Below are 144,179 nucleotides of genomic sequence, written 5' to 3'. Positions count from 1 at the left end.
AGTCTAAAAGAAGTGAAATCATTTGCCAAGATCATATAGTGCCACCATGGGAAAACTAGGATTCTAGATGTCTTTTATTTCAGACCTGAGCACTTAATTATTTGAGCACAATTCAGGCCAATGGCTATGTATGTCCTCAAGCAGGATATACCTCAAGGCAGCGTCAGGACGGGCAAGGAGACTTACCACTTAGCAGCACATAATATTTGGTGGGTTCTTTTGCTTTTTTACCCCTGATTTCTTCTATTACGTATAGATGATATAGAGTATAGGGGTGTCCAGTCTGTGCTTTGCATACAGGCAAACCATAGGTTTGTCTTTTCTAATGGCCCGTCTTGTCTACTGGAAGCATGGAAGTCAGTAGTTGTGGACTATGGACTAGGACTCCAGGCTCACCCAGAGGCTTGAGTGGTGCCAGAGCTCATCCGCTGGTAGCAGAAGACCCTGCGAGCACTAATGCGGCCCTGAGCCAGCTGTCCATTTTGCTGCTGTAGATCCCACAGCTGAGGTGCCTCCTTTTCAGCTCACTCTATCTTGATTATTCTCTATTTGGAAGATTCCATGGCATAGCTGCAAGAATGAGGTAGGCTGAGGCACAGTGTCTTCTTTTCCCTGCCGCTACTTTTCTGCCTTTGCCTTTGTTGGCTCCCTTCTTTAGATCCAGCTTCTCTCCTCCTTGGCATCTATGCTTGCTTTTATTTTTTGTGTGATGACCGTTTACCTACTCCTGCATTCTTCCATCCTTGTTATAGTTCGGATAGAAAATGTCCCCCAATTTCTCATGTGCTCCCAAGTGGGTCTTTTGAAGATACTCATTGATGGGGTAGTCAACCAATGTGTTTGCAGTTGAATGTGTCACTAGGAGCTGGAACCTGGCTGGGGTAGGTGCATCAGTGTGTGAGTGCCTTTGGAGGGTCTTTGTCTGTTTGTCTTTCCTCTGATTCTTCCCTCTCTTTCTGTTCCTGAATGCCATGATTGAGCACTTTTCTTCTACCCTATTTTTTTATTTTGCCATTTTTGCCTTCGATCTAGCCAACCATAGGCTCAACCCTCTGAAATCATGAGCCCAAATGGACCTCTGCTCCTTCAAATTATAGGTGTCAGGTACTTTGTTCCTGCTATAGGTAAGTGATTAACACAGTCTTATCAACTCTACTTTGATGTTGACTTGATAGATTGATCTATGAAGCCAACAACCTTCACTTACCATTCCCTAACAATTCACCTTCTTTTGAGCTCCTTCCTTATTATTGTCTACAACTAACTTGTGTATATTTCATGACCAGGGATTCATGTTTGTTTTGTAAATGATCTGAAAGGCCTGGAGCCATGTTTGGTATTGATATTTGTTGAATGGATGAATGAATGAATGCGTTGTTTTACCTAGATGTTAGTTATGTAACTTCTCCCATTGGAATTTAAAAAAAAAAATTGTACTAGGGATTGAACTCATGATCTTGCACTGCCCACCAGGCTCTTATGTCACTGAGCTAAATCTCTGGCCCTGGAATTAAATTTTTAAGCAGCAGGATTTTATCTGCTTTCTGTTGTCTCCCAGGATTTTTCATAACACTGAACTCAAACTAGAATATAATTAATATTTTTAATGCACAAACTAAACTCGTTCTCCAATGCCCAGTAAACTTGTCACTCACAGTATCAGGGTCCAGGGAGGAGGTGAAAATGTCACCCACAAACCATATGTCTAAATATTTACAGATCAAGCCAACATGCAGTTCAATATGTTGTACTCTCCTACCTTGACAATTTTTCATAATAGTCTAGAAAAACTGAGTTTTGAATTATATATTCATCTGAGTGCTACAGTTATATGCTGGAATGAGACAGCATAGGCAAACATGGCCCTGGATTCCCATCCGTGTTTGCAGCTCACATTCTGCATCTTTCTCCTCCTGCATTCTGCTCCATTTCACACCTTGAGGAGTCTAGCTGGATATACACTTAAACGTTTTAAGTTTGTTCTCTCTATATGTTCTCTCTCTCTTATACACACACACTTGAGATTAAACCCAGAGCCCTCCCACTGAGCTACATTTCCAACCTCTTTTTTATTTTTTATTTTGAGACATAGTGTTGTAAAGTTGTCAAGTTGCCCAAGCTGCAGGAGAACTTGCAACCCTCCTGCCCCAGCCTGCCATAGTGGTGGGATTATGACCTGTGCTGACATGTCTGGCTTTATATTATGTCTTGCAAACATTTGTTCCACTGATATTTCTGCAGCTTGTAGTTTTACCCACAGAAGTATAAGCCCAAGAGAGAAGCCTGCTCCAGGTCCTAGACGTGGACTTCAGGCTGGATTTGAACAAGAAACTCCTAGTTCTCTGGAGCAGGACTTCTGATGGTGGTTCTAAACTCTGATTGGACACTGTGTCTTTGCTCCCTGGACTTCCCATCTGAGTGGAAAGGCCTAGCTAGAAGAGGGGCAGAATAAGGATGTCTGATTTCATATATCTGATCATTGGGCAAAAATATAGATGAGGTTGGGGGATTAATGGATCTGAAGTTGAGCTGGTACCGAGCCTGGAAAGGAGGCAAGAGGTGCGGTTATCTGTGATGGATGTGTGATTAATTATACCGCCATACCTGTCTTCCAGTGTGTTTATGATCTTATCTACTGCCAGAAGACAAATGGCAAGAGAACCCCGTCCCTGAGAGTAGACAGAGGAGAGAGGGCAGATTGTGAGCTGAAAGGTGATAGGCTGTTTCCCAAGCATGATTCCATTAATGTTATCCAAGTAATACCAGATAGGTGAGTAATGCTGGTGAGTCACCTTTGTTTATTTCTCAATTTTAAAAAATTGTCAGAGGGTTCTCCAAATGGCATTCAGTAAGCACATGAGAGAAAAAGGTAAGCAGATGTAAAGAATGCCACATGCTATTAGTGTAAAACTTAGATCAGTGTGCTTTTCGAGGTTATTGCTTCTTATGAGTTTATTCGGAAGACTTTGTGCAAAGGTAAATCCAGCATTTTAATTCAATTTGCTAGGGTTTGATTCCTGAGAACCTCATAAGTGTAGATGCATACTGGTCACTAGAGGCCCAAAAAGGAGTGACTCAAGATTGTACCCAGAAAGGAACATGGAGATTTGAAGAGGAGCTAAGTAAAAGATTTGTCAGGTATTCTGGTACATTCATATCTGCATCCTTTGCTAATTACCATTTTATTAATAAAATCTTGAAAACATTTTACCCTACCTTCTGCAAGTCTTTAGCTATAAAAGAATAAGGTGGGAAGTTTGGTTAAAAGAAATAATGTAACTTTTAAAATAAAAATTCTACCAGTGCAAATATTGAGTCTCTTTGATTTCTATTAATTTGACTTAAAGGGTCTTAAAAAATGCATTAAGGTTCCAAAATGTTTCATTGTAATGGTAATTTATGTTTCTTTCCCCCTTTACCCTCTGTCTTTCAGGCTTTCTTTTCACCCTTTATTTTCATTTTACCTCGTAGCAGAGTTACCCTCCCATCACCTTTCTCAGTAACACGGCTTGTGATAGTCAATAATTATGTGATTTTTAAAAATGATAAGTTCTTCTAATTGCTTTAGCTAATAAAATGGCATTGAACTGATAAGCCTGAATAATGCTACTTAATTGCTTTTGCTAAAGATAGAGTTGGCTGACATTAGTTATAGTCTTTTAACTTTGAAGAAGCAATGCAAATGTTAAAGAAAATGACTACAAATCTTTGGGGAAAATGGTGCTTGAATTTTCTACTTGTTAGTAGAGAAAATATAAAAGAGTCTTAGACACAAGTCAGTTGAAAGAGCCCATAATTTCTTAAAAATTATTCTTTTCCAAAAGACAATAAAAACTAGCAACAGAAGGAAACATATGTAAATTAGACATGATTTGTATTTTTAAAAATCTTTTTGTTCTTTAAAGTACAGCTCAAGAAAGCGAAAACCCACAAAGAAAGAAAACTTTGTTAAATCACATATCTAATAGTGGACTTGCACTTAGAATACATAAAAATGTTTAAAACTCAACAATAAAGAGAATCAAATTTTAAAAATGGGCAAAGGATTTGAACAGACAGTTCTCCAAAAAAGATGTACAATTGGCTTATTAGTGCATGAAGAGATGTCCAACATCACCAGCCACTAAAGAAATGCAAACAGAAGCAAAATGAGATGCACTTCGCTCCCACAGGGATGGCCTGAACACAAAAGACAGATAGTGACAGGTGTTGGAAAGATTTTAGAAAGACTGGAAGAATTCACTGCCGATGGAAGTGTAAGATGCAACAGCTGTTTCGGGAAGCAGCCTGGCACTTCCTCAAATAATTAAACAGAGTGACTCTAGGACCCTCTGTATGACCAGCAAGTCCGCTCCTAGGATTATAACCAAGAGAAATGAAAATATGTGCAACTGCTCACAGCAACACAGCTGTTCACAGAAGGATTATTCATGCAGCTAAGAAGTAAAAACCACCTAAGTGTCCATCCATTGCTGCATGGATGGGTAAAGCAAAGTGATGGACCCATACAATGGAGTAGTATTTGGTTATATAGAAGAATGAAGTGCTGGTACATAAAGCAGCATAGAAGAGTCTTGACAACATTGTGCTAAGTGAAAAAAAGCCAATAAAAGACCAAAAACTATATAATTACATATATACGTATCTAAAGTAGGTATATGCGTAAAGACATATAAGTAAAGTAGATTGGTAGTTGCTAGGCCTGTGGTAGTTGGGAGGAAATAAGCAGTAACGATTAGTAGCATGGGGTTTCTCTGAAGGTGCTGAAAACATTATAGACTTAGATAGTGGTGACGGTTGCATAACTGGGAATAACAAAAAAATTACTGAATTTTAAACCTAGATGGGAAAATTGTGTGTTATATGAAGAATATCTCAAAAATTGATATACAGTAAGATAATCGTCTTCTACTAAAATTTCATAAAGTTTACTCCTGTGTTTTAGAGCCTCCTTGGATCTTTTGAAGGTGCCTAACGCTCTCATACCTAGATAGTTTAAAGGAGACAGTTTTATTATTTCTATTATATTGCACATATTTATTTTCGTACTTTGCTTTTTCTTCTATAGTAAAATTTAACCAATTCTATTTTAACTACTTTATTTTATGATAAGCTCCATAGAGTAATCATAATTTTAATATGATACCTTTTTTATGTACATGCGTATTTAGTGTGAGTGATTAATCTGTTTGGTTTTAGAAGTTCTGAAAAGAATTCCAACTTGATCACCTGAATTCTTCCTGTCTACTCGTTATCTTTTCCTTCTTTCCTTCCTTCCTCCCTTTCTTCCTTCCATTAATTAATTAATTAATTTTTATTTGAGATTGTTTGGTGCCAGAGATCAAACTCATGACCTAGCGTTTGGCAGGTGGGGAGTCATGCTGCTAAATCCCTGACCCATTTATTTATTTTTTATAAGCAATAGAAATGGAACATAGGGCTTTTGCACTGGGTTACCCCTGACCCTTTGTGTTTTTTATTTTGAGACATTATCTTTCCAAATTACTAAATTTCTCAGGTTGGGTCAAACTTGGAATCCTACTGCATCATCACTCTATGCAAACTTACAGGGAATTACATGGGTGCGACACCATGCCTGGTTCATTATCTGTCTTGTGCATGTCAAAGCTCCAAAAATGTTCCTATCTACATCTTCTTTGACTTTGTTCTACTTACTCTTTACATTGAGGCCAGATTTTTTTCAAACGCAAGTAGAGCTATTTTCATTTTCCAGAAATAGAGCAGTGACCTCTTAGTCACTCTGAGGCTAAAGAACAAAGTCTCTGGGGCTCCCTAGGCTTGTGAGCTGACCCTGTCCTACCTTTCTACCCTCTACTGCCTCCTCCTCACGCTGCTTGCAGCAGTGTGTACTTCCACCATGGAACTCTTGTGAACCAATCCCTGCTCTTCCATTCCATTCCTTAGTCCCCTCTCCAGGCTGCCCAATCCAGTGTCACCTCTCAGTACCACTTAGATTTGTTTCCATGGCACCATCCTCTTTTCTGTCCTACTCCTTGCTTTTGACTGTAATTACACCTTCATTACTGAGTAGACAGTGAGAGGTATAAGCCACCGATAAAGCTCCATTCCCAGCACCACACTGCTTTCCAGTGCATCCAAAACAATAGAAGTAGAGCGGAAGGACAGGATCTTTTGGCAGAGTTCAGGAGGTGATCGTGGAAGTGAGTGTGTGGGTCATAGCACAGTGGCACAGAAAATAATGTGTTTAGGCAAAAACAAGGAGAGAACACAGCTGCCACTTGGACACTGGGGCTTTGATGAGTGCTGGAGGAGGAAGAGCTAGCAGACCTGCAGCTGAGAGTGAGGTGGGCCCATATTCCAGCATTCATGATCCTCTTTTTTCATAGGGTTTTGGATGGTAAGAAAGGCACTGAGGGTTTCCATCACAGCAATGGTTGCAAGAAGCCCTTGTGTAGGAAAGTGATCTTGGGAGAAGGGGAGAGAGCAGACCAAAGGGAAAAGGCCCAAAGGATGGGACTGGTCCTCAAAGAGAGACATTTCAGAACCATGAAGTCCTAGTGTGGGGCTTGTTGGCAACCAAGGAAGCAAGGTGTGGTAGGGCTGGCTGTTCAGAAGCCAAGTGAACCCAGGTACTGACAGCAAGTTTGACCTCTGGCCTGGTACCCAAGTGCCTTTTGGTCATTGTTCAGATAAAAGAAGGGAGCATTTCTCCACTGTTGTTAGGTCTCAAGAAATGTCCACATTGCTTCTTAAAAAGGTTGTATTCATAGACAAGATTTAAATTTTACAACGTGACTCCCTTTTTTGCAGCATGTTTCTTTCCAGACCTAGTAAAACAAAGTGACAGAATTAATCACAACTGAAACCTTACAGGTCTTTCACAAGGTGCCTTGCTGGTGGTCATTACAATGATGATCTACATGTGCTTGTGTAATTCATTGATGGACAGAATCAGTTTGCAGGGTGTTAAGTCATAAAACATGAAACGATTTTCCTCCCAGTAATTGCTTCCAATAGGCTTTGTTTAACCCATTTTTCCCACGGAGTAGGAGGTACTTCTATGTTCAGATTAGCCTAATTCCATACTTTTAATCAAATTAAATTCTTAAAGCCTACTAGTATAAGGTATGAAAGCTTAATTGTAGCCAATTTACAATTCTTTCTTCTGTTTTCTCAGGACAGGCTGGATTTGTGGCTGCAGCAGGTGACCAAGGAGCCAGAGGTGGCAGTGGTAACTTTTTCTCTATTTTGTGGTTCAATCTATTGCTTCTTTGGTGTTATGAAGTAGAAGAGAGGAAGGTACATGGTGACTGTTGGTGCATCATATTCCCTCAGCTCACAGCAAATGCTTGCAGGGTTGGAAATCTTCAATGAAGAGCCATCTCCCTCCCAGAAGCCTTCTGTGTTTCGGGGGTTTGTTGTCAGTCTCAGCCAATTTCCTTTTGATGTCCAAGTTGTCTCCCCCCACAGCGGTGGACCACACTCAATTCCTTAATCCCAGCAGTGATGTCATACATTAAATTTACTCTATTTTGCTTAATTCTGGAGCTAACATCGTTCCAGGTATACTGGGAAGTAACGCTATAGTCCTGCTCCCTGACAACAGGCTGTACTGAAAGCCCATCTTGCTCCTTTGTTCGTCCCTTCTCTTCTGTAGAACAGAGTAGCCTACTGTTTACTAAACTTCCAAGCAGGTAATGAAGCACAGAGTCCCCTTTTTGAAGCAGTATGTCCAGCATGCTGGGAATGAGGATGATGAGAAAGCCCTCCCTGGCATTGGGAACACCGAAGTACCTTTCCTCTTCCCCTCACACATATACCCACCTGCTTCGAAAGGAAGTCTCATGTAGTGAGTCTTACATTCTGACACATGCATGGCAATTGCCTTTTAATTTAATGGCTTGGGTAGCAGTCTGACTAGCACATTTCATCTCATGCCATAGAAATCTCAAAGAATGAAGGCTTTTTTGAATTAGGTTCTGTAGAGTCAGTAACTTTATTTGTAACAGACAGTGTTTCCACTGTATTCCTGCTGGTTCCAGTAACCTCAGGGGATCCAACAAAACTCTTAGTGCCTCACACCATATGCTAACACAGTTTTCACCCCTTTCCTAGAAATGCCATTTCCTCTGACAAAATGTGTCTTTTTCCAACATGCTCTTTTAAGCAGATGGATTCCTATACCTGCCAACACTAGAGCAAAATTCTATTCTATCTCTCCATCCTTCTGTTATACTTTCTACTGCCCTCTTCCCTACAAATTGTACATACACTTGTCCCGTATTGTCACTAAGTCACACTTAAGTCATTCTGTCAAGCTAAAAAGGAAACAAAAAGAAAAAAGATAAAGTCTCCTTTTTAAACTAAATTTCATGTCTCCTTTTTGTAAGGCCATCGTCTCTTTTCTTGGTGTTTGGTTTTTGATGCATGCCTCTCTTGGAGATGTTAACATTGCCATTTTTGAGAGAAACAAATCTTAATAATCACAGATATCATTATTTGAACTTTCTCATTTCCATGGGAGGTGTTTCTGGGCACTGGAGTTTAGCCTCCAAGTGTGAAGCACCACTCTCTCACTCCACTGCTGTTTACTTTTGGAAAGTCTTTTAATCTCTCCAAGCCATAAATTTTCATCGGTAGAAAAAGGAAAAGTTGACAGGAAAGCTTGAACACTAATAGATATATAAGAAGATAATTTTCCTTTTAAAAATCATGGCACCCAGTTATACTGCTTCTGGGTAGCGTCTGAGAGAGTTAAAGAGTTCAGACTACAGTGATACATGTGTGCAGCACTGCAAGTCATGGTAGCTAAACCTTTAAAATGGCAAATGGCCCATCAATAGATGAATGGATGGAAAAAACATAGTACTTATACACCACAGAGCATTACTGAGCCGTAAAGGAGGATGAATTCAAGTCATTGGTAGGAAAAGAGATACACTTTGAGAACATGATGCTGAGTAAAATAAATCAGACACAGAAAGCTAAATTTCACATGGTTTTTTCAAGAGGTGCCCAAAATAAATAATTTTAAAGGACAAAATACATGATAAGTGGCAGGAAACAGGGAGATAGACTATTATTGCATAAGTGTTAAGTATATTTCCAGTAATAGTTTCAGATTAACTGAATATAATAATAATATACATGTACTGATATATATTTTATAAATAAAATAGCAAGCAGCAATCTTCAATTGGGTTGGTTTTCCTCACAGGAAATGTCAATGTGGAAAAAAATTTATTACTGGAGGGCTATGAGGCTATGACAGGAAGGCCAGTGGAGGCGGGGGCTGATACCCAGTAACCCACAATTTACAAAACAACCTCCAGCAACAAACGATTATCCTGACCATATGCAAATAGGGCCAAGACTGGCGAAACCTGCAGTGAAGGTGTAGAGTCACGTACCGGAGATACTCCAGGAATCCAGAAATACAAAATATACAACTTAGCTAAAATTAAGATGCTTTTGTTGATTAGTGTTACAGGTTGTCAGGCTATTACATCATTTAGATATAGAAGCATGGGTAATTCTTGCTAGTAAGCACTACTTGGTATATTGTTTACAGGACACAGAAAGATTTTTTTTTGGATTGCTTTGTGGATATGAACTGTGCTCCTCAACCATTCTGGTGAATCCTTCCCTGTGTAACAAGAATTTTATTCTATTTTCTTCTTATTATTATTTTTTGTATCAGGAATTGAACTCAGGACATTGTATTTGCCAGGCAGGAGCTTATGCCATTGAGCTATATCCCTGGCCCAAGAATTTTAAATTAAGCTACTGAGCATAGAAGATTTATCTGACTCTGTGCTACCTGTATTTGCTTTAAATTGCTTAATTGTTCATTTCCAGTAGAGCCAAACAAGAGAGACAAGTTTTTTATTTATGCCTGTTTTCTTCTGGACGAGACCCAAGACACAGAAAAAATAGATTGTGTTCCTTGAAGTGTGACCCAAAGACTCCTTGCTCTGAATCACTCAGAAGGAAAATTCTTGTGACCAGCTGACATCCTCTGGGGGTTAGGCCGAGGAATGTGTATTTTCCAAAAGATTGCAGATGGTTTGCAGCATTTAATATTTGAGGATCACTGCAATACGACATGTAAGAGCTGTCAAAGGGTAGCAGGCAGGACTGTGTTCCTGTGGTTTTCTTTTTTTGGGACTAGACATTCTGTGAACCTGGATTAGAATGAATAGATCCCCAGAGCTTTTGGTTTAGCAATTTCTTTTATTTTTGTCCTGAAAAGGCCTTCGAAATATTCTGTACCTGAAGAAATAGTTTCATTTTTAATAAAAGAACCTGCTGTTTGAGCCCTGGGAAAAGCTAGTAGAATGGAGCAGCTGTGGACAAAAGCAAGCTGATTCTATATTTAGAATGTTCTGTGGGGCTGAATCTATGACAAATCCATTCTGATTCCTCTTAGAAAGGCCTGGGTTTGTAAAGCAGAGGACATCTTAAAATATTCTAACTTTTCAAGCTGGGTAAAATTTAGAGTTATTTATGTGTCCCTTTAGGAAAGAAGGTACATCTAAAATCCCATTTCTCTTCCTTCTTTTCACATCAGTTCTTTAGTTAAAATAGCATCACACCTTCAGTTCTTATTTTATGAGTTGGTACACTTTTCCAAGTGCCAGTGTAAAGTCTACTGATGCTAATTGGTAATAGGAATTACATGTTTTGAGAAAAGAATGGGAGGAGGGAAGCAAATTAATTCAAATCTAATTTGCATTCCTTTGCCAAGTTTGAATTGGGACCAATTTGCAAACTGAATTATCTCTGTAGCCTTGATCGAGTTTATAATAGTGCTGAAAGTTTCTTAACTCATGGCAGCGCCTTTTTAATAAAGACGCATTCACAGCTGCAGTCTTGGCGCCTTGTAACATATTGCTAATAATCAGGCTAATAAGATTTTAAAGTTAATTAAAAGGAAGGGAAAACCCATAAAATCTGATATGGCTCATACTGGTTAGTGTGTTACAGGATGACCAAGCAAAAATGCAGAGATAGAAGGGTAACATTTGTTCTTTAGTGACTTAGTAATGATGATTCCGTATTTTTTGTAAAGTTATTTTTTTATTTCTCCTATTTATTTTTATTAATACATGTTTGCAGCATATTTCATTTATATTCCTTTTGTGGAATTGATATATAGCACATCTTAATTCCTTGAATAACCATTTAATAAAAAATATTTCTTGTCTACTTATTGAATTCCAAAGAGTTAGGTGTTAGGTAACTATTTGGCCAACCTGAAAGTCCAAGGGGTCTGGGATGGGCTGAACTTCACTTCATACCCAGAGTGGACTTTCTCTGCTCTCCTGACCCAGTAGCTGTGTTCATAGAATTTCAGTACTGGAACTGTAGGACCATTGTGGTGAATCTTACTGTGCTTCCTGTCTGAATTTGCAAATGCTTTTAAAACTCCATTCCAAGCTTGCTTTCTTGAAACATAGAATTTCAAGATGACAAGCTTTCAGCAGCTTTTCACAGAGGTACAGTGCAGTATATCACTCGGAATCCTGAAGTTCTTTTCTTTCTGAAATATTCCGGATAATTCTGAGCACTTCACTCAGACTATTCTCCTACAAGTCACATTACATTCAGTTCTGATAATCTCTAGCTTTGATATCTTTCTTTGGTCACTGGTGTCACTGAAACAAGCATACTCACAACTTCCTGATATGAACTCAAATTGAACTTCCATCATTCATATTTTGAAACCCTGTCTTCAACCTCTCTCTGATCCTCTTCTGTAATCATGAAATTGTTAGTGGATCAGTGAAAGAACTTGCAAAGTGATTCTTATCTGTTTCTCATTTGTGCTTTTATTCTGTGGCATGGCATTAGATTCTGACATGGCCAGATTTTGCCATCTTTCTCAGGACATGTCAGTTGTCGCCAGCTGTCTCCCAAAGTCCCTTCTCTCTCACTATAAAAATATTTATGACATGATCTTTAATTTTAATGTGGTTTAGGACTAATTGAAATAAAGCTTCCTTCACAGCTAGGGATTGTCCTGGAAGTAAGTTCTAATCATGACTTATAAGTAGAAATAGGGTGTTCAGCCTCTGGAAAGTGTCCTTAGAGGGACTCAACCTCCTCTTAGTTTTGCTTTTCTACCAGCTTTTATGTGGATGCAATGGCTGGAGCTTCAGCATTGCTAAAAGCATGAAGATAATAAAAAAACTGAACTATGAACTAAGATGCAACAAGAGAGAATAAGTCTGAGTCCCTGATACTGCAGTGTGAGGGCAGTTATGGATCACACCCAGTCAATCTTTTGGGGGATAGAAATAGATATCATGATTTATTTTGAGATTTTTTGTTACTGTCAGACAAATTGAACATTAATTAATTCATCAACATTTCCCAATTCTCAAAAATCCCTTCACAAATGTTCTTAAATTTGATATTCTTCCAGAGATGTAAGACTATTGTCTCACAGTTTATGGAGAGAACCAATAAACGTCAGTCCCTGAGACATGAGAGCACCCTGGCTATCTTGACTAATGACTGAATGACTGACACAAGATCCGAGTCATATACAGCGGTTCCTGTGTTCACAAACCAAACATGAAAGTGTCTGGGCAAAATTTTGGTTTTGTTTGCAAATTCTACATCAATTGATGAGCATGACCGTCTTTCTCTCACAATACCTGTGTGGCCATCTTTTCCAGAATGGTAGAACAAATTACGTTTGTGAACTGAGGCACCATTGTACTTGTTCAAGATGGGGCTTGGCTTGCATACTGAAACCTTGTTTCTTAATCCTAAGGCTGGAGGAAAATGGCTTCAAAACTCATTTTGTTCTAGAATTGTTTTATGGGCACTACATGTGAAGGGAAGGGAAGACAGCAAAAGTAAATATTTTTTCAATTTTTGTTAATTATGCAGGTGTTCTACTATTGATAGATGGATTTCAGTTACTGGATTTTGTTATTACCTCTTTTATTCAAGAGACTATTCAAGGGTTTATACAGGACAATAAGACAGAAGATCTGTTTTGAAGAAGAAAAAAACTAATCAGTTAATGTCTTAGCTTGTGTTTTTCAAAAAGCAAGCCTCAAGGTGAAGATTCAGATACTAATAGTTTATTTCTGAGATGAGCCCAAGAAACAGAGGGAGGATGGTGTTTTAGTCTATTTCCACTGCTATAACAAAAACACCATAAAGCAAGTCATCTATAAATAATCCGAATTTACTTCTCTCTGTTTTGGAAACCAAGAGGTCCAAGATCAATAAATCAGAAAATCTGATGGTTGGGAAAGCCTCTCTGTCTCCTTCCAAGATATTGCCTTGTTGCTGCGCACTCTGAAGAAAAAAAAATGCCTATATCCTCACGTAGAAGGAGGCTAAAACCAACAAGGGGCCTTCTTTAGTCTTCTTTAGAGAGTCACTGAAGGCTAAAGTTAACTATCCTCTTCCTAAAGGCCCCATCTCTTAGTATTATTGCATTGGTGATTAGGTTTCAATATATTAACACTGGGGATGAATTCAGACCACAGCAGGAGCAAAGCATGGTAACCAAAGTGGTCATTGTTCTGGTTGCTGGGCTCACTGTCTCTGGACATCATTGGAGAGACTCCATGGAGTACACGTGGGACTTTCCCACCCAGAGTCAAAGAAACTCTGGTATTGATCTATTAGCTCCCATCCTTCAATGATTGAGAGCGACTCTTAAGATTGTTAACCCTTTAGCATTTTTGACCCATCTGGTTCACAGGCTGGGAACACTTCTGGGAACAGGAAACCATTGGCATATGTGAACTGTCCCAATAAGTGGAAGGTGACATCTGGGGGAAGGCAAAGGACCATGCAAAAATTACCAGTGACATCCAAAACAGTCTACCTCCTTCACTGTCCAGATGTGCTCAGATCCTACAATTAGGCCACTGTGTCCTTTCTGCTATGCGAAGAGATAGCTGCCAACATAAGGCTGCAAATTAATCCTTTGCTCCTGGAATTAATCTTAGCGTCTCCAAGGAAGAGTGAACCATAGTGCTGAAGGAAAGGTTTATATTTGAAATGAAAAGTCACTTTAATTTCAAAGACTGGCTATGATTCAAATAAGAGGAGAAAAGGGGAGGAAATGGATGCCAGGAGTGAAGCATATTGTGGGTAAAGGCTTGGATATAAAAACATGAAGTGTACAATCTGGGAGTTGTAAGGAAATCAAAAGTCTGGAGTGGGAGGTAAAGTTGGAAAAGTACTAAGGGATGTTTTCTCAGCCCCCTTGTAGTTCATACTAAGTGTTCTGACTTGATTTTCTGCCAAGACATTTCTTTCTACTTAATGGGACCAAATTTATACATAATTAAAATTTCTAGCCCCAATTTATGGAAAATATTACATGCTCTTTCAGGGGCAATTTTAAAGCAACTGTTCTCAACCTTTTTAATTCTGTCATGATAGACATAAAAATGATGCTAGCATGCTGCACACACTGTGTAGATAGGACATTTCTAATTTCCTGCATGTTTATGCCACCCTTTTCTCTCCAATTTAGTGATGCAAAACAGAATGCAAGTGTAGGGCCTCATCAACATAGAAACAATATAATTAGTTAAAAAGAGAATAACTTACAGTTTTCAGATGTTGGACCCTGAATGTTTGCAGAATAACAACTTATTTGTGATATTCTGTAGAATTTGGTTGTGACATCATAGTACCTATGATGGTTGACATCTAGTGCTTTAACACCAATGTCACACACAGGGGACCTGCAGGCAGAAGCTGCAGGTGGACGCATTGTGATTGTCTTTCAGCGTTGACCTCAGTGTGTGGAGTAGAGAAAGGTCCCTCTGACACAAAGGCAAGGTACAGCAGACTTCACAGAAGTAGGAGTGAAGCCCAGGAAATTTAGTCAACTGAGTTTCCAGAGTCATTCGACATGGAAGTCAGAGCTGAGGAGTCCTGGCCTCCTTGGAAGGGAGGAGCTGTTGTCTCAGTCCATTGCTCTAAGCCTCTTTCCCCTGCTTGTTTTAATGTGGTTATCTGTAAGCCTCTAAATGTAAGATGCTACTCCTGGAGCATTAATGGAACATCTGGTTGCTGGAGGCTCGCAAGACCAGTTGGTGCTTGACATGAATCTCAGAGCCCTAGTCCTTCAGTTAATTGCTAGCTAATCCTAGCTTGCACATCTCTAGTTGTAATACTCTTTGTTCCTCAGTGAAGACAAGCAAGCTTGAGTTCTAGTTGGAGAAACATGACCACAGGGTTAGACCTTTAATATTTCAAAAGGTGAAAGCATTAGGCAGAAAAAAAATCAGGGAGGTGACCTGCTCCCTAGAGAGGGATGGAAGGCCTTTATGGTGGGGTGATTGACAAGAGTCTGGAAAGGCCGAAGGGAAAACAGAGGAGCCAGACAGAAAGTTAAGAGAAGTGTATTATCCTGGACTGATCAGGCCTGCAACATCCCAAACAAGTGAATAGCAAAGTCTTAAATAAAAGAGCCAAGTGGGATGATGTTAGGGTTCCAGGAGGATCAAAGCCCACTGGCAGAATTTGAGATTCTCAGGGGGCTGAGACAGAGAACTTCTCTGGGCAGCCCATGTTTATTTGGTTTTTAAATAATGGAAAGGTTACAGTAGAAAACCTGGAAATGTGAGCAGTTTTGGCAGTGGTTCAAGGACTTCTTCAAGTAACAGACTACGTTAATTTAGAAGAATGATTTTTATGTTAATCGATGAGAATTATCTTAGGAGAAAGTCTCCAGGTTGGCTTTCATTACAGGAGTGAAACACCTACAGCTGCAGTCTTTAATGAGTTAACTGGGATGGGAGTCAGGCATCCTCAGTTGTGACCTTATCCTGTCCCTTGAGGCATCACAGGCCACTACAGGTCTCAGCCAGGATCAGTGACCCATAGTTTCACTTCCTATGAGTCTCCTGCTCATTTCCAGAAACAAGGTCCAGGCCTTGGACAGACTCACAACTAAACATGCAGAGCCAATTGGTTAATTTTAAATCCTTCTCAGAGCTGCTTCATAGTGGTCTCCATCAGTGTATTTCATAAGTAGGAGACCATAGCGCAAAGTTCTCAATTGAGATTGAGCTTGACTTTTTCAAATTTTTAATTTAAACAAAAATTGGCTAGAAGGCCACTCTGGAATAGTTAACTGAAAATAAGATCAGAAAAGTAGAAAAGCAGCTGTGAGGTCAGATCACACAGCTCTTGTAGGCAAAGCTAGTGATTTTGTTGTATAGTTTGAATGGTTGTGGTTTTTAACAGAGAAGCAATATGACCTCAGTAGTTCTTGAAAAGGATCACACACACTGCTCTTAGGAGAATATTTGATGGCAAGTAAGAGAAAATCCAAGTGGGCTCCTTGGAAAGCTATTGCAATATGGTGATTTGGATTAGGGTAGTGGTGGTAAAAGCGGGCAGATTCCAGATGGTGGTAGACCTGGAGCTTTGCATCAGGGTAAGGTTTAATATAAAGAGAAGATTCAAGGATGGCATAAAATTTTAGGCTGAAGACCTTCTTTGCTAGATGGTGAATATTGCAGGAGGAGAAGTTTTAGGCATGTGAGTAGTGGCTAAAAAGGTTTTAGGTGTGTTACCTTTGGGTAACTTGCAGCGGTAATAGCAGGTAGGTATGTTGATATGTGACTCTGCTGCTTGGGAGACAATTTGGAGGTGGAGAATTAAATTGGGACACTGTACAAGATTATTTTTGAAGTGATTGCACATAGAGAAGTGTTCTAAGCACTGATGTGGAATATTCCAGAGATCAGGAAAATGACAGGGTTGAACACAGCAGATAAAATTGAGTAAGTAGTAAGTACAGAGAGAGTGGAGTCTCGGAGACTGTGGAGAAAGCTCATCAAGAAAGAGAGAGGGATCGTTAGTGACAAGTATAGCCGAGATGTGGAGAAAGAGAGATCCTGGAATTGATTATTGGGTTTGATCCACTGATGACATAGACAAAGTTCAGTGAATTAGGACAGCCTGGCTGAATAATCTTGAAACAGGAGCTGAGGATATGGATGCATATATGGACTATTCTACCATAAGAGATCAAGAAATGGGGGGAGGAAAAGATAGCATTTTCCCTTTGATATTGATATGGGGAAAGAAACTCCAAACCTGCTAAATGTCAGGTATAAGTTTGTGTTCTCTAAAATAGAAGAATGAATTTTAGCAACAATGGAGGTTAAGAATTGGGTTAAGAACAGAATATATTTATTAAGAGAAAGAAAACCTCTGTCTGAGAGAGAGACAGAAGGGATCCCAAGTGGGTTGCCAAAGACCCTGCCTTCTCTAGTGAATTTTATAGAGCAAAACCATGAGATTAGGTGGGTCCAAAGTAGGGAAAAATGAGAACTTGCAAGGTGGGCATAAGGTGGGACAGAATTACAGTCAACCAATAAGATAGTGAGCATAATTGCTCAGGTAGGATTTATTAAATTGAGATCCATTAGGGAAGCAAGTCATGTAGCAAGCAGAAATTGGGACTTTGATGGTAGGGGATTGGATTAGTAGTTTCTTCTGGCTTCCCTAACATGATCACGGTATCAGGGTGGTCATGATATCATGGTGATACTTATTTAGAATGTTAGTCCCCAGTGTTTATCCTTAGGGTGTGACTGCATTTGTTTTGTCTTTTGTCTTGAGATCTGGCCCTCCTGATCTTCTGCACTGGCTCCTTTAAGGACCTACCTCTGTCAGATTGCCTACAATATTTCTAACTTAGTTGCCTGTAACAATATGACTTCTGATCTTTGTCTTTCTTCCCTTCTCTTGCAGATCATCAGCTGTATTTGGGAGAAAGACAGTGCAATTGTTAGCTATGCTACATTAACTTATGGCTTAAGAAACTCCTAGCACATAGGTAAAAGCATAGTTCTGGGTGTCCGTGGAGTGTTTCTGGAGGTGCCTGGCATCCAGACAAGCAAACTGAGGGGTGATAAACTTACCCCACACACTCAGTGCACCATCCAATGGACTCATAGTCTGGAAGGAATAAAAATGAAAGAAGAAGGAAGTTGGTGGGCATTTGAGGAGTTTTGTTCTGTGTCTTTTGTTGCCATTTCCTGTGGACACTAGGGCATGGAACCCCAGTTTCTTCAGCCATCCAATGCAGACTCACAACAGTGACTTCCCAGGGAGCTTCAGGTCTTTGGCTTCATACTATTTCTATATCCTTGATTCCTCTTGATTTGCAGTTTTCAGCTTCTTGGACTGAGCAACTCCTGGATCCACTGGCTCTTCCGTGTGCAGACAGTCATTGTGGGCTTTCCCATCTCTGATCCTATAAGCCCACCTAGTAAGTCCCTTTGCATGTGCGCATTATGTTCCCCTAGACAGCCCTAACCACTATCACCAGTGTACCATCTTGTATGTACATCACATCCTATGTTGTCATAGAATGCTCCTATGTTGGCATGTTTTGCATACTTATTGTTAGTCTTGCTCTTCAGAATCTATGTCAGTATCACTTTCTCTGTATCTTGTTTTGGAGCTGCTTCTGGAAGGCCATTTGTGCCACTCAAACGCAAGTACTGACCCACTTTGACTTGACCCTGTTGAGCATCTTTCTCTGTCTCTCATCACTGCCAACTGCAGTTTCTCCTCAGACTGAAATTGCGTGTCCCAATTGTTGTTAGGCTATGAGGAAATGATTTGTCTTTTCCCTCTTTCTCCTCTCCTCCTTCCTCTCCCTTCTTCTCCTTTCTCCTCTTTTTCCCCTTGCCCATCTCCTCTTCCTCATTTCCTTCCCTTCCCTTCTCCTCCTCCTCTTTCTTCTCTTTCCCTCTCTCTGTCTTTGTCTCTCTCTCTGTCTGTCTCCTGCTTTTTGTCCATCTGTCTAACTCTGCCTCTCTCTCTCTCTCTCTCTCTCTCTCTCTCTCTCTCTCTCTCTCTCTCTCTCTCTCTCTCTCTCTCTCTCTCTCTCTCTCTTTCTCTCTCTGCTGGAGATCAAAGCCTGAGCTTCATGGACTGGTATGACAGTCAAATGCTCTATGATTGAGTGACCAACCTAGCCCATAAATAGCTTTTCATCTCACACTCCAGGACTTCTGTTATGCTCTGAGGGCCTTGGAAGTGTGTGTTGGGAAAAATAGATGGGGATGCCAGAGTTGCATGTTACAGTGTGGCTGGATACGGGTGGGTGTGTCATCTACTTTTGCCAATGTGCTGATTGGTGAGGTCTCAGCTCCATCAAGCCTTGGTGCCCTTGGGGGCTGGGGATTTAGCTCAGCGGCATAAGCGCCTGCCTTGCAAGCAGGTAGTCGTGAGTTCGATCCCTGGTACTGATAAAAAGGAAAAAGACAAGAAAAAAAAAAAGCCTTGGCGCCCTGGTAGATTTGACATTTACTTGTTAACCTTTTTCAATTAGTGAATCAAATCAGTTTAGCAACATCAGTTAAAGTGTTTGCATTTTAGAAAACAATTTTTGTTTCTTGCTGGATTCATCAGAGACCTCAAGTTCTTTTCCTATGGCTTTGCCACTCAATTTCTGAAAAGGGGAAAACATGCATGTGTTAGTGAAAGGACTGTGGGTCAGATCGCTTGACTAGCGGGTGATCCCTCTCTAGTTCAAAAACCGAGAAATGGAGTCCTCTTGGCCACCGTTTCAGAAGAGCTGTCATTTTCCTTTTTTCTCATTTTCTACCTTACAGAGAGTGTTCTGGGAAGGAGTTCTAAGGCGAAAGTAGAAAACAGATCTTGCTCATTCTTCATGCTGATCAGATTTGCAGGAGTAATTTACTCGGGAAAGTAGATGGACCTTCAAGTAGAGGTCAAGTGGGTAGTTTTGTAAAGGTAGCATTTTAGACTCTCCTGGGGTTACTGGTAAAACTGCAGCATGGCTCTTGCTCAGTTAGCAGAACCCTGAATTTGAGTGTGGAGATGCTGTACTTGTTATCCTTTTATTGTGATTTGTAACCTATCTCAAAGATCTCCTTGCTTTGAAGTTATTTTTTTAGTCATTAGCTCAAATCGTGTCCCACTTGATGGAATTAAGAAATATGTGTGATATGATCAATTAAAATTTATAGCCTTTAAATAATTTTGTAAATGGCTATTATTTCAATTTCTATTATATCTTCGAGGGAAAGAATACACAAAGTATTAGGCTGTTCACATCCTCCAGGATAAAAGATTAAATTATAAATTCAGCTACTCTTTGAAAGTTACATTAGTCTTATTTGGGTCTACTGGCTACCAGAGAAATACTTCAACTACTCATTAAAAAGGTTAAGAAATGGGCACTGTGCTTCAGAAGTGAACCAAACTATAACTTTTGCTTTTCAGAAAGACTAGGTCAACTTTTCTTTCTCTTTAGTTGGACCACTTTGCCTTCTATATTTACCTTCAGTTATTCTGCAGTTGTCAGCTTTTATATTATCAGGCAGGGTTAAACTTTTACCTTCACAGTAGATTCTCCACTGGCTTAAATTTAAGAAGTGGTGTTGCTAAGGGCAAAAAGTACATCGAGTATTTGTACTCTCAAGACAAGCATTTCGACCTAAAATAGGTGACACTAGGTCACTGCAGGGTATTTAAGAGGAGTGGCGCCCTTTGGTGAGGTGATAGCTCATGAGAAAGCCTGTCTGCAGCGGGCAGTGGAGGACACTGAAGGCAGAGCATGGCCACAGCTATGGTTACTCCTGTCATGGCCCTTCGGAGGCCTGAGAGGACACTCAGAACCCAGTGAGTCAGCAGTCTCCGCACACTGCTGCAGTGGGAGAGGGGAACAAAAAAAATCCAACAAAAGAGTGTTATCATGTTTTGAAGATGTACTAAGAAAAACAGCCGAGTGGATGAATGATAACCAAACAGGAAAGCACCCACTTTCAACCCAGATTTGAATGATCTTGAACCAACCTGGCCAGTTTTTAACTATAATATGTGTTGTAGTTAGATGAGTGATTTAGCAAGACTACAAAATTTGAGTTTCAGCTCAGAGGCTGAGAAGGGAAATTCTTCCACTCTTTGAATGACCGGTTTACTTTTCTTTGCTGACTTTCATTTAAGTTCAGGGTACAGATGGAAAAACAACAAAAACCAAAAAAACAAAAATGCTAATGCTTTTATTTTCTTCTTTCCAGGTGATTAATATAGAATGGATAGCATTTGACTCGAATATAAATCAAACCCTTTGCAAACCAGGATCATGTGACCAAGTTCATTCATTCAATGTTTGTTTTGTTTTATGCGTTTGTCATTTGTGAGTAAGCAGAGAATTCTGATTTACCTGGCATCTCATTTTTAAGCAACGTTTTTATTCAATACTTGGGAAAATATTCTCTTTTCATCTTTTAAATATAAAGGTATTCTTTAGTATCACATAAGTGTGTGAATATTTTATGCTAAATGTCACCTTGAAGACAGAAAAGAAGATGGAAAGCCATAATAAAACTGGGTAATTGGTACAGGAGTGTGTTTAATCTAAGATTTGAAACTTTCCAGCTTCTAGTGTGTCTGTGGCATAACTACTGCTCTGTGTAATTCTTCAGGGCATTCGCAGGCATGTAATGGAGACTGATGAACTGATCAACCAGCTTTCTTGGTGTGCTTGGGGTATGTACAGCAATCAGAGTAAGAATGGTTAGGAACATGGAAGCCACTGGCCTGGCACCTCTAAAACTTCGAGTAATATCAGAGTCTCTGAAATAAAGAGGTCCCACCCATTACTGTTGCAATCATCCCTGCTTTCAAACTCTAAATCAGAAAGATCTTCTTAACAAATCAAATTGGAAGCCAGAAGTTAGCGTGCCCTAAGTCACGTTTATTCTAACTGAATCTTACTATAGCAAGAATGCTATATGAAATTTGCAAACAAGGCTTTCGATGCAAATATCATTCCATGATGTGAAGTTATTTCAAAGTAATTGCGATGAAACTACATAATAACATTAAAATGTAAACCACAATTTGAAAGTGAGGTGATTAACTTATAAAATTTAACTTACATGCACTTACCCAATTGTAACACAAAAGCACATACCAGCCTTCTATAAAATCCATTCACTTGATTGTATTCTGTAAAAAGATTTATCCTAATGATCTTCCAGAACTTTTATTCCCTAACTTTTTTTCTGTGACTCTTGTTTTTTTTGGAGAGAGGGCTGCTTCTTTTTGCATAGAGATTGCATTTGCCAGCCTTCTGTAAACTCTGGGGAATACCCAAGTATTCCCTACTGAAATTTACACTCTAGCCATTGAGACAAGACACATGGATAAGACAACCTTGAGATGAGTATGTGATTAGTATCTGAATTGATTCTATAAATTCTGGGGATCAGTGGGGCAGTAGGATTGGAATGTTTGGAATAGATTTTTCTTTCAAAGTTAGGATTTGATGAATGGGTAAGATCCATACAAGAGGAAGGGAGGAAAGAAGGCAAGATGGAGTAGGGATATGACATAAAGAAAAGCGAGAATAAAGGAATCAGTTCACAGCTATTATTTCAATAATTATTCTACCAGAAACACATAGCTGTATATGACAAGATCTTGGCTCTCACAACATTTACATTCCAATGTGTTGAGATGGACAAAAAAATGAAAAGAAACAAGGCAGTTTTACTTTTTTCTGTTGTTTCTTTTCAAAAATTTATTTAAGATGTAAAAGACACAGAAAAGAAAAACAAAAACCAAAAAAGACAAATGAATAGCAACAGCAACAAACCCAAAGGATAGATAACAGTATAGGTTTTCAAAACAAGACGACAGGAAATTAACAATGGCTGTGATATTACATAGTGTTACTTTCAAAAGAGTTGCTCAGATTACCAGACATAGACATGCAAAATTGACCTAATCATATGATTATCAACTATTCTTTTTCAAGAACTAATAAAATTAATAGTGTAGTCACGTTAACTATCTTATATACAAATTAATGACTTTTTCCTTTTCCCTTCAAGAAGGCAGTTTTAGACTGCAAAGTGCAATTGAGGAAACAAATAGGTGAAATGATAGAAAAAGGCAGGAAAGTTGGTGGGGGAACGTCATCTGTATTTCTTAAATTTTAATAGCCACGTGAATTTCCTGGCATATCTTTTAAATCTAGATTCTGTCTTGGATTTAAAAGTATGACATAGAGCCTGAAAGGTTATATTTAAAAAAGAAAAAGAAAACAAGTGATATCAGTGGTGCAAGTTCATAACCAGGCTGAGAGTAATAAAGCATTAGTCAGGTCACGTGACCCAGGGAAATCAATTTGCTGCAGTGCAGGATTCTGGGTAAGGCAGGGTGAAAAGGGAAAAATAAAGAGAAGGTTAAGAGGAACATTTAGGCCTCACTGAGGGCCTCAGACTCCAAAATTTACAGGAGTTCAGCGATACAGTCAGTGTTGAAGCTGGTTAATTAGGCACTGCAAGATTGAGGTGAGAGAAGCTTACCAACAACTCTCCCACTGGCGTAAACTTACCAAGTGATAACAGCTCTGTACAATGGGGGGAAGTAGGCTTTTGCCTGGGGAAGATGCTGATTAAAAGGAAGCACGTACCAACCCGCTATGGAATCCATTCTGTAGGATTAAAGAATTGGGATTACAATGACCCAGTCTTGCCATGATGGCCCCCATTATGGCCCCCTGATTGAAGGAGTGAGCTGGGGTAAACATTGAAAACTGGAAAAATTTTGCATTTAATTTTACACCATGAAGGAGGATGGTTTTTGAGATAGAAAATTCCATCAAGAATTGCAGAAGGAGCTGAACACACATTACTACATTCAAGTGAGAATTCTGCCTGGGTGTTAAAGATTTGTGAATCAAACACTAGGAATTTAAAATGTGTAAACAAATAATTCCTTGGAGGGCAAAAATATGAGAAGCGCAAACAATACACTATGCTTTGGGGAGAATTCATAGTTTAGGGATGACCAATGGGGTCGACATGGAGATGTCAGGGAAGGGCTGTTTGAAATTTGGGAAGATCAGGAATCATCAGGAGGAGACATTCTAGGCAGCCACTGAATGCTGTGTGATGATAGCATTTACTATTGTCATTGTACATGGGCTGGTCCTTTATTTTCACAACTTCTCACCCTCCCCTGCCAGACCACAATTCAAGAGTAGGAGGAGGAGGAAGAAGAAGAAGAAGAAGAAGAAGAAGAAGAAGAAGAAGAAGAAGAAGAAGAAGAAGAGGAGGAGGAGGAGGAGGAGGAGGAGGAGGAGGAGGAGGAGGAGGAGGAGGAGGAGGAGGAGGAGGAGGAAGAGGAGGAGAAAGTAACTCGGAAACGCAAAAGCTTTAAAGTAGTATATGACCTCACAGAGCTAACGTGGCCATAGAAGCACACAGTTCTATCTGAGCTTCATCATTGAATAGGTACCCACTAGGAGAGAGAGAGGAGACATTTCCTTTGTCTTTCCTTACATTTTATGGAAAATGAATCTTGGGGAAGCTCCAGGCATTGTGAAAGATTAATACATCTGTTACCAGTGATCTCAGAATCAAGATTCAAATTGCCTTGTCTTTTGGAGTGACTTTTTATTTCAGACAAGGTAAATAGTGACAAGTGTTAAAGATAGAGGATATAGCATGCTTTGACCCTGGGTTGATGGGAGTCTTTGAATTTTTGCACTCATTGGCATTAGTCTTCAGTCTTTCTGGACTGAGGACATAAAGTGACATTGTTATGTTTCCTCTGTTGTGTATGTTACTAACCCTGAGAAACCTTCAATGGGTGATGCAGGCAGTTCCGCATTGTAGTGCTAGGTGGCAGCCTGACACTATCTTTAAGTATCCAAGTCCTATCTGGGCTTCTAAATGGCATTTTAATAGATATTTTTAGACATTTTACAAAGGCGAGCTTCAAGAGGAAGCTTTACAGAAATAAGTAAATGATAATGAAGCACATTGGTAAACTGCCTTTTTCTCCAAACGGTCTTTTTAATTATAAATTGCACATACAATAGAATGAGATATTAAAAACTTAAGGCAACAGAAAAATATGCAAAGGATGTTCATAGATATTTCACAAGAGAAAAAAATGCATATGGCAACAACCAGATGCAACATGCTTAACTTTTAATAAGAAGGAAAACTCAAATTAAGTGAGAACATTTTTATTACCTCTCATTTTGACAGAATAATTTCCAAAAGATTTTTCCTGGAAAAATTGAGAGATGTGGTCAAAGATTTATGCACGAGCATCTTCCTTGATGTTTTATTTATGATGGCTGAAAGATATTAATTCTTAAGATACATTATTTCATAAGATGGAATATTATGCATTTTAATTGGTATGACTTTATATTTTAGTCAACCTCCAACAAAATTGTATTAATTACTGCTTCTTAATGCAAAAATGCAGACACATAATTTAGAAGACACAGAGAAAATGTGTAGTTAACTGTCATGGGAGGGGGTAGATTTATTTTGTAGACTTTGGGTCTTAAAGGTTTTAAGGAGAATTGAGATGAAACCTAAATTTCTACAATTAGGTCAAGGCTTGGTTTGCTGACAAAAGCACAGAATGCTAATAGACTTGGATTGCTAGTGACGCCACACAGCAGTGAATCTATATAGGGGTTTCTAGGACTGGAAATCCAGATCACTTCCTGGAGACATTTTCCTAGAAATACAGGCATGTGCTTGGACATCAGTACTGTACTCAGTCAGGGTGGCCATCAGCACAGATTTGTGCAGCTGCTGAGAAGAAAAGAACTCAATAAACTAGAAACTCAGATCTCTGTCCTGAATGACTAGTAAAATACTATTATCTGTAAATATTTTGCTTTGGCGACAAAGTATGAATGTACTCTTAATTTCCTTTTTAGCACATTCTTTTTTTAGGCACCATATGATTTTTGTCACAAAAACAGAGTGTCCTAGCTGTTTGGTTTGTCAGTTGGCTTAAGTAATGATAAACAAGGCAAAAGAAGAATCAATAGAATTGTCTCATCCAAGAGGTGGCTTGCTGCATTTTATTAGAAATATATGAATCCACTGTTTTATTTACTTTTTAACTTAGTTTATTGGTTCAGTTACCCCATTGCTTCCATCACGGAAATGGCAGATAAAAATGAGGGAAATATTGACAGTTTTTGCTGATAATTTGGTCAATAGAAACTAAGGAACAGAGAGTCTAATCCTGGCATTTAGTGCCCAGTGAGTTATATTACAAATCTTTATTTTTAAATAAAGCCCAGATATGACTCAAAATGAAAAGCATAATCATAATCTAAATATAATATGAGGCCTGGCCTTCCACTTTTCAGTCCTGAGACATGTTGAAAAGCTGAGTGAGAGAGGTAACTTTTATAATGGCTCTCTGCTATCAACAGTTCATACTTTTATTTTTTGGTAAACAGCGTAAAATCGGCATCAAAATCCCCCACTACGCAATTTTTTCTAGACTCTTTTCCTTGACAAGGAAACAGTCTGTGAGACCTCTCAGTTCTTTTTAAAAAATATTTTTATGATTAAGAAAACGTGTCACTTACAAGCCATGGGAAGAGTGTTCTATAGTCACTGAAATATTTGTCCCTATCCTGTTTCTGGGCATCCAGCCTGCAGACGAGGTCCTCCCCTCTGTGTGATCTGACAGTGCTGCTGACCTATTATAATCATTTCCATGGAGAATCACATAATATCTGATGAGGGAGGAAACAGCGCCAACTGTCCCCTGGGCCTCTCATTTCACAGACGAGCTCCAACATTGGAGTGGTTTTTCCAGCTTAGGTCAAAACCCACTCAAATAGACTGATGAAACAATAGATTTTATTACAATGGAGCACAAAAGAAGCATATAATAACAGTCATTGTGTTTAAAATTGGCGTACTTGAAATAAATGTTTCGTGCGCTTCTTATTTGTACAACTAATAAGGTGGGAGAAAAAAATGTACAGATTTTAGCAAATGTAAATTTGGGGAAATCGGGAACATTATGATGTTTGTGTTTCTTTTGTAATTTTATTTTGATGCAATTTGAGAGTATCTTCATGCTTTGTAATGGGGTGTAGAATTTCTCCTTTGTGTTTGACTGTACCTATGTAATCCAGGCACCTAGAATTCTTGTGGCATGAATGGTCTTGTTTACCCATCACTTAGGTCCACATTCCACTTTCAGAAATGTAGGAGATGAACTGTTTGACTTCCTGGTGTCTTAGTTATTTCAGAATCTGTGAGAGACTGCAGGAACCTCTTGGTCCAGCCCTCCCACCTTACCTGGAAGAAAAGGCAAACATCCAAAGCTGGAAATAGGTGTCTGTGAAAGCTCACCAGCAGGTTTGCAGCAAGGATCAGGGTCTCTTGCTGCCTGAAATGTGGTGATTTTTCTATTAGATGACCTCATCGTCCAGGCATATCCTCTTCTCAGTAATTTAATGCAAATATTAGTCCCAATTGTCAAAGGCAGACAAAGGGTCATGTGCTGGGACTTGTCTTTGAGTCACTGTCAGCTTTCACACTTTCTTTTCCAGATGATTGCAACCTTATCCCAATCCATTTGCCCTTTGTGCCTTCTTCCAACAGGTGGTGACACAGCTGTCTCACCTCTGTCCAGGCACTAAGTCAGAAAGGGATTCACTGGGGGTTGTTAGGGACAGGTAGTTCCTGGTCATCAGCCTCTCCCAGGAAAATCTGTCTGCAGGATTCATAAACAATGGCTAGGATACAGAACACACATGTAAACCAATGAATGGGTGAATGAAGGTGAATGCAATAGAGTGTTCACTCTAGGATCAATTTGGGTAACAAATGGGGAAAACATGGAACTCTCAGGGTAGAATGAGATGGACAGGCACTCGGAAGGAGATAAGAACAGCATCACAGTATTTTGTACAATCTGCCATGTGAAATAAAGATATAAGATAAGCTGCTTCAAATCCACAAAATCAGAATTCATTTACCTTTACTTGCAATAGAAGTAAAACTAGTTTCATAATTTTAAGGTATTTAAATCCTTACTTGCAGTAAAATGCTTGACTTGAAGTGCTAAGTTCAATAAGTTTTTGATTAACGTCCCACCCTGTGACCAGCATCACCACTGCCTGGGCTATGTGTGCCCTTTCTTGTGTCATTGTCTCAATCAGTTTGACATCAGTCCTCACTGGTTTTGTTCTATTTGTGTCACGCCCGACCCATTCTGCTCCAGCCACTGAACTGATTCAATCATTACGTGTTCTAGGTTACCTGACCGTATTGTTTGAAAGCTTCCAGTGGCTCCCAGTTGGAACAGCATAAATGTAACCTTCTTTCCAGGGTCTGAAAGGCTCTGTGTGATCCATCCTTGGCATACTAGCAGCCTTGTCCTGTATGTGTCCCTTGCATTCTGTGCTCCTGCAATACTCACCTACCCTCAGGACCTTGCCCCTAACAAGCTCTTCCTTGCTCTAGACTCTAGATAGAAATACTCTCTTTTGCATCTTTTTATCCTTTGGGTTGTCTGTGTCCTAATTCCCAAGAACCTACATGTGTTTTACCTGTGTAGCAAAGGGGACTTCACAGATATGATTAAGAATCTTAAGATGGTGATACGGGGCTGACTTATCCAGGTGGGTATATTGGCATCACAGTGTTCCTTATAAATGAGAGGGAGGAGGGGAAGTCAGCATCAGAGAAGGAAATATGAGGCTAGAAATGGCTGGAATGACTTTTGCCTTTTACCACTGATGCAGGCTGGCTCCAGAAGCTGAAAAGCCTGAGATAAATTTCCTCCTAGTACATCCAAAAGACAAGCACTCTCCCAAGGTATTCTTTTGAGGTCTATAAGATACACTGCAGACCTTGGCCACTAGAAGTATAAGGTAATAAATTAGTGTTGTATTAGTCACTAATATTTGTTGTTACTTCTCAAGCAGCAATAGGAAGTTAATACAAGGTCTCTGGCTAAATGTACCTGCCTTTCAAAGGTATCTTTCTCTCTGCAGTCACTGGAAGAGAGTCCTTTGCTGGTCCCTCCACTGCCTGTTACTCCTATTCCTTCCCAAAACTACTCACTTTGTTGCTTTTTCCTCTATAGCAACCCTAACCATTTGTAATGATCTTTTTTATTTATTCTTTGTTATCTTTACTAGAATGTGTGCTCTGTGAGAACAGAGATAATACCTCATTTACCTTCCTATCTTGAGGGACTATAAGTTTATAACTGTGTGCTTAATAAATATTTATTAGCAATTGAGGTCTCTGTTGTCCAAAACAGTAGTTGATAGTCATGTGTGGCTATTGATCGTTTGCTGCTTAGCTAGTCCATACTGAGATACACTGTAAATACAAAATACTAAAGTTTGAAGTCATAGTATGATGAATACAAAAGATCTCATTAGTGCTTTTTAGCTTGATCACATGTTTGGAGGATGACACTTCACAGTTATTGAATTAAAATATATTATTAAAATTAATATTAAGTTACTAAGATCACTGTCACCTATGTTTGTTACATATTTGGTTTACACTGCAATTCTCTTCGAGAATGTCTATTTAGCTTGTGGATTTCCTTGAAAGAAAGCCTTGAAATTTGTTCCTTTTTGTAAGAAATGAAATGATTTGCTCAGTACAATCTCAGTGCTATGTGAGTGCTTGTTAAATCATTTGATTAAGAGTATATACAAGTGGAGCAATGCCTATCATTGGACCAAAAGAAATTTGTATCCAGCAATTTTTACCAATTACATATTTGTGACTAGAGGGAATATTTTTCTCCTGTTTGATTTTCTAGTTGCCTTAAGATTATTCTATTAATATGTGTTATCAATCAGCAAGAGGAACCAGAATTAGTTGCCAAATGTTACTTAGAATGAGACATTCCATACTATAGATTGCAATGGAATTCCACCTTCAGGGAGACAGCTTTTTCCTTAGAACATGAACTTCCTTATAAAACACTTAGGACCATCTCTAAGGACTTCCATTAAGCACTGCTTTTCATGCTTTGTCTGGAAATCACTGTGAATGTCCAAGGGAGGTAAGTAGACTCATAAGTTGGAAACTGCAGTCACTTTTAGCCTCGAGTCCTACCCTTTACCAGCTTGGTTCAATTTTCTTTAACATTCACTATTTTGTCTTAAAAATTTATGAGCATATTATATGCTACCCCATAAGATGTCTGCACATTTGTCGTAGTATAAAGCTATTACTCCACAGTCCAAAATCCTAAAAGTGCAATGAATCCTTCATGCTTTTGTCTGAGGCTACCTGTGGTCCTGATGCACTGATGTACCCAGGGCACTGTGTTCTGAGAAGAGTGAAAACTGATTGAATGTCCTGAGCATTGAATTCTGGGGAGACCTTCGATGGCTGCAGTGATGAGCTGGGTGGCACCGCAGGGGAGAGGAGGATGTGGTGCTTCCTTGACATGAGAGTAGAGAGTGAGCTAATAACAACAACAACAACAGCAAGACCACCAGTGAAAATGCACAGGCCAGCCCAACGCCATGCTTATTGCCAAGACAAACAGATCAATCTTGTCTCTACCTGTCCTTCCGGCTCCAGGCTGTCTTTTGAGATCGTACATTTATGTGCACGCATGCATGAGCATGTTTATCTGTCCATGTGACTTTTAAAGCCATGCTTGGAATCCATTTCTTTGTATAAATGCCAGGGTTTAGGAGGGGCAATATCCTTTTTCTAGATGGTTCTCTCCATTAGTATCAGCCCCTTGTTTACATATATTTAGAGAAATTCTGGCTCTCATCCTCCTTGTTTTAGTAAGTGGTGATTTAACATCCACATCAGTCCTGCAAGGAAGAGTTGGTTATTACCAAATGCTAGAGGAGCTCATCAAGTGTCCAAGAGGTCATGAAGTTTGCCCTTGAGTCTACCCAGCCTGTTAAGGGCCAGAGTCAGGATTAAGAGGCTGGATCTCTGTCACACTTCTGGTCCCATCACACTTTGCTGCCTCCCCGGCAGGTGCAAAGGCTGTTCCTGCTTATTCTGCAGTTTCTGTATAATGCCTGCTATGTCCTAGGGGTCACCACAGACTTAAAAGAACATACAAAGATGGATGAGACACGTTGCCTGCTGGCTCCCAGGCTGGAATCTCTCCCCCTACATGACACTCTAAGCACATGAGCAATATAGTAACCACCCAATTACATTCTTGGGACAATCCATTGTGAGTAGCTCAGAGTCAAGTATTTCTTATTTAACATTAGCAGATGGTGAATGAGGCAACAATGTCTGCCACAGACACAAACCAAAAGCAATAAAAGGAATTGATTGGTACTCGAACAGAAAAGATGAACCACCATTCCTGCAGGTCCTTTGTCCCAGTCATTCAGTAAAACAAAAAAATCTCACTTCATAAATCAGTTGACGCTGGTCTCATTCTGCCGTTCTCAGAACACAGAGTTACTTGCTCAGACTGATAAATGGGTGTCTTTACAGGAGCACTGTCACCAGAACTTATGTAGCACGCAGAGCAATTGATACTTAAGTCCTAGAAGGGACCTATTTATTTTAGATTATATTATCTTTCCATTTCTTAAAACATGTCCTCTATGTATTTGCTTTTGAAAGTGAAGCAGATGCCAACATAAAAAGAGACGTTCTTATGGCTCTAACTAAAATATAGTTTCAAGGGTGGATTACATGAAACAATGTGTTGACTCTTTGCATTTTATCACCAAAAGTTTGAGCCAAAGGAAAAGGCTCACTGCATTTTTATAGAATTAAGGCTATTATGAAATTACTGTTGGATCCCACGAAGTGCTATTACTGAAGTGTATAGAATGCATGAGAATTAAATTCATTAGTACACATTTTAGTTGGTAAGGCTCAGTGAGAATCCACACAACTTATCTACATAGAAAAATACATGCATACCTATATATGTTTATATGCAACGCATACACGCACACACATAAAAAAACTTATTTTAAAAAAATCAGGCTCTAACTTTACTTTCTCCAGTTTGCCCTGTGAATGCTATAATCTCAATTAATGCCTCTAGGGAAGAGCACTGAATTTCAACAACAGTAGATAACCTGGTAATTGGGCAAAACTCCAAGTCATTTTCTATGATTCTCAAGGGTTTTGGTGAAAGTAGAAAATTAATTTATAGACCATTCATTTTCATCTTTTAACACGAGCATTGTGAATGCTTTTTCTTCCTGCTCTTAGCCTGTGTCTGCTTTGAAATTGAAATTAGAACCCTAACATTTCATTATGTAGTCATTCTACTTTTGATACGCAGCCTGGGATTGCCCAACGTATATCTAATTTTCAAAGCCAACAATAAATTGTCTAAATATGCACCAAATATCAATACCCATTCGACTTGTAACCAAGTGGGCAGATTTGCAACCACTTGAAATTGGAAGAATGTTTTTGATGCCTTAGTTCATAAAATATCCTATATATTCCTGCAGAAGGCACTGGGTGGTTTTTTTCTCAATACAAGTGAAACAATTCTTTGATAACACCCACATTTTTCTTTTCTCCCTCACTTGAAGTCATATTTTGTTTTAGAAAATAGAATTTAACATTTATTTTTCCCATTTGCTTTTATTTATAATAAGAAAGCTATTTTGAAGAGGAATATTGGTTATTTAACAATAAAAATAGACACCACCTCCTCATTGGTTGCCTCAGCCCTGTGCTCCCCCTGTTTAAACCAGTTTTCTCACTTTCTTTTCAAAACAACTTATCTTTTAAGAAAGATTTCTACTTGATGGGATTGATTGGATTTAGGCAGCAGTTTAAAGAGCAGAGGTAGAAGTAGTTGTTGCTTTTTCTTTGTAAGCTAACCTTACTCAGGTCACATATATTTTTGCTCATTCAAAAGATGAGGTATTATGACATCTTTGATTGCTCCCTTCTGTGAATTTACCCTCTTATTTCTGTGAAATGAAATATTATTGAAAACAACAACTGCAAAGAAAAATGGGTCTAACACAAACCAAGATACTGACTTTGACTTTCTTTGTAGTACACCTCATATTATGTTTGGATTTTTCTCAGCAATCTCTATTTCAAAAGTTTATATAATTTAATGATTATCTTTCTTATTCTCTTTCAAACTTTCTTGTCCTCTCTCTTTTCCCATTTCTCTGGTCTTGTGTTTTACTCTAATCGTCTTACCTGGCATCATAAGCACCCTAAAAATGAGAGATGTAGACCGACTAACAAAAAGAAAGAAAATGCTAGCTGGGTTGGAGAATGAGACAAAGCTAAGAGGACAAACATAAATGTTTTTAGTTCACCGGGAAGCAGGAGTACAGGTCATGACTGGCAACATCGATATATTAACGATTCTCTCCATGACATCTAAATCGAGACATATAGTTTTCCTTTGCTCCTGTAGACTTTTCTTTCTCAATTCTCAAACTTTGTCATATTTCTAATTCTGGAATTGAAAATATGGCTCCAAATCTTCCATTCAGAATTTCCCACAGTAACCCAACTCAGACATAAGTGAAAAATGTTTCTTAAACATAGGGTTAAAAGCCTTCCGAAAGTGAGACTAATATCTCCGTGGAAGGCTTAAAAATTTCTGAAACTGTGCTTGGAGACAATACTGCCACATACAAGGAAATGCAGTTAAGATTTAAACATATTTTATAAACATACATAAAATTCACAAGTTTTATAAAATCAGAGACAGTATCAATTGGAAATATAACATTTTATAACACACACACATGACACAGTGCCTACCAGTCATGAATTTTTATTTCAAGCATTTTGAAAGACTTTTTTGAGAGTCCTCATTATAAATACAGTTTGAAATGCCATACTTAGCTCTTGTGTTACATCAAAAGGGAAATGAAACAAAAGTGGCCATGGTATTTCTAAAATGCAGGCTCCACATCCAGGTTCTAGCTCTGGGGAGTCTCTGCTGGGTTCAAGTTATGAAGCGGCCAAAGTTTTCCATTCAGCTGTCTGTGGTGCCATCAGAGCTGGCATTGCAGAAAACTGAAGCCTTTCTTCCCATGTTGTCTGTGGGGCCTTCTTTAAAGCAACTTATCCCTACTTGCAAATCAAAAAATTTTAATTGACACAATATGCACATATTAAGGAATCCAATATGATAACTGAATACATGTATACAGTATAATACAGTGTAATGAAATCAAGGTAATAGCATTTCCACCTCCTCAAATATTGATCATTTCCTTGTGTTGGTGATCTTTGCACACTTCTAGTTCTTTATAATAGATTGTTCTGAACTCCAATCACTCTGTTGTTCTGTAGAACATGGATTTCTCCTTCCAATCTAGCTGTTTTCATTATCAGATAAAGTTATTTATTGTAGGTTTTGATGCCTGTGCTTACTTGATTGTACCAGAAGGTGTCCACAGAATATTTTCAGATAATAGCTGTAGTTCATATTTCTTCTGCATTGAGGAACTCTGATTATCCAACTGGATTATTAAGAATTAACAACTGAGTTTCAGTATAAATACTAAAGATACTACCTGGCAATTAGTTCCCTCTAGCTGACAGCAATTGTGAGATGCACTATTTTTATAGTTGCAAAAATAGAAGAAAATGGTAATCTCAGAATTGATAAAAAATGATAGCCATTTTTTAGATGCCAGATTATCACATTAAGATAATTATTCAACAAAGAGATACTACTTCACGAATCACTCATTTTGGCATTATGGGTCATTCTGAAATGACTTATACCCAAATATACATATATGAGTGAATTTCACATGGTATTATGGATCAATTGTTATGTAGTTTTAGTATACCAACTCCAAGTTCCTTCTTATCTGACTGAATTGGTTGAGTCCTGATCCACGAATGACAATGACTTGATTTCCCATTTGATCCTGATGAATCCCCTTGTACCAGATTCATTCTCTGTGGCATCTTCTGCTCCAGTGTGTTGACTCTCTGCAGAGCCCTGGCACTCAATCATATAACTGATCATGGGCCAGAGGTTGAGAGTTTGATGTATCTGATATGCAAAGCAAATTCCCTTTTGAATGTTTTGATTTATCAATGTTAATGCCTCTATCCTTACCCATCAAGGCATAGCTTCTTCTAACACATACAGGATACATCAAACACTTCCTAAAAAGAATAGGAACTATCTTCTTTCATTAAATAGCAAAATATTTTTTAAATAAAATAAAGTCTTTTCATTGCTCTTTCATTCAGAACTGCTTCCCTCTCCCTCATGGTTAGTTTCCTTATCCCATTCTTAAATGTCTCCATTGGCTGTCTCAGCCAGGATCACACCCAGCTTATTTGCTTGAGTTTTCCCTTCAAGTTCGTATAGTCTTGGGCCACGCTTCTGAAGAGGATCTCTTTGGCGAGTACTCTGTTGCTGCAATAGTTGTCTCCACAAGCCCCAAGGGACAGGATAGTTTCCGTTAACTGTTAGTTCAATCACTTCCAATTGTGACACAGTTTTGCATGGTGAGAGGAGCATGTAAAATTGGACTCAGGTAATCTGGGTTTGAATTTTCACTCTATCACTTGTTAGGAGAACGAACCTGGCCATTTCAAATAACATCTTCAAACCCTGTCCTTCCCATTTATAGAATGAAGATAATGTTCTCTTGTTGAGTTAAAATGAACGGTAAATAGGATGGCACTTGTAAAGCCTTTGGCACAAAGCCCCTTGAATGATTGGAATAATTAAGTCTTTGTTGTCATGCATACATTGAACAAGCTGGCACTGAAACCTCCTTTCAGAATTTTACTTCTCTTAGACTGATGAATTTCCTGGACTTTCCTTGGGAATATCTTATGTCTTATGGGAAATAAAGGATTGTTTTAACAGTGTGAATGATGCAACCATGGTATATATATTTTAAAACCCTCCTAAATCTTAACAATTCACTGTATTCTACTGCATGAAATTAATATTTGCTTTTATTGAGGCAGGCATTTCTGAAATACAGTTTGAGCCTCTTATCTTGTTCCTGGGCAGAACTAGTCCTGCATAGACAATAGGTCATAGCGGTAAGACTCCCTCCCTAGTGTTGGATGTTCTGATTTAATGGAGGTTTAATTTTCACTGCCTCTGTTTAATGTACAGCATGCTGCTAATATGTGTCTCCTTTATAATCTGCTGCTGTTTGAGATTCCCACCCTGTGGAAAGCTTTCATTCGTGGAATTGCTAAAAAAAAGTTAGCAGGCATAGGTGAATATTTATATTTTCTCACACTTTTTTTCCTGAAAAGTTGAGAGAAACATGTCAGAAACAAGAATCTGTCTTTGAATGATAAAACAGCGTATCAGATCTGTGAATAATGTTGGCACTTTATTTAGGAAGTAACATTATATTACAGCTCCCGCCAAGCATTATTCCAGGAACTGTTTATTCTATCAGGTATTCATGACATGCCCCTTTCTCCATTCTAACATATAAATACCATGGCAATAATGTAGAGTTTATAGTACCAGGAGCTTCATTTTTTAGAACTAATTTTGCTGATATATAATTGTTGGTATAAATGTTGGCACTTCCTTAACTAAAGTTGTGATAACAAGCATTGCTAGAATGAAAACAAATGAGATTAATGGTCTTTTCCAGGTTTTTATCTGGCAATGGCTGCGGGGTTGAAATTCCTTTTGCTTAGCCTCAGACATGGTTGTATTTTTCCCCCAGCCTAAAGGAAGTAATGTAGAATCTACCTGTTTGGTCTATTTTAGAACCCACAAATGGTCTTGGGAGCATCAGAGTACAGCCTTGTGTCAAGAAGAACTGTGTAAAAGCAAATTAGACTTAAAAGAAAGGATCTGAAAACTCAGTGAACAAAGAAGACAGTAGGCTTCTTCTTATGCAATGAACATTACTTAACATAAAAAAGTTGGTAAAAAATTAACCCTTTTGCTAGCTGTGATGTGCAACACAGTGCAAACTTCTGAGTTTTAGTGCAAAACACAAAACTGTTTTCGAAGTGGACCATAGCTCATTAGACTTTTGTTTTTGCTTTTTGGTAGCATCTTAAATGATAAACAAACAGTGCACAGTTGTCATTTCTTAAAGGATTTCTCTTTTCTAGGATGTTGCTTATTTGTAGTAGAATTCGTCTACCTAGTGATTTCTTTTCCCAGAGCTTTAATCAAAGAATAGAAACCATAATGAAAAATTAGGATTCTTCTATGCTAAGAAACGGTACAGTCCCTCAGTTTCTCCAAGGGCGTAGCAAGAGATTCCACGTATCGTCATTATTACATTTAGGAACAACATTGTTGAGTAAATATTTGCACTCATATTTTGCCATTCGAGGGTTTCCTAGGGTATACATAGTCTCAGAAGGTAAATAATTAAAGGATCTGCCTTCTTGGGTGGCACAAAGTAATGCTTGATATAGGTTTGAGTATTTCACTTGTCTCTTTGATAATCCATAACTGTCTTCTGTAATTATTTTCATCCTCCAGTCAAGCAAAGATAAAAGATGGAGCGTGTTTCTTTTGTCTACTCCCAAGGATACTCCATTATCTTTGAAAGGTCATGTGACTATGCAGAGCCCAATCTGGCCCGAAAAAACGGGTCCACAAGGACAAGCTGAGTGAGAGTTGAAAATGAAGTTGTTACCAGACAGCAAACGGCAGCCCTCGTTGCTTATGAATATTTGAATAAGCAACTAAAAACAGCTCGGTAAACTCTAAGCAACTGTGACAGCTGAAACTGCCTGGAAACCAAGAGTCTGTGAGGACCAGGATGAAAAGATCACTCGTTGCCTTCTACCTCCTGGTGCTGGGTATCTACAGATGGACGGTATCAGATCTCTGCTTCTCAGGTATGAGTTATGGAAAACCTAGTTTCTCTCTGCACCTTCAGAAGCCAAACAGCCCCCAAACCTCTTGTGCTATTGTTAACTTATTAAAATGCACTGATTTCTAACATGCTTTTCAAGGCAAGGGAACGACCACGTTTTTTTCCAGACTCTGAAATATTGATGCTGCTGTTGTTTATACCCATGGAAAACTGGCCCCAGTCAATCTTTCAAGACTGTCTTTCTATTTGTTTCATGTGGAAAAAAGGTAATGAGAACAGAGTCCCTAAAGCCAAAACTCTAATAAAAGGGTTACCAGACACATGGCTCGACTCATATGAGCCCACGTAGGCTATTGCCTTGTTTTTAAAGAGTCAGATAAATTGTTGGTTTTATTGAAACAGAAAATGCAGAACAGATTTTACCATATAGAAGAGTTCTCACAATATTTGTAGAGGGTAATTTCAAAGGAAAACTAAAAATATATTCACTTTTCCTTGGCTTTCTTGAACACATAGACAAACAATTATTATTTTAGTTATCATTTACAATTTATTAGGAAATAAAGTAGTGCATAATTTTCAAGTTGGTGCCTTTAACTGAAAGGAGACAGACAATTATTTGGTGCCTTTAAGTATGTATAGTAAATTCTACTTAAACTCACTTAGTTTTGTGCACTTTGATGAATAGTTAAATAAAATGGGAATCTTCTTATAGTCTATAAATTCCTAATAAGCACAGAAACTATGTAGTGCATATATCCAGGACAGAAATTTCTGTAATTCAAATCTAGAACCTAAAATATAATCTGAAGGGAACCTTGATGAGGTAACCACTTATCCCGTGGATAGGTAGACAGACAGGCAGATTTAGGAAACATGCAGCTTCAGGCAGAAAACTTCTTCAGAAAATGCCAGGCCATAGTGCCCATAAACTTTTTTTTTCTTGAAGGTAGTAAAAATACAACAGAACAAAACCAAACAAAGCCAATCCAGACAATGCGGTGAAATTGGTACAGAACTTCTTAGCAGGTTACCAGGGTAACAGTAATAGGTACCACAGTAGATCTTGTTATCTTCACAATAGTTGTCCAGTCAGTTTGATATAGCGGAATCAAACCAAAAGCAGAACATTATAAAACCAATCGAAAGAAAATATTGAATAGACTAAAACAGCTAATCATAATGAAACAAAACAGTGAAAACAACATTTGCCTTGAAACAGAAGACAGAAGGAGATCCCCCATATTTGCTATATTGAATATGTTATCCTCCAAAGAGATGCTCAGACCTCTGGCTCCTGTTGCTAATGGGGAGGGGAAAGGTTGGGATGTTTGATTCGCAGCCGGCCTGTTGGTAGGCTCATGGGAGCCACTGACTAGGTCTCCTTCTGGCTCACGCTGAAGGGAGGCACTTACCAAGAGGGCGGGCGAATTCTTTGTGTGCAGCTACCTGGGTTGCACTGTGGCTGGATCTCGGGAGCTGCTGACTGGCTATGAACTTTTTTTTTTTTTTTTAAGGAAAAAGAGAAAAAACAAAACAAAACAAAGAGATGTAAGGGTACAAGTAATACAGAACTACAAAAAAAACCCAATAAAAAATCACCAGTTAATAGATTACACATTATCATCTTAGAGGTAGTTGCTCAAGTCACAGTATCAAAGCATACAAAGTGGACATTCAAACAGGGAGACTGCAAAAAGTTGTGTTCAATGATCCAACCAAAAACATTAATATGGTCATCTATTTAACACCCCTAAACACACTTGCAGTTGTATCCTTTAGAGCGCTTTTTTTCCCCTCCTTTTTTACAACAAAATTTACACATTTTGGGTTTTATTACTCCTTAATTCTTATTACTTTTTTTTTGGAAGAGAATAAAGTCAAATATGGCAAAACAAAGCTGTCAGTCAAAACCAAGGATAGACACAGCACATGATATAAAAACAGAGTACAAGGTTATCAACAATGGTTACCGTAATGCCTCTTGCTTCCTTAAAAAGAATTGTCTATCTCATTAGGTATTATAAAGTTGAACAAAACAGTACAGAACAAGACCAATAGAACATTATAGGACTTCCAAAGGAGAAAATAGTCAAACCAGAATGGGCATCATAGTGAATCTTACTGCCTTCAAAGTGGTTGCCTATACCCTTAAACTTGACACTATCATACAGAGCGGAACAGAGTCTAATCAGTCAAAACAAGATAGTGGGAGTATTACAGGACTACACATCAAGTTAATAGGAAATCAAAAAAAGTTACTATAATATATCCTGCTAATTTTTTAAATTTTTCCCCTTAATTAAAAAAATCATAAAAAATAACTAAATAATTTTTTAATGATTAAGGGAGAGATTGAGATAAAAGAGGACATAACAACATAACAATACAGGTCAAAGCATGACTATTTCAGCAACCTAGTGCTTCACCACCAAATAACCCGACTTAATAGTAGTTACCATAGTGTCTTTTTCCTTGAAATATTTGAATATAACTTCATATACTATAGCTTCAAATATTTCCATATCAAGCAGCCCAGAATAAAGCCATTCCAATTCATAAATGAGACCTTTATAAGGCTTCAAGGCCACATAATGGGGAATCATGATTACTACATACTTTTATATATTTGAATCATTACTTACATTAGGGAAACTATTCGGTATTCACACATGAGAGATTGGTTTATTTCACTTATGAGTATGGTCTCAAGCTGCGCCCATTTATTGATAAATATCTCAATGTGATCCTTCTTTATAGCTGAGTAATACTCCATTGTATAGAAATACCACAACTTTTTTATCCATTCCTCAATTGATGGACACTTGGTTTGTTTCCAAGATCTGGCAATTACAAATTGTGCTGCTATAAACATAGGTGAACTTTTAATGTGAAAAACTTTTGAGAGTATTTTCAGTGTCCGCGGAGGACGTCAATGACTGTACGAGAGCCTCTGCTGGCCTTTGTCCTCTACTCTGGAACTAAGAGTCCTATTTCTTTCCTCAGGTGAAGTCACTATTCGCTTCTTCGTAGTATCTGGCAATGCCAGCCAGACCAAAATCTAAGCGTGTGTTAGATAGTGACTGATTACTAATTTGTCATTAAAAATGGAACTAGGAATGCAAAAAAAAATTCTTACAGAGGAAAGCTTAAGAGAGAAAGAAACTAGACAGAATGAGTATTGGTCACATCCACATTAGAAATGAGCCCATTAGGTGAACTGGATCATGGTCACTCAGAGGCAGAGTGATGAGTAGAGATCCATTTTAATACTAAGACTTAATCATATCTAATGTTCTTTGCAAAAAAACCTAAGAATCCCATGACCCCGGTGGTTGAACTGTAGGTTGGAATTTCTGTTGGCTGTGTCAGTGTCAGAAAATCATTTCTATGTTTGGCATTGATCTCCCATCTATGAGAGATCAATGTAGGATGTAGGGTAATTCCAAAGGCGGTTTGGGATCAGAACAAGCACAGACTTTGGAGCCAGAGGATCTGCGTTTGCATTTCTGATCCATCATTTGCCTAGCTATGTAAGCATCCTGAACGACTTCTTTTAGTTTGACCATGGAGACCCCTCTGGGTGGACTGTTGGTGGACAGAAGAGGTGACCACGTGAACTGCCTACACACAGGGATGCTCTGATAAATGTTCACTTACCTACTGTACTCTAAAGTCCTTTCCTACTTTCCATTCTACCAAGTGGTAATTGAATAAGTTTTCCTGCAGTACATTTGAGAAGATGGTGGATTATTCCTAGAACCACTTTTGTCTCAGGGTCTACACTACACACAGTACATGTGATTTTGCCATTTAACGTTAGTGATGCCCAGGAAATATCAAACGCAAAATTAGGAGTGAAGAGAACTAGGCTGGTTGGTATCATCAAATATGATATCTTAGGTATTTTCCCTTTTGTTGTGTAGACTACTGTACAGCTGTTTTGTATCCCTGTGAAATATGTTAATTTTAATTTCAAAGGTCATAACTTGGTCAGAGTTTGGATATTAAATTCATCTCTGAACACTTGTACTGGGGGCCATGAATATTCATTAATATGCACTAGTTTGTCATTCATAAGATTGGTTTTCAAGACAAATGGAACAAAACAATGCATATAAGCAAGTGATCTTACAAGTGGCCTCAAAAGGCAAGAAAATATTTCACCAGAGGTACAACAGTCTCTAGCTAAAAGTAGTTTCCTAAAATTTTTACTTAAATGAATGGCAAGTCTCCTGCACAGGGAAATACCTCCTTTGTTATAAGTCCTGTTAAGTGACTCAACTGGCATTTAGATATGTTGCCTAAAGTATATCATCGCACTGAGGTTAGTATGTTTAAGGTGGCATACTTTCCAAGAACAACTAATTGAAACTGGCCTGCTTTTCCCCTAATAGAATAAATAACAGTGCATACATACTGTGAAGTATAATATTGGCATCAAGTTAAACAAAATAGACCTATGTATACTGCCATAGAAAGCTGTCTATTACAGTGGTGCCTCGGTTCACAAATGGTTTGTTTGCAAACACTTTAATTCACAACAATAAGCATTTGAAAAAATTTTACTTTTGTTTTCAAATTCTGCATTGGGAGAAAAACATAACTGAGGTCATCTTTCCCACACAAACACAAATGTGGACCATCTTTACCAAAACTGTAGAACAAATTACATTTATGGACTGAGGTACTGCTATATTTACTGTTAAAAAATTACTGAGCAATATGACTAGTATAAACACATTCCAGAATGCATATATATCTATATATGCACATAAATAAATCACACAAAGTTATATATATTAGGCTGATAGAAAATACTTGATAGAGGCTGGAGTTTAGAACAGCTAATAGGTTAATTTTTAAAAACATATGGTGTAATTTCTTGTCACAAAAGCAATTTTTCTGCATTCAAAAATTTAAATTTAAATATGAGTCTAGGTCTTAAAATGGCTTGGATATCAACAACATTCTTTCTACTCGTGTTCTAACCTACTGGCTCCCCAGGTCAAATGTAAAACAAATTAGCTCTTGGTGTTGGTTCTTATAGTTTTCTGCCCAGAATCTAAGCCTGGCTCTTCCACTAGCTATTTTTGCATTCTGAAAAGTCGTTTTACCCTCAGCTTCCTCATCTGTAAAATAAAAGGGTTTGAAATAAACAAACAGGTCAGGCAGAGAAATTGCCTTTCACCTCTGAGATATTGTGATTCTGTTGAAAAAGGATACATTTCATGGTTTCCTGCAGTATGATACTTTCTTCCTTAAATTGTGTCTTTTACTCATTCCTCATTCCTCATAATTTTATCAGAGCAATGATGATGTGTAGTCTTTACTGTTTTGTTCTGAGTATCTTGAAAGTGGCTCTGTGGACCAGTAACCTCTTCTCATCTGAACCTTTGCATGAGGAAGGTTCAGAGGCTGATGTTTCACTAGGAAAATGATGGCCCAGGGTGTCTCTGTGTCAGAGTGGGTGATGCACATTCAAGGGGCTCCCAGCTCTTCCTCATACTCCTGGGATGCTTGCCTTTGAAGTGATCCTCATCCTACCCTTCAGAAGCCTCAGAGATGTGGTCAGTGGAATTTGTGGAGCATCATGTCGTGAACTCTTATTAGTTTTATTATTTAATGGGTCCCGTGCCTTTGCAGTGAGCTGGTTGCTCAAGTGAATGCATTACAAGTGAAGGCCACCACAATATGCTCAACACCATTTAAGTTATTTTGCTTTCTCTGGCCAAAGTGAAACTGTGAGCTATCCTCTTTTGAAGAACTGGATAAAGGTAACTTTAATGATCACCCACAGCATGTAGAGGAATGAAGAGAACAGAAGATTCTGTGTTTGCCCCTGGAAGTTTAAATTTCTGTTGCAGGAGACAGAATGAAAACAAAGTAAAGCCATAAAAGTAGGGTGGTATGTGCCATTTAAAAAAAACCATCAAAGATAAGTGTACTGCATGGAAAACTACAAAATTATGCTCCAAGGAATTCCTGAAGTGGATTCTTGCGGGCTTTAGAAAAGCACTTTACCCAGAAACATATAAGAGAGAAGAGTCAGAGATTTTTATATCTATATTACAAAGAAATTCCTAGAAAAAATTTTTTTATAATGTTAGGTTAGGCCTTATCGGATGGATTGGTACTTTGTGAGCTAAAATAAGGTTATTGTTTTTATATTTCCAGTAAGTTAACATTAGGAACTCAGACATACTGAAATAGAAGAGTCGCTTTCCATGGTTATCATCCCCCAAGTGGAGTCTACACTAAATTGCTTATTGGGGTAAGGAAAGAAAATACTAGAACATTTAAAAATTATTTTTTATTCTACCCTTTAGATTCTTCTATTTTAATGCTTGTTTTTATAGTATTCACAACACATTGGTAAATATTAAATATATCTAGCTTATAAATAAACTTTCATGGTTGAGGCTTCATACTTATCACATAATAACTCTTAAAAATATATTTGTTAAATTCTGCTTTCCCTGGTATTGCTATGAATATACAGGAATATATTGGCTAAAATATTTAAAAAGCAATGCTTTTGAAAAGATAACTCCTAACTTATCTTAAATCATCATTTTTATAAGAAATCTTACAAAAAGGAAATACAGCATTTTAAAATTTGTCGTATAGTAAAACACGTTAGTATAGAAAAATTGCTAGGAAGATCAATGATTAATAGGTACAGTATTCCTTCAATTGTGTCTGGTTTTCAAGCTAGAAAACCATCAGAGATTTTCACATGGGTAAACAGTTCTGAAATGAAGAAATGTCCCTTTCACTCTTATGGTTTAACTGGGATGCTTTTGGTATTTCCATGATTTATGGACAGAAAAATGACTTTGGTGGTGAGCTACCCAAGCTTTTTTCACCATTGTGCTGTTATGAATTCTGTGGGGCCTCCTGTGTCTCCAGTGTCCAAACCCCCCACTAGTAGAATGTGTCATTGTATGCCATCAGCTTGATCTCTCCATTTATTCTCCACCGATGTCCACCCTCATTCTGCAGCATGTACATTACTGCTATTGAATTCCCTGCTAATTATGTGAAATTTCTGGAACAACAATAGGACATTTGGTTTTGATCAAGGGAGTCCCTACTGGCCTTATAGCTCATGGAAGGTTTGGCGATTTCTACCTTAGTTCAACAGTACCTTTTTGAGAAAGAGTAAGGTGGCACTTGGTAAAAACTGTTGCAATGAAACATTTGTACAACTTTTAGATTTGTAACATGGCTTTTTCTCCATTAAATAAAAAAGTTGAATAGAATTGTATCAGTGGAATATCTGTGGTACAGAAAATTCTTTTTTTTTTTAAATTTATTTAAGGAGAAAAGAAAAGAAGAAAAACAGTGAAAGGGTACAAGTTATACAGATTTACAGAAGAAAAAAATGTGCAGTAGGAAATCACTAGTTAATGGATTACATATTGCCATCTTAGAAATAATTGTTCAAGTCACAAAATTAAAGCTTGTAGAGTGGACATTCCAACAATGATACTGCAAACAGTTCTGTTCAATGATCCAATAAAACTCTGTGATATCATTTTCTATCTTATACACTTAAATATACATGCAGTTATATAGTTTAGAGCACTTTCTTTTCCTCTCTTTTGTACAGTGACTATTACACATTTTGGGTTTCATTGCTCCCACAGTTCTTATTGCTTTTTTGGAAGAGAGTAAAACCAAATGTGACATAACAGAACAGAATCGGTCAAGTCAAAAGGGTGGATATAATAGATAACATAAAAACATAATACAAGGTGATCAACAATGGTTACCATAATGCCTCCCGCTATTTCTAATAGAATTGCCTATATCATTAGTTGTAATACAATTGAACAAAACAGTAAAGAATAAAACCGACAAAACCAAAACATTGGAGATATTGTAGGTCTTCAAAAGTAGATAAAAGTCAACGAGAATGGGCGTTATAATGAATCTCATTATCTTCTCAGCTGATGCCTAAACTTTCGAACCTGATACCCTATCCAGCAAAACAGAATAGAGGAACCTCAGTCAAAAACAAGATGGTGAGAGTAATACAGGGCTTCAAATCGAGATAATAGAAAGTCAAAGTGGGTTACTATATTATATCCTGCTATTTTTTCCCTTTAATTAAACGGATAAAAATAAAAAAGTAAATAATGGAGTGGAGATTGAGAAAAAAGAGGGCATAACAGTGAAACAGGGCAGATCAAAACATAACCATTTAAGCAGAATAGTGTTTCACCACCAGATATTTCCGACCCAAAAGTAGTTACCATATTGACTCTTTCCTTGAAGTCCTTGAGTACAACTTCGTATACTGTAGCATTAAGTATATCAAAACAATGTAAAACCATTTAAGAAAATGACAGCATTATAGAGTATTTAGAATCGACTAACAGAAAATGAACAATGGTTTCGGTATAATCTCCTTGTCTTTAAAAGGTTTTTGCTTATACTATTGTACATAATAAAATCCAATAAGATACAACCTGTTTAGACCATTGGAGACAGAAGAACAAAAGCTAGATGAGACTTCAAAACAAGATGGTACTAAATCAGTATTACCTATTAAGATGTCATTTTCTCCAAAATAGCTGTTCCTATCATCCAATCTTCTCTGTCTCATTTCTGTTGAGCTCTTTTTCTGTCAGTAGCTGTCAGTTTGTCTTCTTCATTTTGTTCTCTGCTCCATTCGTTGTAGCCTCCCCGCCACTATTTCTGGGTTCTTTGTATTTTTCTTTTTTTAGACTATCCTGCAATACTTTCTGTAGGGTTGAATTGGTGGTTGCAAATTCCTCCAGTTCCTCTTTATCCTGGAAGCACCTCGTTTTTCCATCAATTTCCAGGGACAGTTGTGCAGGATATCTCAATCTTGGCTGGAGATTATTATTTTTCAAAGCTTGAATTACTTCCCCCCATGCTCTTCGTGATTTGATGGTTTGTGAAGAGAAATCTGCTGTAATTCTGATGGGTGTTCCCTTGTAAGTAGTCTGTTTCTTGTCTCTTACAGCTTTTAATATTCTGTTCTTGTATTGAATTTCTGGAATTTTTATTATTATATGCCTGGGTGTTTCTCTGTTAGGGTTGTAGGTAGCTGGGGTCCTGTATGCCTCATACATCTGAGTATCTTTACCTTTTGCTAAATTAGGAAAATTCTCCTGGATTATTTCTGTGAGTAGCTTTTGTAGTTCACTTGTTTGTGTCCCTACTTCTTCTGTTATGTTCTTAATCCTTAAGTTATGGCTCCTCTTATCATCTTCTTGTCTTTGTAACATTGCTGTTTGTTTCTTTGTTATTTTTAAGAAGTTTTTCATTTCATTCTCCCATATTACAAGTCTGCCCTCCAGTTCAGATAGTCTGTCCTTAGTTTCTTTCAAGCTGTTATGCCAGTATTGGATAGACTTTTTAATTTCTTGATAGTCCCTTTGAACCTGCTTCACATACTCAATGCTTTCTCTGTTTTCTCCATCAAGCAATTCTCCCCTCTTTTTCTGTTCTTCCATTCCACCATCTGTTTTTTCCTGGGTGGTGCTTAGCATTTCTCTAACTATTCTGCATACTTCTAGCTTCAGGTCGTTGATAACTTCATTCTTGAATTGGTCTATGAGACTCTCTATATGGCGCTTAATGTATGTTGGTGCGGTGTCCACTATTGCCTGTTTCTCAGAATTGGGGGCCGAGGAGCCTTTCTTGTTGCTTCCCTTTCCCATATTTTCTGTTCCTTATAAAATGCAAGCTTACATAGGAGGCCCGGCTTCCCTGCCTGTCAGCCACAGCCTGATCAAATTGCGCTGGCTAGTTGTTCCCGCCCACCGCTGCGCCCCAGGGAGTTGCGGAGGAGGCAGCCTACGCAGGAGTCAGTCGCTCCTCCAGGCCACCGTCAGGCTCTGGGATCTGGGTTAGACCAGCCTAGGGAGTCCGGCAGCAGCGTCACGCAGGCCAGGCACTTTTCACCAATCCCGTCCGAGAGGGGAATGTGTGGCTGGAGTCGCCACCGCGCCCTGCTCTTACAGGACTGCCCGAGCCCAAAAAGTCCTCCGCTGGAGTCAAACTATGGTAGGGGGTCAGTTTCTCACTCACCTCGCCACCAGTCAGTTTTCGTGTACGCCTCCTTGTCCGTCCTGTTTTCGACTCTGTTCGCAGACTCCCGTTCCCAGAGCTCGGCGCGTCTCTCCTTGCTGAGCCGCTGTGGAGGCAGCCAGCCGCCGGGCGGCGGGAAACCCAAATCGCGGTTTCCAATGGTGCGCGGTCGAGCCTCCACACCGAGCCTTTTCTGTTCCTATTTTAGCGCCAGGACTGTATTCTAAGTTGGTTTCTCTCAGCCCAGTTCGTTCCTGAGTCAGCAGAGCATATCTCTACCAGTTCGTGTCTCCTTAGTCCGCATCATTCCTGGCCTCTGAGCCGAGCCTTTCAGAGAGCCTCCCGTAGTTGCTGTTGTCTGTCCGCCATGTTCTCCCGGGTCCCCCAGAAAATTCTTAATATCTGTATTAGTAAAAGTTCTCCAGAGACAAAGAACCAAGTGGACGTGTGGTGTATATGTGTGTGAGAGAGCGTGCAAATGAATAGAGGTAGGAGGGACGTAAAGAGAAGGGGAAGAGAAAGAAGAGGAGGAGGAAGGGAGTTCACTGACTTAAGGATCTGATTCATGCATTTGATCTCAGAGCTGTGGAGTCAAGGGCTTCAAGCAAAGACCAGACGGCTGGAAACCCAAGGACAGAGTGGTGCTTCAACTCTGTTGGAAGAATTACTCTTCTTCCAGAGACGTCAATCTTTTTTCTATTAAGTCCTTCATCTTATTTAACAAAGTTCATTTATATTGTAGAACATGATTTAGTCATGCAAAAATTGGTGACTGAAATGCTAATGTCATCCAAAGGTACTTTCCAGAAACATCTAGAACAATGTTGGATCAAATATCTGAGTACCATGGCCCTGGTAAGTGACACATGAAATAAACTATCACAGTGAAGTCTTGGGGAACCTCTATTCTTGGACCACTTTATGAGTTGCTAATGGACTGTGCCTGTGTTCCAAAGTGCCTCCTCAGGTAGCCATGGTTACAACAAAATAATTATAATTTGGTGATGTCATGTTCATAAAAGGATTATGGTGATTTCCCTGATGGAGGAGTCAGAAATAGGCTTTGATTATTGAGGATGTGAACTTTCAGTTAAGCAGACTGCTAGTAGGGTCTCATTTGCACAGTCCAAAGGAGGAGTGTCTGATTGGATTGTATGCTGAATGCCCACACCTGGGTGGATTTAAGGAAAGAACAGTAGATTCTTCGAGGCAGAGGAAATCTCCCCCAGGAACCTACGCAGCGAGGAAAGCAATCATTTTACTTTCACTAGATCCACACTTTTCTGAAGCCACCAATTTTTAAATGTTTAGTCTGTTTTACATTGGAAAACACTCAACTACTGTGAGAAATTAATATTATTAAAAGTCGTAATCAAAATACCTTCAAGAGCTCAACACTAAAATTGCATCCCCTAACGAGTTCTCATTTCCTTTCCTTAAATTGGATGAGCCTGCAGATATGCTTTAGACGGGAATTTTTTTATTTAACATTACTAAAACACAGTGACTTGTCCCCTGAGTTGACATTGCCGAAGCACCTGAAATATCAGATAGTATTCAGCTTTCCTACCAGGAATAAGTGGAACCTGTTCTCCCATCCCGTTTAGCAGTCCCTTCCTTTGGTAAATGATAGGGAATGTAGTTGGTGAACTCCTGTCACTACCTGCCAACTTCTCATCTATATTTCATGCTGTTTCCGTGGGCTTTGGTTTTCTAGAGTGGTTGCTAAAACCTGCTATGGCAGTACCCCTTAATATAGACTGCTTAGCAGAGGAGTAACATGGGGCAGAACCCACCTCCTTTGCAGTGTGTTCTTTGTTCCTGTACTACATTATGCATATGTGACTCGTGGCTCTCTTGAACACTGTTGAGGGTGACCAAAAGAATGCAAATGCAGGTGGAGAGAATATGTAGATAGAGCCCCTAACAAATCAAAGTCTGCTGTGGGTATACCATTGTTCTTGAGTTTTCTTTCTCCTTCTCAAGATTAGTTTTCTATTATAGCAGACTTTTTCTTTTCTTTCTTTCTTTCTTTCTTTCTTTCTTTTTTTTTTTTTTTTTTGAGACAAGGTCTCACCATGCAGTTCAGGCTGAGCCCTAAACTAACTTTGTAGCTCAGGTTGGTCTTGAATTTGCAACAATCCTCCTGCCTCAGCCTCCCAAGTGCTGAGATTACAAGGGTGTGTCACCATGCCTGATGCTCATCCAAATATCTTTTAAAACTACCTGCTCTTACCCAAAGATTTATCTCCTCCTAGGAGTTCCAACTTCGCCAGTCTATTTCTTAAAGTGAGATCTAATGCATCTCAGATAATATCCTGGTAACTTTAGTAGGTCAGACTTAATAATCCTACATCCAGCTGGGTGTGGACACAATTCCAGTCACTTTAAGAGCTTTCTACTGTGTCAGACATAGGTGTCCAAGTGCAGAACTGCACACACACATGCACACGCACATGCACACACACACGGAGGAGAGCCTGTGCATGTATGTCAACATAAGATTAATTCTCAGAGAGAGTGAAATCTAGATATATATGTATATATAGAATTGATATTTTAAAAGTTTTTCCAAACCACAGCTCTGTCTACTAATGATGTGAAATGTTTAATATTATTGTATATAGCACAGTCATAGCTACTCTTTATTTATTTTCAGTTTCACACTGTGCCCTTGGACTCGCAAGCCCAAGGACTAGTAAGAGATTGGGATTATTATTGCTCATTTGCCTGGTGGGAAACATCTTTCAGGACACACAGAGCCAGCCTTGACATTTCCCTTGTGCTAAAGTAGGCAAAACTTAAGGGAATGCACTGCCATTCCATTTTCCTGGTTAGCTGAGGAAATGTGATATGAAAACGTGCCACTGTCTGCTACTGAATGCCATAATGGTGGCCGTGAAGGTGATGGGGATGGTGAGCCTCATGATATTCTTCTACTTGAGCAGGAAAATGTGAAGCTATAGTGAGGTGACCTCCAAGTTTCATCTGTAATAGTTTAGATTTTCAGTGTTTTTCCACATAGGGAAGTGAGAAAAAGTATTTTATGGTGAATGTCTTTTCTCCTTCGGAAAAGAATTGTATTTGTTAGGGAAAATACCTTGATAAACTGCTTGGAAACATGAGGTAAAGTATTTAGGAACATATTGGAAGGAGGGACTAGAGATAGAAAACTGTCCTCTAAGTAAATAAATGAAATTAATGGGGACAGTGAGTAATGGACAGCAGAGGAGATATAATGATATAGGAAGGCGAAGTGGGAAATACTGGGTCAGTTTACAAAAATTTGTACTCCATGCTAACAATAATTATTAAAGGGCTACTTAAAAATAGAGAAGAGTAAAGCCCAATCTTTGTTTGCCTACTGAAAATTTCTGTAGCTACCCTTCATCTTCCCTAGCAAGTGTTTCTCTCCAAGAGTTACCTTACATGGGCAGACTAGTGAACGTTTGCTCTGAGAGGTTGGGAGTGAGGTAAAGATAGACACCAGGAAAAACATAGACATGGTCACAAGACACAAAATGCAGAAGAAGAAAACTTTGGGAAAGTTAGAAATTGGCCAAAGATAACTAACGAATAATAGAAATGTCAAAATATTCTAAATATTACTAGGGAGACTTGGATTTCCCATAGAATTTAAAATGGCAGTTGAAAATCATACAGATTTTAAGCGGCAGAATGCTCTAAAATAACACATTTGTTAAATTTTTAAAACTTAGAATACAGGAATAGTGATTTAAAAATGCAAATATAAGCAATAGAAATCACAATAGGTAGTTTGGAGGCAATGACATTGACATACATTTTATCTCAGGTTTATTTGCTTAAACAGGTTTATTTGCTTAAATAAAAGATGTACCCAATCATTGTTCTTCAACAATTCCCATGAAATTACTATTAATTACAGAGAAAAGTAAGTGTGTTCCCTTAAGAATCTCAAACACAATCTCTTAGAGAGCTTCACAGTTCTCCCTCCCTCCCCAAGTCTTTAGAGATGTACTTTTTGAAAAAGTGAAGCATTATTAGATTTTTAAATATACTAACTGTATAATAGATTCTTTAGTTTTCACATTAAAATTCACATGAAAGGTATTTTTTTAAGCAAAACCAATACTTTATGAACATTTTCAACTCTTGTACGCAGGCCTACTTTAGATCCTCCTTCCCAGCTCTAAAAATGCATATTTTTATAAAGTTATTTATTGATGATCCCTTCAGATGATCCATGAGACAGACAATTTTTGTTTTATTTATTGCCATAAGTACAACATGAGTTTAGTTTAGTGCATATTTACTGAACACATGAATAAACTCTGGCTTGCCTATCCTGCCATTATGAGTTTTACATCACCACAAATATAAGTGAACTATGCAGAGAACTTTTAAACTTGTAAGTCCTAATCCATGCGGGGAAGTCTTAGACAATGCAGTCTGTTGCAAAGAATTCCAGAGTCTTGGTGCACGGTAGGAACTCTACTCCCTAAGCGGATAAATCCCACATTGGCACCCCCTTGTTTGTGCTGATGTGACTCATAGAAGAGTTTACAGCTCAGGAAGCTGAGTTTGATCTATATGCTGGTACCTAATGACTGAATGTGTCCTGACCTACAAAGCTGTTACTTCTGGTTTACTTCTTCTAGCCTCCCAAGTGAGGAGAACTGGCTCTGTGCGTGCCACACATGTTGAGGCCTCTGTAGAGTTACTCCTGGCCTAGACACCAATCCTTGGTCCAGTCTGAGAAGCCGTAATGATAGATAGCCTGTTGGCTTGTTCTCTCAGAAGAGGATGATAATGGCTGCATAATTTACAAGCATCGTCTGCCCTGGCTTACTGCAATAGGAAGGGTAAAACTTTCAACTAGCAAACTTATGTTCACAGACAAGAGAAACAATGATAAATGTCATCAAATTTTACCTGTGCGAGGAAATAAAGACTGACAGGGAATTAGTATGCAGAAGGGACCTCAAACTTACTGTGGATTGCATTAGTATGTCATTCAAATTTGAGCTGTGTCTTCAGTTGTCATTTTCATTTTACGCTCACAACTCTTACATTGTACTGGTGTTATCTCCATTTCATGGCCGAGGAAACTAAAACCCAGAAAGATCAACCCACCTGAAGTCACACAACTATCACAGACAGAACCGAAGTCCAGAACCCACATGTCTTGCTTTTTCCTTCCTCTTTTTCAGTTTTTCACTTTATTTTATGCCAGTATTTTCATTTCTAAGAATGATGTCTCAGAGTGAGCGCACTGGAGTTAATGGACTTAAATGATTCAGTATTAATTTATCTACAGATGAATTTTTGTTTTTAAAACATATGAGCAACAGCTAAATTAATTGTCACAGCAGGCTTAAAATATAAGATTTCATTTGTTCTGATCTCTTAATATTCACCAAGTATCTTGCAGAGGTTATTCCCATGGCAATAGATTTGTTTTAAAAACTATACTGAGAGTAGCATTATTAAACCTGTTGACATTAATATATTTATGATGTGCCATGTTTTCCTCTTTTTCAAATCCTACTATTAGCAAAGACACTAAATACTCACTGAGGTATTTCTCACATTTAATTCTTAAGAGTGAAAGTAAAGTACAGTATGATGGGGCAACTTTTTGCCAAAATCTCAGTGGTCAACTACAGGTATCTTTTAACCCTTAGTACAAAACATCACCTCTTCATTCCGAGCAATTTATCTGTGAGACACGGGATAAATGGACTCAGAAAATGTCTCTGCCCAAGAGTCTTCAACACTTCAAATAACAAAACATGCATGTGATATTCAATGTGTGAACATCACCTATTTTTGTCTTTATTCACTAATCTCTTCATGAGCCACTTTGACTACTTTTTCATTTAAAAACTACTACTTTGTCCCAAGATACAAATTATTAAAAGATGTACTCCAGTGAGATAACCGTCTTATATTTTTGCTTTAGATTTACATGATCAAATTTATCTTATTTCTGATTGACTAGAAGGAAAATTGTAAAAATGCAGGAGTTAGTATTTCCAAAATACTAATCTTCTTCTGAAAGAGGAGCTATGAAAATGCTTATGGTGGTGATGATGTACTTATTGTTAATCATAATGTTAAGGAAGATGATTTGAGATTCTTTAAACAGTAAGTCAGTAATCCTAGACAACACTAACACACAAAACAGAAAAAGCAACATTTTCTTATAAATTGCTGAGAACTGAGTCTTTATTTTCAGAAAGTCAAGATATCTTTTGACTGTTGAACTTGTTGTTATCAGAGGTAAATTAATTTCTAGGGCATTTATTAGAAGGTCATCATTTTAAAGAATATTTAGGTTACTCACTAAAACCAGCTTACAAATAGGGTGGTTCATTTTGCTTCCATTCAGATAATTTTTGCAATTCCAAAAGTCCTGGAAGCAATGTTATACAGACAGAAATTCAGAGTCTGAGAGGGTGAGGAAACTAAGATTTACTGAGAATCTGTGTTACACTTTGAATGTTTGTGTCTCCTCAAAAGTCATATGTTGGAATTATAACCTGCAGTATGGCTATATTTGGAGGTAAATCCTCTAAAGAAGCACTTAAGGTTAAATAGTGCCTAGGGGTAGGACCCTGATCTAGGGGTAGGATTAATGTTTGTATTAGATTTCATTGCTGTGACAAAATACCTGGGAGTCTCTAACACAGATTGTCTGGTCCCTAGGGCCTTTCTTCGGATTATTAGTGGAAGCACCATGAACCCATGATTCTTGTTTTCTGCGTGACTGAAAAATCAGTACAACATAGATGATATGATCTGCTGTCAGGTTGAGCATTCATGGCTGCATTAGCCTCAAAGGGCTTGAATAGCTGAGTACAGTGAAATGAGTTTTGGGGAACACAATCCTTAGGTACTCTACTCAAATAGAGAGCATAGGGGCTCTCTTCTCAAATGAAAAGTTCACACTTTTGCATCCTTGTGCCTTGATGGTTGGAACCTTGCTGGTTCCTGACATATCCCCAAAGCATCTTCTAGTTCCAGTGCAAAGTATAAGACTTCTTTATAATGTTGCTAATCTTTTCAGCAACCTTACATTCTTTGATCCCAGATTTACATGTACTTCTTTTTTGATCATACTTTAAGTTTTTCAATTCTTTCCTCTCTACTTTTTTTCTTAATTCTACTTCAAATATGGTGGGAAATAAAGCTAGTGATTTTCATCTCACAACATGATTCAGAGTTATCCTGAAATTTCCTCTGCCAGATTAAGTGTTCTACCACATTGAAACTCAGCCTTTCAAAAAGTCTCAGGTAATAAATAAAATGTAGACAAATTATTTGTCAGAAGGAAACACATGTACTCCCTAGATCAGTTGTCAATAGTTCTAATTGCATCTGAAACTTCAATAGGATGGTCTTTCCTGTTTATATTCTTGTCAGCATCCTGACCTTCTCAACTCACACCATTCAAGGTCTCCTCTAACCTAAATGCCCAGGCCTTTCCAAATTTCAGCAGCAAACCAATTCCAGCCATATGGTGAAGTGTAACCATAGCAATGACCACAGTCCTGGTACTGATTTTCCATTTTCATCTGCTTTTCATCGTTATATATTAATACCTGGGAAAGTCAAAATGAACAGGAAAAGTTCAATTTCGCTCATGGTTTCAGAGGTTTCAGTTCATGGGTGGCAGTTTCAAGCCAGAGGCATATTGGAAAGGCTTTATGGTGGAAAGCTACTCACTTCATGGTAAGCAAGGAGGGAGGAAGAGAAGGAAGTAGATGGAAAGATGGAGAGGGAGAGTCAGGATGTAAGGGAGAAAAAGGAGAAACAAAGATAGAGAAAGAAAAAGATAAAGAAGGAAGAAATGAGGTAAGAGAGGAGAGAATAGAGAAAAAAAGCATGTGTTGCTAGGGCTTCTTCCTTCTTCCTTTATCTCCTTTATTGGATAATGTTTCCCATTTTTAGAGTGGGTTTTTATTCCATTTGCTATCTTTGATGTCAATTACCTCTGGGAAAACTTTATAGGATAGTCAGAATTGTAATTTCTACAATTTCTATGAATTTTTAATCTAGTCAGTAGACAAAGAACATTAACCATCAGCTTCCACATAAAAAGGATGCCAAACACATCTCCCTCATGCAGACAACCTCAGCAGCCAATAGGATCATTGGCTGCTCCTCCTCCACTCCCAAATGACCTCAGCAGCTGAGGGAAGCCTCAACCACCCCTCTCCCATACCCAGACAACCTAAGAAGATTAGTGAAGCCTCAGCCACCCATTCTGTGCACCCAAAGGATCTCAGCAGCTGACAGGGTCATCAGCTTCTCTTCCCCCTCATCTGGACTAACTCAGCAGCTGATAGGATTGTCAGCACTCCCCCATTTCCCCTTAGGACCTTAGCATCCTAGGGGAGCATTGATTGTCCCTTCTTTACATCTAGATGACCTCAGCAGCTCACAGGAATATCAGTGACCTCTTGTACCACTTGCAGTACTTTGGTGGGCTAGTGGGAGCCTCAGAAACCACTCTTCCCACCCAGAGGACTTTAGTGATGGCATAGGTGAGTCCATTTTATGTACAGAGAACCTTCAGGTAGGCTTGCCAGAGTGCCAATGAAGCCTCCCACCACGCAGAGAAAATGGACTTGGCTTGGGACAACCCCAGTGATACAGTAGGGTCCAGGCTGGGGCACACACTCTAGACAGATGGGTCTGGTGACCTGGAACAGTTTAAAGTTTCAGTAACAATGAGGTAAGTGTTGATTCACATTAATACTTCTAGTCTAGCCAGCCTAGGAAGAATATAGGAATCACAAAACTGGCCCACAGAAGGAATTTAAATGATTGGCCTCTCCTGTACACTTTAGGACCCAGTAACTGAGTGAACATCAGCCACATAACAGGCCCCCAAGACACATATGACAGACAGTCAAGACTAATGGGGTTTAAAACCCAAGAGCTAAAACTGGCAAAATGAAAAAGCAAATTGCAATCTCAAATGTCCAACCCATCCAGAACAAGTGAATGAAATAAAGAAACAAATGCATGAGAATATCAAAGAAATAACCTCTCAGGTAAAGAAAGAAATAATAACCTTAATAAAGGAGTTATTCAGCACAGCTAGAGAAGACATAGAGAAAAAAGTACAGAAGTATAGAAAAATGATGGAAACATTGAATGAACAATACAGAAAAGAAATAGACTACATGAAACAAATTCAAACAGATGTCCAGGAAATGAAAATCTCCAATGAAAGCTGGCAAAACTGCTTGGATGAAACTGAGGATAGATTTTCAGATTTGAAGACAGGATCACAGCCTGTAATCAAAAAAAGAAAGAATCTAAAAATAACAAGGGACCATGAAACAACAACTCAACAGCTCTAAGAAGATGCAAAGAAAAATAATATAAGATTGATAGGTGTCAACGAAAATGCAGGAGTCATGCAAATAACATTAAAAAACTATTTACAGAAATAACAGAAAATTTCCCAAGCATTGGAAAAGAATCTGATATACAGATAAGTGAGGTATATAAATTTCTAAATAACCATAATCAAAATAAATATGTATCCAGACATATAGTAATCAAGATTCCAGAAATTCAGCATAAAAGTAGAATACTAAGATCTGTTAGAGAAAAGAAATAGCTTACCTATCAAGGAAAGCCCATTAGAATCACAGCCAACTTTTCAGCACAAACCATCAAGTTAAGACTAGCTTGGAGTCGAATATTTCAGGCTCTGAAAGAAAACAAGTTTCAACCCAGATTAACATATCCTACAAAATTTTCTCTCAAAATTAAGAAATAATATACTTCCATGACAAAGGACAACTGAAGAAATTCATGTTGTTCAAACCAACCCTAGAAAGAGTACCAAAAGACATACTGTGTAGAGACCCCAATTCCCAGAATGATAAAAGAAAGAAATCACTAGGTAGGGCAAGCAATTAAAAAAAGTAGGGAAAGCAGGGAATCAACAACAGGAAAATAACATGATCAAGTTAAGGCTACACATATCAATTATAACCATCAATGTAAATGACCTCACTTCACCAATTAAAAGAAATAGATTGGCAGAATGGATCAAGAAATAGGATCCCACAATATGCTGTATACAAGAAACATATTTAACTCAGAAAGAAACTCATAGACTGAAAGTCAAAGGATGGAAAACAATATTCCATGTGACAGGAACCCAGAAAAAAGCAAGGGTAATTATTTTTTTGCAGACAATATGAACTTCAAACCAAAAATGATCAACAGAGATAAAGGAGGGTCACTGGATACTTGTTAGGGGGAAAATTAAAGAGGAAGACATAATAATCTTAAGTATATATGCACCAAATATAGGAGCACACAACTTTATAAGACAAATACTAATAGACTGAGAAATCAAATATGCAATAACACAGTTGTAATAGAGGACTTCAGTGGCCCATTGTCACAAATAGATACATTAACTAGACAAAAAGTCAGCAAGGATATAACAGAATGGAGTCAAACCTGTGAACAAACAGACTTATTGGATGTTTACAGGGTATTCCATGCAATGTCAGACTGCACATTTCTCTCAGCTGCACATGGGACCTTCTCTAAAATAAAATAGATCATATATTAGCTCATAGAACATCCTTAAGTAAATGCAAGGGTCTGAAAGTATCCTATGCATATTATCTGACCATAGTGCATTGAAATTGGAAATCAATGGCAAAAGAAACTGTAAAGCCTATTTAAACACATGGAAATTAAATAACACCCTCTTGAACAATCAATGGGTTACAGATGAAATTAAAGAATAAATTAAACTATATCTATAGTTTAAAGAAAATGCACATACATCATATTGAAACTTGTGGGATGCAATGATCTCAAGTGGGAAACTGATCTTAAGTGGGAAAGTGGGAAGGTGATCTTAAATGGGAAATGTATAGCAATGAATTCTCACATCAGGGAAATAGAATGAGCACAAATAAACCGCCTAATGCGGCACCTCAAGCATCTAGAAAAGATAAGAGCAAGTTAAACCTAAGGCTTACAGAAGAGAGGAAATTATAAAGATCAGAGCAGAAATGAATGCAATTGAGACAATGACAACAATACAAAGAATTAATGAAATTAAGAGTTGATTCTTTGAAAGAATAAACAAGACTGATAAACCTCTAACCAACCTTATCAAGAAAAGGAAATAAAAATGCAAATTCATGCAATGAAGAATGAAAAGGATAAAATTACTACAAATCCTGTGGAATTCCAGAAGATCAACAACACCTACTTTGAAAATCTTTACGTACATAGGGTGGAAAGCACAGAGAAAACGGACAGATACCTAGAAATATATGAATTACCAAAACTGAACCAAGAAGATATAAAATTTTTGAATAACCCAATTTTAGTTACTAAGATTGAAAATGAAATTAAAAACTTAACCAACAAAATAAGAGCCCAGGTCCTGATGGATTCAGGGCTGAATTCAACAAGAAATTTAGAGAAGATTTAGCACCAGAACTCTTCAAATTCTTTAATGAAATTGAAAGGGTAGTAGTTCTCTCTAACTCGCTCCTGGAAGCAATTTTTACTCTGATACCAAAACCAGATAAAGATCCAATCAAAAAGAAAAACTATAGGCTAATCCCTCTAATGAACATTGATGCAAAAATTCTCAATAAAATATAGAAACAGAATGCAGCAAATCATCGAGAAGATTATACACCATGACCAAGTGGGATTCATGCCAGGAATACAGAAATGGCTCAACATATGCAAACCAGTAAATGTAGGGTCCGGGAAGATGGCAGAACAATAAGCACCAAACTAAAATGCCTCTCTGAGAGAAACAGCCCAGATGCTGGAATATAGCATTCTGCAGAAGGAAAAGCAGGAAACATGTAGATCCCCTTGACCAAGGAAGAAACTAAAGTGAGAATTGAAGCCCACAGGAAGAATTTTTAAAAAGAAAAACTTGAACAGAAGAAGGCAGTAGCTAGCAGTGCTCTCACCAGAGCTGGTCCCACTGTGCCAGATGCACTGTTGGAATCTAGAGATGCACAGGCACAATGAAGCTGGTGGCTGGTAAGCCTGAAGGCCTTGGTGAGGAGATGTAAGGGCAGAAGGGAGCAGCAAACCACAGAACTGCACTGGCTGGCATGTCCAGACTTGCATGGCTGCAACTCAGCAAACTGCGCAGTTCCCACCGCTTCGACTCACCAAAGCCGTGGTTGCACTGGGGTGTGAGCACACTGAGGTCAGAGTTTGGTGAGACAAAGACCTGCAGTGAGTGTCGGGAATAAAACTTTTCCACAGAACCTTTCTTGGAACTGGGCAGGACTGGCAGAAACAAGGTACTGCAGAGACTTCAGTAAGTGTTCCCTTTGCAGACCAAATTGGTGAGCTGTGCTTGGTTTGGGTCACGCCCCTGGCTAGGAACCAGTATGGTGTCCCAGACCAATTCCCTATGCCCTGATGAAGGCCTCAGTGGGCTGGCTTACCTGGAGAGGAGAGGCCAGCATGCACCATCCTATTTGCACCTCAATAGCACACTGGAGTGGGCAGGGCCATCTAGCCAGCATTTCAGAAGAACCAGAATCAACAACAACAACAACAAAAAAGGGACTGAGGCCTTCTTTATATACCTGTATGGAAGAAACAAAAAATACGAGAAGAGGAAACAATAAGAAAAAGCTCCCAGTCCCCAACCCTGAGAGCACTGATCCAAGAAAGGTAAATACAAAAAAGATTGAGGACAGCAAATATGCAATATCAGATATGGCATCGGTGGACATAAAGAAATATATTCAGAACTTCATAGACGAGTTTCAAAGTGAAACATTTAACCAAGTAAAGCAAGATATAAATAGATTTAAAAAAGAAATGCTAAACACCTTTCAAGAAGACACGGATGGAAGGATGGAGGAACACAAAAGAGAGAACCATTGGATATAAAGAATATAAAGAAAATAGAATACATGAATCAGATTCAAAGAAATTACGAGGAGATTAAAAAGTTCATTGAAAGCTGACAAAATTGCTTGAAAGGAACTAAGGATAGATTATCCAAACTGGAGGACAGGCTTGCAATGTGGGATTATGAAAGGAAAAACTTTTTAAAAATAACAAGGAAATAAGCAATAACGATGCAAAGGCTAGAAAATGACAAAAGGATCTATAACTTGAGAATAAAGAATGTGAATGAAGAAGCAGGGGTACAAACAAAGGAATTATAAACATTATTCACAGAAATAAGGAAAACGTCCCAAACATAGGAAAAAGAAATGATATTTAGATATATGAGGCATACAGAACTCCAGCCACTTACAACCAAAATAGAGCCATACCCAGGCATATAATAATCAAGATCCCAGAAATTTAATATAAGAACAGAATATTAAAAGCTGTTAGAGACAAGAAACAGATAACCTATAAAGGAAGACCCATCAGAATAATGGCAGACTTTTCGACACAAACCATCAAGTCACAAAGGGCTTGGAGTGAAATATGCCAAGCCCTGAAAAAAAGTAACCTCCAACCCAGATTGATATACCCTGCTAAACTGTCTCTAGAAATCAGTGGGGAAACAAGATGCTTCCAAGACAAAGAGGAACTAGGGAAATTCATGACCACCAATCCAATTCTATAGAGAATACTGCAGGGCCTTCTAGAGAGAGAGAAATGTATTAGGATTCCAGGAACAGTGGCAGAGGGGCCTCAATGAATTGAGTAGAAAGTAGAATGAAGAAGACAGACAACTACTAGCAAAAAAAGAGCATAACAGAAAAGAGGCAGAGAAGGTTGGTTACAATCTCTATGACTTTGATGCACCAAATTTAAAAAAAAAAGGAGAATCACAGGTAGAGTAGATCAGGAGGTAGAGTCCACTGAGATGTTCTTTATAGGAAATATAATTAACCTGAAAAAGGGTATATGGACTGAAAATCAAATATGGGAAAACAATGCTGTATGGGACAGGGAGCCAGAGAGCAATAGGGGCAACTAGATCAGTATTTGTGGACAGGTTGGAAAGACAGGCTTTAATAGGTAAAGGAATATAGTTAGAGATCAAGTCCAGGAGGGAGAAGGTTTGGAACCACTTAGGTAAATAGCAGGTTGCCCCTTCAATTTAAATTTGAGGGTCTAAGTGAGACCCCAAAATACACACTGCGTCCTGGGGAAGTAAAAAGGGAGCAAATGGTTTTTAAGAGATGGCAGAAGATATTATTAATAGTGTATCAAGAATTAAAACCCATATTACTTGCACCACTCTGCTTAGATAGATTTTATTCTGTCCCAGTTTGTCTACTTGCATTAGATTTGAGGGCACAGATAGCTATCCACAAAACACTAGAATATAGCACAGTAATCATCTTTAATTTCCTATTAATTTAATCTGGAGCCCTGTATGACTTATACAGGTTTATCATGACTGATCTTAGTTAAATCTGGTTTGTTTGATTGCTGTTTAGTATCGACAGATTTTATTCAAAACTGATATGATTGGTAGTATCAAGCCTGAAAGTTTAGGCAATTACACTGACGATAAGACTCACTACAATACCCATTCTGGCTTAATTACTACCTATTTTTGAAGTTTCATACTACATACAAAATTCTGTTTTTATTAATACTATTATGTACTGATATATTCAGTTATACTATGTCTGATGATATAGCCAATTCTATTGAACATAACAAGAGACAACACAGCAAACATAGTAGAACCCCTTGTACAGTGGTCTTATATGTCTTTTTAGTTTCATGTGTTTATAGGAATATGTTTTGTTTTGTCTTGCTTTGTTTTGTTCCTCCCTGTAATATAGAAATGATAGAAATACATGTTAAGACTCATGCATATGTAGAACCTATAAACAGTTTATGAGAACTGATCTTATGGCACATGATGAAATGAACAAATACTTTGAAGAAAAAGAGACACTACAGTACCCAGTGCTGATCCAGGAGTGTCATAACGTGAAACCCAGCAATACTATTATTCTTTGCTCAGGGTGATTTTATCCTGCTTTGGTTTCTTCAGTCTCAACATAAATGAAGATATGGAGAACTGCATGTATAAGTGTACAGGATTGATAACCATATTACTAAGTTTTTGTTGAACAAAACTAGTTGCAGTCTTGCTGTTTGAATCTCCACTTTATATGCTCCACTTTTGTATCTTGAATAACTATTTGTAAGAGGACAATATGTAAATATCAGCTAGTGACTTCTTACTGTTTATTCTCTCTTTGAAAATATGTATTATTTCTACTCCCCCAAAATGAAGGTAATACACCTCATTAACAGAGTCAAAGACAGAAACCACATGATCATCTCAATAGATGCAGAAAGAGCTTTCAATAAAACCCAACACTTGTTCATGTGAAAAGCCCTGCAGAAAATCAGAATAGACAGTGTTTACCTCAAAAAACCATCTGAAAAACCAGCAGCCAACATAATACTAAATGGAAAAAAACTGAAAGCTTTCACTCTAAAATCAGGAACAAGAATAGGATGTCCACTATCACTGCTCCTATTCAATATAGTTTTGGAAACATTAGCCAAAGCAATTAGACATGAGAGAGAAATAAAAGGAATAAGGATAGGAAAGGAAGAAATTAATGTATCATTATTTGCAGATGACATGATACTCTACATAGAAGACCCCAAAAACTCCAGTGAAAGGCTTCTCGAGTTAATAAGAAAATTGAGCAGCATGGTTGGATAAAAAGTCAGTGATCAAAAATCAATAGCATTCCTGTACACAAGCAATAAACTCACTGAGAGAGAAATTATGGGAATAATACCTTTCACAATAGCACCCAAAAAATTGAAATGTTTATCAATCTGTGTAACAAAAGATGTAAAAGATCTATACATTGAAAACTATTATACTGTTAAAAAGGAGATTGAAGGGAAAAACAGAAAATGGAAAAACATTCCTTGCTCTTGGATAGGCAAATCAAACAGTGAAAATGGCCATAATCCCAAAATGTTATGCAGATTTAATGCAATTCCAATCAAACGTACATCACAGAGCTAGAGAAGTCATTTCTAAAATTCATTTTCAAACAGAAGAGAACTAGAAGAGCAAAGGCAATTCTACTCAACAAAGGCAAGGCAGAAGGCATCACAATCCCTGAAATCATGCTACTAAAGCTAATGTCATAAAATCAGATGGCACTGGCAAAAATACAGACCTGTGGAACTACAAAGACAGTCTTGATCTCTGACAAAGGGGCCAAACATGTTGACTGGAAGAAAGATTGCCTTTTTAATAAATGGTGTTGGAAAAATTGGCTTTCCACATGTTGAAGACTAAAACTAGACCCATGTCTATCACTGTGCTCTAAACTAAAGTCAAAATGGATCAAAGATCTAAATATTAAAATAGAAACACTAAATATACTGGAAGACAGGGTAGATGGAATCTGGAAGACATGGGTCAGGCAAAGTTCATGAACAAAATGCAAACTGCATGAGAAGCATTTCAAAGAATCAACAACTGGGATCTCACCTTATAAAAAGTTTTTGCACATCAAAAGAAATCACTAACAGAGTGAAAACAAAATTTACAGAATGGGAAAAAATTTTAGCCAACTTTCCCTCAGATAAAGGACTTCCATCTAGAACATATAAAGTATTGAAAAACATCAGGCCTCTCAAATTCAAAGACCCAATCCAAAAATGGTCATCTGAGATGATCACACACTTCTCAGATGAAGAAATACAAATGGCAAATAAATCATGAAGAAATGTTTGTCATCGCTGGTCACTCAAGAAATGCAAATTAAAACAACCCTGAGATTCCATCTTACATCAGAAAGAATGGCTGCCATCAAGAAATTATCAATAACAAATTTTGGTGGGACTGTTTGGAAAGGAACGCTTTTCTATTGTTGGTGTAAGTGTAAACTGGTGCAACCAGTGTGGTGGAACTGGTGGAAATCAGTGTGGAGGTTCCTCGACATACTAGGATTGGAAGTCTCATTCAATACAGCTATTATCCTTTTGGGCATTTTCCCAGAAGAATTAAAAACATCAGGCCACAATGACATATGTGCACCCATATTGGTAGCAGTACAATTTGTAATAACTAAATCTTGAAAACAACCCAAATGCCCATTAACCATAGAATGTATGAAAATATGTGGTATGTGTGTACAATGAATTATTACTCAACTATAAAAAAGGATTGATTTGAGGCCTTTATAGATACATGGATGCAAATTGAGACCACACTCACAAGTGAAACAAATCAAACTCACAGTTTAAATATTGTATTGTCTCCCTAGTGTAAAGCAAAAAATAAAGAAAGATGGAGTTTTAAGATCTAAAATGTACAACAGATATTATGAAAATGGAAGGGAAAGAAAGTGCTCACAAGGAAAGAACTGGATAGGGGAAAGGAGGAAAGGAAGGGAAAAGATTATATGTATATGCGTTTACATATATATGTGTGTGTATACATATGCATACAAGATAGACAACTATATTACTTACCTCTGTCAGTTCATCAAAAAGAACAGTTTGTGCTTTCACTGTTTGATTATCTGAATACTTTTTTTGTGCCTAAGTCTTGTAACCTGAACAACAATTTGGAAGATAACGATATGTAATATATTAACTAGTGTTAATTTCCTACTACATTTTTTGAAATTCTTTATTCTTTCTAGCTTTTTGTTTTGTTTTTAACATCTAAAATAGAAACTTGCAAATTTGAGTTTTCAAAAGAAAAAAGGAATACCAAACAGCATTGGCTGGCCCTTTAGCTGTGTACCCACAGAGAAATGGTTATAGCAAGAATCCTGAATAGAGGCCTTACTAGAAAGTGCACCTTGTGGGAAACTTGGTTTCGGACTTTCCAGTTCCCGTGCTGTGAGCCAATGAATATCTGTGCAAAATGTCTAATCCGTGATATTTTGATGTGGTGTTCTAGGTGACCACTATAGTTTTTTACTGTTTATACGTAAACACAGTGAGATGCTCTCGAACGCTTGGAGACTAGAGTAACCAAACTGTATTGGTTTCTCCAAGTCCAACACCAGTGGACTGAAGCATTATAATAATGTCAGTAGCACACTTATGCTAATTATTTAGCACATAATACATGTTGGGCACAAGCTAGACCCTTATAAGCACAAAATCATTTGACCACTCCCCAAGTCGCTTAAGGAGTCTCTTTATTGGTGTCTTTTTAAAGTTGCCATGGAGTTTTGGAGTGTTTAAGTAAAGCAGAATCCCACATGAGGATGGGGAAATCCAAACCTGGGTTATCTAAAATTGAGCCCAAAGGACATAACCGGCCTTGGCCGCATGACAACTGGACAGGGTGCATTAATAGCTAAAGAGAGAATGTGGCTATCAGGAGGCTGCTCAGTTAGCAATAGAACCCAGGAAATGAAGATGATGGACACAGAAACTGCCATAGTTATTCTTGTAACTACTATGTGATTAATTCACTCTTGGTATTGCTCATCTCAGCTCCCAGAAGTACAAAGCTGAGAGTCAGAATTCGATTTCTGATGACAAGAGCAAGCCACCTCCCACTCTGCTTCATTCACACTCATGTTTCTTTTGTTTTCAATTATTGATAAACTTTTTAAGACCTGGATGTGCTACAGTCTTTGATTTGAATGCCTTCAGAATTGCTCTCAGTTGCACAAATGTTGAGTAAATAGTAAGTGCTCAATACATGTTGGTTTAATCTCATTAATCTTACAGGTCACAACATTACGCCTCCTGTAAGAGCTCAGAGATTTCCTGCCTTGCTGCTCATTGGTCTTCATTGCTGTCCCTTACTGGTCTGTGGCTGAACCTGCTAAGGGTCAGCACTGACTATACTGAATACTTTTGTTTGTTTAGGTAGACAGTAGGTAGGAAATAAGCAATTAAATCCTAGAGTGACTAATAAATTCTATTTCTATGTATCATCAAAATACCACAAACTTTGAAAAAATTACCTTTAGTAAATTTCAGGATCTTAAAGATGTATTTATATCCAAAAAGGCCTAGTTAGCCATGCTCTGCTTTTATTAGCCTACACCTTCAAACAGTTTCAGTCTTCATTTTTTTAAGTTCCAATCAGAGTACAGCATCCTGCAAACACTGCCTTGTTTGGACTCCTAATTTTCAAAGGTCAACTATATCTTTTTTATTGGTTAGTTTTTCAAATATGATCATCTTTTGATTCTGTTAAGAAAAACGAATCTTTGAAAGACATGTTAGACATGTGCAAAGAGATCTCAAAAGTGGGAGGTTTCTATTATATCAAGAAAATCTGAAGATGATCCATTCTCCTTTTTATGAAAGCATGGTAATGTGGAGGCTATCTGCGGACAGGTAGTCTTACACCACCTGCGGATTAGTGTAAAATAGTAATGTGGTCATTCTTACTTGATTCCCTTTATACAGTTAAAGCTCATCAGGCAAGGATTTGGAAAAACTGAGCTGCCTGTGGGCTCTGCCAATTTGCCCTGCTGCCATCACAGAGGTGGAAATTCTTGGCAGAAACACCCGGGTTTTCTATTGGCTGGACTCTTGGGCAGAAGAGATTGTATGCTGATGATCCATGAAGGTTTTCTGTAGCAGTCATTGCTAATGCCAAGATCTATGTTTCTTTGCAGCAGTGGTGGAAAGTTCTATGTATTTTGACCATTTTCTACTTCAAGCACTTGTGTCTCTTTCCAGGAGGACAGAAACTTTAGGGTTCTGGTGTAGGAAATGTCTTGATGAGATGGGAATCACTGCCTCCTAGTGGGACAATCCTGTGTAGCAAAAAATTACATCTCAGCAGGTCCTGAGGCATTGGGCCTCAGTTTTTTGCCAGGCAACTCATTCATATTGGCTTCATTGGGTTTTGCCTCTTGAAGATTAAAAAATAGAGATAATACAGCGCTTGATACTGTGGTGTGTCAGTAAAGGAAACTCTTGTAACTTGTAATTGAGGTAGCCCTTTTCTTTTTCCACCCAATTCTTTGGTTTCTCCTAAACCTCCTCCTTTTGGATTGCATGGCCCATGACAGCAAGCTCCATAGTTTTTTGTTGTCTGTACCTCTCCTTAGAACATGATGAGCCTTTAGGGAACATTGCAAGTGGAAATCTATCTGCCTATCTATGTATTGTGTACCTATGTATCCACCTATATATTAATCTATCTATGTTTAGTGTGCAATTCATGTTTTCCTCATGTTTACCAAATTATGTAAACATCACCATCTAATCCCAGAACATTTCTATCATTCCTAAAAGAAACTGTATGTCTCTCAGTTTTCCCCACTTTTCATTATTTGGTGGTCAATAATCTACCTTTGTGCCTCTTTATTTCCTTTTTTACTGTCAATAGAATCATATAACTTGTGGTGTTATGTGCCTGACTTCTTTCACTAAGCACACCGTTTTCAAGGTTTGCCCATGTTGTAAATGTCTTAGTGCTTCATTGATTTTGTTAGCTGAATTGTATTCCTTTGTGTGGGTATACCACATTTTGTTCATTCATTTCTCAGTTGGTGGACATTTGAATCATTTCTGCTTTTTGGCTCTGTGACTAACGCTGTTAATACACATTCATGTCAAAACCTATGTACTATTTTATTTTTTCATCAGCAGTGCTTGAAAGTTTCAATTTCTCTACATTCTGGTCACATGTTACCATTTTCCTTTTTATCACTGCTATCTTTCTTGAATCTTATTTGAAGGGTGTGGTTTCTTGGAAAGCAGCTTTCTTTTTTAACTATCAATTTGATTTCCCTTCTCATTCTTCTGTATTACAGAAAAAAATCCTCTGAAGTTTCAGACAGTACTGACTTATATAAAGCTATGATCATATTCATTTTCTCTGGAAATCACCTTCTTGAGTTCACTAAGATCAGAATTGGTTGAGAGTAGTACAATGTGCAGCTCTGACCTTATGAAGTTTTGTGGCCATGGGGAAGTCCTTTCTCCTCTCTGGACCTGAGATATCTTGCATGTGAATTGAGTAATTCACATTATATGACTTACTGGAACTTTAGAATAAATTCTTTTAAAGCCTGGATTTAAAGTCCCATGCATGTAATAGTACCACTTCCCTAAAAATGAGACCTAACCAGAAAATAATCAGCCTTGAAAATTGGAGATCAAAAATTACAGCTACAATCAGGTTGCCTCACCTGCAATTATAGAGTAGCCACCAAGCAAGAGAGTACTCAGCTATAAGCTTCCGCATGACACTGGGCATCACCATGATATCTACCAGTAATTACTTTTTAGTTCAGTCTTTTTTGTAGGCAAGTGCAGAATGTTTCTTCTCTTTCTTTGTCCTGCTTCACATTCCTTCTTTCTGAGGGTTTTTCTTTGTCTATGGCAACTGATTCTGATGAGGAAGTCAGAAAGCCTTCATGCCTGGAGTATGGTTCACTGGAAACTCCTTCCTAGGCAGATTGATCAGTTCAAAGACAAAACTTGTGACTCAAGCTGGGGAAGTGTCCTCTGTCGGGGTTAACAGGCAGGATGCTGCAGGTGGCTAGCGTGCTCACGGTATAAACAGCGCTTGTCTTAGAAATAGCGACAGAAACGACATTGATTACAATCCAGGGCTCAGCGTGAAACCAAATCTACCCCTCCATTTTTAAGTTCTTTTCTTGTTCATAACTTATTTTAAGTTGAGTGTCACTCATTCTTCTGTAAAGTTCTCAGGGAGACGTAAAAGACATGTCTAGTCTGAAATGAGAGGGTGCCTACTATAAAAGAACAATTCAGACAAGTCTAGCTTGGCAAGTGAGTTTATTAGGGGTCACTTACACTAGCAGATGACATATGGACCCTTGCATTACTGAAGCTAAGATATTGTTTTATAGAGTTCTAAGGTAAACAGAAAAAAGCAGAAGCAAAAGACTTGAGTTCTTGGGAAAAGCTATATGTAATCTGTTCCCATCATGTCCTCCTAGGGAACTCTGCCAAACCACAAAGGTGGATGACCTTGTTTGCTGCAGTCTGGCACATAACCCAGGACCTGGCGAGGACACCCTGCACAGCTGAGCAATGACCCACAAAAAAGTGTTGGTCTGGGTAGCATTCTGAGGGCTGTTCTCCCTACACTCACTTCTATCAATCAGAAGGCATGTGACTATCACGTACAGACATACACACACACACACACACACACACACACACACACGCACACACTTACTGAGTGCTTATGCTGGACACTTTGGAACAAAGAAATGTAAAAATAAGCTAGTCTACTACCCAATATGCAGAAATAAGAATAAAATAGGAAATAAAGCACAAAGTAAGAAATTCTGCTTATAGTCCCCATTTTCTATAGGAGGAAAGATGCTTTGGCTTTGTTTACTTTACTGATCAGAATCTTAACCAGCACCTCATTTCAGAGACTGCAGTTTCATAGCACAGCCTCCCACACTGCTCTGGGGCCTGAAAGCCTGAATTTTCCACACATGTTAGCTGCATGGCTTTGGAGTTATTATTTAGTGTTCACAACCTCATATTTCTGACATTCATGAAACAAAGATAATATTTAGTTCATCAGTTTTTTTGAACATGAAATAAAAGCAATTCAGATGACACAGTGCTGGGTATCTTGGTTAAGTATATCTATTACCTTTTTCTGCCTAGAAGCCCTCTCCAGTCTTCGAAAATCAAATTACATCAGAATTTGTCTTTTATAAACATATTTAAGCAGAAGACAGTATTTTCTTTGCATGAAATGGTGCAGCAAAACTTTTATCTCTATCTAAAAATGATAAGCATGTATTTGGGATAATGGATTTCCAAACACATTTGAACAACATAATTTGACAGGTGGCCCAGATATTGGCACAGTTGTAAAAGCTGGTAAGTAGGTAGAGACTAAAATTCACTACATGTAACAAGCTCTCATAAAGAACAGAAAGGACAACTCGAAAGTAAAACAAAAACAAAATTTATTTATTAAGCATGATCTTGCTTAAAGGCCTGGATTTTCTGATTATGAATTTAATTAGACAAATCTCCCTGTCATAATGGTAGCATAACCAATAAATCCATTGTCATTTACCCAAGGAACTGACATATAAATATAAAGTGCAAATAACCCAAAGGGCATCCCTGTGAATTATTCTCATATCATTATTACTGTTTAATGGGCACCATAACAAATTAATATCATGTTAATCATTTTGTCTTCTATTGGCCCAGGCTATGGCTAAAATGTTGATTTGACTTTATACTGCATTTTTAGCCATTCCAAACCTTAGTTTAACTCTTAGTTGTATTTATTTTTTATGACACTGACTCTCACTTCAAGGGGATCAAAATTCACTGAAACAGTAAAGAAGCAATTGGAAATATCTGAAAATATTTCCTGAAAATAGTTCATCATTGTACATGTATAAGCTAAAAACCTCTGGGGTTTGCTCTTCCAGTCTAAAACAATGGCGAGTCTGTTCATAGAACAGCCTTCCTATGAATCAATTATTTTCCTGATTAGATTACACTCATAAAGAAATGAATACGGTGCCCTTTAGAAATGCAATATAGTTATGAAAAAAGCCCACCCTTCTCCCTGCACATTTTAATGATTAGCAGGGCTATCTCATGGTTTGGATAGAGGCCCAGAACATGATCCAAATGGGATTATATTTTCTTAATCTATTAGGATAATGTACAACTTGCTCCCCTGCTCTCCCCAACCCCATCTAACTTGGCAGGTATTATTAGTAGACCCTGAAATGGTGATATTTCAGAGACAGACTTACATACGCTTATCATCTACAGACACTGTGTCTATCATAGCGTGAAATCTTAAGAAGGTATTGCTGACTGGAAAAGCATTCATGTATTTTAGAATTTGATTGATCATGGGCCCCTAGTTAATAGTCAGTGTGATCAGCATTAGGCAAACATAAAAGTGTCATAGTCTTAGCTTAATAAAAGTGATTGTCTCACACATACAATGCCTCAAAACCTGCACATCCCCCCCAAAAAATCCCCAAAGTATGGAACATTGAGTTTTAAATTCAGAATAAAACATGAAAGAATCAAAAGTGATTTGGAAGTGTCATTGCTATTGAGCCTTTGTTGTTAATCTGCAGCTTGAGGGCCCCAGAGAGGAAAGGGACGCTGTCGCCCAGAGATTAAGTGGCCATAGCATGGAACTATCCCAACCACTCTTGGTATTCAAGAGTCATAATGAAAGTTCGAGTCCTGCTCAGAGAGGACCTCAAGAACTCCTTATCTGCTCAGGTGATTTTGTCCAGACTTGATGATGACAGTGGAGAAATTCAAGTATAAAAGCAAATGTCATCACCATACCAGAGAAAGGAAATGGATGCTTTTGTTCCTCTTTCATGGCATTTAACAGGCATGCAGAACCTTGGGTCCTGAAAGAGGATGCCATGAGCCATGGGGAATTTCTATGTGTGGCCTTAATTAGAGGTGGGTGCTGAGAAGGAACTCCAGCTGCAGAATTCTACTCCTAACGAACTAGGAAAGCCACTGTGACTGGCAGAGATGATGGGGATTCCAGGAGGAAGAGATTCTGCTGCAAACCATGGGCCATTGCATGGGTCCTTCGATATTGTGGTACTTCGGATAATTAACGTAGACCTGTGCTTGTTGACCGTGCTGTATGTTAGTTTAAAATGCTTATCATATACTTTGGTCAAAAAATATGGATAGATATGAGTATGTAAGTGTTCCAACAAGCATTTACTTGTTTTTTTCCCTGGGATTTTAGGAAATAAGAATCTAATATCTTCCTGTCTCTTCTTCCTTAAAAATGCATGTCTTTCATGATAGGCAATTTTTATTACTAATGCTCAAATAAAATTGTATTTTGTGTTATACAGCTTTTCATCCCTGTAACAAAATACCTGATAGAATCAACTTTAAAGGAGGAAAGATTTATTTTGGATAATGGTTGTAGAGATTCCAGGACCCTCAAGATCTATTCTAAACTGTAACATTTTGTCAGTTCACTTTTTGACTATGAAGATAGCTCAGAAGAATAAGTTGGGATATGGATGAAGAAAGAACTTTCCCCTTTTATGAGAGACACTGCTATGTTTGTATCTCTTAAACAAGCAAGTACTATCTTGCATTAAGATTTTAAATAAATATTAAATGGGGAAGAATTAGTCTCTGTCAGACTGAGAATTTTATGTGAAGTACTTTTGGAGAGGGTCACAGGAGACTGGCCTCATGGAAATATGTTAAACGTAGTAAGTCAACGAAATTTAGTACACAAAAATTATTAGAATGGACTGTAAAAAGGTGGCTTGGGATCAATTAAACTCATTATTTTGTAAATATTTATGCTGCGACTACCACATGCCTGGCACTTTATTGGCAATGGGTTTGAACACAGAGGCTGATAGTTTCTACGTTAATGAAGGTTATAAATTCATAAGTTAACAAATGGATATTGAGTCCATCCCATGTGCCTTATTTGTCATTTTGTTATCTTTTTTCTTTTCCTCCTTCTCATTCTTCTTTTGTGGTAGTGGGGATTAAACCCAGGACCTTGTGCACACAGGACAAAAACTCTACCACTGAGCCATATCCTCAGCCCTTGTGTTACTGGTACAAAATATCTGACACCCTCAATTTAAAGGAAAATAGGTTTATTTTGGTTCACTGTTTCAGACGGTTCAGAGGCTCCAAGGCAAAAATGGCATAACAGAAGGACATGGCAGAGGAAAACTACTCAAAGTATGGGAGCAAGAAAGCTGAGAGAGAAGGGAAATACTCAGATGGTGTGTGTGTGTGTGTGTGTGTGTGTGTGTGTGTGTGTGTGTGTGTGTGTGAAGGAGAGAAAGAGAGAGATGGAGATCCTACAAAGACTGCCTCATCTTCTGCAACAGAGACTGGACTCTTAATAGCACATTCAGTTATGAATTCATGAACGGATTAATCTGTAAATGAGAATAGAGTCCCCATTATCCAAACACCTAGGGCCCATCATCTCTGCCACATGAAATTCTGGGTCACATTTTAGATATGGTTATATCTAAACCATAACATGTGCCAAGCAATAAGAAGTTCTGGATGTGGTATGCAGGTGAAGAGAAGTTGCCCTAACTTCAGTGAGTTTACAGTTTGATGCAAGCTGGATCTAAACATTCGTTATCCTTTAGGTTGTATGTGATTAGGGCTATCGGAGAGTTGTGGACCAAAGATTGGAGTGAATGCAGTTCTTTTTAACTATTCTTTGTACTAACCTTTTATTTTATGGAGTTTTCCTTTGAGAGATGTGTGTTTTATTAACATTGATTCTGTCAGAAAAGAAATATAGAATACAATGGAAAGAACACTTTGATTTTAGTTTTTGTCTTTTTTTTTTTGTAGTACTGGGATCAAATCCAAGGCCTTTGCACTACATGCACTGAACTACATCCAGAGCCCTTTTTAGTTTTTATTTCATGACTGTCTCACTAAGTTGCTAAATTGCCCAGGCCAAGCTCAAACTTGTGATCCATCAGCCTCAGCCTCTCAGAGTACTGGGATTGTAACCGTAGGGTTCTACTCCTGTCTGGCTTTTGTCTTTCCAATCAAGGCATGACTCCACTGTGTGCATGTAATACCTCCCTCTCAGTAGTATTCCTAGGGTCTCTTTTTGACTAGCAACATTCACAAAGGGCTCACTTAATTAATTATAGTGATGGCTTCCTGACGATCGTGGTTAGGCTGTTGGGATCTGCTGACAGACGCTAGGAGGACCTGGCAAGGTCACAGCCCTAACTCATGGTCTCTACTCACTGCTTTGGGCTGATTCTTGTCCTAGTGCCAAGCACATAGTCATGAGCAAGTTACCTTGAAATTCTTGGAATGAATGAATGAAATTCATTCACTAGAATAAAATTTCTAGAGTTAACTCATCTATTTATTGGATTTTTCCAGCACAAATAAGCCGGGTTATGGATGATCTTGAGGTGCTACAAAACACAATGAAATCTCCAGTGGAGCTCAAGGTTGCTAATATCCTTCCCAGTTGCTTATTCCTTTAGCTGTTCCACTCAACATTGCAATATTTCTGGAAATATATGTAGTCATCTTCGCCAGCTCTTTTCCAGTCCAGAAATGGTGTTGTTTAAAATATTACTCTACGAGGGGTGATTTGTGCTCTATAATGTGTGTTTGTCCTTTAGATCCTTAACCTTTAGCCAATTCCATGTTTGTCATGATTTATTTTTTATATATGTTTTTGACCTTCTCTTGACAGATGGATTGGACATTATCTTTGTTGAGAATGATCCTGACACTAGCCAGAGAGATACAGTTGCATTCCGTTTATGTAATGTAGAAAGCCAAGGCATTTTTTAAAGCTGTCGTCATACATCACTGTCAGTATTTTGAACCACTAAATTGTTATTAAAAATCCAGGGACAATAATCCATTTTGAGAATATCACCAGAGAGGCAAATACTGTAATGACTGATTGACATTTCAGGAATAGCATCATTCAAGGCATGCTAATTTCTTTGCAACCCGTTTCCTTGAGTGTCTATTGCATGATTAAGTTTGGTCTCCAAATTATTCCTACCATTTGCTTTTGATGGGAGATGCTGGGTTTTAAAGAAGAAAATCAGCTGAAATGAAATTTGCTCATAATCTGCCTGGTTTTGCTGCCAAATTTTTTTAAAGTTAAAAATGGCTTACTTCATAACTGCAATAAATGGCTTTCTTTTACCAGTAAAGGGTATTTTGGTATCATATGATTTCTACTACTTTTCAAGAAACACACTGCTACTATATGCACCAAGTTGGCTCATACAATATTTCAGGAGTGAGCGGCTGCAGTTATAGAAAGTCAGGGTAGGAAAGCTGGTCCCTACTCTGCTATGACACCTCTGCCACCATGACCTTGAACAGGGCATTTAATTTCTCATAGTTGAAGTGGGCCTAAGAGCTTGATTCTTTCTGTTTTTATTGTTGTAATCAAACACATTATGCTTTACTTCTGGCAGGCTGTGCTACAGTGGCTAGGTAAAAATGTAAGTGAATACTTCATTGATATTATTTATTTGTAATTTTTATGAAAATTTGCTCTTTTTATTTCAGCCACGAGTGGGAAGTCGAGTTTCCTATTTTGTGGTTTTTGAGTCTTTTCATGTTATGGATCATTTGGTCAAAACAAAAGATGTGGCTGAGCATGGTGGTGCATACCTGTAATCCAGCACTCTGGAGGCTGAGGCAGTAGGGTTGCTGTGAGTTCAAGGCTGGCCTGGGCTACATAACGAGATGTTGTCTCAAAAAACAAAACAAAACACAAGACTAAAATAAACAAAAGGTGCCCAGACTATTTGTCCAATGTTCACTTGCCACTAAAAATAGAAAATAAAGGGGCTAATTAATGGAATACATATTGCTTTTTTTCAATCAGCTATTAGTGAGAATGCTCATAAACATCTTATTAATCTGTTTTATACCCGACAGCATAGATTTTAGTATCATACCAGTACTGATAACCATAATTTGCATTAATATGACATGCCAAATTTTTAAAAATTCATATTATCAAAATCGTATTCAACTCTCAAAAAATAGAGTGCTATATTTTATGTTAGATGAGAAAATTTAAGCAGAGGCAAAAGGATAGAGTCAGATTAAGAATTTTTGACTAATCTTTCCTAATTTATTTCTTTTGTCTTACACCATGCTGCCTTTATAATCTATAGGTGAGTAATACAAACTACAGTAAATGCTGCCAACATTATTTCAGAATATTACAATGGTACCTATTCTTCATACTAAAATGTTCACTTAAGAAAGAGCTACTGGGAAAGGGCAGTATTAACATTGTAAGGATTACTATGGCAATAAAACACTCCCAATATTCATATAGGAATATATAATTATTTCAATGAATCCTTAAAATAGTAATTTGCCTTGGGGTTTATTACCTTGGGATACCAGGGAGGAAACTGTGCTAAGAGCTGAAAGCTTGTCTTATGCAACTACGATAGGGCCACACTCGAGCTTAACCTAGATCACCTGGATCCAAGCTTAGTGACGTTTGCACGGTATCACACTATGTAGTTCTGAACACCAGTGAGAACCCATTTTCACCTCCTCAATGACTGAAACTTTTCAAAGCACAACTAATTCTTTTTTCCAATAGTCACTTCTCAACAAAGGAGACAGAATACACAAAGACCAGGCAATAGGAAGTAGTGGTCAAACAACTGGGCTGTGGAGGGTGACCGCCCTCTACTCTTGCTGTCCTACAAAATGTTAGCAAGATAATGGGTGACAGTGTCCACACCTATCCTTTCCAAGTTCCTCTGGGAGAGATCTATCTCTATAGGGGACAGCCTTTCTGATCTTCTATCCACTTTAGTATAATTAAGTTCTGATATTGCAGTTGGTCTACTCTCTGTTTCCAGTGAAAACTGTAAGAGTTTTGGCCCAGACAGGACACTGGAGTTGATAAAGCCTCAGGCGGAACCAAGGAGCTCCATCTCTCCCACCCCTAGGAATTTACCTATTGTCTTATGCAACTATGATAGGGCCACACTTGAGCTTAACCAATGGGCTACCTGTGCATCACTAATGCCCCTCAGGCTCCACCCCCAACCTAAGCTATATGTATGCCCCCACTCCACATGTTCCACGGAGAGATCGCTGACCCCCGGGGGAGATGCTGTCCCCCAGGGAATAAGGGTGTCTCTCTGCATTCTCAAAATAAAGGTCATTTATATGTCATACTTCTTATCTTTTCAGCAGCTGCCAGTCCCCCACAGTTCTATCAAAAATGATGCCACAGTTAGTCACCAAAGAAGTCACAGCCAGTTGGCAATGAAGTGAATATTTTTTAAACATCTGGACTGTGTTAATATCAGAAATGGTGAGTATTCATTATAGAGGTCTACATCCTCTTTGGTTAATGCACATTGTGTCAGTAAGAATTAGTGAAGAATTTTCAGATTGCATCAGTAAGGGGACTCAGGACTGAATTAGTACTGGCTAAATATTCCTCCTAATAAATATAGATCCTAATGGCTCTTCTCATTGCTATGTTTGGGTCATTTTTTAGTGTTGTTTTTATCCAAGTTACAAGCTCGTATTTAAAATGAAACAGGGATTATTCAAAAAAGATGGCACTCTTGTTCCTCTCATTGTGTGGACAGAGGCGAATGCCGGGGACTGGCCTTCCTTTTAACATCATGACAGAAAAAGATAAGAAGGAAGTTGTGATGCATCCCAAGAGCAGAGTGGGCCCAGCAGACTGATGCCTGCCTCTGTTTGTCACTTTCTGAAGCATGACTCATGTCTCTTGGCCAATAGCCAAAAGCATTTTCTTATGCAAAAACACGCTAGGGTGAAGGCTGTAAGTTAACAATGACACGAGCCCGGCCTTTGTTTGGATGTGTGCAGATGCATGTGCAATACATTGGAAACACACCAGAACACTACATACATTCGCATGTTTACAGAGTGTTTGAGAATTAAATGAGTCATCATCTCTAAGGTACTAAATATTGCATGCCACTGGGAACATCTTCCTGTATCATAATAATGTTAGCAATAAAAAGCAAATGAGTGGTAACCATTATTTAGAAATTGGGCCCCTTAGGACAGAGATTGGAAAAGAGAATGCCTGGAAACACAGCAAAGAAAGGAAAAGAGAAGAAGCATTTCTGTCTGCTTTGAGTTCTGGCCCCAATTTGGTGTGATTTCTGGGTTTGCTCCCTGACTGCCACTGTTACGCTTTGTGATTTAATGCTTGCATGGTTTCAAGGCCTCTCAGGAAACCAGAATATTATCTCCTCCCACAAAATGCCAGGAAAATCTGTTGAATGAGCAGAGTGCAATGGGGTCAGAGCTGGAGCCCAGTAATACAAATTGTGGTCACTGGCATTACGAGGACTAAAAGTGCAGGATTGAAAATCAGATGCTTTCTTGGGACTGGAATCAAAAGCATTAGCCTTACCACTGACTTCCAGGACCTCTTCAGCTGGAGACTCAGTGTTTAATATCAGTGGTCTGGAGACAAATATCTTGGTCCGGGGAACCAATGGACCTTCCCTAATGGGCCATCAATACAAAAGAATGCTTGTCACTTGGGCTCTGCAGTGACGGTTCACTGGTAAATGCTTGTTAAGCACTCTATAAAGAGAGGCATGGAAATGGAAAATATTCATGAAAATGTCCTCTCTTTCCCAAATAACTGTCCTCATCTCCAACCATTTGTCTTAGATACTATAGGTCATGAGTTTTTAGTTGATTAATTTAGGTGAGAACAGAATCTATTTTTTGTAACTTTTCCCCCCAGGAAAAATCGCTTTTCACGTTACCGTTACCATCTGCTCCTCTGTTTCTTTGTTCTTGCTGTTCTCCAAGATGATGTCAGCCAAATCCAACAGGAGGACAGAGGCTCAGAGGCAGGTAGGTGTTTGACAGCTGTCATGGAACTAGGACAAATGAAGGTGCTTTCCAGTGCCCACAGCCAACATGTTCCCACTGGCTCAAAGTGGAAGGCTCGCAAAGACAGTGTCCGTCACCTTCTACTCAAGGCATCCAAGAATACGACTCTAAATGGTTATTTTTCTTGCCAAAAATTGAAGCAGGTTTAAGAGGAAAACTTTTTTTTTTCCTCCTTTTTCTCCTAAATACAACTTTGTAAGTGGGGTGATTTCAGAATTGCTGGAGAAAAACAAATCAATTCTTTTTGGTTTTCAAAAACTAACAAGAAATGCTGAGTGTGTAAAAAGCAATGAGACTGAATCTACTAAATGCACCAGCACCGGGAAAGAGGTCAATTTAAAATTGCGTCTGACTGTTGGAGTTTACGAAAAAATTTTTAAGTTCCATTACTGGAGACAAAAAATTGCATATGTGCATTAGCTCTTGGCTATATAGCCAGTCCTCACATACATGGCGTAATTTTTATATATAAATGGATGCACTACATGTTGGTGCTCTCTAATCTCAGCTGTGCCTCAGTGCTAAGCAGAAACCCTGTTTGCTGTGTATTTCCTCCTGCCCTCCGGGCTGATGTGGGCCTTGCTGCTCTGACTCCACACCCTGGAGTGATAAGCTCTTCCCCAGTGACTTTTCTTCTTCAAAGCGCACGTGCCTGTGTTTCCACCCCTTTCTGTCTTGGTAGTGTTTTAGGACCTAAAATCTCCCTGTACAGTTGACCGGCGTCATGTTTTGAGCTTTGCAGGGTACCGGCTCTCCTTCAGAGATCTAGGCTGGCTGAGGTGCTTTGTGTTCTGGGTTCTATGGTCCCCCTCATAAAGGCCTGAGATGGGCTCATGGTCCTCCTCTGCAAGAGTGAGAGCCCCGGGGTTTGATAAGCACATTCCAGAGGCTGCCTGGCTGCTTGCTGCAGTCCAAAATCCTCTCTCTCACCTTCACTGACATCATTTTTATGGAATTCATTTTTGACAGAATGTTTCCTCCAAAAATGTTTCCCCTCAAATCTGATACTCCTTACAGGTACTGACTACCTCATTCATTTTCACTGCCAAGGTCCTGAAACACAAAATTTTGTACAGATTAATTCAACTTTTTCACCTCCCATTTACATCTCAAGGCCTTACAGCCTCACCCCCAAAATCTTCCTTGGCTTAGGGGGCAATGCACTTTGCTGGTTTTCCTCTTTTGGGGAGAAGGTATTTGATGCACTCTATCTTTCTTTCATTCTCTAAATGTAAGTGTTCCATTCAGTTAAGGAGTAGGGTATCTGGGAGATTTATTTCCCTTCTACATTTAAACTAATATTTTAATTCCAGTGATTTCACATCTTCCACCCCAATCCACCCTCTTCCCAGAGCTCCAACTGCTTTTACATAATTCTGTGGGTACCTTCCACTTGTACGTCTGTGAGTACTCCAAGTTTGTCTTTCAGACTTCACCCATTATCTCCTATTTAAAACCCTTCCTCTTCCTGCAGTCCTTAAGTTTGTTAATGCTTTCACAACAAATCTTATTGTTACGTTTCTTTCTCCTTTTCTCTTGGCCTACGAGTCACAAATCACTATGTCCCAGAAAAGCCCCCTTTCGTCCCTTCTCTTGTCTCTTCCAGTCTTTGTGTCCCTGTTTCCCTGGCTGTAGTCCAAGGCTTCACCCTTTCTTACTTGTACTTCGGAGTTCTCCGCACTGGTTTCTCTCCTTTCAACCTGCCCACTGCAGAACTCTTGGAGACTTCAGCCATCCTATTGTGAGTGTTCCCCTCCTCTGCATGCCTATCTGCTGACATCCAACCCAGTTCCAAAGAGCAGTTCAGGACTCACGAGCCACTGTGTGAAAGAGGCCTTCTCTGCACACTCTACTACCAAGAGCTTCTCTCTTTCTTTTTTTCGAGCTCTTCTGTCTTGAGTCTTCCCACCCTTTTCTCTGCCTGGCATCACCATCTGTGTATGGTGAGCATCAGCTATTACCTTGGGGAAACAGTCAGGCCTGCATGGATTAAAACAAGATGCAAACGAGAACCTGGCGTTTATTATTTTGAAATACTTTGAAAAGAGAGACATTTTCAAATATTTTATTCAACAAACTCCAAATAAGAACACTGATAGTTTTTTTTTTTTTATGGTTTCTAATTTATTCCATCAGACAGGTGTAAAATGGCTGTAGAAAAGCAAAGATGCAAATTAATTATCCATTTAACCTCTGACAAAAGAAGACAATCTGACACCTTTTCAGAAATCTTCCTTTTCTCCTCTCAATCAAGGTAATAATACGAAATTTTACTGATATCTTTCAAGGAAAGTGTCACGTTTATGGCTCTTTGTCTCCCAGCCTCCTGCCTTTGGCAGCTGAGCAGACTGTGGGCAGGTGATAAGGATACAGAAACAGAGCTCTTCTCAGAGAAAGGCAGGTTTGTGTGTGATGCATCATGATTAAAAAGGAGAAGCTGGCCAATACCCAGTGGGACCTACACGCACATTAACAGAAAGGAGGAGAGCAGGGTTAATGATTCTCCATGAGAAATATGAGTAAACATAGATTAGGACTGTGTTTCTGGAGTCAAATACAAAATTAACCAAGGCGGCTTTGTGGTGTCTGATCCCAGTTCCAAAGGATTTCCTTGATGAACTGCAAAAGTTTTCATTTGTCAGATTAATGCACAGGGAAATATGGAAAGTTTTCCTTCCTATGGTTTTCAGTTTCTTTGTTAAGAAAATAGAAAATCAGCAGAAGCCACTCATTTTAAAATTACTTTAACAATACTTACTATTGAGTATGATATTTTTTCCTCATGGTGACATTTCTCTGGGCATTTACTTAAAGAAATGCCAGAAAGTAGAAAGGCGTGATTGTCTTCTAGGTGAATTTTTGAAGCATTATAAAAAAAATGACACATTCAGGTATGTATATAAAGATACTAGCACTTTAAAAAACTGACTTCAAATGTAGGATATTGATAAGTAATTTCATCAGTGAGTAGTTTCATGACTGAATTAATTTTTAAAACGGGCATTTTTCAGAAGAAAAGTATAACTTTTCTTCTTAAAAATAATTAATTTTATGTAAATCGGATCTCTTTATGGTACTAATGAAACACTTTTTAAAATGCAATTCTTCTTTATTTTCCTACTAAGTGTGCACCAGCCAATGGATAAATCAGATTATTCACAGCATCCTGAAGTCAAATGAACAAACTGCATTACAGCCTGGTGTAAAGAGGAAAAGGATGCGGAAAGGGACAGACAGGCAGAGGCTAAAGCCTTTGCAGCCCAGCTCCTAAACAGCTGCTGTTTCTAGCAGGCCTTTGCAGAGGAAAGAGCCACGGTTCTACAACAGCAAAGGTTCAGCTCCCCAGGCCCGTCCCGGGGTGGGGGTGGGGGTAGGGGGGCTGCGAGTCTGAGGTGGGTGAGGGCAAGGTCTTTTCTTATAGCCCCTGCACCCTGTGAAGATAGTACTGTATTGCTTATTTTACTTGCCTGATTGGAAGATGTATCAAAATCAGGCTTCAGATTTCACTAGGTTACTGAAACAGTATTTCAGACCCAGGGTCTCAGGACCCCACAATCCAAGTTCTGTTAGTTTAATTCTCATCCTACACTACCTTTCTGTTCATTAGACAAGATTGAGTTAGTAGCACAGTTTCTGTTCTAGCCTTTCCCAGTGATAAAATGGTAAGACCTACTAGTTGCTCCTCCTACAAGCAAATATTTTATATTCTAAAGATAAAAAGCTATTTTATTTTAATGCACACATTATATAAAAATTCATATATAAATCTATTCAAATTTATTTGTAGGTACAATATATATAAATTTATATATACATTCAAAATGTTAGAGAAGAGTAAAAAAGAGTTATAATCTTACTACTATTTTAAAATACCTTGATGTACATACCTCCTGACTATTGAAAATCAATGTAAATATACACATATTTAAATGAATAGTCTTATACACTATTCCATGCTCCATAACTTTAAAATCCACAGTGCATTTGAGTATCTTTTTGTGATACTGCATGTGTACCTACCTTGGGTGTGTTGGCTGTTTTCTTTTGGCTCTCAGATTTCCTCCCAGCAATGCTGCTTGAGATCAGTCCCTGGAAACTGTATTTCCTTTTTTCAAAACTTTGCATTTAAGTCAGCCTACTGGGAAGGAAGATGAGATTGAAGGGTGGGAGGGTGGAACACCAGGATATTTCTCGTTGTCTCTTTCAGTGCTTTGGCTGTAGTCTCTGGCTAGACTAGCTGCATAATTTCTGCAGTCAAGTGCAAAATAAAAATAAAGGCTTTGTTCTTCAAAACCATTAAAAATTTTAAGATAGTGACAGTGGAATGTCAAAGCATGTACATCTCTGAGGCTGTACAGACATCCATGTACAAACAGTCCATGGCAGAGCAGGCAGGAGGCAGCAGCAGCTGTGAATCTCTTTTTTCTGTCCCTATCTATCCCACTGAAAAACCAGCTTTGTCAGGGGCCCCATTCCTCCTGTGATTCCAATCCATGTCTTAGCCAAGGCGTTGACTGCACACTCTTGGGGTGATCAATTAGATAGCACCTCTCCACTTGCGTTCAGTTCTGTGAGTGATAGTTGCTTCACGTATTTACAAATCTTGGATTGTCTCACTTTTCTTATTCCTCTTTACCATGTCTCTTACTAGTTTTCTCTCTTAAATTCCTTTTTGTGAACTCCTTGCCTTGACCCTGACTGAGAGCTACACTGCAGATGATACACTGGTCACTCTGTAATGTCCTTTACCTGGCTATCAAGATTAGACATCACTAAATGATAACAATTTTCCTTCTTGGAGACAAAATTCAGTCTCAAAATAATTCTCAACACAATGTTTGTTTCCAGCTGATATAGGACATAAAGTGTGCATGCCCTCCACGTCTTCCTGTCTTAGTTTCTTTTCTTGTTGCTGACGGATGCCTACAAGTCTGCTGGATCCAAAAGATGGTGGCATGGCAGAGGGGCATCACAGAGAGAAACAGTCCATGGCAGAGCAGCAGGAAGCAGCAGCAGCAGCAGCAGCTGTGAGCCTCTTATTTTCTGTCCCTATCTATCCCATGCAGGCTACAAGCCCATTGACTGTTGCCGTCCACATCCAGGTGCGGGGACTTCTAGTAACCAAACCCAGGATTCTGCTAAACTAATTTACTTATATTCCTTTGACCCCAGTATCACATTATATATCAATGTCACAAATCCACAAATCACACACATCCTTAAATCCCATCTATGAGTGCATGAGTGTTTGGGGGAACATCTAGATACAAGTCATGAAAGTTACCATACCTTAAAACCATAGTATGCTTTCTGGTGTAGCTTTAGTATATTTTAGTCACTTACTTAGCATATTTAAATTTCTCACAAACTGAGTGATAAATAGTTTTGCATTTATATCTTTGTTTATTTCTCTACTTGTCCTAGGACAAGACCTTTGAAGTGAAGTTGCTGAGCATGCACATCTTATATTTTGATATATATGTACCATTTCAAAATAGTTGTACGATATTAGAATACTTAAGTATGAAATGTCTGTAATAAGCTGCAATGGATCTATTTTCCTTCAGAGTGACTAGAAATCTTTATTTTTGTTTCAATAAATGTTTTTCATTATTCTTTGTAAATTTCTCCAAATCTAGTTTCAAAATCATTTAAAAGTCATCCTATTGTATGCAATTTACAACTTATTTTTAAACAAACCCACTTAGCTTAATGATCCACCTCAGTCTGTAGACTTGCTTTCAGTGGACTTGATTATTTTTCAAAACTAAAAATCTATTTTTGTGTGTCGAAGTTATTTATTATTATTATTATGAAGGATAGTCTAAACAATAGACTACTGTCCCTGGAGTCTGAACAGGAATGCTGGAAACTATTGTAAGGGATTGATGCTGCCTTGTTTACACTTATAGCTTCCTGAGCCAGCCCCACTGGGGGAGATAATACTCCCTGAGATGTGTGAGGTTGGTATATTTGTTTTAAATCTCAGCTGCTTAATGCTATCAGTGTACCTCATCTTCATTAGCAGTAGGTTCCTTCCATCTATGATTCCTTTAATCACAACTTTTGTCAACAGGGCTGTAAAATGCTTATTTAGCTTGGTTTCATTGATGTAGCAGTGAAAATATCCTTTCTGTAAGCACCTCATCTTTCACTTGGAATTGCTCCGATTTAAAACAATGTTTTTTTGTAAGTGTGTAGTAAATCATGCTGCTTTACTCTACAAAGCAGGTAACTCTTCAAAGAGCTTTGGGTCATTCCATTTTCTCCACACTGTCCAAAGTAATTTCTAGTTTCATGAAGAAACGTTCTCATGTAATGTAATGTTTTCTCATTCTTTTCTTACACAGAATATCATGCAGCTTTCAGATCATTGCAGAGCAAACCAAAGCACCTCCCTCTTCTGCCCTCTGCTTAAAATCTTGGGGTTTAAACACAATGTCTGGCTGTGGTAATATGGAATTTTTTTGTTAGTCTTAGAAGTAAGAGATCAATGACTTATTCTTGTAATCCTTTAACTCTTAAACAGTCTAGCAGAAGCTGGTTTCAAAAAATAAAACCAGGCTTTGCATTTAGATAGAGGCTCAAATGAGTCACTGGAAATGTGTGTGCTCCTTTTGGTATTGAGTTTTCATCTCTTTAGACCAATAAATTCCTATAGGTCTCAGCCCTTTAATTCCCTGTAGGGAGGGCAGGATAAAGAACATCAGCCCATTCTACAAAATCCTGCTGTTTTTATGACACAAAGAAATAGCTACAAGAAATACCTTAATCATTTTTACTTGCAGGGCTCTGTAACATTTTTTTTCAAGAGTAATGACTACTGACAGCCCGCACACGTGCACACAGAGCCCGGCCCCTGGGTCTACCTAAGTCACCTTTACCGTACACTCCCCAAATAAAACTGCACCTTGTTCTCTGAATTTGGGTTTCTTGCTGAACAACCCTTCATCTTTTATAGGCTTCCATTTCATTTCCTCTGTTAGCCATGTTGTAACTTTAAAATTTCAAATCCTGCACAACGCACAGAGCTGGACAAATCCAGCTTAGATTTTCACTCTGGGAGTAAAATTATCAGGGCCTGGATCCATTAATCAGCATCCTGTAGACTGTCTGGACTTCTCATTCTTGTGTCTACACTATTGTGTGTTCTCGTGCCTGCAAAGACCTCCTCCATTCCAGCAATGAAATCCTCTACGGTCCTGCCTTCTTCCTGGAGAACTTGGCAATTGATAAAAGTCTTCAATTCTGTCTTCTCTGAATTTCTGTAATATTAAAACATATTTTGACGTTTGTCTTGGTAATTTTCAGAAAGGGATAGTGCACTGGTTAAGAAACAGTGTGTCTCCTGGAAATCCCCTACACCAACACTTTCCAGGGAGCCAGGGCGGGAGACAGACCATGACATGCACTCTCCTTGTCTGGATTAGTGAATCACTAGTGTATGTGGACTCAAAGAAGTGGAAATGCTGGACTTGTATTCAGCCAATTCAACTTGAAGGCTTAATATGGTAATTATTTTGCTCCTTTTCATTGCTTTGGTAAGTAATTGCATTGAAAGTATAGTATCCTGCTCATGAATTATATGTGGGTTATGTTCAGCACAAATCTACTCTTTGTCTTTAGTGTTAGAAGGTTTAAAAAGCAAATTACCTTGGGAAATTTATATTTTGTCTTTCAGTATTTTATTTTTGGAACAATTGTTTTGTAGGTTTCATTCCTTTCATATTCCACTTGTATTTTTTGCAAGAATCTAAATGTTAAAGAACAAAATATATTTGGGCTCCAAAAAAACTTGCACTGCTTGAAAATAGTTATCAAAAAATATAATAAATTAAAGTAGATGTAAGATTTTTCCAATTAAATACATTACTTTTTTAAAGAAGTGAATTATCATTGAGATTACTTAAAATTATTTATTAAGATTTAAAAAGTTGGTAGTATATATCAAAACTTTAAATAAAATTAAGTTCAACTGAATTTAAAAATTTTAATTAAAATGCTTTCATTTTAGAAAGCTTTATTAGGGAGAATTTCAAGCTACCAAAGCAAACAATTCCTGGTGTAGTGGCACATGCCTATAATCCTAGAACTCAGAAGGCTGAGGCAGGAGTTCGAGACCAGTTTGGGCTACATAAACAAGTTCAAGGCCAGGCTACGCTACATAGTGAACTGTTTCAAACAAAACAAAGCAAAGCAAAACAAAAAGAAAGCAAGACAGCATAATGAACTCAAATATACTTATATTCATCTTAATAATTGATCACCTCATGGCCAATCTTATCTCAACCTTCTAACTATGCTTCTTCCCCTTTATTTTTGAGTTAACTCCCACCCATCATATAATTTGATCTATAAATATATCCTTAAAAGATACATATTTTTTACATAGCTACACCATAATTATTCCACCTGTAACATGACAATAATTTACTAACAGAAACAAACATACACCAAACATTTACTATTCAAATGATCTCCCATGTTATATTAAAATATATACATAGTTGTTTTGAATAAAAAACCACATAAAATGTCTATATTAGTCAACATCCTCCAGTGACTTTTCACATGCTGAATATTAAACCTAGATCCATATTTTCCACCATGCCCTCAACTAAAATTGAAATGAATCAGAGATCTAAATATTAAAACAGAAACACTAAATCTGCTAGAAGACAGAACAGGCAGGACTGTTGAAGCCTTAGGTATAGGCAAAGACTTTACCATTGAAACCCCGATTGCACAGAAAATATTGCCAACAGCTGGGGTTGTCACCCTAAAAAGCTTTTGCAAAGCTTTGATACTGTCATATATAATAGTTTAATCATGGGTGTGATGGCCATCACTATCAATTTTCCTCCATACTCAAATATAGATTATACTGATATACATCAGGGAGTGGGAATCTTGGGGTCATTTGAGAATATTCTCTTTAAATTGACTTACTTTTTAAGCTTAAATAAATTTGCTAAATGTTTTATATCAAGAATTTGATATGAAAGGTGTGCCTGTAAGAATTTATATATATTTCCTTCTCTTTGTACGCATATAAATATATGACCAATAAAAAGTATTTATCAATATATTTCCTAAAATCTCACCTTCATAAGGCTCATGTACTGTGCTTGGAAATTGTATTCTTGGGGGGAGCACTCAACACTCAACAACTACTTGTGATTAAAATAGCTATATGTTGGAGGAGTATGGTTTCTTTCTTTCTTTTCTTTTTTTTTTTTTTTTTTTTTTTTTTTTAGTCACTACCAGGGGTTGAACTCAGGACTGCCTGCTTGCAAGGCAGGTGTTTATGCCGCTGAGCTAAATCCCCAGCCCCTGGAGTGTAGTTTCAATGGAATATACAGATATTTCTATGCATTCTTAATTTTATTCCTCCTAGTGATTATATGTATGGTATGTAACTATTCATCAAAAGACAACCTTTTCTTGACTGCAGCAGAGTGTGAGCTGGAGATACTTTGGTGCCCATCAGTAGATGGGATGGTCTGACCTTCCTGACTTTGGGTCTAGTGTGAGAAAGGCTGGTAGACCAGATATTCCCATAAGTGTTTTTAATATTTACTGTAATGACATTTACCTAAAGAAAGCATGAACCAATTAAGTTCTATGCTACCATGGAGAGGCAAAGATAAGATCAGAAATACCCATGTGTTTCTCATAAAGGGAAGTGAAGTAAAACTTGAGAAAATTGAAACTTTAGTGACGACAGGTTTATCTCCAAGGACTTGACTAGTCTTTTGTAATCTTTGCAGTGCTGAAACACTTCCTATCACAAAGAATAATCTATTTGTCTGATCATTTTCATAATCCAGTTTCTAGTTATGCATGGCCTTAAATGCTTTTGGCTTCACATAAAACCAGAAGATAAAGATATTGGAAAGAATCCCCGTCTTTCTGCTTGGACTGCCCAGTGGACTGATGGCAGCCCCGTAGCTCACTTATCTGAATGCTAATTGATGACCCACTGATTTTTACTTTTAAGTAATTGCCTGATTTTTCTCCCTGCTTCTTAACAAACCAGATGATGACTGATGGGGCAGAGGGTGGCTGAAGGGGACCCTGATCTCAAAGTGTCTTGATGCATCTTTGTTTATCTTTGAAGATTTTGCTCCCAGATATAAGTCCTCTTGGCTATATACTTTCACTGCTCGCCTAACTTCAGAGTCTTCCTTGACCGAAACTCCCTACTACCTGACGTCAAACAGAGATGGTGGAAATGTGGCTGGTAGGTGCCAGGCCTAAAAATTCTGAAGCTGTATTTGAGAGTTACAATCCCCCTGGTGATCTGGTTCCTGCTAGTAGGTATAATTAGTGCCTCTAACCCACAGGCAGCTCCACTTTTTCTGAATGTGTATGGGGTATATTGCTGAACGTGCTTTCAGATTTCTTTTATTGTTATTTATTTCCAGTGATCATTCCCAATTATTGCATATGCACCTTAATTTCCTAGAATTTATGCATCTCTTTCCTTCTTCTCAGTGTCTGAAACACAGATTATGAAATACTTTTCGAATGTACAACTGCTCATTTTCCTTAGTTGTGATGGTGGTGGAGGAGGCGGTGTTAGACAAAATGTAGTTTCCTAAACGAAGCTTTCATAATTGCCAATTTCAAAAGATGCCTAGCTTTGATCTTTTTAATCTTCAGGTTCACCACTCTTTAGTGCACATATATAAAATAAACCATGCTCTAAACCTATAGTAAGATGTCATGAACTTAAAAATTAAGGATAATATATATGATTGTGCATAATAATTGATTTTTATATTAAGTTACGAATTCTGGCTTGAGACATATCCTTCAAGTTTACAGTTTTCTATGTGGTAAACAGTATTATATCCATTGACAGGATGTTTTTGGCAGCAAGTAAGAAACAAAAATGAATCAAACTAACCACAACAGGAAGAAAAGGGATTATTTCATGGAATGAGAAGTCCAGAGGGCAGACTCTGGTAGGCACAGGACAATCTTTGGCTCAGGAGTTTTCCACACTCTTATCTTTTGTCCTGTTTGGCTGACCTCCATCAGGGTGCCAGGATGATTGCAGTGGTCTAAATGGTCGCATTCAGATGTGCTAAAGCCTTGAGGAGACAAGTCCATGTTTTGCTACCTGCCTCTCAACATGCATCCCCACCTTGACCAACATCTGTCAGTGTTCCATGTCTGAGGCAAACCCAAGAGCAGGGACTTCTATTGCTGCCACACTTGAAGCTTATTAGGCAGCATGGCTACAGCTAAAAAGGAGAAACTTTTTCTTAACTCCTTCAGGACAAGTGTCGTAAGGAATAAAATTGGATTTCTGCTTGGAGAAGGGGGCAGTGAGAAGAGGACCGAACGGATCTGCTACAGTCATTTTAATGAGAAAAACTATAGATGTCAGGGAGAGGATTTTCTCAAGATCTTAAGGTTAGTAAGTGAGTTCAAAATCCAAGATGCTAAACAGACAGAACATATTTCTGTGATCACACGGCTCTGTTTCTGCAGTTAACAGCTAAGGCAGCTGAAAGTCAGAATATTTGATCACTTGCTCAGCAACACAAAAATCTAGAAGGCCAAGTGCAACCCAGTTGTGCTGCAATCCTGTTTCCTCCACTACCACACTGGGGTGTCCTTTGGGTTGATTTGTAATTAATTCTGGGCATAATCATGCAGGTATGAAAAGCATTGTAAGCAGTGCCCAGCACATAGCAGGTCCTAATATTTATTTGTTGCAGGTCATATGAATCTAGACAGCTCCCATTAGTTCCAGCAAACTTCCGGTAATTACAGTCCATTACAGTCCTCTCCTCTATACAACTTTTTCAATTCTCCTCCCATTCAGTTATCATTCTGAGGCTATTATTAGATATGGCTTAGGTAAGGGAAAAAGGAACCTGCATGTTTTGTGTGGGGAAGCACTTTATAAAAATTATGCTTAAATAACAAGGGCATTAATTACTATGCAAAGCAAAATGCAAATCCAATTAAAAACAATGTCTTCATAGTAGTTTTTCTAAGTTTTCACTGTGTCAGCCTGGAAGAAGTTGAGAATTGTTGTATTAAGCTAATAATGATCTGCATGTGCTTTTTCAGAATCAAAATATGATAACCACTAACCCATCAAGAAGTTGTTTCTACAAATAAAGCATCAGCATGTCACCCATTCCCATGAATCGTTGAAGTTCTATAATAACAGAGTTTGTTAAACTTATTTGTACTTTCTACATCAAAATAAATGTGTTTTATTCTCTTTGTAGCTCACCAGTCTATATAGCCATGATTCTCTTGGATCTTCTTGGTGTTACTGTTGCTGGTGTTGTGTTGTTGTCTAGATTTACCTGACACTGATTCCTGTTAATACATTTTTTATGCCCACATTAATTTTTAAAAAAATAACTTGATTTTCTACCCAAGTGTCACAGTCTTAGTATATAACTCAGATATTTTTACAAAGTGAACATAAATATAATTACCTCCCAGGTAACAGGTCACATAATCCCACCTAGTGCCCCTCCTAGGGTAGGGCCTGATCAAAGGTACTCACTATTCTGAGCCCATATATTGTTTCTGAGTATGTCTGAGCTCCACATGGCATTGTCAGTCATCACTTCCTTTTCATGATGATGCGTGTTCTTCCCGTGCTGTTGTATTTGTGGTAGTTTGTTTGTTGTGGACTTAATGATGCATGGAGCTTTGTAGGGTTCAGCTTGGACACAGTAGTAACCTGGCACCTTCAATTACAGACCTTAGGACCAGCTGTAGTGTTCAAAAGCAAGATGCACAGCCGGCCAGTGGAGTGGTGCTGGGGGCTGAGCGATCCTGTTCAGTGAGGGGCGCTTCCTGGAGAGCATCCTCACCCCTCATTGGAGCAGCCGGGCATGTTCCCAGAGTCAAGCCATAGGCAGTCAGAGGCATCTTGCTGCTCAGTCCTTCCCTCTGCCACTTTCACAAATAATCAGATCTGCGATGAGATTTGAAGCCTTATCCTGCTCCCATTTAATTCCTGTTCATTTTATCACTTAATTACCAAAAGCTGTGGTCTGAGACGTGCTCTCCAACCATGCTTTAATTTAAGTTATCTGCTTTTGGTGAACAGTTGGGCTATGTTAGTCTTGGAGCACTATGGAAAGTGCTGTTGGACACATGTTTTGCATATGTTCCTGGGTGCACATTTGTATGTGCATCATTTGGGTCAGTGTGGAAGGGCTGGTCACCATTTATGTGTAGATTTAGCTTTGGTAGATCTTACCTAGAGCTCGGCCAAGTGATTGTACTTTGTCTACGTTGCAACCAACAGGACACAAAAGTTCCAATTGCTCTGTCAGTTTAAAAACTTTTATCCTTTCATTTTTGTGAAATTTAGTAATATTGAGCACATTTTCATAAGTTAATTGGTTATTTAACTATACTTTTATGTGAGGTATCTATTCGTATGTAACTATTTTTTCTATTTACCTGTTTATATGTTATATGAATTTGGTATATATAGCCATAATATATAAAGAACATTGGTCCCCTTTCCACACTATGCTTTTACATTTTCTTAATGATGATTTTAATGCAGAAATTCTTAATTTTAACACAAGGTGCTTTACCAATCTTTTCTCATTTTAGAGCTCCCTGTTTACATTTAAGACATCTTCATTTATCTGATGACTAGAAGGATAGCTGTCAACAGTTTCTTCTACAAGTTTTAATTGCTTTACTTTGCACATTTTAGTTCCGTAATATGCCTGGAGTTGACTTTTGCCTTCATCTGAATTAATTATTTTGATGATATATAAAGACCAAAAAATTGTTGGGATAAAAGAAAAGTTTTGAGGGTGAAAGTATTCTTTTCTCCTAAGTATAATAAATTGACTCATTCATTTACCCATTCATTCCTTAACAAATACTTACTAAGCATGCTTAATATGCTCATGTGAAAAGTTTGCAGCCTAGTGGACTGCACGAATGGGAAGATTAGAAAATAGAAAATACCAGGTTTTGCACTCAGATGATTCAGGGTTATTTATTAGTTGTGACCTTGAACAAGGATTCAGATATTTCTAAGCTTTAGCTGGGGAAAATATTGAGTGCTATGAAGATTAGATGTCAAGCATATAACACACCTATCACTGTTCCTGTAACATGGGAAGATATAATTAATCTTTATTTGTTATTGCTAGTCTACAAGGAAGAATTGCAAAGTACAAAGTCCCTGATAGTGCTTATGGAAGATAAAGATTTTACAGAGGTTAAAATACTTAGCAGCTATAAGAGATCACAAAACAAAGTAGTTGGTCCAGCATGGGCGTGTAGGTGTACACGGGATGAGGGCATGTCGAATAAATAGGAGGAAGTCACTGATACGGAATTAATTAGGTAGAACATTCTTCTGTATTGCAAGTTGAGCACTTTTGTGTGTTTGGCACAATTTCATGAGGTTACAGTGGTAATAGAGTAGGCATGCAGATTGACCTACTTATAGAGAGCTTACTGATGGTGGACGACACAGGTATACAAGTTGGTGATTATAAACAATATTCTAGCGTACATCTTTTGCGATAATGGCTCATTCCATAGTCATTGCCATCATCTCTAAAGTGGGCCCTTTCATTAGATGTCTCAGTGAAATGGAATCACTAAGATTATAGCAGATGTTTGAGAGTGTTGTTTAAGAACATTTAATTTTCTGCACAAGGCTAGTGCACTTGTCTGCCTTAATCTTCCCTGTGGCTATAGAACTGAGAATTCTGATTTGTAAAGATAGACAGGAAGGCAGTGGATACACAGAAGTAGGAGGAAGAGAGTCCTAAGTTTCAATTCTTGATTGTAGTCTTTTCCTGAGGCCCAATTTCAATCCTGCATTTAGATCATATAAGATAACAAATCTGCATATTTACATTCTCTCAAGTTTATTTCCACATCTTACAAGCAAGGAGTCCTAACTAAGATTTGTGATAGATGCAAAGGTGGGCATTGTATAACCTGTCAAGGAGTCATATACAAAGTTCACAACGTCACTGACTTTCAATCCAGGGAAGGAATCTGGCAGAAGCTGAGATCTAAAGGATTGTTTGCTGCTGCCCAGGTGAAGAGAGGATATACAATTGTTTCAAGGTTCCAAGGAAAGTTATGCGTGGCCTGGATCAACCATGGTGACCAAGAGGAGTAACAACCGCAATTCTCTGTATCACAGGGCAGTGCTAGTCGGTGGGAACAGAGAGAGGAGAAAGATACCAAGTTAGCTTTAGGTCATCCAGGGCTTAGTTTATAGTGTGATGTGGGTCTTCCACTCCTGTTTCCTTAAGAGGATTCTTCCCTAAACTCACATGCTGGTTCTCTTTCCTATTGTCTTTCCTACCTCTTCACAGAACCGAGCATCTGACAGGTAAATGTTAACTAGTAGTTCCCATCTCAAGAGGTTGAATTCTACTTTAAGAACTGGCATTTGGATTCATTTTCTCTCTGTCTCTGTCTCTGTCTCTGTCTTTGTCCCCCCACCCCCCGTCTCTCTGTCTCTCTCTCCCTCTCTCTCTTTTTCTCTCTGATTCTTTCTCTGCCTTCCTTGCTAACTTGTTCATAAGAAAACATAGTTTTTGACAACAGAATGATGGGTGACCACCGTCACTAAGATTGCTGATGAACTGGGATGTAACTAGTCCATTCGCCATGCACAGGGAGGGAAATTCAAATGTGGTAAATTGCTTGAGACTTTGATAAAAGAGTCTGTAGAGCCAATGGTAACCTCTAGTATCGATTTATTCTAGATGTTCCCAAATCAGAGAGATGAAACATTAAATTTAGCAGTCCAGAACTTGGCTTCATTTGAGCAAACTATTCTCTTGGATATTTTTAACTTGTTTACAAGCAGTTTAAGTTATTTGGAGAAATATGTTAAACGATTGCACAGTTACTAAACACTTCATGTTTGTAATGGATGCTTTTCTCAGGTTGCTGTAAAAGTGTGACTGTGATGCTAACAATATTGGATGTGGCCCAAAGCTGACTTGCACGGTACACTGGTGTTTCTCCTGGGTTGTGCTGCAATACTTTCTACACCGCAAAACCACAAAGTCACTGAGTGGTGGGGACCCTCTCACTCAATCCCTTTCTAACAAGAGGTACCACATTACTCTTCTACTTCCAAACTCCCTCTTTATTCCCTTTAGACAAGGTAAGACTGGATCTGGTGTGTGTCCTTCTTAGCTTATAACTACCTTGATTGGTGCCAAACCCCGATGACCCATCAGCAGCTACCAATGGCCTCACTGCTTACTCTGGGTCACACCTGTTTATCTGGAGCAGCCACTTTCTCTGCAATCAACATCTAATATCAAATGATGACGAGCCTGACGAGGACTTGGAAGGTGACAAATTTGATGGAAAAACCAATGATAGGGAACAAGAAATCTATGTACTCTTTTTATGTGCATGAAAATGCTAACAAGATATTGAGAACACCCTCACACGTGGGGTAGGAGTCCATGGGAACTGAGAAGTTTGGAAGTGGCAACCTGTTCACTTGGGAGGAAGTCTTTATCAAACTGCCTTTACACACAAAGCATTGCCTGCCACCATTTTTAATGTTTATCCTACGTAGGGACTGGGTTGAGCGTTTTTTCCTGGAGCGTCTTATTTACTGTAAACAGACTTGTGAGTCACAGGCTATCACTGACTCCACTTAATGTAGGAGTTACTGCCCGGTGGAAAGACTGGGAACTTTGCTCTGCAGGATTCCAGTGATTCTGTGCTCTCCTCCATGCAGTAAGCATTTTTCTCTCTTTGGCTTTCCATGCCTCGACATTTTACCTCTTCTCAATATTTGGGCTAAACGGACAATGTTTCAGAGTCCTGGTCATTGTCACTACCTTGTTATTTGCTAGTGTTCTGTCCTGTGGAGCCCAGTGTTCCGACACTACGTGGTCAGGAAGGGACGCCATCCCCAGCAAGCAGAGGGCCTGTGCTGTCCTTTGGGCTGCTGCTCCTTACGTTTCCCTTATTTAGTGAAACAGTGTCAACATCACCGCATCTGATTTTGGCTTGGGCTACCCAGCAGCCTGGCACTCCCCCACCCCACCACCTACCCGGTCCTCTGAGGCTGCAGACTGCTCTGAATGTCACTCTTCCTGACCCCTGCGACTTCTTCCCACACCTACCCTGCCAAGGGCCCTGGTGGTGGGCCCCCAGGAGGGGGTGTGATGAATGGGTGAACTGTCAATCTTTTGTCCCGTCCTCTGGTTACCATTTCGACATCTTTGCTGAAATGGAATTTGAATTTCAAAAGGTTTAAAGAACATTTCTCAAGCCCACAATTTCCCAGCAGCTTGAAAACCTCTTAAAACATTACCTTCAATCTGCCGCTAGTGATGAGTGGATGCTGGGTACTTATGTGAGCAGTGTCACGCTGGTTAGCTGTGCGCTGCCTTTCCAGTCTCTCTGGATCACCCACAAGTGAGCATTCAGACCAGCTAGGCTCCCTTTGGTTTCTGGGAAGAACAATCCAATTTTCCAAAAGCTGATACCCATGGAGTCTCTCCTGAGGAATAATTCCCTAAATGCACGAGGTATGTGCATCTAAATAAGGAAATGGAGAGGTGATCACAGAGCGCAGAGCTGAAGAGTGGATTTGTTCCTGAACCCCAGGGAGGGGGTCCTCAGCCCCCCTCCCTGCCCTGGGGTAGCCTGTGAGGTTGATGTCTCAGTTGTGACCTATTTCTGGCACCATTGTCATTTTTATTTAGGGTGAACGAGGCTGCTGTGAGGGCTGCTGCAGGAGCTCCGCTGTGGATTTTGCATTAAGGAGCCATTAAAATGAAGTGTTACTGTAACGTGCTCTGTCTGTGAGACAGTTCTCAGAAGGGCTTTGTGTCTTTTCTGAGAGCTGCTTGCTTCTTCTTCTTTCCATTTGTAGGAGGGAGGAAAAGGCCCCTCACCAAGTGAACCGAGCCTTTTTAATTGATTAGAAAAACAGAAGAGAACAGAGCAGTGGGAATTGTTGGCAAGGGTTTCCAGCAAGTGGCGAATCACTGCATATTCATTTGTTTCTCATTGGCCAGGATGACTCCTCTTTTGGTATTAAAGCAAATGTGCTGTGAATTGCAGGGGACAGGATTTAACAACTTTTCCTGGCTGGAGGCCTGAGAATTTTGCTTTTTGGGGGATGTGGTAGGAGGACCAGGAAGCGGTGGGGGTGGAGAGCTGAGTGGAGGCTGATGAAATGAGGGATTGCTTGACGGAAGGCAGGAGCTGTGTGACACTGAGAGAGTCCCTACAGGAACTGAAAGGAACGGCTTTATTAGTGTGGGTGGGAGAGCTGGTTATTATGCAGCAATAGGAGTCGTCCACAGCAGAGCAACTCAGCATCTTTGTGAGACTGGAGCCAGGATCCCCACGGTTATTAAACCCACGGATGTAGACGCTCAAGGCCCGTGTGTAAAATAGCATCCTTTCCATACAACCACGCACATCCCCTGTGTACTTCAGTCCATCCCTAGAATTACACATGACACTCAAGGTGGCATTAACTGTCGTTATGTTGCAGTGTTCTAAAAATCACATTCTTTTTACTGTGGCATTGTTGGTTTTCTTTGATGTTTTTATTTTAATATGTTTTAATATTTCTGGTTGATTCCAGGGATATGGAAGCCATGCATTTGAAGTGCTAATTGAATACTATTGTTGGGAAGTTCAGAACATAGAGCTGAACTGGACTCATCTTTGACTGAAGAGAGGGAGCAGCTCATTTGGACTTGAATTCTTTCACTGTCTGAATTCTAGAGTTGTTGGAAGTGATCTTAGATCTTATGAAAGCAAACAGTGGATTCTGCATCCTGCTTTTGTATCTTCATCATTTCTAAAAGGATTTTGTGCCCTAGATGGGAAGCTGCAGCGGAGGTGGAACCAAGAAGCTCTATCTTGAGGTCATCTTCCCGGCCCCTAAGCCATACCTGTGGCGTGAAATGAATTCCAATGGGCTACCTGTGCATCAGTAATGCCCCTCAGGCTCCACCCCAAACCTAAGCTACATGTGTGCCCCCACTCCACGTGTGGGACAGAGAGAATGCCAGACCCCGGAGGTCATGGAGTCTCTCTCCACATTCTTAAAGGCCACTTTTATTTCATATTTCTTATCTTTTTAGCTGCACCAAAAAGTCTATCAATTTTCCTTTGCTTCAGCCTCTTGGAAATGTTCTGTTGCTTCTCTTTCCTCTCTTTGTCTCACATCTCCAACATATTTCTTCTGCTTGCACTGTCCAGTATGTTTAAAAAGCCCATTTCTTTCTACCTCAGGCCCTTGGCACATGCTATTCTCTTTAACTGAGCTGCCTTTCTGCAACGCTCTACTCCTTCCTACCTTGACTTGTTTGGCTTCTCACCGTAGAAACTACAGGTTTACACTTTCCCTCAGACCAGGCTTCTAGGAACTTCCTGGCCAGTGTGATTCCTTTATTTAAGAGTCCTTCCACACCGTGCATTTCGTTTGGAGCCAGTTCTGCAACTGTAATTAAATAATCACCAGCTGCACTCAGCATGTTGTCAATATTTCTGGAAGATTTTTATTAGCCATTAATAAAAATCAACAAATTACATGTTTTCATTTATATCTTTCATCATCAAAAATTAACATTTAGTGATTTTAGTGATTGCAGTTCTTGGCACAGTAGATAGAGCATTCCCTGCCTATTCTGGAAAATGTTGTAAAACTTGCTCAGAGATTTGTCCTTGAGAGCAGTTTAGAAGTGCATAGAGTTCTGTTGTGTCACATCATATCCCATAGACGCGATGCATGTTAATGATACACATGGTGAAAACTTAAAAACATTTCCAAACATTTAAATGAGCTGTGCATAAAATATTAGCAATGCTTATCTTGTTCAGTTACTTGTAGCTTATAAATGTGCACACACACGGCTGATTGGTGAGTGTCTGTTGCTCACGGATGGAGTGACCAGAAGAAAAGTAGAAGCTGAACCCCCAGACACATGCTATACGCAGTTTAGACTCAGAGGACAACTTTTTAGATGAATAACCTAGGACTGGCAGTCGGCAATTTAAACATTTATTTCAAGTTAAAACATAAATACACATCTATTTTCTAATCTTATGATGTAGAACCAGATTCTTTGTTTGAGTTTGGGGTTCATTGATAAAATCCTCTATTATTCTACTTGTTGTCTACCACAAAATGCTACAGTTTTGAGAGAGAAGGAGGTCTTTTGGCTTGACAAAAGAAGGTGCTCTGAGGACAGAATTCTTTACATTTCGTGTTTTCCTCCTAGTCCTTAAAGGTTGCCTGGCCCACACTGTACTCACCGGGCTCTGTAGTAGCTTCCCTTGATTGTGTCTTTCAGAGCAAGTAGGTGTCACAGAAAAACTCTGTTTACACTGAAATTCCAAAGAATTGTGTAATATGCCTCTGAACTATTTAACTGCAATAAATTATACAAATGCCATCCTTGAGTTTGCGAACAAACAAAACTGAGTCTTGGAAAGCAGACGATGGGAACAGAGCGGCAGATCCTGGCAGGGTGGTGAGTGGAAAGGATCAGCCAGGAAGTCTACAGGGTGAAGAGGCATGTCCTTTCATCCGCACACTGGCGAGGAGCCGTTAATAAAAACAAAGCCATCTACATCTAAAGATATTTATTATTTTAGTATCAGTCTTCCTTGCCAGGTGGAAAATCCAGGAGAGCCCAGGATAGTCCCCACCACTTCGGATTCTTAGTCACAACCTGTTAAATGAATGGATGCTGTCTGCAACGCAAAGCTCACATCCAGCTCAGTGATGGCGAACTTTACAGAGGCCCAGTGCCCACACTGCTACCCAACACCCACCTATTTATCACAAAGTGCCAACGCTGCCCCATTGCGCCCTGATGCTTGGTTGCTGGGACAATGCTGGGACCACTTGACATGCATGCTGACAGAGAGGGCTCTGTGTGCCCGGTGTAAGGAGGTGTGGTACTTCCACTAATCTAGTGCATGAATTTGCCATCATTCAAGGTGAATTAAAGAATAGTTGTACCAGCGATTGAACCCAGGGACTCTGGAAGCTGCATTCTTGACCTTTTTTTTTTAAATCAAATCGTGACAGATTCTCACTCAATTGCTGAGTTGCCCAGGCTGGATGGAAACATAAGAGCCTCCTGCCTCAACCACGAGAGTGCTGGGATACAGATACGCTGCCTTGGTCTGACTAACACACTTTTAAAAACCCACTTTGATGGCATATGCAGAGAAAGGTGTTCAATCTTGCTTCACAATCATAAGTGCTATAGTTAGATTTCCTACAAGACCACAAAGGTTGACAAGAGAAGAGTACAATAGATTTACATGGCTCGAAAGACTTCAAAAGTGAAAACCCAGCAACTTGGGGAAAACATTCTCTTTTGTGCTTCGCTTCCATGAAGAATAAACACCTGTGTAGAACCGTAATTGGACAAAAAGTTCTGATCTACTGGGTAACAGACTGAGAAGAGAAACCCAGCAAGGCCTGCTGGCTTGGAATCTCCCTGTCTTTTCTGAGTCACATTCCTTTCTCCTTGGCATAGGGCAGGGCCCCTTCTGGAATGAGGGATTCATGACCTACTGTCAGGCAAGGTAGACCAGAGAATTTCCTTATGGCCAGCTCCTCCACAGAAAGTCAGGAGAAAGGGAGAGTAATGTTTCTACATTTTATGACTCAGGCAGAAGAATTGTTGTTTCTATGAGTTGCTTTTGGGGAAAGGATGAACAGGGGGCAGGAGGATGGGAGATCAGAGAGAAGTTCTCCTGTATCCTTGAGGATAAAGTATCCTTGAGGATAAAGTATTACTTTGTTGTGTTTTTCTGAGCCCCCAAAACAGTTTCACTAATTTACTGATAAAAGCCAAAAGCATAGGAATAACTGAGGTACCCAGAAGTAAACCACTGAATGCTTAACCCCGAGCATCACTAGAGTGCTGAGTTGGTTTATAGACTGATTATCCTGAGTGCCACGTGGGCAGCTGTCATTTTAACCAGTTGGCTCTTGTACTGAGTAAATTTGATAAAAGTGTCATTTTTACATTTGCTGTTATCTCAAAAATTAATGAAAAAATATGCAATTTTTGGTCATCCTGTATTTAAATAATTGGACTGGTGAATAGTTAATGCAAGGTATTCTAACCCTTTCTCCTAGTAGACAATAAGAGATAAGAATACTCTGCCAAAAATTTCAGATTTTTATTGCAATGTCAAATAGTCCCCACCACTAACCACTACTTTATAGGCACATATGGATGGTGGCATAGCGGCACACAGCTATACCCCAGCTCTGTGGGAGCAAAGCCACAGGGGCACCTGTTTGAGTCCAGCCTTGCCAGTTTAACAAGACTTAGTCTCTATACGAAAAATAAAAAGAGGACGTAGCTCAGCATAAAGGCCCTGTGTTCAATTCAGAATGGGCAAAAGGGAAATACATTTCTCATAATAGAACTAAAAATACGTAAATAAAAACTGGAGGAATGCTATAAGACTTGATCATCTCTCAGCTCTTTTGCAGCTCTAAATACTGGTACCTGAGGAAGGATTTTGATGCATGTGTCTGAAAATATGTGTGGGTCTTTTACGAGAATCCATATTTTAATTAATGTTTGGCCAATTGATGTTTGTGTGGAGGGGCTATGAGGATTAGAGATTAATAACATACAGTCTTTCATTTTTTGAGAAAATTAGCATCTAGTGGGCCAAACTAATTGGAAAATAATGGTTTTTATGAAAAAGAGCAAGAGGAGTACTATGGGGAGAGAATGTGAGCGATTCGGTCCTACTGGACAGATTAAAGGGAAACCTCTGAAGCCATACAACGGTTAGCAGCAAAAGCAAGAATCTTCCTAAACCTGCTTGGAAATATTGCCCAGAGATGGCTTGAGAGGGGCACATATCTCTGCACCACAGGCAAGAGAGAACTCAGTGACCTGGAACTCTGTCCCTCTTCCCATCTGTCCTTTTTGTGAAGGCCAGGATCTAATATCTCTTAGGAAATAATAATAATCATTTATGAATTAAAAGTATCATACCACAGCAATATATGCACACCTATGTTTGTAGCAACACAATTTGTAATTGCTAAATCTTGGAAACAGCCCAAATGCCCATCAACTGAGGAACAGACAAAGAAAGTGTGGGGGTTTTTATACAATGGAGTATTACTCAGCCATAAAGAAAGATAAGCTAGGTAAGTGGATGTACCTTGAGATAGTATGCTTCAGTGAAATAAATGGGACACATGTTCTAATGTGGCATTGTTACTCCAGTGTAAGAAACCAACAGGATAAAGGGACCAAAATGTATAACAGATACTGTAAAACTGGAAGAAGATGTTCAAATGGAAAGAGGAACAAAGAAGGTGGGGAAGGAAGGAAAGGAAAAGGGAAAAAGTGAATAAAAGTAAAAAATGAAAACAAAGCTGTTGTAACTAAGGAGGGAAAGAAGGGCCAAAAAGAAGGCAGAAGAGTGGGGGGAGAGAATCGAGATTTATCATGTCCAGGTATAAATTCCCTCTAATGAATACAATCATTATGTATATCTAAACTGTACCAATAAAGTTTACAAAATAAAGATTATCGCTTCCTTGCCACAGGTGAGCAGAGTCTCCTGACTCATCCTAACAATTGGGGTGTGGGTAGATGGGGAGTAGGGGGCTTCTACACAGAAGCAGCAACTGGAGGCTTCAAAGGCTGACACAGCCTCATGAGGTGGGCCCCAGCTGAGTCTCCCAGGCTTTCCCAGGACATCTGTGAAATGATGTGCCCTGTGGCTCCTTCTCTGTGGTCTGAGGGCTTGTGTCGAGGACACGTGACACCATTTTCCCCAACTCGGTGAAGTGGGCACTGCATGCTCCAGAAATCCAAGGGAAAGGTCAGCAATACGGCGGTGGTGGTTGAGGGGAGAAGCAAAAGGAAGTGGCAAGACGTTCAATTGGTTGCAAGGGAAGAACTCACACTGGAAAGAAAGTGGGCAAAATTACCTTCCTAATTTCCTATCGTACAGCAGTGGTGATAGCAAAGTTGGGTGTGTAACTGAGACCAGGAGCTTGGTGTTCTGTGGTGCTGATTTAGGCCCACAATTATCAATGGCTATCTTGCATTTGCTTTCCAGAGATTTCCTAGGTATACTAGGGAGATAGATTAAAAGATTCTCCACGTACTTACTGGGTCCAACTCCCTTTCTGATGATGCATCACTCAATTACTTATGAAAGTTTGCTGGCAAATAAAGGGAGCAAGTTAGCTTTTAGGGAGGATAAGCAGTTTTTAGTTTCTGATGTTATTTGTGTTTATCATAAGCTCCTTTCAAACATCTTCCAGGATAGCTGAGGAACACTCAAGACTCTAACCAAGTGGGTAATGTGAAGAATCTTCTTTTGCTTAGATGGGTCATGTTTTCCTGTAAAAGTAATTCTGTTTGGGCAGCAATAGTTAATTGTCTCGAGTACACAGATATTGGCCCAACATCAACTTTGAGTAGATTTATCTGTCAAAATTCTTTGAATGAAAGCTTAAAATGTTGGTAAATTGCCAGAGAATCTAGGCAAATTTACTTTACCTTTTAAGAGTAATCCAATTTTTATGAAACACCTAGATGAAAATTTCTAGGAACCACAAACCTCAGGTTTATTAATATTTCACTTCCAGAAAACTCTGCCTACATTCTTGATTAACTAATGGCCATGTGGCCAGTGGGAAGGTCCTGTAGAAACAGCATATTTGTGATTAATAGCCCAACAAATTATATATGCATTCTAAAGATATTACCTTGCCATAAAGTTGGTAAGGTTCCTCTTTGGTGCCCTCTTCCTCCCACACAAACCTTTTTCAAGTATGAAACTCCTTTAGTTTGGCTGCAGGCTTCCAGAATTCTTAGGAATTGTCCTCTATCTCTTCTGCCTTTGTGTCCTCCTCTCAAAGCCTACTCTTGCAGACAAATCTGTTGTTATGTGTGTCGTGGTGCAAATTTAAATTGATGTGTTACTTGGGACTGGACAACAGGGAAGGAGGGCAGGGTGGGAAAGTGTTTTACATTTTAATTGTGGAAAAAGACATCATTCTTAATGTGATTATCAGAATAGGTAATACATCTATGTGGCTCAGAAACCTTTGTTTGTTTCTTACCATTTAAAGTTTTTAATAAAAGAGAAAATGAATAAAAATAAATATAAATTATCATCTCTTTTGCTGAAAAGGTAACATATTACATATACACTATTCACATTTTATGCATCTCGAAGGTTTTCATCTATATATTGAAAGTATGATCATTCTCTTTTATTTCCATATCTACACTGAATTCCATCCTATGAATATAGGAATATACCTATGTTACTTACTTAGTTTGCTATTTAGGGAAATTTGAGTTAATTGTTTTAATCTTATGCTGGTAAAAACAAGGCTAAATGAAGAATGCTTTCATAAGTCACTTTGAACAGTCTTCCTAGAAATGGGGCCAGTGGGTTTGAGGACATATTCATTTGTAGTTTGAACAGATATTGCCAAATCATTCTCCACTGGAATGGTACCCACTTGCTATCCCACTGGGCATGTATGGGACTGTCTGTTTCCCCACAGTCCCAACAACAAAGTCTATTTTAGTGAGTGGGTTTTAATCTTTATTAAACAAATTTCCAGGATGAGAGAGCTTTCGAGGAAGAAGTTTGTTTTATATCTAAAATCTTCCTCAATCTTCAGAAACCACTTCCTTTGGGCAGAAACAACAGAAGAAATATTTGCTGTATTCTAGGCACAATGCAAAGATGAGGCTACAGAGGTAAAGATGTTAGGTTTTACTCTCTCCTTTCAAGATATTCAGGGCTTGTTGATTTTGTGTTTCAATGTTGAAAGCACATGAAGACTGTCCCCACCCTACGCATGTGAGTAACTTCCTAACTGCTCATCTATCTCCTGTTCTTCCCAGCTTCTATGTCGTCTCTCTTTGCCTAAATCATCTATTGAAGATATGAACTGACCCTTGATAATCCTGCTTCCTGGCTCGTGTTGGCCTACGGAACAGTGTCTAATTTCTGTAGCCCAACACTGAAGGCGTCCTCAGTTTCATGATAACCTATTTCTGGAGCTGCCTCTCTCGGGAATTAGCTCTCATGGTTTGTATGGTTTCCTTGTGTAATTAATTCTCTTTCATTTCTTCTCTATTTAGAGAATCCTCTCTCATTTTCCAAACTTCATTTTATGTACTGTTTGCTGATTTTTTTTCAGCTTTCTGTCTCAAACTGTGCCATGCCAATTAGAAGTACTGTTCATACCTTCTCTGGATAGCTGTAATATTGTTCTATTTGTTTGTTTTCTCAATTCAACTGTGAGTTCATTGAAGGCAAGACTATTTATTATTTATCTTCAGATATACATAGCTCAGAACCATGTCTGGTCAGAGATATTCAATAATTTTGCTTAATTATATAACAATAACTAGTTGTTAAAAAGTTCTGAGTCAGTTCTAAAGAGAACTTACCCAAGACTTCTGCTTAATGGAAATGGAAATAAATAACCTGGAACTCAATGCATCTTCTGTCCAGTCTGTTTTGTCACAAACATAGACTTGATTTCAGATGCACAAGTTCACCCAAGACCTGGATAAAACTGCAGACCCTAAGGCACACTTTCACACAGTACAGACTGGTTAATCAATCCGCTCACTTCCCTTCTTTGCGTGTTTGGCTGGACAGTTCCCCAAGCTGCTTTGGACATTAGAGGAGACCATGGACTGATCCAGGCCAATGGATTGTGGACGGAAGCAATGAATGCCAATTCCAGGTCTAATCACTGAAAATACCCTACAAAATATTCCACACTTCCTCTCTCCCTCTTTCTTTGTCTATATATAAAAAGGTCTCATTAGAAAACTTCAAGGTCCTAGAAATAGTAGAAGCAACTATCAAATCTACTACCATGAAGGCTACTCAGGAAATATTCACTTGGACTGCAAAGTAATTAAAAAATCATTTACCACTAAGGTAATAGAGTTGTATGCCACAGCAGTTAGATTATTCTGAAAACAACAATTGCAAGGGTACAATTCACATTCATGTTACTTAATCTAACCATAACTTGAGTCCCTCATGAAAGAAAAAAGGGTGACACAGATGTGTGCAGACAGAATCAAGTTAGAGTTAAGCTGTCACCTACCCCCTTCAATGGTAGCCCTAGACGGGAAGCTGCAGGTCCTTCCTAGACATGCATGTGTGGTGTGTACATGGAATTGCAGCACCTTAATAAATATTTTTTTTGTCTTTTTCATTTTTACCGGTACCAGGGATTGAACTCACAACTGCCTGCTTGCAAGGCAGGCACTTATGCCACTGAGCTAAATCCCCAGCCCCCTTAATAAATATTTTTTCTCCTCATCAGTCACTGCCACTCTTTACATATCAACTTCCCCCACTACCGTGAATACTCATCTCCTATGGATATTTTTGCACCATTTCTTTTTAGATCAATCTTAATTCACAAGGAAAAATCCCATTTTTCTGTGCCCACTGCAACCATAAACCTCACTTTGCAAAGGGTTTGTCTGAGTATTCTTCTGTAGAACATTTATATGCCTTTCCTTAGTGAAGTTTCTCAGCATAGATTGACCTAGAAATTATTTCTGGAATTTGTGTTCTTTTCTACTAAGCATCATACTCACCTTTCCCCCCCCACTATACACATTCAGAACCATGGAACTTTATCCAGGTGAAGTTTCAGGTAGGCAAGATGGTTCTTATCCTTTTCCATTTGGGTTATTTGAACTTGAAAGTTATGGTGTAGGGCAGAGTGACATGGATGAGGTGCAGTGTTTCTTTGTCATGGAAATGACACGCATCCCTTTTGCTCATGATCCACTGCCCATGGCTGGGTACACGGCAGGAATCCAGCTGCAAAGCTTTGTCTGTAAGGTGCATGTCTGCACAAAGCCTCTCACCTGTTGGTCACTGTTTCTGGAATGCTCTTCCCCCAGATGTGTGTGTGTGTTTGTGAGTACCTCAACTTCCCCCTCACTTTCATCAGACTGGAGTTCAAAATCCACCCTGCAACCCTCATGCTGCAGACCCCTTCCTGCTGGTGGTGAGCCCTCTGTATTAGCACTGCTATTATTTGGCACATAGATTTTCTTATTCATCTTGTTTGTTGATTACTTCTTCAAAAAAGTATAAACTCTTTGGGGACCAATAATTTTTATCTAAGAGTTAAAAGAAACTTGGTACAAAATTAGGGCATAAATTTTTGTTCATTGAATGAGCAAATCACTGCTTGATAAACTATCTTATGATGCTCCACCATCTTTATCCCCACCCTGAATGATACAATGTTCAGCCTTTAACTACTGGCTGGCCAAATGTGTGTAAATGTCCTGCAAGTGTCTGTGCAAAAATGCTTAAAAAATCAGTTTTGCATGCATACCTTGTAAATGATGAAGATGTTATATGTAGATGATATCATATTTAAGTAACTATCTCTGTTGAAATGTAAAATCTCCCAGTAAGAGTTTATCTATTAAATATTTTTCTAGCTTATTTTCATGCAAAAAAAAAATCCATTTTTTTTCTCTCTTCATCTGTCTTTGGGTCTCTTTGAGTCCATCTGTCTGTCTGTATCTATTACTGTCTGTCTGTCTGTCTCGTCTCTGTCTCTGTCTCTCTCAACAATTTCCTAAACTTTTAAAGATTAAAAAATATCATACAAAAGAGCACCTTGGACTCTCTATTATGCTACACAACGCCTTTGCCCTTCCCTCCATGTGCAATTCCACACTCCTAAAATTATTTTTAATCATTTCTGCTGCTTGTTATTGGAGAATAAAATCGTATGTGCGGACAGAGTGAGTTGGAGTTAGGAAGTGAAATCATGATCTAGGTTCTTCCACATAAAGGATTATTCTTCTGGGAGCTGCCCTCATTTAGTGAGGGATGGTTAGCACCTACCACTGGTTTCCTAGCAACACAAAGCTTTCCTGCTGCTAGGATGGAGGGTCATTTTTGCATCTTCTCTTCATTTTCTCTTGGACTCTATGAGGAGAAAAATTCCCAGAACTAATGTTTTGAAAGAGATGTGTTTGAGGTGGGGATGGGCGTGCAGTCAGATGTGTGTTTAGGTAGGGAGGTGAGGGAAAGGAGAGCAGGGGAAGGATAAAGGAATAGGAGAGAGACATCGTAATTAAAATGTCAGGAAGAACAGAGGATTATTAGTAGTGGCCTTCTCATTGCACCTCAAACAAAGGTTATTCTAATAGGGACCAAGGCGAGTGATGTCCACTTGCCATCTCACACCTTATTTTATTAGGTGTATAAACTGGATAAACAAGTTCAGACAATATGTATATTCCTTTCTCTCATGAGCTGAGTCTACAAAATTTCCCTAAATTCCTTAGGTCTTTTACAATACAATTATGTTTTTATGTTGCTTCCAAGTTTGTCCTCTGAGGTTCACGTATTAGGAATGTGATGTTACTAATTACTTCACCCCATGAAATCTCAGTCTCTTCGTAAGAAAAGAGATAGTAGTAATCACAGCAGGTCCTCTGTTGGGCATCTCTACTCTTCCTTTTTTTTTATTTAAAGAGAAAAAAGAAAGGAAATAAAAAAACAAAGCAGTAAAAGGGTACAAATAATACAGAATTTCAAAATAATACAGTAAGATATCACTACTTAACAGGTTACATATTGTCATCCTAAAAACAGCTGTGCAAATTATAAAATTAAAGCATATAAAGTGTACATTCATACAGTGAGATTGCAGACAGTGCCGTTCAATGATTCAACAAAAGCTCAGTAATATGGATTTCCATCCTAGACACTCAAACATACATGCAGTTATATCCCTTAGACCACCTTCCTTTCATCTCGTTTTAATAACAATTACACTTTTTGCGTTTTTTTACTCCCACAGTTCTTATTACTTTTTTTGAAAAGAATAAAACCTAACGTGACTAAACAAAACAGCGTCGGTTAGAACAGAAGGATTGGCGTAGTACATGATGCAAAAATAGAATATCAGATGATCAAAAATGGGTACCATTGTGCAACTCTTCCTTTCTTAACAGTATTCTGATTTTGTTTGATACAGTGTGCCCACCTTTAAAAGGAGACAAAACCCAAAGTTTTCCAAGGTGTGTTTCAGTGATGGCTGTAAAATGCACTGGACAGTAAGATGTGAACACGGGTCTGCCTGGTGGAGCTTCCAGGAAAGTGTGTGTTTTCTGGTGAAAAAGAATGGATTTGGCAGCAATGAGGCTGTGATCCATTTTCAGCCTTCTTCCCAACTGAAATTCAGACAACATGGGCAGCGATGTGGGAGAGAGCCAGAGACCCAGCGACTGGGAGCCGTCTACTGACGCTAGTGCAACGAAGGCAGCCAGGTTGTAAATTCTCAAGGCCCTTCCATGGCATCAGCCTCTTTTTATCTCTGGGTGGTTTCAATACAACCAAACTCAACCCTTTATTCTAAAACAGCCGTTTGCTAAAACACAAAACCAACAAGGACAGCACACCACAACAGTAAGAGTTCCTTGCAACAAGCAGAGATTTTTGCAGCACAATATTCAAGCTCATTTCCTAAAACTGGATTTCTTATATTAAGATTCCTTAAAATATCTAAGTCTATATGTAGTTCTTTAAAAATATCTTGCTTTAATGAAACCCCTGTTGAATAAATAATAAACCAGCTGGACATTGGGGCATAGTCCTGCGATCCCAGGACTCAGGACGCCGAGGCAGAAGGACCTGAGAGCTCGAAGCCAGCCTGAGTACAAAGTGAGTTCAAGGCCAGCCTCAGCCATATAATGAAACTCTGTCTGAAAAATAAATAAATAAAATAAAACTCAAAAAAGACAGAAATAATAAGTCAGCAATTTTAATTTAATTTCTGTGTTATCAACAGAAATATGTTCTTTAAAAAACTTAGATATTTTACTATTCATGCATTCACACTGTCTTATTTAATGTTGTCTGTGTATGTTGGATTGAATCCAGCACCTCTATGATGTTTGAGTTCTTCTCTTCCTTTATCCCACATTACAATATGTAATAATAACATGATTATGAGGAGTTTCTGAAAGACAGAGGGAGACGGGTCTCAGTGGTAGCATGGTTTCTTGTGAAATATCTTGGGGCACACTGTGGAAATGCAACTTCCAAGCCTGGTGCACTGGGGTTCCCTAATTCTTCACTGCTTTTGTTTTATAGCTCACAGGTTCTGTTGAAATAATTTTTTGATTATAATTTGTCTATGTTAATGCTTGATAATTTATTTTAGGACTTTTTCATATTTTATCAGAAAATGATTTCTTTATTAATGTTAAGATTTTTTTTTACTTTCTTAGTTGTTTTTAATTCATTTTATTGATGTCCCTTACAAGTCAACATCTCCTAAGCTATGATAAATGACAATATAAATGAAAGTTAATAGACATGGGATCCTAAAATAATTCTACTTAGGCAATTTTTAGGAGAACATTGATTGTGTAAATGAGATAAATTCTTATTTCTAAATTATGTCACATGCATGACAGATTTAGATTTAGGGAGATACTTCCTCAAAGATAAAATAGTTAATCCAATAAGACATACTCAGTTTTGACTAGCACTTTTTTCAATGACTTTATGGTGAAAGACAATGTATATTTTTTTGAAAAATTATAACACATTACAAACACTTCTGTAGAATACAGCAAAATATGTCACCAGACAAAAACAAAGTAGAAAAATCATACATACAAAAAAAACTTCCAATATTTTATCATTAGGATCAAAACAGTGAACATTTCTATGTCAAAACAGCTAAAAAGCTTCCTACGTGCTTGCTCGTGCTCGCTGAGCTCGTCTCCTTCACCGTGGGTGATGGTGTACAAACCACCCTAATCTGCGGGGCCTGTTCTCAGATGCATTGATCTGAACTGTCAGATCTTCCCATGCTGATTTAGTCAAAGGGATGAAGTTCAATGAAATGAGAGCTTCTAATATCCTGCCTGTGCAGGAGTGTATTCATGTGTTGTTCAATCCATCTTTTTACATTGTCTTAGCCTGAAGAGTAAATGTTATTATTTGGTTTCTTATCTCAGTGAGAAACAATTTTTCCAGAATGTGAGCTTTCAGAACGTTTGAGAGACCTTTGCCTGAGCACAGTCTCTCTGTTGCCTCCCCTCACTGTCCTGTGGATTTTTCTATGACTTGCAGTCTTGTTTTATTTATTTATTTTTTCTTATTTGTGCTTAGCTTGACGTAGACACAGAAGCATCCAGGTCAGACCTTCTGGGTACCCTGGTAGTAAGGTGCTAAAAACAGTAAACCATTCGTCCCCCCGAAGGGCACCCTCATGGGCAATGCTGGCTTCCTATACCCTGAGGATGGAAAGAGTATTTCACAGGCCCAAGCCGCGGTTCATCTTGGCAAACTACTTCCTCTTACATCTTCCCTTTGATAAACACCCTGCAACTCAGCATGAACCCAACATCCAGTATCTTTCCTTACACAATGAGCAAATAAGTGAATAAAGCTATTCTACGCAGCCTCATCAGTCTGCTTCCAGAGGATTTCCTGGCAGAGATGGATGGAGAGGGATAACTGTACTTGTAGACCTTAGAGTGAAAGACCATGAAGATCTGACCAAAGAGTCACTAATGGTGAAGGTGATGATGATAGTGATGGACACCACATGTTAATTTTTTCTTGGTTCCATAGAGAAACCAAGGCAGAAAAGAAAAAAAGGCTTTTATTGCGGGCACAAGAGGGCTGCAAAAGAGTGTGAGATCCCTCCCAAGCAAACAAAGAAGCCCTCAGGCTTTTATTAGGGTTCATTGGGATGGAGTTTGAAGGGGAATGAGAATAACATATGACAGCTGACTGGGGAGATGCCGGCATGCGTGAAAAGTGTAAAATTCAATTCAGTCTTGGAAGAAGAACATAGAAATCTGTATTGGACAGACATGCCGTTGTTTCGCGGTCCAGCACCATGTTGGGCAGGCACCACACTGGGCCTGACAGAGGTTCATAGCGGCAGAACCCATCATACATCCATGACAATCTTATGAGACAGGTACAATGTTGTTCAGGTGAGAAAACTGAACAAAATAGAAACTCAGAAATGTGCCCCTCATTTAGAAAATGGCAGAGCCAGAATCAAACACACCTCCTTACCAGTAACTGTAAAAAACAGTAACTGTTTTTCTTTACAATGGATACTCATGATGGTAGTAAGTTTTGTTACTTGTGTTCAGTACTGGATCCCCTAAAGCTGGGGAAGTGTCTGGTATAGGTTAGAATGAAGTAAACATTTATTGAACCAATAACTGTTGACTAAAACTTTCTGTTCAAATTCAAAAAAAGTTTTCTTAGAGGGTAGGGATTCTTTTTTCTTTTTAATAGACTAGTGGTTTTTAATACAATGTTTTCTATGCCATAAATGCTTTATTGAAATTTGTTGAATTAAAGTAAAAACAAGATTTTGTACTGACTTCAGTTAATATATAGACATCTCATTTTGTGCTTGCTGATTTAATCTTAACAAATTAAACTCAGGAGACCCGCACTTTGGCATAGAGCCTGCATTTATTAGACACCCTTTTGAAAGCATTTTGTGGAACAGCAAGCTTTCTTTTTAAGGGCATAGCTCCCAGGACCCAGCATTTGACTCTCAGGGGCCACATGTATGCTTACAGATTCTAAACAAGATAACAGCACCAGAGCGGGTCACTTGTCTTGAGTTGCACTAATGAGATATTGCATCCTGCATATGTACCTCCTGCACAAAGAAGTAGAAAACATGAAAGTCTTAGAACTTTAGTCATCGTAAATATAGATTACGTAAGTAAGTAAGTCTATGAAATCTTGTAGCAATATCCCTGGAGGGTCTTTGTTTCCTCTCTTAGCTGAAACTTTGTTATGCCTGGGAAATATAACAGCATTCTGCCAATTAATATCCCCTTGGATGATTAATGTTGATTTCTGTGTCTGGCAACACAGGATCCCCCCAAAAATATCATTCAGTTAGCAAGTTCTCCATGATTATTTAGTAGCATAAGAGCCCAGATGTATTTGCCTGGTTGGGTAATGTGGGAAGTAACTGGTTGATGTTCAAAAGATCTAGAACAGAGGTGAGAAAGGTTATGGTTACTTGGATCTTCTATATAACTTCAACTGGTTAATTCCAGCTTGGATTCGGTTTGCTTGGTAGTATTTTCAAAGTCTCACTGATTTCTTTACCTTTTGTTTTCTGCTCTAGAAAGATCATTAGCAATAGCTCTCTCTCATGCTGTGTTGGCATTCCCAAGGAAAATTCATGATTGGATTATGTTCCTGGGCAATATAAATCAAACCTGATGGCAGAGATATGTGGCTTGAAGCAAGTGAAAAATAAATTAGCAAATGAGAAGTCTTGGAGTGTGAAGACATACATTTACAATTTAAATCTGCAAAGAGGAAAAACTGCAAAAAAGCCAGTTTGAAAACTTGGCTTTGAATATTTAAATGAGTCAAATGGGGACTGAGGGACTGAATGAATTTGGTTTACATAGAAGTGCTTACCACACCTAAGACACAGGTCCACATGATTTAAGCAATTCTTGATGGTGGTCTTGAAAGGTATTATAACCTAAGAGAAATTACTTAGGAAGTTTCAAAACATTTAAATAATGGAAAGGATTAGTTGTGGCATTTGAAAAGAGAAATTTATTGTGAGTGCATGTCGTCATCAAAAGAGGTAAAGCTTCTATAATGAAGTTGTTATATTTATTGGTCTTACTTTATTTGAATGATCTACCTCCATTTTTTGTGAAGCTAGCTCTCCATTTCAGAATTTACCTCCTCAGTTATAGAAACTAATGAAAACAGACACCCTTCAGAATGGTGTCAAAGAAAGGAGTTGGTGGCTTCAGCTCAGAGTCTTTGGATTTGAGCTTGTCTCTTAACCAGCTGTCTGCTCTAGAGTAAATCCTTTGGCCTCTGCATTTCAGTTTCTTACTCAGAAGATTTGTCAAAAGGGAAGTGAGATATTAGCCTAAAGCAACTCACAATGGATGTGTAATAATTCCAGGCACTCAAAAAAAAGTAAGATTTTAGATTATGTAGCTTTTTCCCAGTTTAGGGAGGAACAGTTCTATTAAACAGAGATAAAGATGATAAATGCTACTCAGTGAATAAAAAGATGTTGCCAGTCTTCAGAGGTTTCATTCCACCAAGTCCTATCTGCATTTTCCAAATGGAATGACTTCACACCCAGTGTGGCCCTGTTGTGCTCCCTCACACCTTTTGTCCAGGGTGTGGGGTGGACTGCGGTCAGTTCCTGATTAATAGAAATCCTAATGGGATGTGAATCGCATTAACAGTGCCTCAGGTTTAGGAAGTTTGAATCTCTGTTGAAGGAGTGCCTTTTAAATAAACCATAAGTATTTGATTATCTGAATTTCAGTTTGATTTCTAGCCCCTCTTCATCTTTTTATTTTTCTCAGATTAATATAGTATGAAGGTAAAATATTTCCTTTGTACAGCTGAGTTGAGTCTCATGATATAAACTGACATGGGCAAAAGCTGGCCCCCAACCATGTGAGTTTCATGATTAGAGCTGGGTACCACCAGCAGGTGAGGGCAAGAGAAGTTGATGTGGGTGGAGATGGATGAGGAGGAGGGTTTGGAGACTGGAAAGTCCAGACTTGAGAGATCTGAAGGCTTGGTGCTGGATGAGGACTCATTGCTGGATTCGTAGGTGGACTCTCTTTAACTATGACCTCAAAGGGTAGAATTGGGTAAAGGATTTCCTTAGGGCCTGTCTTACAGGGATACTAATGCTGTTAATATAGATATACCCACTGGATATAATTACCTTTTGAAGTTCCCATCTATTAATACTGTCATATTAGAATTAAGGATTTCATTATATTATTTAGCTGGTGGGAACAAAACATACAGACCTTACTGGATTGATCTACATGTAGATTTTCTTTTCTTCTTTACAAGGCAAGTTGTATGAAAATTTCAGGTGATACCTTAAGATTTCTCTGAACGTAGTTGTCCTGATGGTGGCCTGTGCTCTTTTCCATGTCTGTCCTGTGTTAGGAACATTCCAGCACCCACTGAATGACTCTGTTGCAGTCATGAACCCAATAAAATGAGAAGCTATTACAGAGACTTAGTTCCTGTTGGCTAGAAATCCTAGGTTAGAAGTTGTGAGAAAGGCTTCAAATTCACTTTACACATAAAAAGACCTACTTTTAAACGAAGAGGAATATAGTTAATATCCTTACATTTCTCTCTTGGTATGCATATTTTAAGAGAAAGACTAGGAATTTTAGAAAGTAGAAGAAAGTGTACAAATTCCCTTACTCATTTACCCCTGAAAATTAGACACTAATTTTGCAGGAAAAAATGGTTGTGCATTTCTCTCCAGAAAGATTCCCAAGTATCCCAAACTGGCATCCGAAAGGAGGGACAAAGACCAGTCAGCTGCGGAAGCTCACTTTTCTGCTCAGATTGTGTAAAAATAGCCTGGAACAGCTCAGGGGGTCACATGAGGATATTGGGGCTGGTCGCAGATTGCAGGATCTTGGCTCATTTTCTTCCCACATTATCCTGGGTCCCACTGAACTGTCATCTTGACTCAGAGTGATGAGTGACGTTGCTTCCTTTACTCTTACCTTATGGCTCTCATCTTTTGAGCACATGCACATCCTGCTTGTCAGCTGGTTCCTGTCAGCTGTGAGTGTAGCCATGGGAGCTTGCCAGTTCCCTGAGGGCTTGCTAGCTCACATGTTGTCTGTATGGATTCTTGGATGAGTCTCCAAAGAAAGCCAGGGCTTCCGGAAATATTTGCCAGTCCTCGTTTAGGTTGGCAGACCTGATGTCTATCCTAAGACATTCCAGGATTTCACAAGTTCCATAAGAACTGAGCTGTTATAGGGAAAATCCCTTCTCTTTGTGCTAGGGAAGGCACTGAGCTTGTACCTTACAGTTATGGGAAAGGGCCCCTAGAATTCACTAACAGGGCTGTGGATGTCTCGGATGAGGAGGGACCTGGGAAGAACCTCAGAGTGGGCTTTACCTGCTAAACTTCTTGCTGCAAACAAATCTGAATATGAACTGAGAGAAAACAAATTTTAAAAACCAAATAAATTGTAATAAAGTATTGAATAAATAACTTAAGAGCTCTCACATCTTTCCTTTTTAATGTGGAATTCCCAAGTGATGAGCTCAGGAATAAAATTTTTGAAGGAAGAATATGCTATGAATAAAATATATTCATCCTTTTTCTTCTCCCTAAATTAGAATGCTTAAGAGTGAGGCCTTTTGGGATCAGAGAAAGCCTAGTACAAGAATACCATGCCCGGCAATTTCCAGTAAGTCACAAAAACACAAGAAAAGGCTGTGGGACACCGGGGAAGTAAGGAGGATGGAGAGTGGATGAGCTCAAATCATCACCCTAACTACTCAAAGACCATCAATTCCCATAGTCCACCATTTTTTTTTCGATGTGTTCTTCATCCACGTGGACATGTATTTAACAGTGTATGGAACCTCAATATACGGAATCTTCCTCTCCAGGTGACCAGACCATCTTCAAACCTCTCTAACCACTCAACAGAAGGTCAAAACTTACAGTTTGTGATATCTACCAAAATTTAAAACCTATTAGGTCAGTTAACAGTGTCTGTCCCTGAATAGAAAAACACTGGGGGAGAACGCACACCCCGATACCAAGCTCTCAAAATCTCAGCTAGAGAGGGATACTGTTAAGGTTAAGGACATGGATTCTGTATTAGACTGACCCCAGATTTAAACTCCAGTTCAACATTCACTAGAAGTGAATCTAGAGCAAGATATCCAGCAGCCTTCGCCTTTGATCTGATTTCTTTTTGAAGGGACCACAAAAGCAATTGCTTCATGATTTGCTGCCATCATGAATGTTATGAGTAGAGAATGGGTACTGTCACAAACTTTGAATCTACAAATTTCTATCTTGCTTTTACAAACGGTGCTTTTTTTTTTATCTGATGAAGACCAAAAAAAAAAAAAAAAAAAAGTCATTAAAGGAAAGAATCTCTAAGATTTGAAGTCACAGAGTACACTAGTTTATCTGTGATAACCATGTAAGGACCTTCCCTTCTTCCTTCTTATGGCCATGGGATTCATCCTTTTCCGTAGGAGCCCAGATCTGACTATGAAATATTGGTTCTCCTCACACTGTGCTCTGTCCTAATCCTGGTCTGTTGTAGCTCACATGACTCGGTCTGAGTCATCCCTTGGACCTGAATGCACTGCTTTTTTTTTTTTTTTCTTTTTCTTTTTTATCGGTACCAGGGATCGAATTCACAACCACACCCTTTCAAGGCAGGTGCTTATGCTGTTGAGCTAAATCCCCATCCTCCTCTTTGTTGTTCTGTGTTCAGTACAGGGCTCTGTGCTCCACTTGGTCATAACTATGCTCACAGTTGCCTTTTGGACAAGCTCATCTGTCCTCTGCGGTTCCCCATGCTCTCTGATTAATGGCAGACAACTGTCCAGTTGTTCAGGTGAGAAACCAGGTATTTTCTTGATGCATCCTCCATGCCACACAGAGCCAAGCATAGCAGGCACATCTAAAACACTTGTCACATCAGCTCTTATCACTTCACCTCCCTCTCAGCTTCTTAGGGCTGCTAGGGCAGAAACCACAGTAAGCATATTCTGGGTGGTTCAAAAAAATCTCCAGAAATTCATATTTTCATCATTTTAGAAGCCAGAAGCCCAAATAAAGATGGCAGTAAGACCATCCTCCTCTGAAAACACTGAAAGGGGAGGAATCCATTCTTGCCTCTTTCAGCACATGGTTGCCTCATGAATCTCCTGGCTTGTGGCAATGCAACTTAAATGTCTACCTCTGTTGTCAAAAGACTTCTCATTGTGCCTCTCAGTTTTCACGTGGCCTTAAAATAACCAGCCATCAGTTTGGTGGCCAATCTAACCCAATATGACCTCATTTTAATTTGTCTATTTATATCTGAAAGGCCTTCTTGTAAAATAATGTCACATTTTAAGAGTCCGGGTGAACACAAATTTGGGGAAGAACCATTCAGTCCAGTGTAATAAGCAATCCTATTTTATTTTGCTGCCACCCCTTGGCTGCCATCTTGCATACTGATTTCCTGTCTGAGGTCTTGTCCCTACCCCCACCATACAGCTACTTTTCCTAGGATTCCTTGCTAAACTAAAAATGAGGTCATATTTCTCTGTGTTTAAAAGGCACAAACAATTTCTCTATGAGCTTTGGAATATGGTCCAACCTTTTTACCAGAGCCTAAGAATTCTTTTAGTATGTATGTTCTCTGGTCTCTTTCTGGTCAGCTTCTTCAGGTGTTCAAGGTCACATCTTTTCTAACCTTTAGGATTCTCACATGCTCCATCTATCCAGAGCTCCATCCCATCCCGTATAGTTCCACCCACACGGACTCCGAGTAAGCTTCCATACTCTGGCTGACACATCCATCCTTCTGGGACGACATCCCTTATTCTCAACCTTGGCTTCAACTTGACTCATCCTTTGTCCTCAGTGTCTTCTGCATTGCACTCATTTCTCCTAAGCTAATGCAATTGCCTTTCCCTACCCTAATTCCCTACTCATCTATAACATCTGTGCGGACACGCACCCCAGTGAACATGCTTTTTAATGCCTTACACCACCATGCAGCGTCTGGCACGCAGAGACGCTGATGAGCATTTGTGGAACAAATGAGACCATTAAATTCTGTTATGTTAAAGGCACATATTTTTTAAACCTGCTTCAGAGTGATAATCTCAATAGCTACTTCACATATTTCTTTTTCCTACAAAGAACTTTAAATATGACAGCAACACTCCTTCTAAAAAAAGAATGGAGAGTGGATATTTAGACTGTATTTTTTCCACTTTTTGTACCTCTTTAATTGGCCGAGTTTGTGTCTAGGATCCAGAACAGATCCTGATGCTGTTCTTTCTTCTGTATCCACAGGGAGACAGAGAACCTGGTGAACTGAGGTTGGCATCTCTGTCATCCACAATGATAACATCCCCATTTGAAAATGGGTATGCATGTGTATGTGTATCTGTATGCAGACATGCATTTTTTTCAAAATGAAGAGTAGATGGGCGAGTGGGATGGAGGCCATCAGGGGAGTGGGAATTTTCCTGAATGTCTCAATCTTGTCAGTGCCAACTTGGCAAAGAACCCCATGTGCTTCTAATTTTACCTCTTTATTGCCCTTCCTTTTTCTATTTTGAAAAAACTCATTCCTCATATTTATAGCTGCTCACAAGGGGTTTGCTACTAGTGCATACATATGGTTAACCAAACCAAATCAAGTATGTCTGGATATGAGTTGGAAATGTGCACAGAACTGGACCACAGCTTCCTGCTTTCTTTTTAAAGATCAGGGATTTAAAAAATAAATACGAAATCCATGAAAACAGAAAATTTCATCTTTGGGCAAACCACTTGATACATAGTTCTAAAGTAGTATAGCCTCTATATCACCTAAAATATAAGTGCTAAAAATGTAAAACTCTTAGGAACAAACATAAGTGCAAATGTTTATGGCTTTGGCTTGGCAACAGTTTCTTAAAAATAACACCCAAGTACAAGCAGTAAAATTTAAAAAAATAAATAAATTGAATTTCATTAATATTAAAAGCTTTTATGTATCAAAGGACTCTATGAAGGGAGTAAAAAGCCAAACCACAGAGTGAAGAGAAAATATTTGCAAACCATAAACCCGATAAGGGTCTAGTATCCAGAATGTATAAAGAACTTTTACAACGGAGTAAATTTTTTTTAAAGGGCACATAACTTTAATAGATATTTCTCTAAAAAAAATATACAAGTGACCAATAATCACATGAAAAGATGCTCAATATCTTTGATCATTAGGGAAATACAAATCAAAACCATAATGAGATCCTACTTCATTCCCACTAGAAAAGCTATAATAAGAATACTTTTAGAAGAATGGAAATAGCAAGAGTTGGTAAGGAAAGAGAGAAATGGAAACCTTAGTACATCACTGTTAGGAGTGGAAAATGGTCCAGCTACTGGGAAAAGCAGCTTGGCTATTCCTCAAAGATTAAGCAAGTCTACACTTAGCTATACTCCAAAAAGGATTGAAGACAGATGTTCAAACAAAATCTTGTGCAGAATATTCACATTTATAGCAATATTATGTATAACCACCACATAGCTCTGCTCATACTCATGGCAGTATTATTCACAGTGGCCAAATAGTGGGCTCAACTCACTTATGAATCGAAGAATAAGCAAATGAGCTAGAGTTATATACTGGAATATTATTTAGCCACAAAAATGAGTGGAGTACTCATAAATGAGAAAATGTAATTGAATCTTAACTATATTATTCAAAATAAAAGAAGTTAGACACAAAAGGCACATACTATATGATTCCCTGTATGGGCAATTATTACCTAATGAATGTAGAATTTCTTTGGGGGTAATAAAACCATTCCAGAAATTAGACAGTGGTGATGGATGTATAGCATTCATGAATGTAGCATCAGTCACTGAATCATGCACTGGTCAAATTAGTGAATTTTACCTCAACAAGAAATCAGATGCACATTAGCAAAGAAATTCTTCATAAATGACAAAAATTGGCTTAGAAATGGATTAACACCACCTCGATGCTTCTTGACTTACAACCTTCAGCCAAATCCCCTTCGTGCTTCCTCACTAATGCTGCCTACAGTAGAAGCAGGCGATGTGTGGTTGTAATTATCACAATTTCTCTGTGAAATTGCATTTGCAAAACTGTGGATGTGTTTTCCAGTTGTATTTCTTCCAGAGAGTACACCATCACCCTATGTTATGCCAGGAACTGCAATAATTTAATCAATATTGTAATTAAACAGTCTCCTTGCAAGAATATATTTATATACTATGGTGTTGACAACTGGCTTTGAGGGAGCCCAGAGTTTAATAGTTTTGTACTTCATTTACAGTCCCTCTCACCACTGACATGATTGATTAGCACCACAATTAGAAATTATGTCCCTTTGCAGACTCCATCTTGTATTGGGAGAATTGATTATATTCCCCTGGGGAGGTCAAGTCTCATAATGCAAATGTTAATTAATTTTTTATATTAAAAGCTAAATACAGAGATTGAATCGCTTTTATTAGGAACTTCTTTTGATGAATCCTTTGCCCTTTGAACCCAAATAGTTTATCTTTGGACATATGCATTCAATTAAAGAATAAAAACAGTTGACTATGGGAGTATCCATGTGGATTCTTCCTACCAAGTTATATAAATATGCATTGATGACCTCTGGGAGGCTGATAAAGTTAATTTCAGGCTCTTAACAGTTCTTCTTCAGTCCTATCCTTTCCCTTTTCCTCTCTATTTCTCTTTAAAAAGTAATTTGAAAAATAAGCCAGGAAGTTAAAGCAAGTAGCATCATTTTATCATTTACTCTGAAGATTTAGAGGAAAGGGTGTGATAAATACTGTTTTTTTTTCAAATGTATTGCACTAGAAAAGCATCTTGTCCAAAACTATTATAGTAATGTAGATGGCAAAACACTCTGTACATGTTTTTTCCAAATCTACTGATAGGATACATTACATAGGCTTTTTGCAGTAGTATAAGTTCATGGCTTTAATGGAAAACATTTCCTATGCATTTTAGAAGAAATTTCCCTGGAAATTTAAATTTAAATGTAGCCAATGATAGTGCGCACTTAAATAGTCTTTGTATGATCAGGTCTATTTGCAAAGCTTGCAGAGTTCTGAAACTATTGTGATTTATCATTTCTGCATTAAAAATATTCCTTGAAGTCTGTTTTGCTTGGCATCTTACTTAAGACTAGATTTCTGGGATTAAGGGCAACTTACTCAATTCTTCCCAGCATCAGAGCTTGGCAATAGTTTGCTTTCTTAATGCTGTTCCTGTTTTCTTTCAAAAAGTTATAGTAAGTCTGCAATTAGTTTTTAAGAATCTCATTATCAAATGAGAAATCGTTATATGTACTCCACTGCAAAAAGCATGGCAGACTTTGAAATCCACACCACGTGCAGTGTTCCACTTCAGAGCTCAGAGTGAACAGAGGTTTGCAACAGGCAGGCTATTAGAAAGGATTTCATCAGGGGACCATCTCTTATTTGTGCAGATATGTGGTCTTTGGCTCATTTTTTATATTGAGAGCAATAAATATTTTGGATCTTCGATTTTGAATTAATTATCTCTAGGCAGCATTCCTGGGCTGTATTAATTATTCTTGGCTCATAGATCTTCTTTTTGGGCATGTCCATGCCAGAGCATAGCCAAAGCAAAATGCTAATTGGGGTGAGTTTTCTTTAGCGTTCTTTCTGCCTACCATGATCTTTTCTTTAGTCTAGGAATCTAGTTGACTTCCGGTCTTGGTGCACATCACCTTCTGTCACTTTCTGACTACTGGTGTCCCTCAGTAGAATGTGCTACTCAGACATGTTCCAGCCAAACAGCAGAGTTCAAGGGCACCAGGAAGTCTGTGCTACCTGGCCCTCAATCTTGCAATGCCCCCACAGGGGCGAAAAACAGCTCTCTGAAAAATGATAATACATGAAAGTCACCTTATGCAATGTGAAACACAAATCAGGGTTTTATTTGCTATACCATAGTATAAAATTGCGTATTTTTAACAATAAAGGGGACAGCAGTGATTTTTTTTTTTTTCAGTGCTGAGGATGAAACGCAGGGCCACGTGCATGCTGAGGGAGAGCTCTAAGCTACTTCCACAGCCAAGCCTACTGATTTTCAAGGACCTATCATTTGATTATAAATATTTTCAGGCAACTTCCAGTGCATGGACTATTGAGGATAGGCAAAAAGCAGCCAGAGGTCTTGGATAGTTCATCTACATGAAGAAAACTTGAGTCATCGTAAAAGACGAGAAAGCCTCCAAGACCCAGTTTCACGAGAACATGAGGAGGCTTGGAGTATCAGAGCTGGGTTTGTGATGCTCGGGCTTTCGTGGCATGTGAATAAAATTGAGAATGAAGGAAATGGCTATGAAGTTATTTAAGCTTTATTTTACATTGTGAATTCTGATACTTGCGTTTTGATGGATTACAGGAGATATTGGAGTAGGTTAAACTCTCTTTAAATATTTTAGGTGCTGGGCTGAGGTATCTTTGAATGATACCCGAAGTATGGCTGGGCCAGAAAGGAATCCATGCTACTGCGTACTGTGAGGAGTGCCCTCTGGTGGGCAGAGTGACGAGGGCCTTTCTGGGATCCTCCTATTACCCACCTCCTCCTTAACCAGGACGCTCTCACACTTTGATACATCCAGTGAGTTTCACACCCTTCGTTGTTGAGCAAAATTATCGTTTTTTTACCATATTGCTTGAAAAATCTTCCTGATGCCCATCTGTTAGATTCATGTAGTCCTTGGTACTATCAGGTTGATAAATTTTCTATCCGATTTGAGTCTCTAGAGAATATGGCCATTAAAGACGAATTTTCAGTCACAGCGTTGTGACAGGTCAACATTGATCAGTGTTGTGTTTCCCTTGACCATCAAAATATAGCAAAGAGATAGCCTTTGAAATATGGTGTGTATTTAAATTTAAACTTTAAAACAAAATTAAAAGTAACTAGAAGAAAAGACACATTGTCACTAGTTTCTCTCAAAATCCTCCTCCTTTCTTTAAGTACACTTAACCTGTTATTCTTGCCATTTTCTGAAGTTTTTATTTGGTGTTTATGAGATATCTGTAGTTGTTCTGTATGGCTGTTGAATCAATCAAAGGATCAAATATTTGGCCAAAATGTTTGTAAACATGCTAAGCATGGGGACCACAGTGGAATGCAGACAGACCAAGTTCCTATGCTCAAGGGATTTGCAGTCAGATGACAAGAAACATTCAGATAACAGCACACACGAATGTTTATTCATGTAGTGTGCTGAGTGCTATGGAGGGAAATGAATGCTCTGAGAACATACCGCAAGGGGGCTTTCCATTGGTTGGGTCAAGGAGGACTCCCCAGAGGAAGTAGAATTATTTGCAGGTGAAGGGGACAGAGAATGAATGATCTAGTCAGCCATTAAAATAAAAAAAAGGAAAAGTCTTATGTAGATCAGAGCCTGGGACATTGATTTAAGAGGCAGAAGAGTACCTCTGTGACTGGAGGACTCAGAAGGAGGCAGAGATGACGCAAAGTGAACTTGGAAAGGCAGAGGGAGCAAAGTCATCTGGGGGTTTGTGGCTTGTGTTAAAGAGTTTGGGATAAGAGCTGTGAAAGTTCAAATGCAAGGAAGGAGCACAGTGGAACCTGCTTTGGGGACATAGTGTGAAGTGTTAGAAGATGAACAAAGACCCTTGCCAGTCTAGATGAACCCAGCTGGGTGGAGTTTTAAGACAGGGACAGAGGGAAAAGATTTGACAGGAGTTCAGGAGATAAAATTCACAAGCCTGAACAGTGACCGCCAGTGAGCATGAGGGAGGACAGGGCATCAAGGAGAACTCCTCGCTTTCTGGCCACTGCAGCTGAACAAAAAGCTGGGCCATTCACTGGGGTGCAAAACAGTAAGAAAACACTGAATTGGGAAGCAGAGGGGACAGCAGTGGGCAAGATCATAAAGAGCTCTGTGGCTCAGGATAGAGTTTGAATTGTCTCTGAGACACCTGAGTGGAAATTATCACATTTGTAAGGTGGACCTAACTGTGAGTCTCTGGCAGTGAGGTTCCTTGGGTTAGGGAGGTCTTGCAAAGCACAGTGCCTGATGCCTGATCCTTATTCAGCCCCCAGTAAAGATAAGAGATGGCTGGAGAATGACATTATATGTATATATGCATATTTAAGCTCTCATGCCTATATGTAAATAATCAGATTAATCTTCTCCATTTACATTTAAATTCAACCAACACAAAGCTACTGTTACATATAGGACAGTTCTTGTGTTTCTTATTAACCTCTGAACTCTTGAGTAATTTAATTCCAAACACAAGATAGACAAGATAATATATAGGCAACTTGTGTTATGCTATTTTATCTCTGCATTCATTTGAGCCTATAAGTTCACAAAGTCAGTAAAAAAAATAATGGCATCCTGCTTCTAAATAATTACAGTATTTTAACTTTAATTTAATTATGGTGCATTGAAGAGTAGATCTTTTAAAACGATAGTGATTTGCTTCAGTGAGTTAGACTAATCAGTATCCCTCATTATACTCAGCACATAAAAGGAATATATGTCTCCCACTTTATAGCACATGCCTGAAATGTGCACCCACTGAGCATCAAAATGCATGCCCCAGCTTTAGCAGAGCTGCCAGTTTCCCTTGTAAAATAAAAGTCCTTGAGTGTGAGGTTTTGCAGCGAAGAGCTGAGGGAAAGAGACTTGGTGAACTGAGAAACCTGCCTGTGTCTTGGCAGCATCTAGACTTATGGAAGCCACAGAGCACTGGCCAGTTAATTTTTTTTCCTGACAGGTGACATAAAGATGATCTACGGAATCATCGCTATCTATAATATGTGGTTGGAAAGAGAATATTAGAAAACTGCAAATGAAAATAGCATCGCAGTGGACATTAGGTTGATGGTCCTTTGCACGTCTACATAAAAGCTTTCTGCATGGCAGGGTACTAGGTGCCCTGTCTTTGCAAAGAATAGGATCAAATTAGTGTTATGAGAAGTGTGATAAAGCATTCATCAGCTAAGTTCAGATTTTAAAAATTGGACAAACAGGTTTATATCAAAAGAACACAGCCGCCAAAAATAAAAGCAGTGTTTTAGCATGTTCTTAAATCCCCCATCCACCAAGTGACTAATTGTAGAAATAGAAAGCAGGGAATGGACTAGGCAGATGTAGGGGTGGGGGCAGGCAGGACCTGAGCTACTGAGGGAAATTTAAAGAAGATACGGAAGTTAAGTAATTGGACAGTGAAAATGACTGGGCATATAATTCTTATCTTTATTGACTTAACTTTACCAGGGGGAGGGAAGAGGACATATTTCGGGCAGTGAAAATTCAGGCTGTGGCTTGAAAGATGGCCAAGCTGAGAAGGCTCCAGCCTAAATGGCCCCAGCCCACCTACAAGACGCTGTGTAATAAACCTGCAGCGTCCACACGGATGACATACCAGAGTAACTGGGTCACAGGGATCGCATAACAGTCATATAATCCCTGCAATATTAAACAGCAATATGGCTTTATTTATTTACCAATGAATTGCAGGAGATGGTTGGTCATCTGTGGTTTGGAAAAATACACTGTTTCTTTTTCCTGCTCTGCCTCTCATATCCCACATCCATTAGACTTTGCTTTGGGGTTTGCACTCAGTTGCTGGAGCCTTCCAGAGTCTGCGTGTGGAATCACAGAGGTGGGGTGATAGAAAAGAGGTTCAGAAATGTGTACAAAGAAGGGTCCCCAGGTTTTGCTGCTAGATAGTAGTTCATGTCACCTTTCAAGAATTCTTCTAATAACCAGATCTTGGAAAACATTTTTAGGAGTTTTAACTGCAACTGTAATTGACTTGACTTCTTCTCTTTTATTGTCATCAAGTCTCCTGTGATCCATAGACACTTATCTACATAATGCATGCAGATAAATAGGGCCGAGAGGAAGGACTGTATTTCCAAAGTAGATAAAATTAAGACCCGTATGAATCAGTAAGGATACATTTAAATGAATGATAAGAAACGTATTTGTCCAGGATTTGATGAAGTTAAGACTCTCATTCATCACTAAGAACAGCTTTAAGTACTTCAACTTGCCTCAAGCCCCCAAGTTCTGCTCCTTGGCCTGTTAGCTGAGTCCTCTAACCAGGTGCGTGCCAGTGTACAAGCCTCCTCTCTCCTAGAGCACTTGTTCCCCAGCTCCCTTGGGTCTGTGCAGTATTTTGGTGAGAAATGAAGCAAGTTCCTTTCTTTCTAGGTTCTCGTATCGCTACTTGTCTTACCTTTTAGGGACCTTCTGGCTTTCTGTAAACCTACTCTTCCTGGACCTTCCTTCGGGTCTCTCTCTCTCTCTCTCTGAACATTTTTCTGTCGACCTCCAACCCCATCTTCTGCAGCTGCTCCCCAACTTCTAATGTCCTGCATACAACTCTTCAACTTTATGACTGTGTGAAAACCATATACATTCAGCAGAAAACATATTTCAAATTTTCAGTTCGGGCTTTGTCCTGGGCTACTATGTGCAGTATTAAATGGCCTTTGCAAGTCAGCACAGCCAGGCAAACATGAGGGGAAAAGCCAACACTCTACAGCTTACTCTGCAGTAGTATTATTGGAAAATATGTGTATTATAAATGACTTGAGAGATCAACAATAATGCTTTAAAAAAAAAAAAAGCTTTGTGTTAAATGAGTTGACCCAACAATAGGACTCTATGTGTTCTGAGCACATTTAAAATAGGTTAGGCTGTGTGATGAGGTTTGGTTATGTTGCTAGACACATTCTTTAATTTATTTTTCACCTGTGATGGATTTATCAGGACAAAGCTGATGACAAGTCTAGAAGCATCTACATTTTAGCCTTTTCTTCCTGATTCTTGCTGGGTCTTGTAACCAGTTAGCTAGACTCCTTCCACTGGTTCTTACACACCTTCTCCAAAATATCAGCTCTTCCTCTGCTTTTCTGAACAGTTTTCTCTGTGTTTTAGTCTTAGCAACACCTGTTCTTTTTTGCACGTGCGCGCGCGCGCACACACACACACACACACACACACACACAGTGGTCAGCATTAGCAGGAACACCTCCTGCCCTCAGGTAATATTTTTCAAATCCCACATCTAGACTTCTGTGCCAGTTCCCATTACTCACTTTTTCCTTACTCTGGCACTTCTAAAAGTACTTGGCATTTGATGATTTCCTACAGGCACAATGGAACAAAAGCTGCATGTGGATGTGGAAAAGGGGTCCCACTGCCATGGATCTGGTGTGATTTGTAGTCTACCTGGAAATCCCAGCCTGACAGTTTAGCAGGTGAGCTGCTTGCATGAGGTACAGCTAGAGGCAAAAACAACACATGTAAGAGAAGTCATTCCAAGCAGCAGGGCACCTGTCAGGGACATAAATATTACAGAAACAGAGTTCCTTGGTCTTTGTGATTATTTGGAATCGGAATCGAGGCTGTCTCTATCAAATCACAGCACCAACGACTTGTTAACACTATGTGAATATGTGACTAGATAAAGAAGTTAAAATGAAATTTGTCATCCTGTACAGACTCAGTGACACTTTTATACCAAAGTGATGACTGTTTTTAAAAAACACCCACACAAATAGAGATAGAAGCCATTTTCTCTTTTATTATTTTCTATTCCTCACCTTAAAAATGTTCTGGTTTATGTGACAGAGTGATAGTTATTTCAATTCCAAATTAAGCAATTGAGGCTCAGAGGATAAGTTTATATAACGGAAAAGTACATTCTCCTTTTCAAGCTTTTGTTAAAGAAATAATGTTATTTATTTACTTTTTAAAATGTTTGCACATCATTTAGTTGCATTATGTGGTTTAACTGCTTGCTTTGATAGGAGATTTTTTTTGTGTGTTCTTCTAGATACAAATTTTTTCCCTTAATGTTTGCAACACTGATATAGAAACACTAATTTTAAAGGTGTGCTCAAGACCTAGGCGACACTTTCTTAGGAAAACACAGCTCTTATCAGCAATTCCTTTGACTGAAGCCTGGCTTCCTTTGCATCTGGAAGAACCAAGAGACCACAGTCACTGGTGACAGGCAGAGAGGATCTTGCAGCTGGGGTACAGATCCAGGTGGGTAGAACAAAGACATAGGGAGACCAGCACCCCCCAAATGGAGCTTTCTTAAACTGCATTTTAATGTAACTCCACCCCCAATCTTTGATTGAGAAATTAACCCAACTTGCCACTCTCTCCATCTGAATTTGCTTCCCTGTTACTGTAAACAGCATTGACTTTAACACAGGGGGGTCTTGCTTTCTTTCCTACTTTGATTTGTTGTCTCTCAGCCCCACCCTCGATCCAACTTTCCAGGAATTAGTTCTAAAGAAAGCATTTTACTGGCTACTCCCTAATTTTAATGCAGGGTGACCAACATCAGTGCCTTCTAGGATGCATGAGGCTGAAAACTGTCTTTAACAGCCTTACTTTTCATGTGGTCTAACTTAGATGCTGAAGCTCTCCTTCCACCAACAGTTAAAATAAGAAGGAACTGAAGGGGTCAAAAGAAGAGGGAATCCACGGAGTCACAGGATCATTCCACAGCCACACATTTGGGTGGTATTTATACACAGCCCAGAGTTACTCCTTCAAAAAGAAAGATGAATGAGGCATTCATAGGCTAAGGGCTGCAACTTGAAGGTAGATGTTAAGTAATATACGTTAGATGCACTAGCTTAAATATCTCCTATGTGAAAATGTATATACTGCAAAATATGAGATAAACAAGAAGTAGTAAGCAGTTCAAAGAATTTCCAAAATTATCTATTCTGTTGTTTCAAAAGTATTTTCAGATAGATGTTAACTTGTCTCGTATATACTACTAATTTCTTTATGTTCACTGAAAACAAAGTATTGTCCTTTCATTTGTTTGTTTCTTGTTTCTAAGAGAGTTTTTTTTTTTTTAGTTTATGACTTACAGTCTAAGTAACATTTTGGGCATTCACTTAAGATCATGACATGCAGTATTAAATGTTATCTTCTAATTCTTTTATTATGAAATTTTCTTTTGTCACAGAATTGTGGTTTTTAATATTTTTATTAATATTTACTTATATTATATTCAAATAAAAAATTTTTAAAGCTGTTAGGAGCAATCTATTTGAGCATTGTCATGGTCTGTCTTTTGGTGCCGTAACAAAATATCTAAGACCAGAAAACTTACAAAGAAAAGAGGCTTGTTTTGTCTTGTGGTTCTTGCAGCTGGGAAGTCCAAGCTTGAAAGGTTGCATCTGGCAGGACGTTGTGCTGCTTCAGGGCAAAGCAGAAGAGCAAGCAAGTGGGTACGGAAGAGCCAGAAGAGGGACAGCCTCTTTGGAGAGCTCTAACTCAGTCCCACGAGACTGAGAATTAATCTGCCTCCACTATGAAAGCCTTAGTCTGTCTTTACCACCTAATCACCTCTTAAAACCACCACCACCACCCCAGGCCTCCACAATAGCAATTGAATTTAACAGTTTCAAAAGGAGCCAAGTATTTTCAAACCATACCAAGCATTCTTGGGATCTTTGCTCATAGAGAAAAGCTTCTGCAAGTGAGTTTTATTTTCATTTTTTGACATCTGCTGTTACAATGAGAAGCCACAGCTGTTCCTTCACTCCTAAGGTAAAAGCAGAGAGAGTTAAAAGAGCCTTCACCTTAGTTAAATCCCTATCAGAAGCGATTTGCAGAATAGAGGTTAGAATTTGGAATCCCCGGTGTGTGCAAGGCATTAGCCTGTGCAACCCTAATTTCAGGCAGATCCCTTCAAGTAAAGCTAAATTTCACACTAATTCTCATGACATCTATTTTGTGAACAGCCCAAAAAGATGAGGAAAAGTCCTTGACCCACTTAGTAAGCCCAACTGACTGATGTGAGTAGTGACTGATGCCCTATAATCCATTTTCAGCAGCACTGAAGGTGGGTGACCACAGGCAGCTGACCTGCTGCTACACAGAGCAAGCTGGGTCCAGTGCTTGACCAGTTGTATGTGGGTAAGTGGCGACCTGGGTCTGCCTGGGGAGGGATGTCGAGGCAGCATGCGTATCTTGCTGGTCTCTGGGGGTCTAAAAGTCCCTCAAATGGTTTGTAGGCAGTCTGGTGGTCTGAAGAGAAACCAAAGAAATGATTTATTCACAGACATTGCTGAGTTTGAAAGATACAATAAAAGATTGCATGTGGGAAGATTCCACTTGTCCTGTGAGGATTGTCATGGCCTTTTCCTCCGAGCTGGTTCATTCCGAGAAGGTGGAGGAGTTTATCTCCACTAACTCAGTCCTGCCTCATTTGCATATTTTGTTTCCATTTGTTGGATTTCCACATGGCATTGTTACTTTTCTAGGGTGTTACATTATTGATTCACAGGAATGAATCAGTGGCTTAAAAGTTGTTAACCTAAGCATGAGAACAGCCACACAAATACCACACCTTCAAATAATGTTGTAAATACAGTGAGCAGGGTTTACTGTGAGTACAGAATGTGATTCTGCACATGCCATGATAACTGAATTTCTAAATGTGATGCATTTTCACAAGCTGAAAAGAAACAGTGCAAATAAAAACAGTCAGTGTCTGAGAATCTGAGTTTGTTGGATCAAACCTTCATCTTCAACAGGGAATTTTGTCAAATAGTGTCATGGAACCACTCACTTTAAAATCATTCTGAAGTGTAACCAATGCATTGCAAAGTCTACTGATCATATTTTTCAGAACCAAAACAAAACAGTTCTTCCTAGAATTCATGGGATAAATTTTCTTGTGTAAACTGAGTGAAAGAACTTCAGAGTTGCTCTTCTTGTAGGAGAAAAAGTCAAAAATAAAACAAACATCAAAATTCCATTCTAATCACAGTACACTGCAGTTTACAAGCTTAGAAAATTTAATGACAAATACGCTTGGAAAAGAAATAGTATAAACTACTAAAACATCTTTTAATCAAAGGAAACTTGAATATTAGTGGTATGGTAATAGATGCTTTGCTTTATAGGTGTTTGTGCCCACTGATATGCAGTCTATGAACCAGCTATTGCCAAGTATGTTAGAACATAAGGGAAACATTTAAGTGAGATCTTCCTGTGTGTTCTCTGCTGCAGCCCTATGAGACCTATGAAGTTCTGTTCTTATCTCCGTCCAATAACTGAAGATCACAGTCTGAAAGACAAAATTAGAAGCATAGCTTGAATGGAACTCCAGAGCCTACACACCACAGCTTTTGTGAGAGAACTTGATGATTTAACACCAAAAAATATGCTAAAAGAAAAAAAAAATGGGGCTGGGGATTTAGCTCAGCGGCATAAGTGCCTGCCTTGCAAGCAGGCAATCGTGAGTTCCATCCCGGTAGCAATAAAAAAGGAAAAAGACAAAAAAAAATTATGTAATAAGAATGGCTTTCACTGATGCACTGGAATCCGTAGCAATAACAAGACCAGTGATGCCACCAAGCTCAGTGTCCAACATCGGTTTCCTGGATAGCAATCTCTGAGAGGCAAATCAGCATTCATGATATCTATTAGCCTTGTTCCTGGGACTGATACTTAATATACGGAAAGGAGGGAAGAAGCACCATTCGATGGGAGAAGCAGTATTCTGAAGGTTGTTTCCAGCTTTCTGGAAAACTCTGGAGCGGAATGACCTTTCAGAATGAATCTGAGGGCTAGGGATTTAGCTGAGTGGTGTAAGTGTCTGCCTGGCAAGTGCGAGGTCATGAGTTCGACCCTTGGTACTAAAAATAAATAAATAAATAAAACAGAATGAACCTGAATTTGAGCAAAGAAACTGAGTCTTTAATGTGAGGAGGAATTACTGCTTATAAGGCAGAAACTTGACAATGGAGGGCCATCTTCCAACAGAGCTCCTAGCAGCTGGCTGAAGTCCTTTATTCCTAAAGATTATTTCCTGAGAGAGAGCACCCACCACTTTCTCTGTTATGCAGGAAACTATACTAGCTTCAATATGTTGCTTTTCTTTTCTGGAATATTTTATTTATGGAAGAAAAGTGCAGAAATTTAATGCAATTTATAATGTCATCTAGGATAGTTAGGAATCTAGCTCTTCCCTGAGTTTTATAAACTGAGTATCTCAGCTATGTTCAATATCAACAGCAGTTCAGTCTTCAGGGCTGATATGCCATCTAGGAGGCTGTGATGTTAGGAAGCAGGACTCAAAGATTTGAGAAATTCTGTTTACCCAGATAGCAGATAATGCTAAAATTAAGAAATTGCTGCTGATAGCATGGCAGAGAGTAAAGCCAAGGATGTATGTAGCTGCACAATACTTTACTAAAACCTCTTAGTGCAACTGTGAAGGGTCAAAGGATTACAGTACTCAATAAAAGGAAATTAAGACAGACTTAATTAAATCAAGGGACCTCTGAAGGTTAAGAACAATGCTTTTCACTTGTCTCAGAAGAAGTCAAACGTAGAAAAAAGATGATGCCGGTACTTGCCTGGCAAGCATGAGGTTGTGAGTACAATTCCTGGTACAAAAAAATGATGCCTAGAAGATCTAGCGGATTCAACAAGCCGGAAATCCATGTCCAGAAAATTCCTGAGGATTTGACATTGGCAGAAACGTTGCCAGGTTGGACTGAAAAAGACTGCACATTCTCTTGACAGGTGGCAGGATGACAGAACTCCTCAGCTGAACTGAATGCTACCTTTCTTAGGGAAAGAGAAGAATGGGTGTGAAAGCAAAGAGCAGAGCCCACTGGATGGAGTACAGTACGAAAGCTTGGAGGTCAGAGCTGAAAAACGCAGAACACTGGGTCCCTAAAAAATGTCACCCCATTGGATTTTAAATTTGCTTTATGTGAATGCTTACATTCTACTTTCACTTTTAACTCTATTGGAACTGGGTTCCCTATACTTACTACCCTATCTATGCAGGCACCAGCAGGCTGTGAACAGCCACTGTGTCTCCTTCCTTGCATGGATCCACAGAGCGGGGAACTGTGGCCAGGACTCACAGTCATAATTGTGCATGTATGTTAGGTTAGGAGTAATATGAGTTCTGGGAACTGGAATAGACTTTCTAAAGTACCCACTCCCGGTTTGTGATGTCATGTGTCACAACTGACTTTATGATTGGGTGATTATCCAAGTTGGCCTGATCTAGTCATGTGAGTCCTCAAAAGCAGAAGAGGATGTCAGAGGGAGCCAAACCCCAAGGAGCACTTGATGTGCTGTTTCTTGGAAATGGAGGAGACCACGTGAGAAAGAATGTAGGCAGTATAAGGAACTGTGAGGGGGCATGAGGCCGCAGAGAAATGAACCGCTCAACCCTACAGTTCATGCATCTGGATTGTGCTGCTTTGATCGTACTTGGAAATGTATTTTTTGCCAGGGTGTCTTGATAAATAATAAATATTCTTAGAGGGGCCGGGGATTCAGCTCAGTAGCATAAGTGCCTGCCTGGCAAGCACAAGGTCGTGAGTTTGATCCCCGGTACTGATAAAAAAATAAAAATTTTAAAAATAAATAAATAAATATTCTTAGAAAAATACAAATTAGTGGAAACAGGGAAGGAAATGCAGACAAAAAAAGCAGACTAGCAAGTTATGCGTAATTAAATATAAATAAGATGAAAATATGAAATAAGACAAAAAGACATTAATTGTACTAAATTTAACACCACACAATAGACAGTAATTATTAATATCCATACACCAAACTATTAGCAAAAACCTTCATAAAGAAGATACTATAGCAGAATAAAGGAGAAATACAAGGTTCACACAAAACAAAAACTTTAAACATACCTCTCAGCCCTAGAGATTGATGAAGCAAAAATTAGTAAGAACCTAGAGAAATATATAGTATACTAAAGCATAGCTTATGTGTATTGAAATTTATACCCAGATAATGGAGTATATAGACTTTCAAATGTGCTTAAATGATTTATATTGGAACACTGACCATTTTTTTTCTCGGCAGAAACTTCAAAGGATACAGAAATTCTAATACTGAAGTAATACAAACATCATTATATGAGCACAGTTCAACAAAAATAAAGAATATAATAAAATCTCCTTTGCTTGAAATATTAAAAATTTTATTAAGCAATTTTTCCATCAAAGAGAAATACAAAATAAAACTAAAATGATAGAAAAGTGTTAATGAAAGTATGACAGACTAGAAATTTTGGAACATAGTTAAAGCAATTAGAGGGAGGTGAATAGAATAAATGTATATGTCAAAAGGAAATGTAATGAGAGAACGCGATGTTCACTTTAAAGAACTAGGAGAGAACAATAGAATAAACCAGAAGGCATTGAAGGAAATGGTTTCATTTGAAAATATAACAGCAGACATTAAGGAAACAGAAAGAAAATCAGTGAAAAAAATAACTTGACTCATTAAGAAAATGGGAAAGTTGATAAACATTTTAAAGTCAAGATTAAACAAATTAATCAATAAACGAAAAACGAAGAGAAAAACAGAAAGAACAAAATGCAGAGTAAGAAATAATAAGGAAAAAAGCTTTGTTATAAATAAATAAGAGAGAAGAAAGAAAGGAAGGAAGAAAGAAAGAAAGAAAGAAAGAAAGAAAGAAAGAAAGAAAGAGAAAGGAAGGAAGGAAGGAAGGAAGGAAGGAAGGAAGGAAGGAAAGGAAAGAAAGAAAAAGGAGGGAGAAAAGGAAAAAAAATGAATGGAGGAACAAAGGAAGGGGAGAAAGAAAGAGAATTGAAGCAAAGAGGAAAGAAACAAAGAAGGAAGGAGAGAAGGGGAGAGAAAATTACAGAGACTACAAGTCTGTGCAAGTAAGTTTGAGTATCTAGGTGAAATGGACAAATTTATAATAAAATGTAATTCTTTCCGAATGACTCCAAAAGGACAGAAAGTCTAAGCAAATATTCCTTGGGGGAGCAGGGAGTACCAGCTTGTAAATGAGCGGCCCTGGAAAAGCACCAGGCCCAGAGGGCTTCAGTGAAAAACTCTGCCGTGTCCCAGTGGCACAGCTAATCAACCCTGGTGTCATTTAACATGTCACTGGTATAAGGAGAGAAGGAAATCTTCCAAATTGTTTTTAACACACCCTGTAGAGATACATGTAAGCAAAAATTGCATAAAAAAGAAAACCATAACCTCGTATGAGTGCCAATGCAGAATTTTAAAGACACAAGTAAATAAGTTCTAACAACACATTTAAAAGAGCATATGTCACCAGAAAATGGAATTTTTCCAAGAATACAAGGATGCTTCACTATTAGAAAACATGGAAATAAGCAATCAATTTAATTTTTAAAATCTTAATAATTTATCATATTAATCTATCCAAGGAAAAATGATTTTCCCATAGGTATCTAATCAGTCAATAGAATATGAATCATGGATAATCTTCAAACTTGCCTTTACTTAATACATTAATAACAACTTTTTGGGGGAGGGAATGGGAACTGCATTCATGACCTCGTGCTGGCCAGGCAGGTGCTACACCACTAAGCTATGGAACTGGCCTATTAGTAGCATTTTTGTTAATGTGAATAACAAGATAAGAGTGCCCAATGCAATTTATACCATTTAACTTGGCTTTAGAAAAAGGGCCAATTAACATAAATCAGAAGGAAATTAGACAACTCAGAAAGAAAGAAAAGGTAAAATTTCAAATTATATATCTGAAAATCTCAAGAGAGTAATTGGAAATGGTTATAAATTTAAAAATAGTAAAATATCAGAATTTAAAATATCAAAATCAACACAAATACTGGGCGCTATGATACAAGAGGGAGTTGTATGATACAAGAGTTAAGTAAAAATTCAGCCTTTCCAATGGGACAACTGTCATAAACTTAATGAGAAGTATTCAAAAGCTAAATAAGAAAAACTTTCAAATATCCTGAAAGACCTTAAATTAGACTTTAATAGTGTAAAAGCTAATGATGTTCTCAGTTAAACTCAGTATCACAAAAGTATTAATTCTTTCTAAGTTGTTTTCTAAGACAATTGAATTGTTAAAACAATTCAATAAAAACACTAAGAAATTTTTTAAATGATACTATCTAGGTTGATTTTAAATTTCACACAGAAAAATAAACAAAGAAACATGAGCAGAAAACCCACGTACTATACTTTAGATCCATAGTGTCGCCCGGTGGTGCATTTGTGAAATGTTTGTTCCTCAGCTTGATGCTATTGAAGACAGCAGAACCTGAAGAGGAGGCCGTGGGCCACGGGGGGCAGGACTGAACCGGGAGCTGTGGAACGCATTCTTCTCTCTCTCTTTTGCTTCTGATTGTGAGGTTAGCAGCAGTTTTGCCAGGTGCTCCCATAAGAGCTTGACCACACACTCCAAACTGGAACCAACTGACCATGGTCTAAAACTGCCAAATCTCTGAGCCCAAATACATCTTTCCTCTTAATCGGACCACCTCAGGTATATTTTACGGCCATGGAAACCTGAGTAACACATTCTACAAAAGAAGCATGGTGCTGGCCATGGTTTTTTCAGATGAGAAGACAGTGGAGGGCATGAACCCTTCAGGGGACTCTGCTACCAGGGAATCAACAGACAAACTGAACATCAACGCAGAAGTGACTCCAACGCACATGAATTTTGCTATATAACAAAAACGTCATTTCATATTTTGCACAAGTATTTGGACTTTTTAATCAATGGTTTGGGGACATTTGAAACAAGGTAAAACTAGGTCTGTACCTCATTCCATTTGCCAGCATAAACTACAAACTGGTTGGAGATTTATATGGAAACTCAAAATCACACATATTCCTGAGTGCAGTGGATAAAGATTTTATGAACAGAAAGAAGGAATATTTTGTTAACTGTGGCTCAAAATCCACAAGGGATTAAAAATAATCAATTGCACAAAACGTTTTTTTAAGGGCTGGGGATTTAGCTCAGTGGCATAAGCACCTGTCTGGCAAGCACAAGGTCATGAGTTCAATCCCTGGTACTTAAAAAAACATAGCAAAATCATCTTAGACATAAACAAAATGTAAATTTAAAATATTTGAAGTTCAGATCAAAAAAGATCATCACTAATACAAACAACTACTGAAACTGTGGAGAGAAAGGCCCAGTAACCCAGTGGAAAAGTGGGCAATCTGCATCGGTAACTGTGAGACAAAAATTGTTAGTGGCATTTAAAATGAGAAGATTCATAATTACATTTAATGTAATTATGTAATGCAAAAATGATGAATGCAATTAAATAGAACTCTTATTTCTCATGTGTTGGTTTTATGAAAACCTAAAGATTTAGAAGTGAAAAATTGTGGCAAAGGCATGGAAAACAGCCTTATATTTTTGATGAGAATAAAATGTACAACTCCAGCAGAAGAGTATTTGGTGATATCTAGAAAAATTATACACCCGTGTGGCTTTTTACAGCCGTCTCATTTCCAGGAGTCTAGCCTAAAAATACACCAGAAAAGTATAAAATGACATGCTCAAGATTATTCACTGTGACATTATTTAGACTAGGAAAAGATTGAAATCAACCTCCATGTTCATCAACTGAGAACTAGTTGAGTAACATATGGTACATTCATGTAATATCGTGAAGCTATAAAACATAATGAAGACATTTATATATTTGCATAGATTGAGAATCAAGATGTATTTTAAGTAGAAAAAATATACCCATGGTATGGTATCTTTTGTGTAACAAAAAGGGTTAAAATAGAATTGTAATAAAATATGTTTGAAAAAAGAGATGCTGAATAACAAGCTAAAATGAGTAAAAATTATTTTGCTTGGGAAAGAAAACAACAGAACAGGTATTGTTGGAAATGAGGCTTTTTGAAAATAGTCGATTATATAGCTTTCATTTTGCAGTCACGCAACTGTATTACATATTTAAAATTTAAATAACTTTGAAAAAAGAAAGAAGGCAATTCCTAAAGATTGGGAAAAATATATTAACATCTGTTAGTGACAGATACAGGAAGAGTATTTTCTCACACATTTGTGGTGTGAATTAAAACAGTTTTGAAAGCAACCTGTCTGGTAATATTTATCAAAATGGAGAGAGAGAGAGGGAGGCAGAGAGGCAGAGAGACAGGGAGGGAGGGAAGAAGAGGAAAGGAGGGGAGAGAAAGGGGAGAGAGAGAGAGAGAGAAGAGAGAGAGAGAGAGAGAGAGAGAGAGAGAGAGAGAGAGAGAGGAGAGAGAGAGAGAGAATATCTGTTAATCTACTAATTTTATTCCTGAAAATTTATAACAGGTCAAAGCATCTAAGGGTATAAAGACATCAATATTTATTACAGCAAAAACTGGGAGGTGAAGTTTTAGTTTCTGATAGTAATGATTGATAAAGTCATTGTATGTCCATATTTGGAATATTATAGAGTCATTATTCAGAGCAAGCAGGAACTCTACTAATAAACCAAGAGAAATCACCATGAACACTTTTGAATGGGAAAGATAAGATACAGAAAAGTGTGCAAAATATAATTCTATGCTTGCTAAATAAGAAATGAAAAAAGATGCAGACATGGGTACATATATGTGTATATTGCTAGAACTCAAGACCTCGTGCTTGCCAGGCAGGTTCTTGTACTGCTGAGCTGAATCCCTGGCCAGTATTATGTATACATCAGTGAGATTATGTAATCATGTGTACAATTCGCAGGGCTGCCCTATGATTTGTCAATAGGAATTAGCTGTGAAGTTGGAGCAGATGTGGAGTAGGGAAATCGAGAAAAATGGTGATCAAAAGTTTAAGATGAGTAACAGCAAAGGCACACACAGTTTGAAAGCACATTTTTTTCTATAAAGGTGTATACATCTACACTGGGACAAAATCCATCCACAAATATGAAAAAGCAGATTAGGGCTCTAATCTTAGATACAATGCAAATAATGAATGTTGGCCCACTGCTTTGAAGAGAAAGAAAGTATAGGACAGAAAGGACAAAAGAGAAAAGCGCAGGACTGGAAGACTGTACAATGTGGGGGGAGGAGGTTGGAAGGAGTCTCCCAGGGAAATGAGCTTTAGCCCCAGCCTGGGGCGCAGAGACTTCTAACAACCTCGGCAAAGCCTTCCTCTTCAGTGAAGCAAAATGAACATTTCCTTTTTAATATCATCTGCAGTCTAGTATGTGCTTGGATGCATGTCATTGAGCTATAATTATTTACATACATTTTCTCTCTTTTGATCTTCTTGTCATCTTCCTTGTGATTTTAGTAAGCTCTGCATTTATCTCCATGTCTTCACCTAGAAGCCATCATGTAAATACTTATCAAATCAATAGTTTCAGCTAAATGGACAAGACGGAAACTAAATCTTCTCTCTCTAAGGCCACTCTGCTGTCATAAAAAGAATTTATAAGTTACAGTGTGGAAGACGCCATGTGAAAGCCCTGAAACATTTATTTGCAATAGCTCAAAGAAAGCAAAGGTGCCCCTCCAAAAAGTACAGAGTGACAATCCGCACTTAAGTTGCAGTGTCAAATGAAATGAGCCGAGGTTCCTTTCTAGTACGTGGGTCAGTGGAGGTGTGAATCTCTGGGTAAACCTAACACAGGGTTAGAATGACAAAACTGTCCATTCTACTTGGTAAACAAACAAACACACTTTGGAGCATCAGCAAGTCCAGAAATGGTGTAGTTTAAGAATTGAGACAAGAACAATCTTTCCTGCTGCATGTTTCCAAAAAAATGATCTGTGCTGTAGGACACGTTCATGTTAAGGAAAGAAAGACCTGGGCTGTGAGAAGCTGAGGACTTCCTTTCTGCTCTCTCTTTTGACATCACTCGCCTCCATTCAAAGCTTAAATCATACCTCCAAGACGCACTTCTTCCCTTTCCGTGTAAGAGCACATGCCTAGCACTGTGTGAAAGCTTTTCCCTAGCCACCATTTTATTCTCCTTATTCCTTACTGAAACCACCAGCTTCAGAGCTTAATTTGCCATGTCTGGTTTTAATTCATTTAAAAAATGCTAAATCTATTCAACAGTTTTGAGTTATAGGAGCAGGGTGATAAAGTGTGTGCCTTTCAATTTTCGGGACCTGTGTGCATAAATATCTCCAAGCAATAAAATCTTATAGTTTCATTCTTTTCAAATGGTGAGACCCCTAGATGAGGTTTAAAGTCTAAGAATAATGTTATATTTTAATAATGCATCATTGCTTAACCACTTGAGTCACTCCATCTACATATTATTATGGTGCAAAGATTTCTGCCTTTATATTTTCTTTCCTCATGCATGTGGTTTTGAAAACAGGAAGAACTTTTCAATACTGAAAATAGGATACTGGTGAAGGTATTTCTTTCCAAGAACTATCTTGGAATGAACTGTGTGAACCAGAGCACACTGGAAAGATGTCCTTCCCAGGCATGACTAGAGTGGTAAAGGTACTTGGCTTCCCTTAAAACACACTCATATAAGATATTAAAACCTGAAAATATGAACCAGCAAGATATTCTTTGGCCCAAAATTGCCATGAGTAACTGCGTATTATAAGTACGATTTATGTCATCTATTGTTAGGATCAGAGCTCAACATAAATCTTAATTCGGCACCCCTCTGGTATAGTTCCAATCTATTATTAGATAGATCAACTTCTCCTATTTAGAAATGTTTTATGTAACAATTTTCCAAAATAGTTTTTAATAAATTAACTGTCTGACAGGTTTTTTTCTCACCAAGATAATTAATTTTATATTTTCTCCCCATCATTAAATATTTTTAATATGCAAAGTCTGCTGGCATTTAGTACTGTCTGTCACAGCAGTGCCAAAAAGCCTGCAGAATCTTGTTTTCAGAGATTTTGTTCACAAGCTTCCTTAATAGGGTATAATTTACATAAAGTGAGCTTAACTTGATTACATATTTCTGATATGATTTTCTGTTTCCCAGGGCTGGGGTTGGGAGAAGGCGTATGTGTCATCAGTGGCTGGGTTTCCTCCCTCTGGTGTAATGGCTGTCTGCCCCTGGAGCCTCGCACGGTGTACTAATGTCATAAGTGAATCTATCAGTGTTCTTTTGAAGATTGTAGTTGTATATTCCATAATTATGAAACTTATATAGACTTGATTTGCACACTCCAACCAAAGAAATGGTAAGTAAGGGAAAGGGGGAAGTGAAAGAGTTGCTGGCCCAGACCGGACACTTTAACCAGGAAAAGCCTCAGCCAAGTTAGGGGGCTCCTGCCTCCCCCGCCCCTATAGATTTACCTGTAACCCTATACCCCCATCCCTAAGAACCTGCCCCTGGTGCCAAACGTGTGCCAGTGAAATACCTGTGCATCCCTAATGCCCCTTGGGGTCCGCCCCAGACAGAGGCTACTTATGGGCCTCACTCCATGTGTTCGGGAGAAGAAGAAGAAGAAGAAGAAGAAGAAGAAGAAGAAGAAGAAGAGGAAGAGGAAGAGGAAGAGGAAGAGGAAGAGGAAGAGGAAGAGGAAGAGGAAGAGGAAGAGGAAGAAGAAGAAGAAGAAGAAGAAGAGGAGGAGGAGGAGGAGGAGGAAGAGGAAGAGGAAGAGGAAGAGGAAGAAGAGGAAGAGGAAGAGGAAGAGGAGGAGGAAGAGGAGGAGGAGGAGGAGGAGGAAGAGGAAGAGGAAGAGGAAGAGGAAGAGGAAGAGGAAGAAGAAGAAGAAGAAGAAGAAGAAGAAGAAGAAGAAGAAGAAGAAGAAGAAGAAGAAGAAGAAGAAGAAGAAAGGGAGAGTGTGTTCCAGAGAGAGACCGCCGGCCCGGGGTGGAGATGCTGCGCCCCGGGTGGGGGGGGTCTCTCCCCGCATTCCCGAAATAAAGCCACCGCCGCCCACTCCCACGGCCGCCCACTCCACTCCTTCTCCACTCCTTCCTTCCTTCCCCATCCTCCCCTTTCTCAAACCTAACAGAAGGAGTAAAGGAGGAAGGAGGAAAGGAAAGAAGGAAAATAAGGGTAGAGAAAAAAGAAAGAGAAAACAAGAAACATAAAAACGACAAGAAGCTTTTTATAATTGTCTCTGTAGTCTGAACTTCACTATATGGGCCCTAGACATGTACGGTACATGATTAGAAAGTATTTGAACTGTGAGAATCAGCTCACAATAAAAGCATTCTTTCTACAATGAAGTGTAAATATGAAGTTCTAAGGTGCTAACGCCCACAAAACCTTACATGTTTTTGACTGTTCAGAAAAATTTAACAATGTGCATTCAACAAATACTTGTTAACTACTAGTAACTAGATGCTACATGCTTGAAGAAAGTGGCAAAAGAGAAACAAATATAGCCCATTTCTGCCCTCTTGGTGCCGACCACATGGTAAGGGAAATACACTCTAACTGCATGATCATACAGTGAGTAGATGCTTGTAAACTGGGGCCTACTGGAAAAAGGAGTTCCCAACCAATTAAAATCAGCTGGATATTTGGGAATGGTAATGTTATGTGCAGTAGATGAAGGAGTGAGAGAGATCTGTAATTATCTTCACTTACCTGCTCTCCACCTAGTGTCAGTTACAGTGACAATAAGCCTCAGATGGAATTCTATCACACAAATGGTCAGTAGGAGGGTGACATGCAGAAGGGGAAAGAAATGCGTTCATGGAACCTGGTCTGTGAACCTGATGAAGTCCAAGCCCTCAGTCACTGAGTGCAGACTTTCCTTCTCAAATGTTGGTGTGCACAGAAATCACTGGAGGCCTCAAACTGTCAAATCTGGAGTGGGGCGTGGCAATCCACATTTCTAGCTGGTACCTGGGAAGTGCCAGCATAGCTATCTCCACCCCACACTTGGAGCAGCCAAGTTTTGAGATGCTCTCGTAAAACACGGGTCAGAAAAGTTTCCTTTGAATTAATATGGCGATATTCCAGTAACAGGACTGAGAAATCAGTATCCTCCATTAGCATCTGGGCCTAGAACCAAACGGACTCCTAAGCTGAAGGCATCTTTCCAAAGAGTTTAGGTAGTTTCTTGTTCAATCCTTTACTTATTTTTATGATTTTTAGGCGGGACATATTTTTTAAATGCTATTCATTAAATGAATGAAAAATCATTTAAAAATAGTTTTTCTGATTATCAAGCCCTCTGGTGGATTAGACAGAGATTGTTGAAGCTTTGAGTAGATGGATTTGGAGTATAGATACTGAACTAGTTTTTGAATGCTCTCTGATTATACTTTTAATGTGTATTTTAGACTTGGGCCCTTCTGCTATGAATTACAATCTCCCAAGATGGAGATTAAGACAAATTTATTGTGTGAGTTGAAGTATTTACAATTTATAGAAAATATAAATTGTCTGTAATCTGAGTTCCATTCAAGTGTAGATTAAAGAAACTGCGAGTGGCTGCGTTGGGGACACCAAAGCCTGTCCTGGGACTACAGAGGATCAGTGGCTTTTGCAGCTCATAGGCCACTCATGATTATGTGGGTCACAGCGAGGCTCCCTCCATGGACAAAGGAACACAGCTCTGGATTCTTCTTTTCCTTAGGAACCAGTCTCTGAGTCCTGGAATATACCCGGTCACTGTAGGGCCCCAGGTCCCTCTGTGAGTAACCTGAAACACTGATGCTCCTCATGGTTCACATTTGTCCTTTACCTAATGCACTGTGCTCCACTCAATGCCAAGACAAATGCATGCTCGATGCCCCTCTGGATCCAGCTAAGGAAACCAAACA

The sequence above is a fragment of the Cavia porcellus genome, unplaced genomic scaffold (assembly GCF_034190915.1).
Source record: "Cavia porcellus strain 051 isolate PalLab524CR breed Dunkin Hartley unplaced genomic scaffold, mCavPor4.1 scaffold_1, whole genome shotgun sequence".
NCBI classification, from domain to species: domain Eukaryota; kingdom Metazoa; phylum Chordata; class Mammalia; order Rodentia; family Caviidae; genus Cavia; species Cavia porcellus.
This window is presented reverse-complemented; position numbering follows the sequence as displayed.